The sequence below is a fragment of the Nymphalis io genome, chromosome 10, assembly GCF_905147045.1.
Source record: "Nymphalis io chromosome 10, ilAglIoxx1.1, whole genome shotgun sequence".
Lineage (NCBI taxonomy): Eukaryota > Metazoa > Arthropoda > Insecta > Lepidoptera > Nymphalidae > Nymphalis > Nymphalis io.
This window is the reverse complement of record NC_065897.1, coordinates 2251873-2396051: the sequence shown is the minus strand read 5'-3', so window position 1 is coordinate 2396051 and position 144179 is coordinate 2251873. Positions and strand designations below refer to the sequence as shown.

Below are 144179 nucleotides of genomic sequence, written 5' to 3'. Positions count from 1 at the left end.
AAAAAAAAAAAAAAGAATTGTTAATTAACGTTTCTTATTACGAGAGATCAAGATAAGAAATCACGTGTTTTTTATAAGAATAAAATGGAAAATGAAATCACGAGCTTTTGAAATTTTATATATCAGATCTAAAGTTACAGAAACGAAAATAAAAAAACTTTTTCAGGTATATTTTTTAAGATTGTTTTTTTACCGGGATCCGAGGCCAGATGAAGTTTATAGACTTCCATCGATATTCAAAGTTGTAACATAATTTTCTAAAAAACACGACGAAGAAATAAAAACATCAAATTTAATAGCAATCGTTTATAAAACAATTATTTATGATCGGTAAGCGAGATGCTTGCAGTCAGTGCCAATATTTAATTTCCGTAATATTATGAATATGATTAAATATGACGCTGAACGTAATATAATTAATTTAATTTCTGTGAGCCTCACCGTTGCGATAATTGAAATAATACTCCATATTTACCAGTACTTGACATGGAATATGTTATGCAATTTTATATTTAAATAAAATCAACATATTCCAATCTTATATAATATATTATATGAATATACGTTAAAAATGTAGTAGCCTCTCGCTTTCGGTGGAGATGGCTTAGAGCATATCGTAGCCAGAGTACTTCAGTTCGAATCAGAAAATACATATGAGTCTTTTTTTTTAAAGAATTGTGCCATATCTGGTTTTAAAGAAATACCAGTATTCCTATATCCTTTAAAAGATAGGGCGTAACCCTGGGGCCGTGAATGCGTGAGGCGGGGGCCTCACGTGCTTTATTTCAGACTGCCCTGAGGAAGATGGCAGCCGGGATGGCCTTTGAGGAAGATCCAGCCTCTCCGATCCGTGCCGAGGATGGCCATCGCAGTGGTTTTAGTGGATAAGAATCCCTTATAACCCAGTTACCCCCCCACCCACATGGGAGTTAGGTACTTTTCTGAAGGTTTCCACTACGTGAAAAAAAAAAATTCAAAATCTTTTTGCAATTATGTTTTCCTCAAGACGTCACAGAGTGCAGTGTCAAAATAATTCATGAAATGTGCGTGGTACGAAACCAAATAGGTCTGCACACAGTATTTTCGACGGGTAAATATTACCACTTCTAATATTTAGTAAATTTCAATATCGAAATTAGCAAGTAAACGGTAAAGTAACTGACTGGGCTATTAACGTGTTCCGTAATTATTATTATGTGAAAATAAATAAATATTTATGAAAACTATGTGAATTAAATATTTGTTCAAATCTAAAAGTACTAACGTATAAATAAATAAATAATAAATCCCAAATTGAATTATTTGTTCATAATTAAATTTTGCATGTACGTTCAGGGGTACAAAAAAGGACATAAGGTATCTAACACTAAACGCGAGATACACCGCGGGCGAAAACTGTTCAACAATAATATTATAAATCCAAAAGTAGCACCGTATATCTGGTTGTTAAATAAACACAATCGAACCATTTTATCAGATTCAGCTAATAATACGACATGAGCGTATTAATGGTGATTACTTGTTCTTTTAGAAATGAATAACACCAATAGCTGTTTTTAAGGAATTACTAATATCCCTTTCCAATTAAGCGTAAAGCTTGTGTTAGGAGTAGGGTTGACAATAGCCCAAAAGCTCTCAAGATTGGGACTTTTTTACATCGCTATTTGTCCCATAAAACACTGCGCTATTGACGCTTCAATACGTTGCTAGCGAGCTAATATTATCAAATAATTGCTTAAAATATTTCTTTTACTTTTCTTTTATGTGTATGGTATATGGTGTAATCATGTATGTTGTTGGTCCGAGTGCTCTAGAGGTTAGATATAAGGCCGCAGATCATGGGGTCCGGGGTCCAAACCCTAGCTTGGGCCAGTAAAAAATATTGGATTTTTCTGTCGAAGATTCTTAGTAGCAGCCCGGATTCTAGAAATCAGAAGTGTGTAAACTACCGTGCCTCCGACAGCGTTCCTGCGCTTAACTTTCTCTCCGGTCGAATCGTATTGTTATCCCATCGGATAATGAGAGTGAGGAAATAGAGAGTGCATCTGTGTTTGCGCACACACATATGCACTATAATGTCCTGCTCAGTAGGCTAATCTTTCTCGGTCGCGAGGACATCATTATCGTTGGTCTAATTGCAACTTATAAAGTTGCAGATACCACCTATAGGCTGGGAACCGGACTGATTTTATTGTGTATGTTTAATAGGTGGCGCTGTTATCGGGTCCAGGATTGTATTACCTTTAATATTTTGAAAATCCATTACAAGTTATTGCAGCAAAAATTGTAGCTTTACATTAAAAGTATGCATTTTCCTTTCAGCGCTTTACGTATTTTAGCTTTAAATTACTAGAACTCGCAGACAATTCGTATAACTATATATAACATAAACAAATATTTTATTGACCATTATTGCAATTCGTGACGTAAATAATTAATAATTACATCAAGAATTGCATCAAACGGTTTTTCATAAATTGGCTACAATACTAATTCGTTGAATTTTGATTAAAAGTGCGGTAAATTATATAAAATATCTATGCAAAAGAGATATTAACTATCCTTTACATCCAGTGGTAAGAACGCGTGAAACTTAACCGATGATCGTAGGTCAATCCCAGGCAAGCACCACTGAATTTTCATGTGCTTAATTTTTTATTATAATTCATCTCGTGCTTGACGGTGAAGGAAAACACCACGAGGACACCTGCATGTGTCGAATTTCACTGAAATTCTGCCAACCCACATTGGAGGAGCGTGATGGAATATGCTCCAAACCTTCTCCTCAAAAAGGAAGAGGAGGCCTTAGCTAGCAGTGGGACATTCATAGGCTCTCACTGTACTGTAATCTTTTTTGTAGAAAGATTTTACCATTAATATAATCACAACTACCACTGCAAATATCACAAGTCTTATCTGAAAATCAAACTTCGTTTTCAAGTCGAGTTGTCAGAACAAAGAACCAGGATCTGATATAGGTCTCGTCTCTACTGTAATAGCTGCTCTAGCCTAAGAATCTTGCGGCAAATTTGCTACAGCGATCTAGCTTTATAATACGAAAGAATAACACTAAGCGCTTTGTAGCGACTTATTAGATTTGCATAAAAAAGAGACAATGTGAGTGGAATTAAATTTTTTATCAGAAAGCGATTTTATTATATTAAGCCATGAATTTAATTTCTCTTAAATTAAAAATTAATTTTAATGAAATTTCTGATTTCAAAAGATTACATATCGTAAAAATAAACTCCTCGATTCATAAAATACGCTCTAAAATGACAAATTAAGATAAAATATGTCTAAATAAAAAAATATATGTATATATATTTTTAGAACGAAATTCTCTTACGCGGTTTACAGTAGAGTGAAATTGTCGCATACCGAAATAACGTTATGCCTACTCTAACTTTTTATCTTTTTCTCATTATTACTGCATCATTATTATGCAAGTTTCTTCATGATGTTTTCCTTCACCGTCAAGCACAAGATGAATTATAATCATAAATTAAGCACATGAAAATTCAGTGGTGCTTGCCGGTATTTGAACTAAAATGGTGTTTCCGTCACTGACCAGTTCGAGATGGTTTGTAAACTCAAATCATATGTGAAAGAAAAAACTCAGCCATATTATACGGATCAGAATCAGTCACAAGATAAGATAAACGCCGTTCAAACTACCGTTACTGGTGGTAGGGCTTTGTGCAAGCTCGTCTGGGTAGGTACCACCCACTCATCAGATATTCTACCGCAAAACAGCAATACTTGATATTGTTGTGTTCCGGTTTGAAGGGTGAGTGAGCCAGTGTAATTACAGGCACAAGGGACATAAAATCTTAGTTCCCAAGGTTGGTGGCGCATTGGCTATAAGCGATGGTTGACATTTCTTACAATGCCAATGTCTAAGAGCGTTTGGTAACCACTTACCATCAGGTGGTCCATATGCTCGTCCACCTTCCTATTCTATAAAAAAAAAAAAAAAAAACCACTGTGCAATCTCAGCTGCTTGTTTCAATGACAAATCTGAAATTATAATATGTTATGATTTTTATTAAATAAAATCAAACTGACGTAACAATCGTTATTATAAATACTATAACGCTACAATTATTTTGATACTTTTATAAATTAAAAAATATTTATGTTGAGAAATGGCAAACAAATCATATCCGTTATTAAAACTTTTATAAATAGTACCAATTACAGTTACGGTCCCTAAAAAAACAAATAGAGTGTATAAAGTTAACTGCTCAGTTGAATTTGTTTGAAAATTTGCAGTAACAATGTATGTTCAGTCAGGCGAGAAATTTTGATGTGGCTATATAATATTCATTCTCATAAAGTCGTTAATTTTATATAATGCAAGCAATATTGGACTTTTTGTAATAGTTTTTACATATTAAAATGTTGTGCTCATAATCTGAAACATATGATGTTACTCTGCTGCCCGGTAGCGGCGGCCGCTCCTAATTAATTCCGGGAAAAGTTAAAAACATGCACAGAATTGAAACGTGTGACAACTTGGACGCACGCGAAACGATATAAACATCTGCCGAAATATTGAATTCTGCTTTTATATATACGAAAATAATTCTGTTTTCTATCGCTTTTTGTTTCATAAGAAAATATGCATAAAGAAATATGCAAATTTGACACAAGAAAAGTTAATAAAAGAAAAGTCAGTAACGTTATCCTGGGAAACCAAAATGTATTTATTTACGGCAATCAAACAAAACATAAATTTAAAAAAGTAATACTTACAATTTATGAGACTTAAATTAAATGCTTTCTCACTTGGAGGCTATCACAAGATTTACGAAACATAATCAGAAAGAAATATAAATATAGCGCTAATTTCTTAATTAATATAGCAAACTACAAAAATATACATAAAAATAACATATAGAATAAGGTAATAATACAAAGAAAATACACAAAAAATAAGATAATATCCTCCAGACCGATTTCGGCCACGGCGGTCTATCTCAAGAGAGATTAGCCAACTATGCAGGAGATATTATAATTCACAAGTGTGTGCATAAGCACAGGTGCACTCTCTATTCCCTAACTCATAATCCAATGGGATGACAATCCGACACGACCGGAAAGAATTCAGGCGCAGGACCAACGGCCTTACGTGCTTTCCGAGGCACGGGAGTGAAGACAGTTTCAACTTCCAGACTTCGGGCTGCTAGTGAGAATTTTCTGACAGAAAAAATCCAATAACTTTTTATTTCCCAACCTGGGAATTGAACCCACGGTCTCCGAGTCTGCGGCCTTACATCAAGCCACTCGACCAACGAGGCAGTCAATAAGATAATATACTAAGCTAGTATAATGCAATCCGCGTTATGTTTTAACTTAGGCACAAAAATATTTATTCGAAATAGTTGTTGGCCTTTCGAAGCAATATGAATGAGTAATCTGCTTAAAATAGATTTACAGCCTAAATTGCTTTGTGAAGCATTCGTTGAAAAAGAAGCATCTAATAAATTGGAATCTAATAATTTGGTTAAGATTTCTTTATTTTAGCCACAGGCATATAACACTTTTTTGAAAAAAATTTTCATCACATGACCTCTAAGGAACATAGAACTCGCAGATCTTACCGGCTGATTTTAAAGATTTCGATTTCAGGCAATATTTTTTTTAAATCATAATCATCAATATCTCAGCCGAAAGACGTCCATTGTTGTACATTGTTGTCCATTGTTGGACCTCCATGATGGCTAGTTTTCCGCTACCCACATCCAGCGGCTTACGACGACCCTCACAAGATCTTTGGTCTACCTGGTACCACCTGATAAATCTGTCACTTTCAGCTTATGGTCGCATCTTGAGAACTTGTCTGGCCCAGCAGTTCTAAGAGATACGTAAGCGCCCGCAGCCATTTCGGTTCGGCAAACTGGTTCGGATTTCATTAACCGATCTCACAAGGAAACTCCGACCGTAGTCAATTGTACCTATTCATTGCTCTTTGAGTGACCTAGACAACAATACCAAGTACTACTGTTTTGCGATAGAATATGTAATGAGTGGGTGGTACCTACCTAGACGAGTTTGCACAAAGCCCTACTAGTGTATGAGGCGTGTAAGAGGCGCAAAGTAAGCAACGTCTCTGTTCCATAAGTCATTACATTTTTTCCATCCTTGTAATTTGAACTTAAATATTAACATAATTATTAATCTTTTAATACCTTACTGCGTTGGTTTTGTTCCTATTCTAAGTATCCAGGCAATATCATCATCCTACTAAGTTAAAACATTGTACACTTATTTGCATTGGTCTTCATTTTTTTAACACCAGACATTAGTTAGTTAAATATAAAATGTTACTTTATTGAACATTATTTCTTTCCTTATTATTTTGAAGATATTATCCTTATATGATCACTTCAATAAATTTTACCATAATAAACAAAAACCTCGACCCCAACGTCATGGGATAAGCTTTAAGCTAAATGACAGGTGACAAATGAAAAGGATGACAGCGAGTGCTTTATAATTTTTTTTGCTTTTTGTATTTTTTTTTAATCGTGACCCTGATTCCATGAGATACAACAAGAAGATGAGTAACAAAATAAGTCCTGATTGAAGAATGCGGTCTTTGTGTAATGAAGAATAATGTCGTTTGAAGTATATAATCTGCTATGAAATGAATTTTGATTTACTTATTTGCAGATTTGATTGGCTTGTGATTTTTTTTTATTTGATAATATTTTGTGTATTATGTAACTGTTTGTTTTCCAAATAATTAATGAATGTCTCACGTTAATGGAGTTAAAAATAAATTGTCAAAAATTTATTCCTAAATATTGCTCCAAGGCTTAATCTACCAGTTAAAACTGCAAGAAAATTTATATAGTAGTTTCGGAAATATGCATATACATACATTGATACAAACATTACGCGCATTATTGTGTTCTGTTACTACTTTTTTATCTCTTTCAGTCGATCTTTCAGAGAAACTTCGAGTATAGTCCTCTGCACAGCTCGCTGAGCGACCTTAAAATGGTGGACCAAACGCACTGTCAGTGTCCACGTCTCGGCTCTGTAAGTTGTAACCGGTAAGACGCTCTTGTTGAAAACTTAAGTCTTCAAGCATTGCGGTATTTGTCACGAAAAGACTTGACCAAGTTTCCTATACGCTACCCAGCCCAGCTTTATTCTTCTACGTGCTCACTTCTCAAAGTTGTTTCGACCCAACTACAAAGTTTGCCCAAGGTTATATACTCCTCAACAACTACGATGGGAACTCTGTTAAGAGTTATCGGTTCCGGGTTGACGTATTCATTGAACATTATCTTGGTTTTGTCCAAGTTCATCTGGAGACCAATTCGAACAGTAGAATCAGCCATTATGCTCAGTATATACTGCATGTCCTGCACGGTTTCTGCCACTATGACGATATCGTCTGCAAATCTCATGTGTGAACGGTACTCACCGTTTATTTTTAAGCCTCGCCATTCTCAGTGCAGCGTTTTGAACGTATCCTCTAATGCATTAGTGAACAATTTCGGGGAAATGAAATCCCCTTGTCTCACTCCTCGATGCATTAAAATAGGGTCAGACTGCTGATTTTGTACTTTGACGGTCATAACAGTAGCGTCATGCAGCAACGTCAGCACTTGGATGTATCGCTAATCGATTTGGACTCCAGAACTCTACTCCTTTTGTATGGTAATCAAATCTGTTCCGAAACAATGCATTATTTGCAAAGACATTTTTATAAAATATTAATTCCTATGCTTTCATAATAATTATATGATTAATATCGAGACAAGACCATGGACCGTTTTAGCACCATTTATAGCTTTGACAATTCTATTCAATTCAATTCCATTTAATTGCTTTAAACATAATATACATGCTTAGTCACCACACCTATGATATGCAAATATTTTAACTTAAATTATTAATGAAAATTATTTTAACTTAATTACAAGGTATTACATAAAATTATAATTCTTCATTTAAATAATACTTATAAAATTGATAAATAAATGTCAAATATTTATTGCAGGAATATATTATTAAAACGGGTAGTTGAGTAGGTTGTTCGAAAATACTCACACATACATACGTGTTTATTTTCGGTTTGTAAATAACTTTGTAAGTTAAAGTTTATAGGCTAGGTAGGTACCTCATTTCGTTGCCGCATATTTTTATTTAGGTTTTTTTTTCATGTAAATAAAGCCTAAATTAAATACAAATATAAATTGATAATAGTATGATGATAGTGATCTCTTTAAGTTACACGCGGGTAATACCACGGGGACAGCTAGTTAATCGATAAATTTGCTCCGTAACTAAATAAAACTAATCCATTAAGGATCCTACCTTTCTGATTGTTCAGCTGTACCTGACCTCGACTGATAGTGCAACCTAAGAGTTCTATATTGGTTGCTAAAAGGCACTTCTTTAATTTAACTGAGAAACCCGCATTTAGTGAAGTCAGTGGCTAATGAAAATTTTCCAGTAAGAGCGACTTGACTAACCGTCAACGCTACAAACTGACTTGTAAGGCTAGTACAGTCTTTTCCTTATACTCTCAATCGAAGAGCGCAATACACGCTTCGAGACACCACTCTTTGTGCCAGGCACACATATCTGTACATACTCTCACTATTGTTGTCTAACCACGCTTTAAACAAAATGCTATATTGTAATATTAAATGTAAATAAAAAAAACTATATATTTTTTGTAGAACAATTGATGTACAAAAAAGTGATTAGTATTTCTTGTACACGCAATTTTGCTAGACTAAGGCCTGAAACCTATCAGCTTATTCCTTTACTAACATACAATAGTATTACATACTTTATCACTACAATACCAATATCAATCCAATCAACCAAGGTTAATTGCTAGGGTTCTGCATGGGTCGTGTTCAAACAAACAATTACAAATGCGAGGCAAACACTCAATATCACTATTGGCTTTTTGAATTTTAGAGCGATCTTCCTTCTCGCATAAAATTTTTATGCTAGGATCAAAATTGGAATTGAAAAATTGGTTGGATGTCACCGTAGTATTGATAGATCGTATCGCATCAATGATACCGGTCGCACTAGCACCGTGTTTGTTAGCAGCACTCACGGAACGCCCTAGCGAAGACAACGCCGCAGAGTCCCGATGTTCCACCGTAGTCACAATCACTATCCACCTTCACGGCAGCGTCCCTCGTGGAGGTAAACGGTTAATCCCTCCAACGATGTTAAATATGAGTTACGTGAGTATTCATTTCTTTTACCTTTTCTACATTTACGACTGTATTAGGCATGCTTCTCAGCTATTATTGCGCAAGATCAGTTAATTAATAATCAAAAAAGCAGGGTCGCTGAATAAATTATCGCATTGTTACCTACATTGCGATAATTTATTTATAAGCTAACTTGTGAAATTACTAAGAAACTTATAAAGTACGACACATAGTAAGACACAGTGTCTATCGCTTTTAAACAAATTGGAATGTACTCACCAGATCTATTTCATCTTATAATACCATACATTATCTGCATTCGCTAAATTATAATATTTTCGTAGGGTAGTAAAATAAATCGTAACTTCTTTTTCTTCGAGTGCCACTCCTAGCGGAGATTGACAGTCAGCTTTGGATTCTCCTTATTGTTCGTAAACAATCGTAATAAAAAAATCTTAACTGCTTTAATTTAATTTGCATATCCAACGGCTGTAATTCAGGAAGCTAAGCATATCAGAAAACATGAGACTCATATCCCACTTCTGATGTCGCGGATTCAAGTGGATTGCCATTTTAACGGCGGGCATTGTCGTCCAATATGTTGATTTTATTAAAACGATCAGTGCGCACGTCCGGCGCTGGCGCTGTCCTGAGAGCATGAGAACATGAGACAAAGAGGGTCGCTCGACAAAGGATACACGCGCTACTGAGAGATACACCTTTATATTTTATATTTCCATCAGTCGGCTACATAATAAAATAGACAACCGTCTTATATTTTTCATACTTGATGTCTGACAACTGACCAACCTATATGACATACATCACGTTGTGTGGTGTTGCTATTCTAATAAGTGACGTCGTATACCCGCTTTAATATATTATCTCTGACATATATAAATTTGATTTGAGAACTTATTTTATGAGTATACAATTAAATATAAATATATGTATGTATATTTTATTAATCAATTCATAATCTGTGGAATTTAAAAAAAAACTTGGCGTTTTGACCTTCAAACTGAGAGACAAGGTTTAATACAAATTCTATAAAAACGCGTACAAAGCTAATCTTATACTAATTTAGCTATATATATGACGGCGGCAGCGGTGGCTGAGCGATAGAGCTGTCTTCTTCTAAATTCGGTGGTACGGGGTCCATCACGATATTGTATCAATAATAACTTAATGTAGGTATAACAAGGATTTATTGTTACAGACCACAATACACAAGTATAATTAGGTACTAAATAGGTAAACCGACAGTTTCGCCTTGGAGGTGTGGACTGGTCGGTTTCTCAAACGCAACCCTCCATTTCTCGAATGCAAGTGTTTTTATAAACAGTCCCCCACTCCCCAACACGACTCTGTCCACGTGACTTCAACAACGAAAGAAGTCACCGCGTTTACCCGTTACTACTATAGTCAATTCAGCTACTTTTAATTAAAAATATTGTTTTTCCACGACATATATATGTTTAAAAAAAATTTTAAAGCATTTTGTCAGTTTTGTAGTACATATAATTAATATATATAAAACTTATTAATAAAAACTAGTTATTTCTTTACTTTTAAAAATATTTTCTGTTGGTTCAAGTAGATTATAAAAGTAATTAAGAGTTTTAAGATGAACATAGCGCATATCCTTTAATCAATTATTTCATTTTAATACATTTTTGTTGTATTATTTATCTGATGAAACAAAAAATATTTTTTTTAATTAAATTAGGTCTTTGTAATGTTTTAAGCCCATTAAAACAAGTGAGCAATTTATTTACAAGGATCGGTATTGGAGAATCTATTTTCATTCGAAAAATTCAGGAAAATAAAGATTTATCTCGGCTCTCTTTTAAATTTAAAGCTATAGTTCGACGGTGAATTAGTACAGAAGTTTTACTGAAGTCCCGAGGGATATGAAATTACAGAACATTTAAGTCGACGGAGAATAGTAAATTGTAATTCAAATGAGTATCGCGATGTTACATTTTAAAATATTTTATTTCAATAAAATACATTTTTATTAAATAAATATAGTTAGTCAAAAGTCAAAGTCAAAAATCTTTATTCAACATAGAAGCGTTACAACTTCTTATTTATTGTGATAAATCTACCACTGGTTCGGAAATAAACACCTCAGACCTGAGAAGAACCGGCGAAAGAAATTCAGCGGTTTTTTTATCGCATTTTTTTACAAGAAGTGCAATACATATACAACACTAGCCAAATTATATATACCTTTTTTTAAATTTCAGATAACCTGGAGGCGATCGTTTCATTCCCAGGGTGTGCAATCATTTAAAAAGTCATCGGATGTGTAATATCTTTTAGCACACAAGCGTTCCTTAACGATTCTTTTAAATTTCACAATTGAATATTTTTGAACGTTTTTTGGGATCCTGTTGTAAAAGCATTGTTCCATAAAAGACTTACTAACCCTGTGTAATCTGGTAATGGTTGTAAGTTTATACTTGTTCCTGGTGTTAACAGTATGTACGTCACAATTTCTAGGAAAATCTTTTATGTTTTTTCGTACATATATAACATTATCAAATATATATTGAGAAGCGACAATCATTATTTTAATTTCTTTAAATTTATATCTAAGTGAATCTTTAGGGCCCAGGTTATAAATTGCACGAATAGCCCTCTTCTGCAGTACAAAAATTGTATTAATATCGGCTGCATTACCCCAGAGTAGAATGCCATAAGACATTATACTGTGAAAATAACTAAAATAGACTAGGCGAGCCGTATCTGCATCAGTCAACATTCTAATTTTTTTACTGCAAAAACTGCAGAGCTTAGTCTATTTGCTAATTTATTAATCTGAGGGCCCCATTGAAGCTTAGAATCTATGGTGATACAAAGAAATTCTGTTGCTTCTACAGCATCTAAAGCCTCCCCATTTAAAAGTACATTAATTTTTACAAATTTCACGTTGGGAGTAGTGAATTTAATACATTTTGACTTTTTACTGTTTAACAGTAAATTATTAGGACTAAACCAATGTACTATTTCAGAGAGAGCATTGTTTACCTCGTCATATATTAATAAACTTTTTTTTATTTTAAAAATCAAGGAAGTGTCGTCAGCAAACAATACTATCTCATGTTTGTTATTTAGTAAATGTGGCAAGTCATTTATATAAATGAGGAACAGAAATGGGCCAAGGTCCCTCAAGGATCTATTCCTTGAGGAACCCCCACACCAACTGGAGCCCTGGGAGACTTCTTTCCATTTATGTCAACCCTCTGAATCCGATTGCTTAAATACGAAATCAGGAGGCTGAGTGCTGTGTCTTTAATCCCATAGTGACGTAACTTCCTGATCAACGTGTTATGTTGCACACAATCAAATTGAAATCAATTGCCTTAGATAAGCCACAAAATATCCCTATGTTATCCTGTGACTCTTCCCAGGCTCTATAAATATTTTTAACGAGCTAGACACCAGCATCGGTTGTCGAGCGACCCCTTGTTAAGCCAAATTGTTTATTGTGCAGCAACTTGTATGTATCAAAATATACTAACATTTGGTTGAGCATTAATTTTTCAAAAATCTTGCTAAGCGTTGGTGGTACAGAGATGGGTCTATAATTGTTGGGGTCTGAAGTACTACCAGATTTGAAAATTGGAATTACCTTACTATGTTTCATTAGGTCAGGAAACACGCCACTAAGAATACAATTATTAAATATAATAACAAGATAAGGTGCAATTACATCAATAACTGACTTGACTACCTTAACTGACTTGACTGAGATACCCCACAGATCGGCCGTTTTCTTAACATTCAATGAGTTGAAAGTTCTTATTATATCTTTAACACTTACAATATTAAAGTTAAAGCAAATATTACATTTAGTAACATTGTTTTTTAGTAACGATTTAGCGACGGTAGGAGAGGAATTGAGTGATTTAGTAGTCGAAATTGGAATGTCAGTAAAAAATTTTTCAAAAAGAGTAGCAACATCCTGATCAGAATTAATTGGCTTTTTATCAATGGATAGGTTGAAATCAGAGTTCAGTCAGTTAGGAGATTGTTATACTCATACAGCGTTGTTAAAAGAAAAAAAAACAAAAGACGCGCGCTAATTTAAAACCAATAGTGTTATTTGAATTTTTTAAGAGTAATTAAGTGAGTAAACATGTTTTTTTATGATTTGTTAACGTCAATATTACTTATAATTTTATAAAGATCATTTCGAGGTTTTTATAAAATTAGTTTCACTTCTGGATGCTAAGTATGTTTATTTTACTTCATAGACTTAATACAGTTGTTTATTATATTCCAAACTCTGGATTAATTTTATCGTTCTCAATGTACAAAAACAATTGCTACCAATTGTTTTTGTACATTGAGATTAAATTAATTGGATTAAAGTCCACAACAAGAGTTCGAGAATATGTCAACAACATGACTCTCACAGGATTTGTTCATAAATGTATTAAATTCACAAAAAGTTTGTTAATCTAGTTAAGAGTGGAAATCTCTAGTTTATATGCAGCAAATAAATAAAAATACAATATATACCTATGGAATAGATTCTATTTTAATAATTATTATATGAAACGATTTATAAATACACTTTGTAAACTCACTTGATATAGAGCAGGGTGTAGAGTTTTTTCCATCAGGCTGCTCTATTGCGGGTTGACGGATACACACGTATCAAAATTCCTTTCTACATTAATTAACTTGCTCGCGATATCCTTCACCTTTAAGCAAGAATAAAAATAAAAATAAATTGAGTCAAAATTTAAATATCTGGTATTCGATAATAGTCCGGATTCAATCCTGTATTCTTGTGACCCCATTAAATAATAAGTCTCTGCTTTGTATGTATAACGGGAAGATTAAAATTGGAAGCCATCGCGTTGATGTAGTTAATATCTTTATAATAATTATGTATGTACTTATGTACAGACATTTTTATAATATACAAAATAAAAATAAAAAAACAAAATACACATTACAAATTTATAGCAAAACGCCGTCTAAAAGATTGTTCTGTGGCATTGTACCCAAAACGCTGGCGCTATTGCCTCTATTCACCGCTAAACTCAGCTTTTGGGCTAAATAACCACCAGATCTTGGGTTACCAGAAGTGTTAACCAGTTTCTTAGAAAGATTTTTTATATATTTTTTGTATGTACTTAGCTTTACAGATCGATACTGCCTTTGATTACCTACTGACAGTAATTATAAAAATATAAATACGACGAGAAAAAATCGTAAGTCAAAAATTTAATATCGAAATACTAAGACAGTTTTTAACGCGCGATCGATAATATCGTTTAATCAGGTATTCATCCACCGATTTATATCCAGTTTTTTATAATACACAGTACCTTGAAGTGCAAGTTAGCAAAAGCATGAAACAATTGAATTTTGACGTGTCGACGTCACTTGAAATTCAGTGACCTGTTTAATGAACATTCTAATTGTTACTGTGCTCTGAACTATTTTATACGAACATAGCTGTGTCAACTGCAGCCATGCCACGAAACGAAGCCATTGCGAGTTTGATTGTATGAAAAATTTTGTTACAGAATATGTCAGTTACACGTACGTGTAAAGATCAAGTCTTAGGAATACGGGAAATCGGTAAGAAAATCTTGTCAAAAAAATAAAAATTACGGTATGTACGATTTTTGAGAATAACATGCCACGGAGAGCAAGTATTATGGCTTAAGAAAGTATCATGCCATGTGCCGTCACGGCATACGAGCCGATCTTACCTCCAAGGCACGCTGATATCGTTCACCTGATGGTAAGTGGTCACCAACGCCTATAGACATTGGCATTGCAAGAAATGTTAACCATCGCTTACATCACCAATGCGGAACCAATCATGGGAACTAAGATGTTATATCACATCAATAGTAATCCTGTTGGGTTAAATACTTTTTATCAGGAATACACTACGTATTTCACAACGTTCCTCCACTGCGGTTCGTAAAGGACTTAAAATTTCTTACGTCACCTACGTAACGACTAACTAAATAGTTTCTGAACAACTTATGAAAGACAAAGCCAAATGACAAATGAATGATATGATTATATATATGTTAGTATAGTCTTGAAGAAATGAAATTGGCATTTGCCTATTCCTTCACCGTGTATAAACATCGTGAGGAAACGTGCATGTGTCTAATTTCATTGAAATTCTGCCACATGTGTATTCTACCAACCCGCATTGGAGCAGTGTGGTGGAATAAGCTCCAAACCTTCTCCTCAAAAGGAAGAGGAGGCCTTAGCCCAGCAGTGGGACATTAACAGGCTGTTATTGTATTGTTGTTGTTGTATTTGCCTATAGATGGTGTGAATATTTATGATCTGTCTTTTTTATTATTATAATATGTTTTCAGTTTGTGTATTTGATTAAACTTAAGCTGTTTGATTAAATTACACTAATCGGCACAAAGTGACAGTGAGGCCGTGCTGCTTCTACGCCCACAGTATTGCTGCAAGCTAGTGTATAATAGCACGCGACAGACCTGAATAGAGATAGAAGATATTTATATTAAGTTAAGTCGTCGTGGCTTTTCATCGCTGCTAGCTATGTTGGACTGGGTTAATCGGTGCCGTGCAACGCCACGCCTATTATATTATTCTCTGAAAACTCTGCTTGCTGTTTTGTTGCCGCCTCGTACTGCACCGCGACTGTACGTTTTGACTTTAAAGCGTAAGTGAAGTAAGCGTTTGTTAAAAGTCAATGGAAAAATTATAGTATACATACTATGCAATAATAACAATGTTATTATATTTGTGTAAAATGTTTCATGCCTACAGGACACCTACAGGACACTTACAGTCACGTCATAGAAAAAAATGGTGTAAATGCCAAGGTACACATAAGAATTGATGTTTAAATATGTGAGCGCCCAATCTCAGTTAGCTTCTACCGATCTCACGCACATAATAACGCACTTACAATAACAAGATCTGGAATACCTTCCCGACCTCCGTTTTTCCCACCATCTACAATATGGGTACCTTCAAGTCTAGAGTGAATAGGCATATTCTAGGCAAGCGCGCTCCATCTTAGACTGTATCATCACTTTCCATCAGGTGTGATAACAGTCAAGCGCTAGTTTATATATATATATATATATATAAAAAATCTTACGTTGACGTCATGTAACACTCGAAATCTTACGCCCCGTATAAAGAGCGCTAAGCTGTTGACACATAAACAAATTTAATCGTTACTTTACAAACATTATATTATGTAAATGCATGTTAAGAAATCATTAGATTAGGCGTTAAGAGAATTACGTGGTATGCGAAATAATTCCTTCTTCAAAACCCAAGGAAACGTCGATTTCGACATTTATACAGAAATTTTAGAAGCCAATTAACAATATATCAATAACGAATTACCAAAACCAAACCAAAGAATGGACAAAATATTGGATTTCTATTGTAAAGTAATTTTCATAGCTGAGTAGGTTCAATTAAGAGAATGAATTTGTGGATTGGTTTTGAGAAAAAAGTCAATTTATTTGCGGTTTTAATTCCATTAGACGCGTTTTACGCTAGAAGTTTCATTTCTACAAAATACGTAATTTTGCCTTAACTATCGGTTTTCTTTGATTGTAATTTGTTGTTGTAGGCGGACGAGCAAATGGGACACCTGATTGTAAGTGGTCCCCACCGCCCATAGACATTGGCGATGTAAGAAATAATCACCATTCCTTACATTGCCAATGCACCAACAACCTTGGGAACTGAGATGTTATGTCCCTTGTGCCTGTAGTTACATTGGCTCACTCACTCTTCAAACCGGAACACAACAATACTAAGTTTTTTTTTTTTATGTATTAAATAATTTGTACACCCCTACCATCCTATCTCTCTCCTCTACCAAAGGTTGCCTGGAAGAGATCGCTGTTTTAGCGATAAGGCCGCCTATTGTACATTTTTCTTTTCTTTGTTTTTGTTTTACTCCTATTATTTTTGTCTATATTGGTGTGCAATAAAGAGTATATAAATAAATAAATAAATATTGCTTAGCGGCTAAATATCTGTCGAGTGGATGGTACCCACCCAGACGGGTCTAACCTATAAATTTATATATTTCATATCTGCCATATTTCCCATGACATATTTTTGTTATAAGAGTAGGTTTAACACATTACTTACAGAATGATTAGATATTAACACAATAAATTCTTTTTAGACATGATAATAATATTTTATGAAAATCAGTTTGAAATAATCAAAAGCAAAACCTTATTCCTTTTATCAAATATTTTAATGAGTAAAGGAGAATGGCGAGAATCCATGTACTAGACACCAACTGATAGGAGAAGCGTACAACATGGAAACTTGGCAATAGTTTTAGAACTTGAAAAAGCTGAAAGAAGCAAATGGCAAGTAAATCTAAAAAGTGGGAGATAAAGTAAAAGATAAGCTAAAATTATTAATGTACCAAGTACGGGTAGAGGTTATTGTTCAATTGTATTAAAATAATATTCATATTAATAAATATAATATAATATGTATGTACTTTATCTCTCTAGCGAGATACATATTATGTGAGTATAAAATCCTAAGATTTATTTCATAGCCCAACATTGCAGTGGTCGTATTTTGTAAATACGCGTAGATATGCTTTCTATTATATTTTATTGTGTTCGGTTTATTTAAATGAAATTCTATTTATAATGGGTGGCTGGGGGCTGTCATAAAATATCCCTTCTAGAGGTAATATATTCTCATCCCTTAAAAGTCGTAGAAATCCAAAATCACAGAAAATTTAAAACGTCATGTTTGAATTGAATACAAAAAAGTAACATGAAAGCAAAATTAATGACTTTTAATGGCTTTCAATTCAATTTTCATGTAAACAAAACCTCTATGACGCCGTTCTGATGAACGCCGCATAACGAATTTTCTAATAAATTATAATAATTACTTTCTTTTAACTCCCATATTCTAGAGCATCAATATTTTTTATATAAACATCCTATAAACTTATAATTATAATTTATATAAGCTGGTATATAGACGATGCTTCGTTATTTTTTTTTAATTATGTGGATCCATTTTCACAGTTCTCCTTTAATAAATCCCAAAATGTGTAATTAAGCAAATCCAATTCTTTTGATCTCTGAACGCTGTACAAGTTTCAGCAATCCACAGTAAGCGTTGTATTCATTGGCTCATAAAAGATAACGGGCATTGAGTACGTTCAAGTTGAAGGTAAAAAAAATATATTCCAAAAAGGAGATTTTAATTCTATAGTCTGAATGCAGCTTTTTATCATTTCTCACAATTGTCTGTTTTATTTAATATCTCATATTACTTTTATTTTTTATTTTTAATATAATAAACTTACTTAAAAACGCTCCTTAGCGGCTGTACAGTTAAACAGTGACTTGCTCTTTCTATCTTTATTGATTTGACATTTGAAAAAGAAGACAGCATATTGTTTTAACTAATCACTCGCTACACAACGTTTATAAGTAGGCTGTCAGTGTCTAAAATTTGGTCTAGACTAATAAGCTGGCGTATAAAGCCACAGATCCCGAGATTCAGGATTCGAACTCTGGGGTCTCTGGGTCAAGAAGATTATAAATATTAAGATTTTCTGTAACGAAATTTTCTAAAACAATCCAGAGTTTAAAAGTTGACAGTGCTTGTACTCCCGTGCCTCGAACGCATAGAGGTGAAGCTGTACCTGAACTCATTTTGGTCGCATCGGAACTTTATTGGTCAGACATCTATCACCTTATTTGATAGTATCTTGATCAACGACATTGCATTCATGTTATTTTAACATTAAAAATATTATTATGATAAAATAAATTATATCGCGAAACTTTTTATTCATTAAATAGAAAATTCAATATGTTTAATCATTACACTAATAGCGTACGAGTCTTCCGCAGTAATTCGTTAGCATATCTCATTAAGGCGAAACGATGCGGATGGTTCATCGACCTGGGTTTTATCAAAGTTTTACTGAAACATGGAATATGAATAACGTCTGCATGATTTTCCGACTTTTATGCAGAAACGAACCATGATAATATGAGTATGTTATTTATAATATTTCAATTGGCATGATGTATTTTTTTATGTGTTTTGATGAAATAGGGGAGCGAGGCACTATATATAGTAAATACATATCTTTTGACTCTAGTAATGCAACTCTGGAATACAAGAAATACAAATAACTTTTTATTATTATTTTTATTTAAAATAGGTAGGTCGCTGATATGTAGCACTGTAAGCAATATTAACCATTCCTTACATCGTCAATGTGTGCCCTTTCTCCTGTAGTTAAACTTGCATAACTTTTAATCCATTTCAATTTGATTTTAGTTTTAAAAGATTATTTTTTAAATTAATTACAAATAAAAACTAAGACCTTACTAGTAATAAAAGCTTACAACAAAACAAATAGAAAAATGTAAATCTACGTTGAAATCCAAGTTTCCTAGTGCCGACTCTAAGTCCAGTCTAACTTAATTAAGGTGACGCACGAGTGGCACGACGCTAACTTTTTCCTATCCTCGTCGAGAATTTATTTCTTCCTTGAAGGGGATCTAAAACATTATAGAACTAGTGCACCCATTAATTGAATACAAAAGCTGACAAATAAAATAAAATAAACGTTTACTCGTGGAAGAGCAATGCGCAAGCTCAGGTAGGTACCACCCATTTATCAGATATTTTACCGCAAAACAACACTACTTACTACTTTGTATTTTGGTTTAAAGGGTGAGTGAGCCAGTGTAATAAGAGGTAAGGGACAAATCATCTTAGTTCCCAAGTTTGGTGGCGCAAAGGCGCTGTAAACTATCGCTTACATCGCCTATGCGCCACCATTTACCATCAGGTGGCCCATTTGCTCTTCCGCCTACTTATTCTTTAAAAAAGATCATTGTGTTTTATCTGTTAAATATCACTCAGTGTTGAAAATATAGATAAATTATAATTAATTTAAATAATATGTCAAAGTCAAAATATACGTTAATTATGTTGGCTCTTAATTCGTCATTTTATAATTTTAATATAAAGTTTCCACCGGTTTAAAAACGTGGATTCTACCGAGAAGAATTGAAGAAGAACAAGAAACTCAGTAGTTACTCTTTTTAACGATCAAAATTAAAATTGAATGTGTATATTTTTTTATATATCCTGTATGAACATCAACGAACACTAACTCCAAACTCTTTTATCATGACGTATATAATCGTGTACAGTATAAAAAGCCTTATTTCCTAGCCTTATCCTACTTAATATTATAATTGCTAAAGTGAGTTTGTAACGCTTTTACGTCTTAACCGATCGTCATAAAATGTTACTAAGACCGGCTTCAGCCGAATCTTACGCCTATTTTAACGCAGGGGAAACCCTCAGAAAGGTACCCGGGCCCTTGAGTGAACCGGGTTATGTAAGATTCTTACCTACAAAAACAGCTACGACGGCCGTCTTTGCACGGATCGAAGATGCTACGAGATCGTGTCAATATCGTTTATAATGCCCCTCCCGCGGTGTGCTCCGCTCGTGACTCGACGAATGTCTCCTCGGGGGTCATTGCCCGTCTAGTATTATCTACCAAAATAGTAACAGCTTCGTTACTTTTATATTATTTGGTGTAGCTAAAAAGGAACTACAAATCAAAAAATCAAATCAACAGCCAATCGTTGTCCACTGCTGAACATAGGCCTCTCCCAAGGTGCGCCAAAGCTCCCTGTCCTCCGCCTTCCGCATCCAGTTGGTGCCCGCCACCTTCTTAAGGTCGTCGGTCCACCTGGCTGGAGGGCGCCCTACGCTGCGCTTGCCGATTCGCGGTCTCCACTCTAGGACTCGTCTGCTCCAACGGCCATCGGTCCTACGACATACGTGACCAGCCCACTGCCACTTCAGCCTGCTAATTTTGCAAGCTATGTCGGTGACTCCGGTTCTTTTCCGGATAATCTCATTTCTGATCTTATCCTTCAAAGATACTCCGAGCATAGCTCGCTCCATAGCACGCTGAGCGACTTTGAATTTGTGGACTAGTCCCGCTGTTAGTGTCCACGTTTCGGCACCGTATGTCATGGCAGGTAAGACGCATTGGTTGAAGACTTTCGTCTTCAAACATTGCGGTATAGACGACTTGAGGACTTGACGAAGGTTGCCAAATGCTGCCCATCCCAAGCGAATTCTTCGATCGGCTTCCGTCTCGAAGTTGTTCCTACCGACTTGTATTTTCTGTCCTAGGTAGGTATATTCACTAACAACTTCGAGAGGTTTCCCCTCGACGTATATCGGTCCCGGCACGACATGCCTATTGAACATGACCTTGGTCTTGTCCAAGTTTATACCGAGACCGACACACCGGGAAGACTCGCCTAGGCTACGCAGCATTTCGGTGAGTTGTTCCAGCGACTCTGCTATGATGACGATATCGTCGGCAAATCGAAGGTGTGAGATGTACTCGCCGTTTACATTGACTCCATACCTAGTCCAATCCAGCGTTTTGAAAACGTCTTCCAACGCGTTGGTGAACAGTTTCGGGGATATTACATCCCCCTGTCTCACCCCTCTGCGCAGTTGGATCGCCTTCGTCTTACAGTCCTGGATGTGGACAGTCATTGTAGCGGCGTTGTACAGACATCTCAGTACCTCGATATATCTCCAATCGATATGACATCTCTGCAATGAGTCGAGCACTGCCCAGGTTTCGATGGAGTCGAAGGCTTCCTCGTAGTCCACAAATGCCATACACAGCGGCTGATTGTACTCTTCGGTCTTCTGCACAATCTGCCGAACAGTATGGATGTGGTCCACGGTGCTGTAGCCTGATCGAAAGCCGGCTTGCTCTGGGGGCTGGAACTCGTCAAGTCGTCTGGCGAGACGGTTCGTGACGACTCTTGAGAACAGATTATACACGTGACTCAGGAGGGAGATTGGTCTGTAGTTTTTCAAAAGGGTTTTATCACCTTTCTTGAAAAACAGTACCACCTCACTCCCGCTCCACGTTTGCGGGGTCTTGCCATGTTGGATGACGGAATTAAAGAGGCTTGCTAGCTCTTTCAGGACCGGAGCCCCGCCTGCCTTAAGCAACTCTGTTGTGATTCCGTCATCTCCCGGAGTTTTGTTGTTTTTAAGCTGTTCTAGAGCCGCCCTAATCTCTCCTTGGTCAACGACCGGGAGCTCCTCGGAGTAATGGCGCATAAGAGGGGCGCGCTGGTCATCAATACTGATTCCCACGGGTTTATCCGATCTTGAAGAGAACAACTGCCCATAAAACCTCTCTACTTCTCCGACAATCTCAGGCCTATAGGTAACGACCCCACCATTTTCAGTTTTAAGTTTTGTCAGACGCGGCCTCCCAAACTTGCGAGCGAACACTTTCGATCCCCGATTTTGCTCAATCGCAGCCTTGATGGCACGGGTATTGGAGCGTCGGAGATCGCGTCGCGTCAGCGTTTTTATTGTTCGGTTTAAGGCCTTATCTGACAAAAACGATGGTAGTTCTCGTCGTTTTCTCATGAGCTCGAGTGTCTCAGCAGAGAGTTTTGGTGCGTTGTCTCTTCTCTGTGGCGGAAAACATTTGCGGGATGTGTTTTGCAGTATTTTGACCAGCGTGTCGGTTCTCTCATCAATGCTGCTTATGGTTTCCAACGCGGTGAATTGATTTTGAAGTTCCATTTGGAACTTTTCGGAGCCTTGAGCAGCTTGGAGCATGGTAGGTCGGAGAGTAGACCTCATCATTCTCGATCTTTCGGCTTTTAAGTTGATATTTAGAGTGCCTCGAACCAAGTGGTGATCACTTCCGGTATTAAACCTGTTGATCACTGAAACATCTCTAAATATGTGCCTTTTATTCGAAATGATAAAGTCTATCTCGTTCCTTGTCACGTTATCGGGGCTTCGCCAGGTCCACCTCCTCTGAGGCTTCTTTTGAAAGAAAGAATTCATCAAAAAAAGCCCCTGCGCTTCGAGAAAGTTTACCAGCATTTACCCCCTGTGATTTCTGCAGCCCAAGCCGTAAGGTCCGACTTTCGATTCACCGCTATCTTGTACTCCCACTTTAACATTAAAGTCTCCCATAACAACATTGTAGTGGGCCTTCGAGGTGTCGTTGAGGGCCTTTGCGATGTCCTCGTACATCGCTTCGACCACATCATCAGAGTATGTCGAAGTTGGCGCATATACCTGTACGACCTTCAGGGAGTACCTGTCGGAAAGTTTTAGGACAAGGTACGCTACCCGGTTCGACACACTACTGATTTCCACAATGCTGCTAATGAGATCCTTTTTGACTAGAAAACCGACACCACCCTGGGAGAGGTTATCACCTTCGCGGAAGTAGAGTAAGTTACCGGACTCTAGAGTTATCGTGTCCTCCCCCTGTCTTCGGACTTCAGATAACCCCAGTATATGCTAGTTTATATGACTTAACTCTACTTCTAATTCGGCGAGGTGATGGTCCAGCCTCATCGAGCGTCCATTATACGTTGCCATGTTCAGTCGTTTTATACGGTAGCCTGCCGTGAACCGGTGATTCTTAGCACCCCCTGCCCTGCCGATACCGCGACCGCTACACTTGGTCGGGCCTAGCGGGCTTGCCGGTAATTGGGGGCCTTTTTTTTTTGGGCGCATCTGCCATTAAGGGAGGGGTTTGCCCATACTCGCCGCGCTGGGCAGGCGTGTTGGCGAGCGCAGTAGGGGGGTAAGATGTTTATGGGAGGGGGGACGCTGCTGCCCATCCCCCCTTTTCCCCGTCCCTCAGTCGCCTCTTACGACACCCACGGGATGAGATTGGGGGAGTACTATTCTAAGCCGGTACTCCACGGCACAAAAAAGGAACTTATGATTACTTAATATATTTATATCAGAATTATTTACGTTAAAACCTTAAATAGATACAAATAACATTTACAAATAGCTACAACTGTACAAATCCAATACGTGATTTAAAAAATTATAATTTTTATAAGATTTCAAAAAAGAAGAGGTTAGTGTAGTTATATATTGTTATTTGTATTTATGTTGTGTTGGGTATATAATATAACTTTTTAATTTTGAACAAACTTCGATAATTCGTTTTGCGTTTGGTTCAGTATAGCTATAAATTAATTCTCTTTTTTTTTAATTTTAATTTGCGTTGTCAATCTCATGGATATTAGACACAGTTAAGTTTTTATATACACACAAATTTTAGTCTATTTTATTTTAGTCGGATTTTATCTTTAAAAAAAAAAACTTTTATATTATTATACCTATCACGCGTACTATAACTAAAATTTCATCAATATATTTCACGCGTTACTTACATAGTAAAATCCACAAATCCGACCATTTTTCTAGGGAAACCCTTTAGCTGAAATAGCAGTCTATGTGTTAGACGGACTTCATCCTGAATAAAGCCTAAAATACCTATACCACCACCAACCACCCTGTTGCTTGTCATCTGATAATCGAACGAATATCGACTAAGCCATGAATATGACAAAAGTTTGTCACGTTTATATTTAAAAACATATTTTTGCCATAAATAATCTTCATGGAATTAAACTTTGAATAGTTTATTTTTAAATAGTCTAAGTTTGATCCTCACTCTTTTGTCAAATATTTAAAACGCCATGGCATCTATTACATGCTAAAATAGATCACTCAAACCAATCAATTAAACTTAAAAGTGATTGATGAAATTATATCGGTAAAAGTTTATTCTGATTGACAATGACATGGAATTTGCGTTAAGTGAAAAATCATTAAAGAAGAGTAAGATATTGAGCCAAAATCAGTGGAAAAAAAAAAGTGATTAGTGATGGATTTTGACTGTATCCGTATAATTTTTGCAATAAGTTCCTCTTAGGAAAAATTTAGAACTCGCAAGAGGATTACGACGTTATTATTATTGCTTCAGTAATAAAATTGATTTTAGTAAGATTATACCTACGCAAAATAAACTTGCATGAAAATATGTGTATCTGTGTGTGCTATCGAAAGTTGTGACTGATAGTTGCATAAAAAGTTAAATTATACAGATAATATCAGTAAAATAGCAGAACTGATATCAGAAGAGTATTCTCACACGCATGATACTTAAGTGGCTATTCAAAACATGTTTTAATATATGTTCAAATTTATTATAAATAATATAAAGATAAATGACGTTGACTTTTCGAGTGTAATTTATTTTCTTTGTAATAATTACGAGCTTAAAAGAGCTGTTTCAGTCAAAACTCGTTATTCTTCTTCAAATTTTGCCTCAAAAAAACGCACGAGATAAATTTTTCCCATTTATCAGAATCAACACCGAAGCTAGGTAGTTCCAGTGAGCCATAAAAATACAGTAAAAATAGAACTCAACTAAATATTAAGAGTGAGTCGTAATACGATGAAATTAATTAATACCCTCAGGCCTACCACTATTAATGGAGTAATATGTGTTGGAACCGTACCGTACCGTAACCGTAACAGCCTGTGAATGTCCCACTGCTGGGCTAAAGGCCTCCTCTCCTCTTTTTTGAGGAGAAGGTTTGGAGCTTATTCCACCACGCTGCTCCAATGCGGGTTGGTAGAATTCACATGTGGCAGAATTTCAGTGAAATTAGACACATGCAGGTTTCCTCACGATGTTTCCCTTCACCGTAAAGCACGAGATGAATTATAATCACAAATTAAGCACATGAAAATTCAGTGGTCCACAACCACAGGGCCATCAATTGTTACAAATTACTTATACTATAAATGCATAGTGCTATTATAGATTTTGTAAAATGAATTTGAATCTTTCGTTCAGACCACTAACTTTATTAAGATCAAAATTTGCTGTTTAAATTCATCTTGTACTCGAAGTAAACTTTCTGGTTTATTTAAAAGATTGAATAGTTACAAAGAGAAATAGTGAAGTGAATTAAAAAGCAAATCCATCTTCTTAACAAGAGAGGCCGTTTGTAACAATGGGCCATTTACGTAGTGCTAATTACTTACTGTTTAATTAAATACGATCCCTTATAAATATCAATATTGAAAAAAAAAAATTCTCGCTATTTTTGATTGTATTTTAATGCCCATGAATGAAAGCCTAGTGTGGGTTCAAACCAGGGCAAGCACCACTAAATTTTTATGTGCTTAATTTGTGATTATAATTCATCTCGTGCTTGACAGTGAAGGAAAATATTGTGAGGAAGCCAGCATGTGTCTAATTTCACTGAAAATTTGCCACATTTGTATTCCACCAACCCGCATTGGAGCAGAGTGGTGGAATAAGCTCTAAAACCTTCTGCTCAAAAAAGGGAGAGGAGGCCTTAGCCCAGCAATGGGACATTCATAGGCTGATACTGCTTTTAATGCAAGAATATTTCAAAATCAAAGTACATACATATACTATGAATATTAAACAAATTATATATAAAAGATATCGTCCCGCGTACGAGTATATTCGAGTTAAGACTCCAATTAATTGTGATAAGTTAATAGCGATGCCAGACCGAAAGAAAGTACTCGAATAACTCGGAACTAGGTTTACAAGTTACAGCCATATTTCTTCCGTTATTACTGAAGAGGACTCGATATCGATTCACTTGAAAACTATATCAATATCGGTTATTTATTTTACTAAAGTTTCGTGATAAAATACTATATAGTAAATTGATTGGAGTTCGTGATTGGAATCAGAATATTGTAATATAAGTCTATACTTAGAACAGTTTCTCGACTTTGATCTTTAGACGAATATTAGATGCTGTTATTATATATTTGTATATTTTCGGTACTTCTTACTTTTATATTTCTTAGTAAAATCAATATCCAAATCAGTGGCAATATCAGATGACCTAAAAGTTTATCTGCTCGTATCGAACTCAATTTATATTAGTCTTTAGTTTTCACGATTTGTAGAGTACTGGGTCAATCTTTACTGATACTATTTTCACTAAAAAGGCGAGTGATTTGATTAGTTAAAATAGGCTGAGGCTTTGCAGTGAAATTAATAATTTACAGAAACGTACATTTTATAGCACTATAGAAGTTAGTGTTCGTATTTTCGATTTTAAAATTGACAACAAAACATCCTTAACAACGACCTAATTTTTTATTTAATTACCAGATTATGCTTATTCTAGTTTGATGAACCGTAGAGTCTGTGTGTAAGAGGCTTAAAAGACTAACTATATGAGTTCCCCTTGTTGGTTTCATTCTGACGGCGTATATATATTTCGTACTTTTACCGATGACTTTATTAATAGGCAAAGGTGTCTTTTGTAAAAAGAAAGCTAAGAGAAGCTAATTTGATCACTGTATCGATTGAATAGCCAGCTAAACTAATAGCCGATTACCTCTCCGCTGCAAGAATAAAAATTGCTGCTCTCAATTTAATTTGAAATTGAGTTCCTTTTCTTGCACCACGGTGTATTAGAATAATGATTTTTATTTGACTGACTATTCTTCCTTTTTTAAAATTGTTACAATTTAAATTAATTATATGTCTTTATAAAAATTAGAAAATAGAAAATATCCAAGAGATTTTTTATGTAATAATAATAGCATATTTGTAATAAAAGTATATCATGTCGACCTAATCGTTGTCTGCTACGGCGGCCATTCATTAAGAAAGACTTGATAACTGCGCAGGGCATATTATAATTTAAAGTAAGGTCCTCCAAACCTATTTCAGCCACGGCGGCCAATCTCAAGAGAGATTAGACAAGGGAGATATTACTCTCACTCTCGTAATCTAATAGGATGACAAATCCGGTAAGACCACAATGAAACAACAAAACAGTAAATACAACAAAATTTTATACAGGAATGTAAAAACTGAAAATTATCAGACTGGTCTCCTAATAGAAAGTTTTTACCAAAAACCCCAATTATTTTTTGTTTGCCCGACTCAGAGCTTGAACTCAGGACCTTGGGATCTATGCTCTAGATAAAGTAACTAGAGAGTCAGAAAAAAAAAACACATTACCCATGTGTCCTCGAATATTGAGGAGAATGGTTTCCTTATTTAGCTTGGGAATATATTTAGAAATCTGATCTATAGATAATATGGGTGAGACAAATATTTGATATGACTTGGACCGTAGTCGTGACCGCATTTCATAATAACCTCAAACCAAGAACTACCTAAATATATGCCGTATATAATAAGCTCGAGATAGTTTAAAAAAATACTTCCCTATGCCCAATGTTTATTGTTTTTATCTGAGAAATTATCCAGCACAATTTACTAGGTTATAGTGTGTCAAAATTCTTTATAAAAGTATCATTATGTAAATGCAGAAAGTTTTAACTTATTCGGATGAATGATATAATATCGCATACGAACAAACATTATTATTATACCTAACTTGGCAGACTTTGTCCCGCCTGTATATAAATATGTATACATTTTATATACAGATGATCGTGGCTATTTTTGAACGCCATCGCCAACGCGGCGAGTGGTAATAAAATAGACATCATAAAAATTTTGCCCAAGAAAAAAACATGCAAGTCCAAACTTCCATGATTATCAAACGGTATCATATTTAATAATCACAGATGTATCTCAAACAGCTGACGCATATACAAGACATGAATTTTAATGTTAAATAAATAAAATAAATTTGTTAGGCATATATCTATACATATAAGTAAAATACCATGCATCACGTAATCTGAACTATGCGCTCGATTGACTTGAAATTTGACAGTCATTTCTTCTTTGTCGTAGACGCTCACTAAGAACGAATTTTACGCAAAACCTATCCAAAATACATTTTTCTTCTTATCTACCCGTGCGAAGTCGGGATGATTAGTTATTTATATATATCAACATTATAAAATATGTAGTCTTGATATAATCCACTCGGTGTAACAAGCAAATCGTCGGTTAGAGTAATAGCCGATTACAGCGAAAATAAAATGTATTTTCAAACAGTCAACTTTTAATGTCTAATTAAAGTATATTCTTACCAGAAATTATCCCTTGGTTTCGATTTGTTAATTAAAGTAAAAGGGACGAAGTCGTTTTCACTCTACGACTTTTAATTAATGTTTTGTTTCTTTGAGCTAGACTAATTAAATCGAACAAATTACTGGTAAAGCTTTGAACAAGCTCGTCTGGGTAGGTATCACCCACTCATCAGATATTCTACCGCAAAACATTCTACCAAGCAACACTTGGTATTGTTGTGTTGGGTGAGTGAGCCTGTGCAATTACAGGCACGAGGGACAAAGCAACTTAGTTTCCATGGTGGGGCATTGGCGGTGTAGGCGATGGTTAACATTTCTTACAATGCTATATGTTAAAATATCTTATTAAGTGATTGTATATATAAATAAGTTGTAAGCTACTACAAATGCTTACTTTTATGTTGTATTTTTATAAAATAATTAATATAAAAGTATATGAGAATTATTTTCGAGTGTTCTGATTATAATTAAATGTTTCTATCTGAGTTCCTTGAAAGCTGTTCATCCCATTAGTAAAGCCTGATCGCGAAACTGCTTTTGAAAGTAATTCACCAGTATCTCTTCTATGAGAAATCCAAAATGAGCACAGCTCATCTTTGTACCCAATATTATATAAACTATTTGGACCTTTTAATTCTTCTTTCTCTTGTCGTGTCTTTTTTTGTAATTTCAGTAAAATTAATTATTTTTTTATAATTAATGGTAACGTTTATCTAAATTTAACCTAAATATGTCTTCATATTTAAATATAATATTTAATTCCTTTAATTTTGCATAATGCGTAATAGGTAATGCGTCTAGTTCTTAGTTATAAAAAAATGTGTTAATGTTTGTTTAGTTGGTGTAATTATCACTGGGAATTTAAAAAGTATCAGCTTGTTAATGTCCTCCTCCCCTCTTGAGGAAAAGGCTTAAGGAATAAGCTCCTTATTCCAACGCTGATCCAGTGTGGAATAGACACATGCAGGTATCCTCAAAGGTGTTTTCCATCACCATTGAACACGAGATGAATTATAAACACAAAATAAGCGCATGAAAACAACTGAACCAAAGTCGCGTTTATTAAAACTACTTTATGTGGTTTACTTGTTTTCATTGATTTACATATATTAAATATTTTACTTTAATTTAAGCCGTGACATAATATTTATTTCAAAATAAATAGCTGCTTTGCATTCGCGTTATTCGTAACATATGTTATGTAATATAATAAGTACGATGCATAAATTTTACAGCTTCCTTCGCTAAATTATATATTTTGTAGCGTTACGGCAGATGTCGCATATTAAATTTGTTAGAATATTATCTAGATTTTTTAATAAAATTCAATTGTTTTTTAATAAAAAGTTTTAAATTTTAGTGAATTATTAGTAAATATTTAGTTGATATGTCTCACTAGTTTGCGCACATCGTGTTCTTAAATAGAGATGTGATAACTAATTATGACATGTCTTAAATTAAAAAATCTCGACTGCCCCGTCAAAAAACGAACACGATGTTCAGATATTTAAAAGTTGTGGTGGAAAAGGAAACTCACATACATACATATATACATATACGTAAACAGTGGGGCAGTAGGCTTTTTTAAATAAATGTTGGCAATGAAGGTAAGCCGATTTTTTGTGAAATCACAAAAAGCCTTTATTGACTGCTTCACTGGTCTAGTGGCTGGCATATAAAGCTGCAAATCCTACTTCTGAAAGCTTGGAGCTCAACAAGTCACGTAAAGTAGTTGTTCTGCACGTGAACTTTCTCTAGCTCTCCTCAGGTTTTTTATTACATTAGGTAGGCTGACAAGCGGGCCACCTGATGGTAAATCATCACCACCGCCTATATATACTATCATTGTAAGAAATATTAATCACCCTTTACATCGCTAATGCACTAGATTGCCTATAGTTTCATTGGCTCACTCACCATTCAACACATAATATACTGAGACGATAATAATAATATCCTACACATTATTCACACACGATTATCTGATCCCAAAATAAGCAGAGCTTGTACTATGTAAACCAGACAACTTATATACTACTTTTCTTTTGTAAATACATACTTATATTCGTAATTACATCCAGACTCAGGAAAAACAAACATGTTTATGTACACAAATGTCTGTCCTGGGTGAGAATCGAACTCACAACCTTCGGCGTGAAAGGCAAGTATCTAGCAACCACGACAACCGTCTGGTCAAATACTACGTATATTTGTTAGGCGGTAGAATACACACGAGTACGTAAACTAGTTTGCACAAAGCTTTACCACTGAGAATATAAAAGTGTAGAAAGTATATGGGAAAACACAAGTGCTCTCTCTAGAGTACTTGTACACTATAATATGTTCTGCTTAGTTAGGCTAGTCTCCCTTAAGAATGTTTGCCGTGGCCGAAATGGGGCAGGAATCCAATCAAAGCGGTTATTTAGAAACGTAAAGTAAGATATACAGCTTAATGAAGAGTTAGATATTTTGACTGAACTGAGACTGGACTGGACTGTAAGAAGCATTAATTATTACCTGACACATGTCAGGTCACAACAAAAAGATCTGACTTACAAAAAGGTCACCTATACCTCAAATAATAAAGTTATTGACGTGTAATTATTTTAGCACTCGATACAAGGTAGAGGCTAAGTGAGCGTCAAGCGACGTCAGACGACTTTTTTTTTTTTTTTATATTCGCCGGGAGGGCAAATGACTCTACTCCACCTGATGGTAAGTGGTAGTAGAGTCCAAACGCGACGACGCCTACAGACGGGAAAAACGTTCTGCACTAGCCGCCTTCGCCTTGCCGGCCCGCAAAATGCCTCTTCACGCCTCGTTTGAAGGAACCCGGGTTGTAAGAGGAGGGGAATACGTGAGCTGGTAAGGAATTCCATTTTTTGGAAGTGCGACAAAGAAAGGAGTTGCCAAATTTCTTTGTTCGCGATGGAATTGATGTCACAGTTAGGCGGTGACATCGAGAACCAGCTCGCGTGGACTTAAGAAGGAAGGGGGAAGCAGGAATTAGAGAGAATAATTCCTCAGAGCACTCGCCGTGATACAGTCGATAGAAAGCGCTCAGTGCTGCTATCTCACGACGCAATTGTAAAGGTTCAAGGGTGTTTGTGACCTTTACGTCGCCAATAATGCGTACGGCACGTCGCTGCAACCGGTCCAAGGCCTCAAGTAGGTACTTAGCGGAGCCATCCCAAAGGTGCGAGCAATATTCCACGCAAGACCGTACCTGTGTTTTGTACAGCAGGCACAGTTGTTGTGGCGTGAAAAAGCGCCGCACCTTGTTCAGAACTCCGAGTTTCCGTGAAGCTGTTTTTATAACAGCCTCGATGTAATCCCTTGGACTAAGGTCGCAGCGAACGTCAATCCCCAGCATGGCGATTTTGCTTTGCATCACCAGCGGAGTACCACAGAGGGAGGGAAGAGGGGATACCGTGAGAGCGCATACCTGTGTTTTCTTGGCATTAAACTCAACAAGATTATCAGAGCCCCATTTGGCGATGAGCTCGAACGTCCTATCTCTCCTCAATTTCCGCTCGCCCAGCCACTGCGCGTCCGTGGTATCCACCATGCACTGTACTATCGTCTGCATAGCAATGTATGTTCCCAAGAGAGAGCATATCATTGATATGCAAAAGAAAGAGTGTGGGAGATAGCACAGATCCCTGGGGGACCCCAGCATTCACTACATAGAATTGTGAAGCGCAACCATCAACTAAAACACGAAGGCTACGCTTGTGTAGGAAGCTGGCAATCCAGGTGCATAGCTGAGCAGGCAGACCATATGCCGGCAGCTTGGAGAGAAGACTTCTGTGCCAGACCCTGTCGAAAGCCTTGGAGATATCGAGGCTGACAACCAACGATTCTCCATGCTTGTCGATAGCTTCACCCCAGAGGTGCGTTACGTACGCTAGAAGATCACCTGTGGACCGTTTTGGTCGAAACCCGTATTGACGATCATTAATTAAAGAGTGATCTTCTAGGTAATGAATCAGTTGGTTGTTTAAAATCCGTTCCATCACCTTACAAAGTACTGAGGTGATAGCTATTGGCCGATAATTTGCCGGGTCAGACCGATCCCCTTTTTTGGGAACCGCTTGCACATTAGCTCTTCTCCAAGCCTCCGGCACACTTCCCGAAGAGAGAGAAAGTTGGAACAGGCGCGTTAACACAGGAGACAGCTCCGCTGCGCACTTCTTCAGCACTATGGCTGGTATTCCATCGGGACCGCTAGCTTTCCGTACATCAAGTGATTGCAGCTCCGCACGCACATCACGTTGCCTGATTTTAATATCAGGCATCGTATGGCCACATGCAGGTATTGTAGGTGGCAGTGCACTACAATCATCGATAACGGAATTGTCGGCAAAGAGTTTAGCCAGGAGATCAGCTTGCTCTTGCGGACTGTGAGCTAGCGATCCGTCCGGATTTCTGAGCGGTGGCAGCGAAGGTTGGCAGAAATTGTTTTGCACAGACTTGGTCAGACGCCAGAAGCTACGGGAGCCCCTAGGATGCGAAACAAGGTCATGACCAATCTGTACAATGCGCTGTGCATCCTCTCTCGTGTATGCCTTTCTACAGGACTTGGAATTTTTATTATAGTTTGCTTTCAGTGAGTCAATGTTAGATGCCCCGCTAATGCAGCCGTTGATCCACTTGCGATATGCCGCCTGCTTAGATGATACAGCATCAGCACATTCACGAGTGAACCAACGGTTACGCGTACTCCTACTGACGAGATCTGAGCTAGGAACATTCCTAGCATGGAATACTACATGTATTCCATTCCCAGCATGATCTCGCCAGCAACAGCAGCGGCACTAGCTATCGGGTCATTCCCACTGAAGCAACGTTCCTTCCAAGGGACCGACGCATAGTAATCGCGCATACCGTCCCAATCCGCCGACTTATAGTGCCAAACGCGACGTTTGCATACCGCTAGTGGCGGCAGCTTGGCCTGTGGCACTCTGGTAGAAATAAGGCTGTGATCCGAAGAGCCAAGAGGAGCCTGAACCACAACCTGATATTCCACCGGGTGAGAAGTCAGCAGAAGGTCCAGTAGAGAAGGTGCTTGCCCATCAATGTCTGGGATCCTGGTGGGTTGATCAACCAGTTGGGTCAAGTCATGTGTGAGAGCAAAAGCATGAGCAGTCCTTCCAGCATGGTCAGTTTTGAGGGATTTCAACCAGGATTCGTGGTGAGCATTAAAGTCCCCCAAAAACACCAATTCCGCGTTAGGAAATTGCTCTTGCGCAGCATCTGCCACCCGACTAAGATGGTCAAATAGTCGGCTTGTCTCCAAGTCACCATTGTGGGATCTGTAGAGGCACACGTAGACTCGGCTCTGACGAACCAGGTCCACACGTACCACCAACATGGAGAAGGAGGGGTCCTCGAAGCAGCGCAGTCGGTGACAGCAAACATCCGTCCTGACGAACAAGCATACTCCGGCTTTCGCTTTGAAGGATTCTTCAAGCGTGTAGCCGGGATAATTAAGGTAGCTGGTATCGGCAGGACGGAGTATTTGTGTCTCCGTGAGAAACAACATTGCTGGCCGTGCTGTCTCGAGATGGTGGTGGACAGCGTTGAGGTTAGTGTGGAGTCCTCGGATGTTAGAGAACTCGACCTCAAACAGCGAGGATATGGTGGGGGTGAGCACCGCTGTACGACCGTTATTTCTTTTTTGTTGCGCCATTTGGGAGAAATTAAATGGAAAAGAGACGTGAAGCGAGCGATGTATTGCCACGATAGGGATGGGCAAAGTGTGGAGGCGTGTTTCCCCAAGTGGTTGCCAAAAGGAAAAATACACTGATCCGCCGGACGGAAGGGCCCCCGAACCCCCCCGGAAGTGGCCGCCGGGACCCCACCTACCGGTCACCAACCGGCACGACGGTCCACCCCGAGATTATGCGTGGCCTGGTGGGGCAGCCTCACGAGCTGGTTAGGCACGCTCGGGCCCCTGTACTATGCCACGGGCGGCCAGCGGAACAGCCGTTTCTTCGGGTCTCCCTGTCCGGCAAGTCAATACAGTTTCCCCCGGCATTGGTTCAACAGCCGTCTCCAATTGGACCAACACCCATCGCGGCAATACTCGCTCGGGCTCTGGCTGTACGCTGGCTGACCTCGAAACGCGGCTGCAAGCCACTTCACGAGTTTTTCACCATGCGTACGGTGGTAACAAGCCAGGCGGATGTTAGCATCCTACCACCAGATGAGCAGATGGTCGCTCAGATATCCCTTAGTCGCCTCTTACGACACCCATGGGAAAGAGAGGGGCAGTGAAATGTATTCTTTCTCCGTCACTGCACGGATAGAACGTCAGATGACGTCAACGTCAGATATCGAGCGTGAGATGACGTCAGCTTAATATTTAATATTTAAATATCAATTATCATGACAGCCTTGGTAATCGTACCATTTTTTTAAATTAAACTTAGCTTTCAATGAAAACAATATGTTACAATGTAATCGCCCTATAACTTTTCTATTCTAAGCGCAAATTTAGGATTTGAAAGGGTAAAATTTGGTTAGTTATTGTAAAGTTCGACCGACTAACTCCAGACTATTTTAGTAAAACAACATGAAAGTTGGTAGCTGAAGTTGACCGACAGTATGCTTAAATAACCTGAGCTTACGAAAACGTCCTTTATTGATTTCCGACATCGACCTATAGATAGCTATAAATATTTTAAGTACTACTTTTTATTTGTAAATTCAATTTTTTTCATGGATGGATGGCAGTGCATTCCTGGTCAGCGGATACCACCATCAAAAGCAATATTTTATATGGCTGTGTAATGGTCTGTGTAATAACGGGGCATAAGGGACATCTAAGATCCCATAATTGGGCGATGCATTTATGTTAATCGAAAAATAGATAGGCTGTGATTTATTACATTTTTAAATAAAAATACATCATGAGGTAGAAGCCTATTAATTATACACACGCGTAATAACAATAATATATTAAATGCTTATTTTAACGCTAGCAAAGAAATCACTCCAAATCAAACAAACCTACAAGATAACGTCTATGTTACGTCTTTTATATCATCAATTTAGCATTCTAAATCGTCTAAAATATGTATGTATCAAGACGTACGTGCACCCAAATATTTCTCCAATGTTCGAAGCTAAGTTGAAATATCGCATCAATTTGTATAGATTTAGAATTCGTCGCAGACGCGGCACACGCGGGCTCCACTCGAGTTCGAAAGGAATCCAATTCAATTTATTTATTCAGTAAATTGGTCGCTAAAGGCCTTTTATACGTCCATGAGAATTGTGACGGTGCTTTGTAGACGTTTTTGAGTTACGTTTACGAGTGGTCCTGTTTACATACTATATCTTATTCCGCCCAAACGAGGCGTAACATTACAATACATTTTCATCGTAAGATGCGTTCAAGTTAGTTATTTTACTTTTATAAAATAAATTTAATGTAATCTTAAGGACGTACCAAAATGAGACAATAACATTTATAATACGTAGAGATGGTAATAATTCAATTATAAAGAATAATAATCAGTACTACTACTCATAATCAGTTTTATTTCTTGAAGTAGTAGTTGTAGTAGAACTAGTATTTTCAAATCTTGCGTAGAGTATGTTGCGAATGCTCAGAGTAGAAGTTCGTGAAAGCGCGGTAGCACCTCGCGTAAGTGCAATTAAAGAATTTCTGACTAAGAAGATCAGGCATACGCACAAGCCATGTTGATTGGGAACCATTACATTACATTACTCATAAAAATTCAGTGATTGCTTCAGTTTGAACTTTTAATCTCTCTAAGGCTCTAATTAATAATAATTTTCTAATTTCCGTATTTGTGGTTAAATTGTTTTCATAAAAAGTCAATCGTCATCATCATCGGTTTACTAACAGGTAGTTTATTCATTAATGCTAGAACTTATTTAGCATAATTTAAAGTATATCTACAAGCGCATCTCTTATTTATGCATTTAACTCACAACAGGGAGATTTGCTTTATTTCAACGGAGACAAATTGCTACTATTCCACAATGTCATCATTTGTAGAATAATTACTTTTAATTTTGATCTAAATCTGAATATATTTAGACCTTGATATTAATTATTATTTTTAAACTTTGAATTAGGTACCTATAATAAATTATACTATTAATGTCAAATCAGACATACGTTGAAGTATTATAGCCCCTTTGAAGTTGAGTATCAATCACCTTTCATTCTACGACGTATTGTAAAATATTGCAGGAGAGGCCTTGATACATACCCGAACGTGTCTTTGATCTGATGAAGTTAATACTATTTAAATTTGAGTATGAGCATATCTATGCCTTATAATATATAATACAAAAATTTACATTTAATTATTATTATCGTGATGTACATTATTACCACACGTATATTATATGACATGACGATTCAGCGATCTCGTCACCATGGTAATATAACTCAGTAGAACGTCTAACAAAATATAAGAGGTGATAATTTTTTTATGTTTGTCTTGTGTCGAATGTACTATAAATTGTATAAATTTTGAGATATAGCTCAATATTTATATACTCAAAAATGCCATAGTGTATTATATACTCAAAAGTTATATGTGACTGATTTGTAGGCCTTCAAAATATCTACAGAAAAGTTAGCGACACCATACCACATCAAATTCTATTCAATTTTAACATCACAAAGTATTAGTTCGTATCTAAACAAATAATATTTACGTTAGTTATATCTAGATAAACATTGCCTTTTAAATTTTCAATTTGAACCTCGTTTATTCGTTTTAGAAATATTACGAGATATTGAAATATTCACATAAAAATTGATGCATTTGTTGTACTATGTATTAACAAAGTACGGGTTAAATAAATCTGTCTCTTGGCGAAAGCTTATGATATAACTCATTGGTTAAATAAAAATATTCTAATATCATATATTTCTGTATTTCGATTTAATGAACGAATCATCCAGCTTAATTACAAGAACAAAGAATGTAACTCAAGTATAGTTAACAGTTCTTACGTCGGACGTACAAAAAGTTGGAATAAACTATGGAATTGGAATGAACTAACTCGTCTGGATTTGTATTGTATAGCAAAAATAATAAAATATAAATATAAATAACATCCTGGGACATTATTCGCACATGGCCATCTGATCGCAAACTAAGCAGAGCTTTAACTATGGAAACCAGTCAAATGATATACTACATATACTACTTTTCTTTTGTAAATACATACTTATATAGATAATTACACCGAGACTCAGGACAAACAGATATGTTCATGCACACAAATGTCTGTCCTGGGTGGAAATCGAACCCACAACCTTCGTCGTGAAAGGCAAGTATCTATCAACTACGCCAACTGCCCCATCAATAATTTATAGTTTTTTTTTACATTGTGTCCATGCGTTTTGAGTATCTTTTTTTGTTTTGATTGAGTTTGATAGTTTTATGTGCAAGTTTTATGTACAATTTTAATTGCCTTCCGTAATTTCTTTATTACTTTAGCTATCTTCCCTGAAGAGAAGTTATTGATCTTAAGATTTATTTCCAGTGATCGATAATGATAAATAAATTATTACAATACACAATTAGCACCGGCGACTGCACCAACCCGCATTGGAGCAGCGTGGTGGAATAAGCTCCAAACCTTCTCCCCAAAAAAAAAAAGAGGGAGAGGAGGCCTTAGCCCAGCAGTGGGACATTAAAAGGCTGTTACTGGTTACTGGTACTGGACTGCTCTAAAAATGTACTATTAATTGAAATATTTTCCTCTAACGGAACCATTTTCCTCTAGAATTTTAATTAAGAGAATTCTATTTAAGAAAAAGTACGAGGAATTTAACATAGTAACTATATACTATTAGCTGACAGCCTTATTGGTCTAGTGACTAGATATAAGGCCGTAGACGCCGAGGTCCTGGGTTCAAATCCCAGATCGGGCTAGTAAGAAGTTATTAGGTCTTTCTGTAGAAAATTCTCAGTAGCTAGTAGTAGTACTCCGAATAAGAATTTATTCGGAGTCTGGAAAATGGATGTGTGTACACTCTCGTGCCTCAGAAAGCATATAAAGCCATTTGTTCTGTACCTGAAATCTTTCCGATCGTGTCGAATTGCTGTTCTTTCGTGGTCCTTCGGATTGTGAGAGTTAGGTAATAGAGAGTGCAATTGTGTTGGCGCACACACTTACACATACGACTATTCTACTGCCAAACAGGAATACTTAGTACTGTCGTGTTCTGGTTTGAAAGTTAGCATGAGCTAGCGTAAATTCAGACACAACATAACATCTTAGTAGCAAGGTGGTGGTGCGTTGAACATTGAATGGGAGAGTTAATATTTAATACTAACAGAGCCAATATCTATGGTTAATATGATACGTAAATTAAAGACGAAAATTGTTCTTTTTAATTTATTTAAACTATAAAGGTTGAAGTGTTTTAAATTACTGACATTTAAAAAAAAACAATATCTAAATCGGTGTAGTTTAACTGGTATCAATATAACGCATTCCTTTTAGCCTAACGCTCTGCTACTATACAACCTGAATTCCACGCGGGCATAACTATCAACAGCTAGCTTAAAATATATGAAAAATATATTTTAAAGCAGAAGCCTGCATCGCTTAGCTGCAAAATACATTATTATTACACGAATATTTCCTCTCTGGCCCTGTATGGTGTTCAGGCCCGTCTGGCTCATCAACAAAGTCCTTTGTTAGGATGATCCAATTTAAATAGCGAGAGAAGCAATCTTTACAGGGGTGCATGAGTTCTTGCATTGAAGATCTAAGGAGTGGCTTGTACTTCGTACTTTGTAAAATAAATAAATCGATATTATTATATTTACTGGTGGTAGGGCTTTGTGCAAACTCGTCTGGGTGGGTACCACCCACTCATCATATATTCTACCGCAAAATAACAGTACAGTACTTGTTATTGTTGTGTTCCGGTTTCAAGGGTGAGTGAACTAGTGTAGTTTCAGGCACAAGAAACACAACATCTCAGTTCTCAAGGTTGGTGGCGCATTGGCGATGTAAGCAATGGTTAACATTTCTTACAATGCCAATGTCTATGGGCGTTGGTGATCACTTACCATCAGGTGACCCACTTGCTCGTCCGCCTACTTATACTATAAAAAATCTATTAATATTGTATGGACTTTGACTATATGGCCAAGTCTAGACACCGATTAAACAAAACTTTCTTAGTGAACGCGGGAAGCATTGCTCGCCAGGGACCGGCCCCCCTTTAGCTACCCTAATCTGACGGAGCTTCGCTTCGGACGTTTTAATCATGGGTGAGTAGGGATACCATAATTTTTATTTTTTTATACACAAAAATATAATCGAACTATAATATAATCATTTGTAATTAAATTATTGAAAAATCTACCCAGTGTGAGTTATTCTTTCGAAATTAAAATAATAAAATGATTATTAACATGTTATGTTATTCATATGAACACATTAAAGATTAGTTCGTTAAATTTTTAAACTATTAGAGACATATGGGATTATTTATTAACAATATAATTAAGTCTAGATATAAATAAAATAAATTTAACGTGAATAGGAATTGAATATTTTAATGCGGAAATTTAAAATAAGATAGATTGGTATGAAATGATCAATTATAAAGGGATGCGGAGATAAAAAGTAATAAAATAAACAGTAAATGTTTCATTCATTGTGTTAAAGCTTCCTTTTCATTTGCGGAGAAGGTTCGGAGCTTACACCTTTTGCAGGTTGATGGATTCACATGTGGGCAATTTTTTTTAAATTACTTTGTACATGACCAAAAACAAAAATATTTATTTGTTAATCTTGACATTACGAGTGTAATTGTTTCCAAGTAACATTGTTTAATATACAAAATAATATTTGCTTATACCGAAGAAAGAATAAAACCAACGAAAAAAGTTAAAAAAAATTGATGTAACAACGTCAACAGTGTAAAAAGTAAATTCTATGAAAAATTGATGGAAATTAACGTTACTGTCACAAAAAATGAAGAACCTTTTTTCTTGTAACCTAATTAAAAAAATGACCTAAAACAACGCAATTAAGCTCCGTTTACTTACTTCAAAGTTTTCAACACCTGGTATTTTCTATTATCTAATAAAATGAACAAATTATGGTCGCCCAACGTCCCACCGTTCTAAATATAATGACCTCCACAACGCTAGTGGTTACTGCGAATGTGTGTGTGAATGTGTCAATAAAAATTGCATTTTGTAGGTCTCGAGCTCCCTATGAGGGGACTTTAGACGTCGTTGGTATAATTAATGTTTCTATATCATTACGTTCATTCATTTTCTTTTGTATTACACATTTACAATTTGACATGTAGGTGATATTAAAAGAATTGTCTCATTTATACACGTAGAATTACGAGTAAACATTGTTTTGTACTATATAAAGTAAGACCTGTGACTTGTAAAAAAACAATTTATGTCTAAAACTCAAAATAAAAGGTTAATTTAAATAAAATTGTTTAATTGTTAAACTAGTTGATAAAATAGTGAGTAATTTTTAAAGATATTTTAATAATGTTATAGTGAAGACGAAATGTCTCCACTGAGACATGAGAGATGGTTTATTTTTCATTAAAATTTTTGGTTCAATGGGGAGACGCTGGTTATATTCTTGATATCATTCAGAGCGATCATAATGTGTAATGTTCTTATTAATTTTGATCTGTATATATGTATATAGTAAGTGCTTCGTATGGTTTCAATAATGTACAACGTTTCTGCTCGTCTCCGTGGGTCGTAGCATTATGCTTTATTGCATTTATAACTTTTCTTAATGGCATATGTAATGGCATAAATATATTTTTTTTATAAAATAGAGGTAGAGAACGGGCAAATGGACCAACTGATGCTGAGTGTTCATGCCACACTGATGCTATAAGAAATATTAACCATTCTTTACATCGCTAATGCGCCACCAACCTTGGGAACTAAGATATTATGTCCCTTGTGTAGATACACTGGCTCACTCACTCTTCATACCGGGACGCAACAATACTTATTATTGCTGTTTGTTGGTAGAATGTCTGATGAGTCGGTGGTACTTACCCAGGTGATCTTGCACACCAGAGTCCTACCACCAAGTATATATATTCATACTTAATACGCATTTTATCCATAAATAATGAATATAAACTAAATTCGAATCAAACTATAATTAAAAAGTAACCTTGAAAATATTTTATTGTAATAATTTTATTAACACTTACAAATTCAATCAACAGCCAATCGTTGTCCACTGCTGAACATAGGCCTTTCCCAAGGTGCGCCAAAGCTCCCTGTCCTCCGCCTTCCGCATCCAGTTGGTGCCCGCCACCTTCTTAAGGTCGTCGGTCCACCTGGCTGGAGGGCGCCCTACGCTGCACTTGCCGATTCGCGGTCTCCACTATAGGACTCGTCTGCTCCAACGGCCATCGGTCCTACGACGTACGTGACCAGCCCACTGCCACTTCAGCCTGCTAATTTTGCAAGCTATGTCGGTAACTCCGGTTCTTTTCCGGATAATCTCATTTCTGATCTTATCCTTCAAAGATACTCCGAGCATAGCTCACTCCATAGCACGCTGAGCGACTTTGAATTTGTGGACTAGTCCCGCAGTTAGTGTCCACGTTTCGGCACCGTATGTCATGGCAGGTAAGACGCATTGGTTGAAGACTTTCGTCTTCAAACATTGCGGTATAGACGACTTGAGGACTTGACGAAGGTTGCCAAATGCTGCCCATCCCAAGCGAATTCTTCGATCGGCTTCCGTCTCGAAGTTGTTCCTACCGACTTGTATTTTCTGTCCTAGGTAGGTATATTCACTAACAACTTCGAGAGGTTTCCCCTCGATGTATATCGGTCCCGGCACGACATGCCTATTGAACATGACCTTGGTCTTGTCCAAGTTTATACCGAGACCGACACACCGGGAAGACTCGCCTAGGCTACGCAGCATTTCGGTGAGTTGTTCCAGCGACTCTGCTATGATGACGATATCGTCGGCAAATCGAAGGTGTGAGATGTACTCGCCGTTTACATTGACTCCATACCTAGTCCAATCCAGCGTCTTGAAAACGTCTTCCAACGCGTTAGTGAACAGTTTCGGGGATATTACATCCCCCTGTCTCACCCCTCTGCGCAGTTGGATCGCCTTCGTCTTACAGTCCTGGATGTGGACAGTCATTGTAGCGACGTTGTACAGACATCTCAGTACCTCGATATATCTCCAATCGATATGACATCTCTGCAATGAGTCGAGCACTGCCCAGGTTTCGATGGAGTCGAAGGCTTTCTCGTAGTCCACAAATGCCATACACAGCGGCTGATTGTACTCTTCGGTCTTCTGCACAATCTGCCGAACAGTATGGATGTGGTCCACGGTGCTGTAGCCTGATCGAAAGCCGGCTTGCTCTGGGGGCTGGAACTCGTCAAGTCGTCTGGCGAGACGGTTCGTGACGACTCTTGAGAACAGCTTATACACGTGACTCAGGAGGGAGATTGGTCTCCCTAATCTCTCCTTGGTCAATGACCGGGAGCTCCTCGGAGTAATGGCGCATAAGAGAGGCGCGCTGGTCATCAATACTGATTCCCACGGGTTTATCCGATCTTAAAGAGAACAACTGCCCATAAAACCTCTCTACTTCTCCGATAATCTCAGGCCTAGAGGTAACGACCCCACCATTTTCAGTTTTAAGTTTTGTCAGACGCGGCCTCCCAAACTTGCGAGCGAACACTTTCGATCCCCGATTTTGCTCAATCGCAGCCTTGATGGCACGGGTATTGGAGCGTTGGAGATCGCGTCGCGTCAGCGTTTTTATTATTCGATTTAAGGCCTTATCTGACAAAAACGATGGTAGTTCTCGTCGTTTTCTCATGAGCTCGAGTGTCTCAGCAGAGAGTTTTGGTGCGTTGTCACTTCTCTGTGGCGGAAAACACTTGCGGGATGTGTTTTGCAGTATTTTGACCAGCGTGTCGGTTCTCTCATCAATGCTGCTTATGGTTTCCAACGCGGTGAATTGATTTTGAAGTTCCATTTGGAACTTTTCGGAGCCTTGAGCAGCTTGGAGCATGGTAGGTCGGAGAGTAGACCTCATCATTCTCGATCTTTCGGCTTTTAAGTTGATATTTAGAGTGCTTCGAACCAAGCGGTGATCACTTCCGGTATTAAACCTGTTGATCACTGAAACATCTCTAAATATGTGCCTTTTATTCGAAATGATAGTCTATCTCGGTCTGGCTTCGCCAGGTCCACCTCCTCTGAGGCTTCCTTTGAAAGAAAGAATTCATCAAAAAAAGCCCCTGCGCTTCGAGAAAGTTTACCAGCATTTGCCCCCTGTGATTTCTGCAGCCCAAACTGTAAGGTCCGACTTTTGATTCACCGCTATCTTGTACTCCCACTTTAGCATTGAAGTCTCCCATAACAACATTGTAGTGGGCCTTCGAGGTGTCGTTGAGGGCCTTTGCGATGTCCTCGTACATCGCTTCCACCACATCATCAGAGTATGTCGAAGTTGGCGCATATACCTGTACGACCTTCAGGGAGTACCTGTCGGAAAGTTTTAGGACAAGGTACGCTACCCGGTTCGACACACTACTGATTTCCACAATGCTGCTAATGAGATCCTTTTTGACTAGAAAACCGACACCACCCTGGGAGAGGTTATCACCTTCGCGGAAGTAGAGTAAGTTACCGGACTCTAGAGTTATCGTGTCCTCCCCCTGTCTTCGGATTTCAGATAACCCCAGTATATGCCAGTTTATATGACTTAACTCTACTTCTAATTCGGCGAGGTGATGGTCCAGCCTCATCGAGCGTCCATTATACGTTGCCATGTGCAGTCGTTTTATACGTAGCCTGCAGGGAACCGGTGATTCTTAGCACCCTCTGCCCTGCCGATACCGCGACCGCTACCTTGGTCGGGCCTAGCGGGCTTGCCGGTAACTGGGGGCCTTTTTTTGGGCGCATCTGCCATTAAGGAAGGGGTTTGCCCATACTCGCCGCGCTGGGCAGGCGTGTTGGCGAGCGCAGTAGGGGGGTAAGATGTTTATGGGGGGGGACGCTGCTGCCCATCCCCCCTTTTCCCCGTCCCTCAGTCGCCTCTTACGACACCCACGGGATGAGATTGGGGGAGTACTATTCTACGCCGGTACTCCACGGCATACGGCTTGATAACGGCACGGCTTACAAATTGATGTATTTTATTTTAAAACCACTTGAAACTGCGACTACAAGTTTAATCGGATTTTCCGTTTGTAACTATTTAGTACGGCATAGCGAAAAGTACGATACCGTATTCGAAAGTTTCTAGTTTCAATAGCAGAAGCTATTTATAAGAAAAAAAAAACATTAATAGTTTTAGCGATTGAATTTAGACAGTAAAAGCTAGTCGATATTATAAATTTTTTTATCCAGTTTCCCGAACAAACCCACTATCTAAGCAGATTACAGGAAACTTTTAAAAGGCTTTCTTAGCGCCTTTACTTTGATCGGTACGTACAAGTCCCGGTGATAGGAATTACGAAGTTTCGCAATTAGATTCCTCGGGATTGGTTCTTGAGAAACAATACCCAACTAGACCCGCCCTAGATCTCACATAAGTATTAAGTGTAACTTACTTGCAACAAGAGCTAATGTTAATTAATTATTTTGTTATATATCGGGATATTGTTATCAGAATGTTTTTACCTGCAATCGGCACCATTAACTCAGAGTGAGATAATGGTGCCCACAATTAATACGCTCTCTAATTCACTTTTTGGTTAATTAAAGGCGCGAGTGGTTTAAGAGATCGCGTATGGTTCTCACGTTAAGGTTTTTTTATTAAATAATAATATTGTCATCTGGGTCGATTTCGGCCTCGGCGGCCAATCTCGAGAGACATTAGCCAACTGCGCAGGACATAATATAGTGCACAAGGGTGTGCACAAACACAGGTGCACTATCCATTCCCATAATCCGTTGGAACGCCAATCCAACACCACCGGAAAGTGTTCAGGCGCAGGACCAACGGCTTTACATTTTTTCTAAGGTACAGGAGTGTACACCCATCCAACTTCCGGGCTGCTACTGAGAATTTTCTGACGGAAAAACCCAATAAGTTTTACTGGCCCGAACTGGGAATTGAACCCAGGACCTCCGAGTCTGCGGCCTTTCATCTAGCCACTTTTTTTTTCTCGCAGTGGAAACCTTCAGAAAGGTACCCGGGTCCTATGGGGGTGGAACCGGGTTATGTGGGGATTCTTACCCACTAAAATCACTGCGATGGCCCATCCTCAGCACGGATCGGAGAGGCTGCGGGATCGTGTTGATATAACGCATCCGCGGCGTCTCTCGTGCTTTGCTCCGCTCGTGGCTCAGGTGCAAAGGCAATTCCGGCCCCCTGCACTCCTCACTAGTGCGTACGGCAGCACGAGGCCATCTCGGCTGCCGTCCTCCTCAGGCCCGTCTGAAATAAGACACGCGAGGCCCCCACCTCACGTATCCACGGCCCCAGGGTTACGCCCTAACTTTTAAGCCCCTGACGTAGGGTCTGTGGGAGAGCCGAGACGACGCCGACGTCGTCTCCGCCGAGCAGAATCGGCTCTTTCCCGTTCCCGCTCCACGATCTCCTTCTGGACCTGGATCATGACGGTCTCACAGAAGGAGGCTACGTTTATTCCCTGCGGAGCATCGCCGCCACGATTGCTCGCAGGGGCAGGTCTTGTCTGACTTCGCGGACCAGGATCTCCCTCTCCACATTCCACGCGGGGCTCCAGCGTATGCTGAGCGCTGTCCCGGTCCACACATAGGTAGGAGAACTTGCAAATGAGCTACCTGAAGTGGTGCTAAGTTGGATTTGCGTGCGTGTTTGTTGTATTATTTTTTTTATTCCTTTTGTATTTACACCGTAAATTATATATTCGACTTAAACTTAAAGAGAATGTTTATATTATGTGAATTTTTGCATAGTTCGTTTATACAGAAAAATAATTAGTGTATTCAGTAAATATAGTATTGGTAGAGAAAAAAAACTTTAAGAGGAAAATATGAAGCTGTATCCGTAATGTTATAAAATTAGTCAAAATAATATGCGTACATAATACATACACTTCAAAAAGTTTTTCAGTAATTTTCCATAGACACATTTAATCACAAATTCTTGGTATGAATAATCCTGAATTTAAAGATGTTTTTAAAGTGCACGAGATGAATAATAAGTATAAGTTGTTAATAAGTCAGAAGCACTCAAGTAAATAGAATTCTCGTGATCTTCAAATGTTATCCAAGTATGTTTCAATTAAATATAAATATAAAAAGTGACTTTCATATGTCACCGGTGGTTGTAAGATATTAAAATTGATGATTTAAATAAAATAAAACATAATTTAGTTAGTAAATTACTTACGAAGGTCAAGTAAAGAGGAAGCAGACAGGGGGTGTGATGGCATTTCCATGTGAGTGTCATGCCGTTTTTCGTCACGGCATACGCATCGCTCGTACCTTTGGCGCGTCAATACATGTATCACATCAAAGAGACTAAAAAATAGTAATATTGTTGTTTTCGGCCTCAAAAGTTTCAGTTCCAGTTCAAAAAAAATTAATAGCCGAGAAGGGATAGTATACGTCAATATTAACCGGCAATCGTGGGTTCGAATCCAGGTAAACAAAGGTTAATATTTCTTACGGCGCCAATATTTATGGGCGGTGGTTACCACTTACCACCAGTTGGTCCATTTGACCATCCACGTATCTATAGTATAATGAAATTCTACTTTAAGTACTTTTTTTTTAAACATCATGGCGAATAATCCTATATTCAGTTTGTTGAAAAGCAAGCGGTTATATATTATTTTTAGTTAACATAGTAGGTCCTTACATATGAAATTAGCGTTTTGTCGTACTGACCATTTTGATCTGAAATACCTCCTCTTTGGTTAAGAATTCCAAATTCAAATTTATAAATTCATTTAGCTGGTACATTTGAGTATTGAAAACAGTCATTCATTTGTTTTTTCCTCATTATTTTTTTCTTTGGCGTCGCTTATTACCGCACAATGGAAAACATGACATATCGGTATATTTATGAGTACGAGTTCTACCGTGGCAACAGTGCTGCAAAAACAGCTAGAAGGATTAATGATGTGTACGGCGCTGGTGTCGCAAAAGAAAGCACGGTACATTTTTGGTTTCAACATTTTCGACCTTCAGAACCAACCCCGTGGACGGCGGAAGACCAAAGTGGAAAATGAAGAATTAAAGGCTTTTGTGGAAGCGGATCCATCACAAAGCACTTTAGAGATAGCTGCAGGCTTCTGGGTAAGTGATAAAACTGTATTAATCCACTTGAAGCAAATCGGGAAAGTAAAAAAACTTGAACGATGGGTACCTCATGAATTGAGAGAATCGAACTAGCAAACACGCGTCGACTGCTGTGTTACTTTGCTCAACTGACATAATAATGAAGGTTTTTTTTAAATCGAATCATTACTTGTGATGAAAATTGGATACTAAACGATAATCGGAAGGGCTCGTCGCAATGGCTGAACCCTGGAGACCCAGCCAAATCCTGTCCTAAACGAAAATTGACTCAGAAAAAGTTACTTGTGAGTGTTTGGTGAACTAGCGCCGGTGTCGTTCACTACAGCTTTCTAAAATCTGGCCAAACGATTACGGCAGATATCTATAGTCATCAACTGCAAACCATGAAGGAAGAACTAGCTGCTAAACAACTGAGATTGATCAACGACAACGCAAGACCACACACTGCACAACAAACAACCACTAAGTTATATGAGCTACAATTGGAATGTCTGCGACATTAACCGTACTCCCCGGACCTTGCTCCAACAGATTACCATTTTTTTCCGGAATTTGGCCAACTTCTTACAAGTAAAAAAATTCAACTCCGATGCGGCGGTCCAAACCGCCTTTAAAGAGTTTATTGACTCTCGCCCCCATGGTTTTTTATGTAAAGGGATCAATGAACTACCTATGAGATGGCAAAAGTGTATAGAATAACGGTGCATACTTTGATTAATTAAATATATTTTACAAAAATAAATTAACTTTATATTCACCCATATGAAACGCCAATTTCAAATGTAATTCCTTATATATATAAATGTTTATTTATTTGAAATCTTTTACCACTGTACATCATACATCCAATGTATTGGTTCAACCACGATCAATACCGCATCGAAACGTTTCATCGAGAGTAACATAATTCGAATCAAACTCCCGCTCAGGCGACGTTCTAATTGCGCTTTTGCTTTGCAGTCTGCATCAGCAAAGATAAGTGGGCAATCCGGGAGAAAAATAAAGTTCCGTGCCGCTACCCGCCTGCGCGGCGCCTCTCCCCTGCCCCGCCGCACCCCCGCGCTCAGTCCGACGCCACCCTCGCCACGGTGACCACGCTGACACGCTGAGACTCGACTCGTGCAAATGATTGCGAAAGTATGTTCTATAAATGATCAGTGTTTGTGAATCTATAGAGTGATTGTGTGTGTGTGTGTTGATGTTTACGCACGTGAACTGGTGGAATTTCGACTATGAATTGCACGTAAGTTTATAAAATATAAATGTTATTAAATTATTAAATTCGCGTCATTATAATTGTTGTCATTCAATAACAGGTTTGTAACAACTAATAAATAATTACAGGCATAAATATAGCTATAAATCTATATAGCGTATAAATTCTATTACGCTAATAAAATTACGGTATAATAAAAAAAATGATAAATGTGTAAACTTTAACACAGATAATAAATGAAGATTACGATTTGTTTTATCGGATGATGCGACAGACGTTATTATCTGCTGTAGTCCCACATCCTGTGTAACGATTACGGTCATTTATCAAAACAAGTCTTGACAAGCAGACTTGTAATAAATATTATAATATTATTACATCGTTATTATTATTATTTTCTTTTATCATGTATGGTTTCAGCGCAGATTTCCGGGAGAATTTTCAATAAAGACTTTTAAACCCTTTCATGTTCACAGATCACACACATTAGTATATAAGTTAATAAATTTGAGTTAGAATATCAAACGTTTAATGAAAAAAAAAACGATTAATCTTGTATATTCATATATTCATTAAATGCTCTCATTTATTAAACACTTTATTTTACTTCCCATTAATTAATGAAATATAAATACAATTATCTCAAAAGGGAAATAAGTAAAAGTTACTGTTTTTTCAAAACTATTATTAAATGCTTTATACATATTAGCATATAATTGTTGTGTGTAATATTAGCGTTCGGAATTTCATAGGGGAAATGTTAATTTCATTATAATTATTACAATTATTTCGATTGATGAATATGAGTAATTACTGAATTTCTTACCGTAGTAAATTTGAATATAATTTATTTTGTAAAATAACGTTTATTTTATTTATTATTTATGATTGTTTGCCTCAAAAGTTATTCGTTAGCTATGACAGAGACGGTATAGATAAAAAAAAGAAATGATACAACCGAATCGGAGGCAATCAATTCTTGTTCAGTTTGATAAATACTTCTATATAGTAAGAAATACATATTTTCAGCTATGTTAGTTTTCGTTACAAATTTAACATATAACATATATAAATAAACAAGTATGGGTTAATATCAATTGTAATACTTCTATCTTTTATTCTTTGAATGCATTCATTTCATTCATTCAATCATTAATTATCTGTACTATAATATAATAAAATTCATAGTAATAAATTCGTTTGAATTTTTCTCAAACGATCATGTCTGAACATTTGCACGCATTTATTTTTGAAATACACAAAAGCCGATTAAATTGTCAAATATAAGGGTATAAGGTACATTTTTTAATTATTTATTAAAGCCTCCTATAAATGTTGTTGAACGCGTAAGTTAAAAAATGCTGTGTCTTCTTTCGAATGTTAAATCAATAATGACAAAACTCTTTCTGTCATTATTGATATATATATATATATCAGTCTAATATAGATATAAATCAGTGTTTTACTAACAAAACAGCAGTGCTTATAATTAAGGCCGTAAGCATTTCTAACTAAACGTAATATATAACAACTATTATTAATAAAATTTTCACTTTATACTTATATAAATATATATTTTGAGATACATATGACGAAGATACTTTTAATCGTGTCGAATTGAAAGGTACTCGTAACACAAAATAATTACGCTACGCGTACTTCCTTTGTATCCGAATAAGAAGTTTATGAGAGTGGATTGAGCATACTGAGGTCGTGCTTGCTTTTGTAACCTTTATATAAAAACTTAAATGTTTGCCCTAAATCAAATAATCGTAAAATTCTGTGATTGAATTTTTTATTTAATTTGAAATTGTACAGTAACTTATTGACATTTTAAAAACTATATATTAACAATTTAATGTTAATATTACAATTAAATACCTACTAAAGTTAATCCTTATCATAAAAATTTTACAAGATGTTTATACTAATAAAATCGATGATTTTGCAAATAAATAATTAAACATTTTATTGCTTTTAATTAGTACAGGTAAATAGTAAAAATGAAAAAAAAAACTTTTATAGAATAAAAATATTATTCCACAAATTCAATAAAGTATTTCCGATAATATTTAAAATACTCAAGTTAAAATGTTGTAGAACTTAGCACTACAAAGTACTACACACATCTCGTAGGCGCGTAGATCAGAAATTGGACACAATTGACAGCGCTGATATAATTTTTAGAAAGGCGGATACAATCATTAATTATAATTACGTAAGTATTATTATGGCAGAATCTATTATATTAACCTTATGGCATAATATTTGATTGACATAAATGAGTTTCTTGCTGGTTTTCCATCAGTGTTGCTTTACATTGAATAAAAATTTACTTGGTTAAAGTATATTTTGATTTTGTTTTTCTATTAAATCGATTATTTTCTGTCTCGTGGAGCATAATTTTAGGCCTGAAAATTTAAAATGTGATATATATAATATATATACAATAGCCAAGTAGTAATTAATAAATATCATTAGGAGCTTGTGTTAAGCCAAAATTACTAATCACAAAAATAAACAGATTCGAAAGACCGTGTCTTCACTTTGATGGCTATATACTAAAAATTAAAAAAAAAAACATTACGTCCGTTCTTACATATTTGGTAGGTATATTCTAAAGTATTTTTTAGAAAATTTACTGTACGCAGATATTTTCACTGCGCGTACTACTGTACAGTTTTCCATACTGTGATGTTTTTGCTTATTGCTATACTCCTTAGGGGTGTAGCGTTTTATAGCGTAAAAGTTTACTTAATATAAGTTTACTTAATTGACGAGCCGGTTGGCGTGGTTGGTAGAACACTTGCCTTTCACGCCGAAGGTTGTGGGTTCGATTCCCACCCAGGACAGACATTTGTGTGCATGAACATGTCTGTTTGTCCTGAGTCTGGGTGTAATTATCTATATAAGTATGTATTTACAAAAGAAAAGTAGTATATGTAGTATATCAGTTGTCTGGTTTCCATAGCACAAGCTTTGTACAAGCTTAATTTGGGATCAGATGGCCGTGTGTGAAAAATGTCCCAGGATATTATTATTATTATATTATTATTATTATAAGAATAGAAGTGTGCTAATAATAGGTATATATTATATATGCTTGTGACTTTTGTACTATCCTGCGATTAGTGCATTCAAGTATTTAAACTCTTCAGGTTTGTGATGTGATACAATTTTACATACTGATTAGTTCAGTAAGACAATGGTAAAATAAATTTTCATTCCCTGCCAGCACAAGACGAATTATTAACACAAATTAAGCACATGAAAATTGAGTAGTGCTTAACTGAGGTGGAACCCGCAACTATCGTTCGAGATTAACTTGCTTTAATTACTGGACTATTAAGGCTTTGATACTGACTAGATACATACTAGTTTGAAATTGGTGATACAATTGAAAAAGGTGGATCTACTTCCCTAAGAAAAATGGCGCTTTACAGACAAGATTGGTGAAAGATAAATATCAACGTATATCTTAATTTGTGGTAGGGCTTTGTGCATACCCGTCTGCGTAGATGCAACCCATTTATTTAATATTCCACCGCCATAGCAACACATAGTATTTTCGTGTTTCGGTTTGAAGTATGGGCCAATGAAATTTCTGAGACAAGAGACATATCATATTAGTTACCAAGGTTGGTCGCATATTGGCGATGTAAAGATTAGTTATTTTATTAATATTTCTTACAGTTCCAATGCTTATAGACGATGGTGACCACTTTCCACAAGGTGACCCTTGGAAGTCCATGTAGCTATTTCATTAAAAAAAAAAACTAGTCTATAGTTGGATCTAAATCCAATGGAAATTATATAATATTTATATATAAAAATGATATGGTAGAGATTATATTATATTTAGTGTAACAATATTTCCTTAGCAAATTTGTACTCGCCAAACTAAGCTGAGCGGTGTCTGGCACAGTTAATAGAGCTTTTGTTTGACGTTACAATATTGAAGGACATTTATTTTGTAAACAAATTGAAGTACAATTTTTGAATATCCCTTGGCGTTTATTTAATATCAACGAAAATGTACAATGAAGATCTATTCATACTTTAATTTACAACATCTTTTTACATAAGTCTTGATAAATAATTAATTTTTTATTTAATCTTAGGAAGACAAACAGTTATAACATGTACAAAAATATTTATCACATTAAGAAAACATCATATACCGACTTATTTTATTGCTATTCTAATGCGTGTATTTTTGAAATATTTTAATTATTATGGTCAATATCACTTATCACTTTCTAATAATTCACGATTGTTTTCAAGTTCTACAGATAATGTCAATGTAAAAGAACATATCGACAGGTATCGAAAGTATATTAGTAATTTTTAATATGAAAACTGCTTATACGTTATATTATGTTGACCGGTTTATCAATGCCAAGCCGAAATTAATTAATCCAGCAGTATGTAATTAAGAGAGTAGGTTCATTTTATGACGTAAGCGTCCGCTAAGAAAAGATTTTAGGAAATTCTGTCCCCCGAACGGTGAAACTAAGGAATGAAATTTGTGTGGATTTTATGTAACATCAATGTCTCGTATAGTATATTTGTAGTAAATATACATCTATTACTATTTTTTATAGAATAGAAAAGAGAACGAGCGACGAGCGAACGACATTGTCATTGTAAGAAATGTTAACCATCGCTTACATCACCAATGCGCCACCAACCTTGGGAACTAAGATGTTATGTCCTTTGTGCATGTAATTACACTGGCGCACCCAAAATGAATTTTGTTATCACGCATCGCACGCATCTATAATTAAACGTATTGCAAGCAAATAACGTTCTTGTTTATTTCAAACCATCATGTTTGTCTGAAAATCTAGCGTCATCAGTACAAGACAAATATTAAATTACCATATATTATATATACAAGACATACATAAAATAATTTAAAAAATGCAATCCACAAATTTTGATTTTGTCTGTTAATGAAAGCCTGCAGGCACATAAAACTACCAAACTATATACATATAGAAATATATAACAAAGGATAATCCGTCTATGGTCTACAAGACAACAGTAATAATAATATAAATATTAAATTATATATTATTATATTATGTATTATATTATGTATATAGTATGTATTTACATTTGTTTATTTGTTTTGTTTTAATTATATATTAATATTATTTTATTCATACCACCACCTACCTCATATCCTATCTGAAATTACTTACACCGTCGGTTGCCTGGAAGAGATCGCTATGTAACGATAAGGTCGCCATAATTGTACATTTATTTAGGCAGTAAACATGTTTTGTATTTTTCTCTTTGTGGTGTGGTATACAATGAAGTATAAAGTAAAGTAAATTATCTTATGAAAATCACTGTTTGGTCTTAATGTCGTATTCTGGCTTTAGAATAAGGGCTCTGTCATGGTAACATAAATAATAATATAGAAAATTAAAAAATAAAATAATGAGTGATTCCATGCTACGCATAACACGCTTGTCTAAATATAAAACATTACGTTTAATATAAGTGAACCCAAAAAATAATTTAATTAAAGCAATATTTGAACTTTAAATATTATTTCCTTAACATTGGATTAAGCTGAAAATGAATTATATAAGAATATGAAAATGAAAACGTTTTTTCCTTTGTGGTTTATTTAAGGATTAATACCGTGTTGCAAATGATTTATGTAATAATGAGTAATGTAATAAACAATAAATTAAGTTAGGTTGAACTGTAATATTTTTTAATTATTTTTTTTTTATAAATGTAAACATATTTCAATCTATTCCTTTTTATCGTATAATCTACTTCTCATTATTCTTTGTTTGTTTGTATTCTATGATTTATCTAACGCTTTTGATTCTGTATAGCATGAAACACTTTAGTATCATGTATAATATTACTATTAAAATTAAAACTTTAGATCTGATTGGTGGTTCAAACGTAAAAAGAATGGGAGTTCCACAAGGGTACATTTTATAAAAAATAGCGTTATCAAAATTTCAGTAGAATCCTCATTTATCGCCCTAAAAAAGAATCAGTTCCGCAGCATATGTAGTTAGATAAATTGGCTATTTTTGTTCCTTAATTAAATAAATAAGTATATATTAAATAAGTATATATATATATATATATTATATATATATATATATATATTAAGACAAGATTTTTTTCTATGTGGATTAGGTAACATGACAACGAAATGATTTTTATAAGCACTTGCTTATAAAAACCATCAGGTCGAAGTAAGCATGGGTCTTATATGTATATAAATATATAAGACCCATGCATGCAGTGTTCAAAAAGTAACACTAATTCTCACAATCTCAGTATGATAATTAGAAAAAATACAAAGTATAGGGTTGTCATATAAAAAAAAATATTAAAAAAAAAATCATTTATCTGACGAAATTCTGCCAAACCGACAACCCTAAGATTTTTACCTCGTGGTAGGGCTTTAACAAGCCAATAACAGAAAATGAAGCCTTTGCCCAGCATTAGAAAATTTACGACTGATTTCGTGAAGTGAAGTATACTAAAATTTACCACAAGACTAATACTGTAGGCTTATTACCCTCTTGGTCGATAAAAATGTAGGCTGAGTGGAATGTACTTTGATGTACATAGGTATATATATCGTTTGTCAAGAGGTACGCCCGAGCGTTCGCACGAGTATATAAGTAAGTTCCACAAAGACCCTTTGAAGGAATCTCGTGCTGATCTCGAGTTCAAATTGCGTTTGTGATTAGTTGTAAGTTGTGAAATACAATTCAATATAATCATATTATATTGAATTGTAAGCCGAGATGGCCCAGTGGTAAGAACGCGTGAATCTTAACCGATGATCGTGGGTTCGAACCCGGACAAGCACCACTGAATTTTCATGTGCTTAATTTGTATACAGTGAAGAAAAAACATCTTAAGGAAACCTGCTTATATCTAATTTATTTCCAAATTAATAATACTGCTAATATATAATTCCACATGTGTATTCCACCAACCCGCATTGGAGCAGCGTGCTTACCTTCTCCTCAAAAAGGGAGAAGAGGTCTTATCCCAGCAGTGGGACATTAGCAGGCTATTACTTCTACTGTAACTGACCCGAAATCGATACCACTCGTGCCTTACGGTGAAGGATAACATCGTATGAAAACCTGCATGTGTCTAATTTCACTAATATTCTGCCACATGTGTATTCCACCAACCCGCACTGGAGCAGCGTGATCGAATAAAGCTCCAAACCTTCTCCTCAAAAAAGGGAGAGGAGGCCTTTAGCCCAGCAGTGGGACATTCACAGACTGTTTACGGTATATTATATATTGACGAATGTAAATTATAACGATAGCTATTTAGTCTTGCTTTAGTGAATTTGATTAAAGATTTCTTGATTCGATATATATCCATAGTTTACAAAAATAAAAAAATATAATCTATTATATTTTATACTTAATTAAATAAAGTTTTATCTAATATTACTTACGTCGTTCAATAATATCCTTATAAGAGTAACTATATTATAGATATATTTATTTTTAATTTAAATATAATTTTAAACATACACTCTTTATCCTGTTATTATTTATTTACGTTTATGGGTATTAAAGGATGTACAACTGTACGTACAGCTCTATTATAGATTTGTACAAGTTTTGGTTTTAATTTGCAATTCAAAATCAGAGTCATACAACGAACATTCTCATATCTCGCAACTACTATTCGGTCTAGTACTTGGCGGCGTCCCAATTTCGATTCAGTATAATGATCCTTTTAATAATAACGCCGACAGCTTCGTCTACAGATTAAAAATGAAAATAAGATTTTTAGCTTAGAATAGTTTTAAATACATCTACATAAATGTTTATATAGCATTTTTAATGTTTTGTAAAAAAATTACCTACTTTGAGGCTACGGGTATAACCAGACTGACAAACAGAAAGTTAAAGTTTTAAAATCATTGTAACAAATACAATTTTCACAATATACGATTTTCACATTATTTTTTTAAAATATAATAATAATATCCTGGGTCATTTTTCACTCATGGCAATCTGATCCCAAATTAAGCTTAAAACCAGACAACTGATATACTACATATACTATTTTTCTTTTGTAAATACATACTTTCATAGATAATTACACTCAGACTCGGAACAAACAGACATATTCATGCACATAAATATCTGTCCTGGGTGGGAATCGAACCTACAATATTCGGCTTGAAAGGCAAGCATCAACCAACTACGCCAACCGGCTCGTCCATAGTTCATAAAATATTTTAAAAAAGTTTTTTAAATAACTTACCAGGAACTTTTTTAAACAAAATATCTATTTTATAATATAAATCTCTATTTCTAGGTTTACGTCTAGCAAAATTACTTTAAAATATAATTAATTTGTCAATAGATCTCGTTCTGAAACGTCGATTCAATAACTAATTATATTGTTTCTAAATACAGAGTGACAGGTGCCAAGTCTTTGTAATAACAGAAAAATTTGGACACTTACTGTGAAATGCTTAATATTATTATTGAAAATAGAATTCATTCGAAAAATTGTTTTTTAAATACATTTGAGTATTAAAGGAAGGATTTTTTATTTTTATTTTAAACAGCCAACCTAGTTTGGCTTATTTTAGAAGTATTTAAAATTCATTTGATAAAGGTAATAAACATTAGTTGAATTTCAAATCACATGAAAATTACAAAACGCTCTCATAATATTGACATTTCTACGTATTTAACGGCTATGTGAACAAAATGCACCTACATCATTAAATTTACGCATCACGGTTGAATGCAACGCGATCTAGTTATGATGGCATAATTAAAAAAAGAGAGATTTTTAATCTGTGGAGCAGAACGTGTACTGAAGAGACACAATATGGTTGAGATGAAAATGAAATTAATTACGTAGCAATCGTAACAATGGCTTTTAAATAATGACGATTTATATTCGAGTGACTATTTCTTTATTAAATTATTTTTCGTCGTTGTATTTTTTTCTTTATCGTTGATAAATTTTAATTAATAACGAAGGATGAATTTCACTTATAAGCTTTATGAAGGACATCAAAAGTTATTATATTTTTGTATCTAATAATAAAATTATGTATGTATATTCTATTTAATTTGTAATACTGAGATAAATAAATGCGTTGCAAGGGATAACTTTTATGATGTACTTTGGAAAATCTTCAATTATTTATTGATGATATTAGAACTTATTTATTTACATAAATTATTCCGAGTTTCATTTATATATTCTTTATGAAAATATTTTGGTTTTTTACGTATGTGGAATGAGCTTACATTTTTATATAATTTTTGGTGAATTTTTATTTACCCAGCAGTGATACCTTATTTATGTATTTTAAAAATATATTAATGATTATAAAAAAAATTAAGTTATGGTAAAATTACAGCAAAAGCTACGTACAATTTAAAGAACTATCACCAAAACTGTACAATGTCATGAAATTAAAAAAAAATTAAACACTATCTAATCAAAACTAAATATCACTTAATTTGTATCTCATCTCGTCAATCTCATCTTCATAATGTTAAGATTAATTTTTATTAATATTACGGTAAAGATTGGTCGACACTGTTCATTATGATAAGTATAGCGAGAGGTACTGGCAACTCACTAACTAAATGCTATAAATATTGTTATTGTGTTTTTAACTACTAAACTAAGAAACAACAATTGAAAGCATTTTAATACTACTGGTGAGTATGTTGGTAGTACGTACTCTCACAAAAAAGCTTTATTTTTGACGAGAAGTGTCGGAGTCGCCCGCACACATGCAGGTTTGCCTACAGCACCGAGCACGAGATGAATTATTATATACACAAATGCTTCTCCCTGGGGAAGAAACTCTTGAACTCGCATTCTCTAGTTAGCTCCGCTAGCCACTGGACCGTCTAATTTGAAAATATTATAATTTATTAAATCTCAATCTTGAGCTCTTTAAAGATGATGTTGAACCCACTCAAAGTTAACTCTGAACGCCTTGAGATTCATCCATTTGCTATAATCCACTCAACGGTTCTTGGGAATCCTTTACCTGATTTCAAGGCGATTTAATTTCTATCAAAGTAGTCTTTGAGTGATTTATGGTCTATTAAACATTGATAATTCAATTGAAAATCTGTATAAATCGTTTAGAAGTTTAAGTTAAATTAATAAGTTAGCGGCTACCTATTGTTTAAAGTTATACTTTAAAGTAATTATACCACCTTACTTTAATTGTGATAATTGTTTATTGTTTGGGGGTATTTTTTTATTTCCGATATTCTTTATTTCCAAAAACGTGCCGCCAAGGTTTTGTTGTATATTCTCTATCATTTGAATTTATTTATTTAAATTTACCTGTATATTTTCATTACCAGGCAGCTTCATAATCTAAATTTTAAGGTGACTCCTTCATTGCCTTGGAATGTTGTGTGCCACTTGTCTACCTTAAAGGGGTGTTATTCGTTTTCGTGGAATTTTCGATTGCTTGGCTTGATGATATTCGGCCGATCTTTTAATGATCGTTTGAAATTCCAAATTGGTTTTGGGATAATCGTACGGTTTTAATTCGACGTATTACAAAAGTATTTATTACAAATTAACATTGAAATCTACTTATGAAAATTGCTATATTGCCTAGTATAAGAATTTCAATTGTAAATCTAAGGATTATCAGTAACAGTACAGTAACAGCCTGTTAATGTCCCACTGCTGGGCTAAGGCCTCCTCTCCCTTTTGAGGAGAAGGTTTGGAGCTTATTCCACCACGCTGCTCCAATGCGGGTTGGTAGAATACACATGTGACAGAATTTCAATGAAATTAGACACATGCAGGTTTCCTCACGATGTTTTCCTTCACCGTTAAGCACGAGATGAATTATAAACACAAATTAAGCACATGAAAATTCAGTGGTGCTTGCCCGGGTTTGAACCCACGATCATCGGTTAAGATTCACGCGTTCTTACCACTAGGCCATCTCGGCTTCTCAATCAATCAAGGATTATCAATTCAATGCTATGATTTTTTTTCACGCGGTGTCAACCTTCACAAAGATCCGTTGAGTGGTAAAAACTGGGTTATTTGTAGGATTCTTATGTACTAAAACCACTTAGAAAGACACTACTTGAGACAATAATTGAGTATTTTCGATCTGTATAGAAGATGGCCGTCTTCTATAAAATAAATTTCTTTATCTAAAATACTCAATTATTCCATTGCATTAAGGAAACAATTGTATCAATATGTTTGACACTATTTTTAAAAAAATATAAATGATAGACATGTACAGAATATAAAGATTACTCATGAATATTGTATTTCTGTATTTTTATTTTATTTTGGGAATACAATATAATTTTTTTTATTTAGATTTATGATATTAATTTTCGAATTGTATCCAATTATAATAAATCACGCTGTCTATACCTTTTTGCATGTAAAAAAATTGCATACGTGATGAATTGTTATAAAATTATCTGAAAAGACAAAAAAGGAAAGTCGACGAAACGAAATTTTGTCACAACTAAATAAGATTCAGGCCAGAAAGATTAGCAAGTGAAATCGGAGTAACGACGCTCGTAAAACAGGGATGTGTTGGAAATGGAGGGGGGATTTAGCGACGAAAAAATTCTCACATAACCACCCTTTCGTACTTAGGGTAAGCCTTATGATATCGCTAGCCTTCGAAACGAAGGTCGGAATTTATGTAGACAATCCCCAACTAATATGTTTAAACATTTCCTTTCGTCTGCTTTGGCCTGATCTTATTTTTGTTAAAGCGCTGTTTTCACAGCACTGTTTTAACAATTATTATATTTTGTAAATCCTTAATAAACTATATATAAATATATATTTTTCTTTATACGAAATCTAAGCATGTCGCTAAAAATATATATATTGCTTTATTACAAACTAAATATAGCATTTGATTTGTGATAAAAAAATTGAAGTGCAGTTAAAATTTGAAGAGACGTATGTGTTAAATCCTATTTATTAAAATAAAACAAGATAAATATTCTTTCATATTACTTTTATTAGATTACCGATCGTCAATATAAACTCATGTCTATCATTAAATCACAAAAAAAAATCATCACTAAGAAAGATAAAGCAAAAATGAAATATATTATTTTATTTTGCGTTCAGTAGACTTCTTACCAGCAGTATCAAAAGTAGGCGTAAGCAAACCATATTATCAATATCCTATAATTATATCATATATATATCTATTATTTTATACATATACATATATATATATATATATATATATATATATATATATATATATATATATATATATATATATATATATCCTATAATTATATCCTACCAAACCCCTTTCTTGTTAGTTAATTTTGAAATAATTATCGTCATTTATAACGTCCGCTATACGAGAAAATCATATAGTTTGTCCGAAAGGTCCATAAAAGTATTACCAAATGTCTTGCAAAGTAATCTTTTGTGAGTTATAGGAAATGTAAATAGCTATTTGTAAGACATTGTTGTTTGTGCGATAATTTTGTCGAATTGATATAATAATGACAGAATTAAAAAATCTTATTATTTCACTTATTACATATTCTACCACCAAATAGCAATCATTGTTATCTACTGGTTTGAAGAGAAGGTGATTGTTAATACATAAGGATATAAGGGACCTAAAATCTTTTTTTCCAAACGTTGAGAGGCACATTGACTATTAAGGTATTATTTGCTACAGCCAATGTCTATGGGCAGTGGACTACTTATTAAAAAGTGGTCGATTTGCCATGAAACCCGATTTAAATTTAAAAAAAAAGAATGTTGGAATAAATTTACGACTTTCACAATGGCATAGGTGATGATCACAAGAAGGATTTCTGCTTCTGCACAGATGTTTTGTTTCAAATATCATATTGTTGTTTATTAACAAAGACAAGACTTTTAATGCATATATGCTTATTTTAACGTTTGATCTAAAATACAGTAAGTAGGTTCTTCAGACATGTGTTTTTGAAGACATTGTAATAGTCGACAAATGTCCTTTCTATTCGAGCCCATACTATAGATTACCGTATTAGATTGTAACGATAAAATAGACGGGTGTATAACAATAACAACAATCATGTTAGACACGTCCATAAACTTTGTCAAAGAAAATTAATCAACTGAAAAGGTTTTACACAAAGCAACAATGTATTATCTTTTATATATACTTCAAACTTTTGTTACTTATGTATATAAAGACAACCTCCTAACTGACTATAAACACAAAGCTTAAACTGTAAGATATAAAATGTAAAAGTTGAAAGACATCTAAGCTTACAATATAATTTGTCTTGTTGTTTTAAGTTTTTTTTTATATTTGATTATATGTATGTTTCTCTCTTGAAATCGTAATCTTTAATATTATTTACCAATCTTTCAACCCGTGAATTCAAAATGCCACTTTAGTATAATAAAATAGCCGGAAATGACCCGGTGGTAAGAACGCGTGAATCTTAACCGATGATCGTGGGTTCAAACCCGGGCAAGCACCAGTTTTCATGCGCTTAATTTATGTGAAGGAAAATATCGTGAGAAAACCTGCATGTGTCTAATTTTACTAAAATTCTGTCACATGTGTATTCCACCAACCCGCATTAGAGCAGCGTGGTGGTATAAGCTCCATACCTTCTCCTCAAAAGAGAGAGGAGGCCTTAGCCCAGCAGTGGGACATTCACAGGCTGTTACTACTAACTAAGATAAATGAATATGATATTGATTTTTGGCGAGTGTGTCGCACTTAAACGCAATCATATTATTTTCACAGACTCGCTAGACAACTTTATATATGAATGACAATGAAATTATTTAACTCAATGGCTTCAATTTAATTATTAAAAGGATGAACAGTCATTCATTCGAAACAATTATATCAATCTGTTCGTTGATTTTACGTTTGTTTCACTTTGATATGAATCTAAATATATCTTCTTTGAATGTAATGAGAATAATCAAAATGGACGCGGCTAATCAAATCTCTCTTTCGACGAAGTCCCTGAGCGAGGACAATTGTATTTCAAATATTCTAATGAAAAAAACGTCTATACTTCATATTAAGACCTTAAATATATAAAAAAAAACAACATCGCTACTGTACAAATCATGACTATGTAATTTAATTGTTGTTGTTTGTTGTTGTTAGCAGTATTTTCCCTTTGAATCGCAATTCCGATTATCTAGACAAAAAAATAACCGATACTTCTGTCACCTCTAAATGCAATATTTATAATAAATTTAATTAATTTATCTTTGACTAAAATAATAAAAATTAATAATGTAATTTTATGTTATATCTTTATAATTAGATTCCTTGACAATTTAATTGGATATTTTTGTATGTAGGAAAAAAATGGATTGTTATATAAATATATAATTTTTGTTTTGTTAAAATCCAACAACAGAATTTTATTGAGTTTTCCCGTCACGAAATTCATAGAAGCAGCAAGAATTTTGGTATTTGACGGTCACGCAACACAACAATAGCGGATTATAAATGAAAACTTTATAGCAAAATCGACTCAAATTAACAAAAAAAAAATTAGGCGACTTCGTCACAGTTTTACGCAAGAAAAAAAACCATACCAATACAATAATAAATTTATCTAATACTTGTACAATGGAATAATGATAACTAGTTAAAGAGACTACTTTTTTCTTTACTCACTATGGAATTACTGTTGGCACAACTATTACTAAAGGTTGAGTTGCCCAAGTACTCTCTACTGGTGGTAGGGCTTTGTGCAAGCTCGTCTGGGTAGGTACCACCCACTCATCAGATATTCTACCGCAAAACAGCAATACTTGGTATTGTTGTGTTCCGGTTTGAAGGGTGAGTGAGCCAGTGTAATTACAGGCACAAGGGACATAAAATCTTAGTTCCCAAGGTTGGTGGCGCATTTGATATGTAAGCGATGGTTGACATTTCTTACAATGCTAATGTCTAAGAGCGTTGGTGACCACTTACCATCAGGTGGCCCATATGCTCGTCCGCCTTCCTATTCTATAAAAAAAAAAAAAAAGTAAATATCTGAGCAGTGCCATTGGCTAAGAGAAAAGTACTAGATTTCGTTTTAAACGTTGTGCTATCTCCAAATTACTCCTACGAGATCGCACTTCGGCTAGACGTGATCGTTACTTTGTATAGTGTTTCTGTTCGTAGCACTTGGTTTGGTAGCTCGTTTGATTGGGGGATTTCACTTGCCACGGTCGACGTATTCACCAGCAGAAACTATGACGTTAAGTGTGTTTTCCCTACGAAAGCGTCAAGAATTTTATTGATTTATGATGTTTGATTATACAGGTGTCACCTTCCCTATTTTGTATCAAGAGAAAGTGTGGTTAACACCTTTATTTAAAATTATAATATAAACACAAAATTTTAGTAATTACGGCTCTACGGTATGAGCTCACAAACAGATTATTATATTATGTGTTGATTTACAATTTAGTATTCCCAAAGAAATAAATAATTACGTCAATTGAAATGATTGTGATTACAAGACACAAAGAATATATTATAAGGAAGGTGCATTAAATTTCACTGGTGGGGCTTTGGCAAGCTCGTCTGGCTAGGTACACACATCAGATATTTTACCGCAAAACAGCAGTACTTAGTATAATGGTTGTGTTCTAATTTGAAGGGTGAACCAGTATAATTACAGGCACAAGGGACATAACATCTTAATTCTTAACATTTCTTACAATGCCGATGTCTATGGGCGTTGGTAAACACTTACCATCAGGTATATAGCCCATATGCCTGTCCACCTACCTATTCTATATAAAAAAAAATTAACGGTATAAGAAACTGTTCATATCTCTAACAACGGATTTCAGGTAGTAATTATAACATAAACACCTAGTATCTTTGATAGCGCTTTGGTTTTTTGTTTTATATAAATGTTAAAATTTGTCATCTCTTCTCTCCATCATCTCCATATTATAAGTACCCTTCGGATAAGTAAGTAGCAAGCCAATAGTAGCTTCACTTACGAAACATTTTTGATAAGGACACATCTGTTAGCAAAACAAATTGTTTCTTGTATATGGTGGTGATGACCAATCACTATCGAATTACTTATTCAGGAAACATTATTTTGTCGAATTCAATGTAATCGAAGTATACAATAACAATAACTCTACGAAACCTGTACAAAATCGAAGTTAATTAGAGAACGACCTGGCACATTGCAAATTAAATCAATCGCTTCATAAAATAATAATGAAGAGATAATTAGTATTTCACATCGTACTCTGATTGAGAATGTAAATCAAACGTTTGTCCGTATACAAACGTGTTGTTTTTACAAAGGCAAATTGATTATCTAACTGGGGCGAAATGGATCTGCGAAGGCAATTTACGTATAATTTATTTGAATTATTATTAGAATTTAGCATTTGTAATAGATTTTCTTTACTCTAAATTAAACTGTGTCAGAGTTTTACTACTATCAATTATCATTTAAGTTTCGGCGCTTTTATTTATATGTACAATCAGTACTTTGTGTGTTATATTCAAACGAATTTAAAAACTAAAGTCGAGGTTTATAGTAAGAAAAAGATTTTGGGTAAATCGTTATTTATATAATAATAGGTTGAAATCTTATTATAAGTTTAAATAAAATTAATAATTAACGCATATTATGTACTCGATATAAACAATTATAAATGATAAAAAGGTGGAGTTGGTGATCGTTTATTTTCATATATGATGTATAAATTTCATTTTAAACTCAACAACACTTCTAATTACCATACAATGTAATTGTAATTGGCGGTAAGAATACTCAATAACATTGAATTCTTGTAATCATGCATTGACATTCCGAAAATTTTGTTTTTTTTTAGTTATGTAGATATATGAGCCTGAATTTTGATAGCTAATATGAGAACCACATTGGTACCAGCCAACCAACCGATGATAACCAAATAATTACCTTATCGCTAATGCAGGCTACCGCTCCAATAGATGAAATACTTTTTTTACGTTATAAAAAATATCCATTAAGCGATCAAACTGTTAGTTTTAAAAAGAAAATAATTTCCAATCGAGAATGGTACAGAAATACTAGCGTTGTTTTGCGTATCACTGAATTACGTTTCTTGAACAAATACACTGGCTGACTAGTCCTATAAACTAGTTAACTTAATTACTTGTGCATGTTGATTGTGGATCCGGGTCTATATTGAGCGCTATCACCAGTTAATCGTACTAATTAATTAATGAAATCGAATATTTATTCAGATTTATATCTCCAAATTCAAACACAATAACATAGTTGGTAAAATTTGAACTAGTATCCACGTACGGCTTTACCTACGTGTAAAGGGAGGGGGTATATTTAAGAGACCCTTTGTTCTTTTCTGTTCAGTTTACAATGTTTATGATTAATTTAATAATGATCGATTGAGTAGTTCAGATGTAACAGCGTAACAAACAAACTCACTTTCGCATGAATTCGCAAAAATCTCATATAATAATCAACGTAATGAATTGTTGTCGAAAAATGAATTAAAAAACCAAGAGTTTTATGGCAAATGTATGCAATGTATTATCTAGTATATAATAGGTATACAACGATGCTGTTATACTTTACAAAGCCATACGTAAGGACATGCTTTGGTGTTGGCGAATTTCCAATAACCAACGCATACCGCAAAATCAGATCTTCTTAGCCGTGCATTAACCTCTTTACTGACAAAATGGAAACGAGGTTATGTCTGTAAAACGTAGTCCCACCGCGTGATTCTTACGGAAATTAATTAGTTTCGATGAAATTCCTAAAAACAACGTTAATATTTCAACGACTAACCAATGATCACAAAAAAATTATGACGTATTTGTCCTCTTTAATTCGAATATACAAATCAATTTAATAATATTTCAAATTCAAACTAAGGTTAAAGATTGTTTTAATTAAATATTAAAAGTATGATTTTTTCATAATAATTTCATTAGCAGAGAAAAATTAAATTGTGGTTTTCTTAATTTTGAATTATATTATATTTAGTAATTACTTTTGAAATATATTATCAGCCTTTAATTATTACACAATTATAATAATTATTACAAAATATAACTATTAATAAATTCAAACTAGTACATACGAAATACAATTCTAAAATGAATTTTCAGCTTTTAATGGACTATAATAAAAGCTTATAGAAATGTCAAACGGTAATGGAAAAAAAGCGGGTTTTTGCTAACTTTGTTCTTCTATTGAGACCCTTTAACCTTTAACCTTTATTATGTTTGAAACCCATATTCAGACTTTATTTAAATCATGAATTTCAATTTCAGAAAACTTATGGAAATCAGATAGTACAGTAAAAATGTTTTTAAACCCGGTTTTATTGTTTTTATATATCGCTTTAGTTAAAAGTGTTATTTTTTTTTTAATTTAGGTAAACTCACGTTAGCATGCGTAAGCGATCCCGTAGTGCCTCCCAGAGTGGGTACGGCTGGCTTTGTAGCCCCACGACTATCCCCTAACTTCATGTGGGGGAAACGCGTAAATGCGTTTCTCCAGCGAAAAAAAGGTTGACAGGTAAATAAATGGGTAAACCCACCACCTGAGTGTAAGTGGCACCCATGGCCTACAAACATAGACATATTGAGAAATATTAACTATTGCTTACCTACATCGCCGTTGCGCCATTAATCTTGGAATCTAAGATGTTAAGTTTCTTGTGTCTGTAGAAGCAATGGCTCACTCATCCTTCCCATCGGAACACAACAAAACTAGTATGGTTGTTTGGCGATAAAAACTATAATGTACTCAAATATTTTTACTAAATGTAAAAATTTCTTACCCTTCTTTCTTAAACATCAAATTTGAAGATAAATTATTTTTAACACGTCGATTGTCTCACATAATAGGTATATTATATTTTAACAATAATATCATACGTGATTTTATAAAATAAAAAAAAAAAACCTCAAATATTCGCGCCAAAGTTTTATATAAATAAAAAACATTTAAAAACGATCCAGTTTTGCATTCGTGACTCGTAGTATCGACAGAAAAAATTTTAAGCGACTTCCGACATTCCAACAGCATAATTATACTTAACAATTTTTTTCTAATACCGAGATAACCTTGTGGTTAGAACGCATGAATCTTAATCAATGATCGTGGGTTCAAATCCGGGCTAGCACCACTGAATTTTTATTTGCTTAATTTATGTTTATAACTCATTTCGTGTTTGACGGCGAAGGAAAACATCGTGAGGAAACCTGCATATGTCTTATTTCACTAAAATTCTGCCACAAGTGTACTCCATCAACTCAACTGTATTGGTGCAGCGTGGTGGAATAAGGTCCAATCCTCAAAAAAGGAGAGCAGGCCTTAGCCCAGCAGTGGGACATTTACAGGCTTTTACTTTTCTTTTAATTTTATTTTCATTTAAATGTTAGGCCTATCAAGATACTGACTATTTGACTTATCTGTCGAAGTCATTATAGTTAAAAAAATTAAATCTCTTAAAAGCTATCTAATATACATCTTTGAATGATTTTGACGAATGCCTGATTCATTTATCTTTTATAACAAAAAAATTATTTTGTTAATTCAAAAGTACCATTGAAAATTTATATATTTGTAGTTATCGACGAACAAAAACACTGAAACATCCTAAACACATCCAATATAGAACTTTATTTCATTATATATATTATATATACATACATATCATCGTCACGGCGTGGTTGATATGAAGAAATATGTATTTTGTTTGGTTTGCGTATATATATGCGTATGTATGTATATAATTCCTTCCTAATGAGCGTCTACGTCGGGGACTTACTCCAACTGTGACAAGTTTAAAGTCAATCGGGCGGATAGTTTAGGATATCTCGTGATTAGTGGTATTTTGTTTATATATAGATATTTGCCAACTCTATGTCAATAACATCTGAATGTCTCGTTAAGACGCTAGATCATAGCAAGTCACTGACCTGCAGTGGGTTATTTAATTCAGCTGTATTTTTTAATCGTGTAGTAAATAAATTAAATTCCATTTTCTTTAGTGTCTTTAGTTCTAAGTGTTTGTTACTTAGAAAATAAAAATGTCTCATTTTATTTGAAGAGTAAATTCGCTCGATTACAAAATTTATTTTACTTACTTTATTTATATTTAGGATTTTTTTCTCATGCGAAATACGTGTACACAGGTGTAAAACTTTTGTAAATAATCATAAATAAAAGAAAAAAGATTATTTTATACTAAGCTTATACAATAATAGCAATATTATTTAATCGAATCAAAATCAGGTATATTATTTTGGAATTAAATTCATACACGGAGAACACGCTGCCTGATAATAATATAATAATAGACTCGCTGGTTTATACGTATAATATATGTACCTCAGCCTCTGCGTATTTTATTTCAATATGTTAGAAGCCCTATGATCTAAAAGTTTTTTAATGTTGAACGAAGTCAAGTGATGATATATTTTTTTGTAAATATTTGTTTTCAATTATATCGATCCTTCATTGTTGATTTTATTTTTAAAGAATAGGAAGGCGGACGAGCATATGGGCCACCTGATGGTAAATGGTCACCAAACGCCCTTAGACATTGGCATTGTAAGAAATGTCAACCATCGCTTACATAGCCATTGCGCCACCAACCTTGGGAACTAAGATTTTATGTCCCTTATGCCTGTCTGGCTCACTCACCCTTCAAACCGGAACACAACAATAACAAGTACTGCTGGTTTCCGTATCAAATCTGATAAGTGGGTGGTACCTACCCAGACGAGCATGCACAAAGCTCTACCACCAGTAAAGTAAATTATTTATCTATGTAGTATGTACCTTTCAAATTGTTTGTGATACGGAATACACTGTATTGCAAGGAAACGCAATATCTTTGTTTTATATATTGACAGGCTGGTTGGCGGGTTTGGTAGATACTTGCCTTTCACGCCGAAGGTTGTGGGTTCGATTTCCACCCAGAACAGACATTTGTGTGCATGAACATATTTGTTTGTCCTGAGTCTGGGTATAATTATCTATATAAGTATGTATTTACAAAAGATAAATAGTATATGTAATATATCAGTTGTCTGGTTTCCACAGTACAAGCTGCTTAGTTTGGGATCAGATGGCCGTGTGTAATAATGTCCTCGTAACAGTGGGATCAGATGGCCGTGTGTAATAATGTCCTCGTAACAGCCTGTGAATGCTGGACTAAGTCCTCCTCTACCTTTTTTGAGGAGAAGGTTTTGGAGCTTATTCCATCACGCTGCTTCAATGCGGGTTGGTGGAATACACATGTGGTAGAATTTCAGTGTGTTTCAGTAGTGTTTCAAATTAGACACATGCAGGTTTCCTCACGATATTTTCCTTCACCGTAAAGCATGAGATGAATTATAATTACAAATTAAGCACATTAAAATTCAGTGGTGCTTGCCCGGGCTTGAACCCACGATCATCGGTTACGATTCATGCGTTCTTACCACTGGTCCATCGCGGCTGATAATGTCCTAGGATATTATTATTATTATATTGAAATCGTAAAATCAGTGACCGATTTCTTTTCACAAAAAAATTAAGAACTAGATAGAACATATTTATCGTTATAAACCTTCTTGTTCTATAAATAATTCACTTGACATAATAATTACAAGACCAATTATCATTTTATAAAATATAGTTTAAATAACAATTGTTTTATTTGTCGTTTAATTAGTAGAACAAAGTATAGCATTTTTTTATAAAATGTAATGTTGCCAAGTATTTAACAAACGGGTTAACACATTTTTTTCGTATAATCGTGGGTTGGTGAACTTTCGTGGTAGACTTTTTTCCCACATAGGCAGGTTTCGACTGCCAAGCACGAGTTGATTATAAACACATCTTAAGCACTTGACTAGGTTTGAACCCGCAATCTTCGGTTAATATTCACGTTTTCCTACCACTGGGTCATCGGCTTTATATATCACAAAACAATTGAAATTATGCAATTTGTACGTAGTACAGGCAAAAAGCAATTAGCCCCATAGTGTATGGACTAAATGTTACCGATAAATAATTACTTATTTATGTATAATTACAAATAATATGTCAAGTCAACAGTAGAATAAATAATAGTGCTACTTCGTGGTATTTTATCTTACGATAAGGAATATGAAATCGTTACTGCCAATATAAGCCACATATAATAAATAATGACGTCACAGAAACCCACTTTCGCTTCCCGATTAAATTACTAGAATGACTTTCAGGAATAAGATCCCTGTCCCTCGTAACGAGCCTACAGCTGTAATATTATTTTCAAATTTTCAAAAATGTCTAAATAATCGCTAAATTGGTTCAGCAAATATTCTTATATTATTTTATTCACTGAATATATTTTTAATTAACACAAATTTTGTCTTAGTATATATTTTGATTAATATCCATATGGTTACTACTAACGATCATCTCGCCTAATATTCAAAAACTCAGATAAACTCTCTAAATTTTATTTGCCCTATATCTGATCCGCTGATCGAAGAATTCGTTTGGGATGGGCAGCATTTGGCAACCATCGTCAAGTCCTCAAGTCGTCTATACCGCAATGTTTGAAGACGAAAGTCTTCAACCAATGCGTTTTACCTGCCATGACATACGGTGCCGAAACGTGGACACTAACTGCGGGACTAGTCCACAAATTCAAAGTCGCTCAGCGTGCTATGGAGCGAGCTATGCTCGGAGTATCTTTGTAGGATAAGATCAGAAATGAGACTATCCGGAAAAGAACCGGAGTCACCGACATAGCTTGCAAAATTAGCAGGCTGAAGTGGCAGTGGGCTGGTCATGTATTTCGTAGGACCGATGGCCGTTGGAGTAGACGAGTCCTAGAGTGGAGACCGCGAATCGGCAAGCGCAGCGTAGGGCGCCCTCCAGCCAGGTGGACCGATGACCTTAAAAAGGTGGCGGGCACCAACTGGATGCGGAAGGCGGAGGACGGCGGAGGAGGCGGAGGAGCTTTGGCGCACCTTGGGAAAGGCCTATGTTCAACAGTGGACAATGATTGGTTGTTGATTGATTGATTGATTAATATATCTGATCTACGGGATACGAGATCTCAAGCCTCACAAACTATCTATTGCATGCATTTTCATATGCATCGACTTAAACTTTGTTCGTCACATTATACAAACGTATACAATAATTGTTACAAAAATATAAATATAAGGTACTATTTAATAGGAATATTGAATAAAGTTAAGTCAAAATATTTAAGCCCTCAGCTTTGCCTGTATGGAAAACTAGGACAACTTCGATCAGACATAGCTAGCTCACACAAATATTACAACTCATCCAAAACCCATACCTCTGTACTCGTGTGCTTTGCTAAGCACCTCCCCAATAAATCTACAAATAGGTATTTACTTTACATCGCTGGAATATTACAAGTTCATAATCGATTTAAAAAAATATCAATTTAATTAAAATACATGAAAATATACGTAGAAGCTTTTGATTGGTCTCTAGACGACGTTAATAAAAATAAACTTGTATGAATCGCAATTGTTACTAACTATGATAGCACTCTATCACGACATTTCGCCATCCAAGTGTGACAAGAAAATACTGTAATATTTCACAGTACATGTGTTGTTGACTATTTATTAGTTTTTATTACTATCACAATAGTAATTTCGTGAAAAATAATCCAGTGCTTTGATTATAATTCAATGAAAGTGGTCTTGACGTTTGGATAAAAAAATATCACCATTATCAAATATCATCACTATCTTACGTTAAATCTATTTAATTAATTTATTTATGTATTGTGGATGTTTATTTTACTTGATATATAAACACTTCAATTCTCATACAATAAACGACTAATTTTATACAAAAAAAAAATATAGATAGAAATAACGATTTAATGTACAAGGGCAGTATAATCGCTAAGATAACCATCTATTCCAGACAACCTTTGGATAGAGCACATGTAATTGAATAACGCAGCGAGGTGAACAAACGAATTGAAATAAATATATAATACACAATACACGAATAAAATAAAAGTATTGATCTCAATAACTGGAATTGTTTTTAAATAATTTATATCACTATATATCTCTCGTAAGAGATTTCGGTCCTTAACAAATTAAAAAAAGTCTTTATTAAAAAATCTAAATTTCAAGCATAAATTAACGGCCATGCTTATAAACGTTGTTTATTTAAACAATGCTTCTTCTCTCAAATCAATAATGACAGAAGGAGATAAATAAGTGTCTAACGAAACACCCGCAAAGCCACGTTTATAAATAAGGCCGTAAGAATTTAAATACATTATGTATATGTAATTAAAATAAAATAAATCGTATACAATAAAGTAAACGTATGTATTTTATTTGAATTGAAATTAAAAATTTGTGCTGCTTTTAACATTCGGGTTTTAAAGAGTAATAAAATGGTCATCAATATGTAACCAATACACGAACGACTTAACACGCGCAACCTTGATAAAAAATATTCAATATTGAACTCCATGAACTCTATTGATATCATACTCGAATAATATAAGCTTAAGCTTTAAAGCACATTGCATTTAACAGAAAGACATTTTACAGAAAGCCGATATGGCCTAGTGGTCAGAACGCATAAATCTTAACGGATGATCGTGGGTTCAAACCCGGGCAAGCACCACTGAATTTTCATGTGCTTAATTTGTGTTTATAATTCATATCGTAATTGACAGTGAAGGAAAACATCGTGAAGAAAACTGCAATTGACTAATTTCATTGAAATTCTGCCACATGTGTATTCTACCGACCCGCATTGGAGCAGCGTGGTGGAATAAGCTCTAAACCTTCTCCTCGTAAGGGATAGGAGGCCTTAACCCTTAGTGGAACATTAACAGGCTGTAACTGTACTGTACTGATTTAACACAAAGAAGTTCATCTACACTTACAATTAGATATATCTTAAAAAAACATCTGCAAAACCTCAACAATATTTTTTAAATAAAACTAGCAATTATAATAATATCCTTGGATTATGTTATTTTTTTTATAGAATAAAAAGGTGGACGAGCATATCCATACCTGACTGTAAGTAGTCACCAACGCCCATAGACATTGTCATTGTATAAATTGTTAACCATTCCTTACATCACCAATGCGCCACCAACCTTTGGAACTAAGATGTTATGTCCCTTGTGCCTGTAATTACACACGCCCATCTGATTCCTTACTAAGCAGAGCTTGTACAATGGAATCCAGACAACTTATATACTACATATACTACTTGTATTGAATGGTATTATAATCTATGAATCTATACAATCGGGCTTACATATAAACGTTGGTAAGCGGGTGATTAATTAAACAATGCTGTATCTTCTTCTTTCGAATGCCAAATCAATAATGACTGAAAGGGAGAGATTCCGGCCTGTGACTTACCAACAATTATAAGTTAACGTTGCTAAGTCACTGTTTAGTTAAACACTGATTTCTATCTTTTTGTTTCTAACTTATCAGTAACTAAGCAACAATAAATGGGGCTAATAGTATTTAACGAAGTGATAATAATACAATAAAGATGTAGTCAAATCATTTTCTCTATACGAAGATTAGTTATAATTTCAACTTAATGGCTTAGTACATACCTATAAGTTTAAAATATGTATAAACATTGGTAGGCATAGATGAAAATGTCTCAAATACCAGTATTCACTTTTTGTCGTATATCCGAAGATTTTATATGGTCCAATTCGGGTTAGTAAAACATTTTTTTTTATTTGGTACTTACATTTTTAATTATTTTATTCATCATAGGGTAACAATGTGAATGTGTGTTAAAAAAGAGGTATTATGAGAGATCACGTGCATCGATCACGCTACTGAGCACATCATAGAATTTCTCCTATGTAACGTTCTGTAAGGAGTATAAAAGATCTTCGGTGGCGCCGGTCAGACGGTCTTGATTCTGGCCTGGCACGGAACATTAGTTGAACTACATTACTAGCATAAACTCAACACTTTGGATAATTAAAAAAGGTCGGATATATTATTATTATTCTATATTAAAAAAAAAAAAGTTGTAAAATTTATAATTTATTAACTAAGTTTGAAGATATTTGTGTAAAAGCTATTCTAATAATATAATTGATTGATTATCTAAATTGATTCAATTTAAATAATGACAAAAAATTGTGTTTGATTGACGGGCCGGTTGGCGTGGTTGGTAGATACTTGCCTTTTCACGCCGAAGGTTGTGGGTTTGATTCCCACCCAGGACAGACATTTGTGTGCATGAACATGTCTGTTTGTCCTGAGTCTGGGTGTAATTTTCTATATAATTATGTATTTATAAAAGAAAAGTAGTATATGTAGTATATCAGTTGTCTGGTTCCCATAGCACAAGCTTTGTACAAGCTTAATTTGGGATTAGATGGCCGTGTGTGAAAAATGTCCCAGGATATTATTATTACCCTAGGATTTTATTAAAATCAAAAACATATTTCACGTAATAAATTGTTTGTTTGTTCTGAGCTTAATACGCTTTTCGTATGACAGATCACTGTATTAAATTGAATTGCATTTAATATAATAAAGTTAAGAGAAACGCTAGCGTACTTTACCTCTAAATATAAAATTCATGATAATTTAGGCGCGAGTACTGCTTGTTACATATATAACTAACAACCCGTCCAAACTTCGGATAAATATAAAATCTGTTTTATTTACACGTAAACTAGCATGTCTGTATGATGTTACAAATTTCATAAGGCTTGCATAAACGCATTTAAAGTTTTTTTTAATACTGTTTATGTTATAGTTTGTGTATTAAATTTGGGTAGTAACTCGAGTGATTTTTAAGGCCGTAACTGCTGATGTCCTGGTTTCAAAACACAAATTTTAAATAAACGATCAAAACCATGACATCAAAATAAAATAAATATTATCTTGAAATTAGTTTTCTTCGCTTAATATATAAATATCGACGAGCCGGTTGACGTTATTGGTGGATTCGGCCTTTCACGCCGAAGGTTGGGGATTCGAATCCCACCCAGGACCGATATTTGTGTGCATGAACATGTCTGTTTGTCCTGAATCTGGGTGTAATAATCTATATAAGTATGTATTTACAAAATAAAAATAGTATATGTAGTATATCAATAAACTGGTTTCTATAGTACAAGCTCTGTACAAGCTTAATTTGGATTCAGATGGCCGTGTGTGAAAAATTTCCTAGGATATTATTATTATTATTATTAAATAAACATTCTGTTTTACAAAAATAAAGAGCGTCATTGTCCGCTCGAAAATAATTATAATATTACACACGTCCAGCCACCTTTCACACGAGTTGATTTACAATGTTACATAATTAATAAAAATATGCGGTTGATATGCATATGTAAATAAAATATTTCGAACACTGATTAAACATAAATAAGTACGTTGACTGTAATTTATATTCATAATACGTAAACGTATTTCACGAGGGTAATTCAAATATTTCAATATAACTTCGACTAGTTTCAACAAGTCTATACTACAAAGATATTCAGTAAGAAATTTGAAATTCGATGCTCAACACGATGGTAAAATATTGAAAACTAACTTACAGTGTACGCTATTTTAATGTTGTTTATCACTTACTGACATTTAACGATCGTGTTCTATGATCAATTCGATGTCTACGATTCGTTTTGGTTAGTTATCTATTTTGAACACAGATATATCTTTTGATTTGTTGTGTCTGGCAGTGAAATTTATTAAGAGTGGGTGGTACCTACCCAGACAGGCTTGTACAGCATTACTTATCACTAGAAAGATCGGAGAAAATCTGCTCTAGGATTCATCGGTAGACTTGAATACAATGTCATGTCAACCACCACAACAACACCACAACTATGTCCCATATGTCACGTGATATATGGGACATGGTTGTGTACTCGTAGCACCTCCTATTTCCTAACTCCACGCTACATTTTTAAATTTCTTAGCTTAACCAAACAACTTTTACTATAAAGTGAATTTTATATAATGGTGTACGAGTATTTTAATGAAAAAAAAAACAAATGATTATACATTTCAAGTCCAATTATTCTAAAAGCTTTAACTTTGTTCTTTCAGACGTTAAAAGTGACTTAAACCGTAATACACCTTCTTTTATAAAGATTGTTAACTGCTTTACTTGTTTCATGATTAATTGGATGAAGTATTCTAGATTAGAACAACTAGATTGAACCCAAGGGGCTTGAACCCTCCTTTAATTATAAATTCATGTCATAACGTGAGGACAAACACTTCGTAGAAGCGATAATATGCCTAACCTACATGTGTATATAATTGCTTCCTTGGAAGATGTAACTGAAAAAGTTAAATGGACTTTATCATATTATTCATTACTTTATCATATAATTACATTCACTTTATCATAGGCACAACGAGGATATTACTATTAAATAATAGTAACTTCTCCTTATATTATTATTAATAGTTAAAGTGCTATTCCTTAAGCTTCGTGGCTAACTCGTGGAACGTTCAAAATCTATGTACGCTATTCTATTTTGTTACGAATATCTTTTAAATATTGTAATAATTGAACTCTGTGTCGAATATCATTTTTGACATTTCACGGTCGCGTTCTGTGGTTTTTGAGTATGTTCTTACAGAATGGCACTACTGTTATGTTAGGTTTCACTATCGTTATTCAGCGAGAAATACTTGACACGCTTAGGGTACACGGTTCATTTATTTATTATACATATATATTGTAATGTATGTATATATATATATATATATATTGTAATGTTTTCATATATAATTCTTATGTACGCGTGTATGTCACTCAACGCCTCCTGAACGGTTATACCTCCAATGTGCCGACATATAAACTAGAATATTTGTAGGTTATATGTACTTTGAACGTGTTAATACTGACTCACTCACCATTCAAACTAGAATAACTGAGGAGTGGGTGGTCCTTTATCGGACAAGCTTAGCCAAAACCCTCCCACCTGTATAATACTAGTTTCCTAATCTAATTAAGCAGGTGAACAATAATTATATACTTTAAAACAAGACACTTTGATTATCTATTGGAGAGTTAATACAACTCACGGCCTTTTCACCTTCTCTTAGAACATATTTTAACTATAACTATACCTAAACTCAGTAGTATAAAATGTATCGTATGTTAAAACCTATACGTCAATTATAAGACATTCTTAACCAAAGATCGCTGCTATAACTGCTATTTGACGTGCTTAAGTTGTGTTTATTAGAAAAAATTTTGACGTATTAGAAATCTTTAGAAAGGTACCCGAGTGGGGAGCACCGGATTATGTGGGATTCTTACCCACTAAAACCACTGCGATGACCTTCTTCGGTACGGGTTGGAGCGGCTGCGGGATCTTGTTGTGTGGGCGGAACTCGTGGAACGAAAGTGATCTCGCTCTCCCCGCAATCTTCGCTAGTGCGTTCGGCAGTTGGTGCCCATCCCGAGTGCCGTTATCCTCAGGGCCATCTGAATTATAATTCATCCCTTGTTCAAGGCGGTAAGGAATCGTTAGTAGAATTCGCTTCAATTATCTCTTTAAATTGAGAGATCTTTATCCAGCTTTGTAAATTTCGCGTTAATATTTCACAAACAGCCTTTAAATGTACAGGCTATTATGTATTTATTATTTTTGGACATGACGATACAATCAAAATATATTGCTTAATTATAATTGACTAGCTGCTCCGTGCGTTTTTATTTGTTAAACTATTGTTACCTTGGGTCCTAATGGAAAAAAATAAGGGTCCTGATGTTACATTGTCTGTAATCTTCTTAAAAAATGGGCTATTTAACGCAAAATCTTAGATTTTTACAAATCGGACTCATAGATCATGTATTTAAAGTGTTTTACCAAACAATATATTGTGTTATATCAACACAAATGTATTAAAGTACCTCATGCTGAAAACTATCTTTTATTTGATACATACGACGACCTAGCTTTTTTTATAAAACGAGCAACTGCTTACGAATGGAAATAGATGTGATCCTAAGCTAACATTAGGTCAAAGGACTTCCCAATAGATTAGGAGCGATGGGAAATTCGTTTACCTGAATATCTATAGATATAGAGCTCGAAATAGACTATTCACGGACCACTGTACTCATGAAAGTTTCTGAATATACAAGTAGAAATATAAAAAGGACGTAATAATTTTGATTCTACGTGGATTTAGAGTTCGGTTTTGGGGTGTTGCGACCTCAATCTAAAACTAGTGTCTTTTCAAACAAATATATGTATTATTAACATTAACATATAAATTAATTGCAAGATGTTGACATTATATAATTGCTCGAAGACGGGTTCAATTATATTTGTGATATATTTGTTGTGAAACTATGATATTTGTTTGTTGTTAAATTTCATTTACATATCAAATTATTGACGTTTTGAAAGACTATTTATTTTCCTTTAGTATATTTTTAGATATCTGATGGTAAAGTCACAAAACAACAAACATAGTCATTGGTGCTATAAATTCGCAACCTTGGGATCTATAATGAATTAATCTTCTTTTTTTAACGTTAATTTCATAATTTATGTTCAAAATATGCAAATGTGAAAAAAAGTCTTTAAACATAAATCGAACACAAAAGTCCTTTTAAAAAAATATAATGGAGCTTGGCGAATAATTTTGGCACGATTGGATATAGTGCACGGCTCTGCATGATTTAATTACCCTACCCGTGCAAAGCCCGAACGAGTAGCTAGTGTATGCATAATATATTGAATACACGAGCAAACTCACATACTACGCTTGTTAATAAATCAATCACAATAAAGCTTCTCAAGTAGAACAGTCAATGTTGACAAAGCAAATACAACCATCTGGTCATGAATTCGATTTCCGACTGTTCGCAGTGGGCACAGATATATTGGCCACATCTCATAGTTGATGGAGATTAGTCACTTAGTCTATAATCCATTTCAGACGCTGGTTAACTGCATTAACTATCATATACGTCCATACATTGAAACATGCGAGTAAGATTAGATTAATTTGCTACAGTATCGATCCTAATTTAGCATCGAATTAAAATATTAAGAGCGCGATTGTTCCAGCATTGATCAATTATTTATTTTATTGGATTAGGTAGGAAGTATGTAAAGAACACGTTTTACTCTTCAATTAAATGATGACTAATCTTAAGAAAAATGATGACTGCGAATCCATAGATGACATTAGGCCTACCTTGTGTATGATGCAATTAATATTTGTGGTCTATAGTGTTTGAATAAACAAATAAAATAAATATGTTTTGTAAATTTCATATACATAAAACAATACGGATAGTTTTTTATATAATTTGCCTGTCGTGGCTCTCCCGTTTTCTCCTGGAACAAATTCTAAATAATCCCTTGTAAACATCCAGTACATAGGATGTTACATTTAGCAAAGCTTTGTGTAAGTCTATGTAGGTCCCAAAATAAATGAATATTTTAATAAAAACCCATACCGTTTGTAATGTTCGTTGTTCTGGTATAATCTTCTAATACACTTACCAAGTTCAGTTTCTCTACACACGAATAATTTATCAAATTGTGGAAGTTAGGCAAGAATGTCGTTATCTAGTTCCTCTGGGAATTCATACTAACGTCGAACTCTTCGAGTGTTTGGAGGTAAAATTAACTCGTAGGACAATTTTGTCTACGTACATAAGTAACGATTTTTATTCGTTCTTCGTTTCATGTGATTCTTGGAGTCTAGATGGCCTAGTGGTTAAATCTTAACCACTTTAACTTGATTGCGGATTCAAACAAGCAGTACAATATAATTTGAATGTGCTTAAAATGGGCTAACACAAGTGCGTCCACCAACCCGCATTGGAGAGCGTGGTGGGAAAAGCTCCAAGCTTTGTCCACAAAAGAACCGGTGGCCTTACCCTCGCAGTACGATATTTACAAGCTGTTACTACTAATTCTTTAACTAATTAAGAAACTTTAATAGACAAAAAACATTTTATTTATTTATCAAGATATTAAAAACATTTTATATTATTTATAAAAAATGGAATTCCTTACCAGCTCACGTGTTCCCCTCCTCTTACAACCCGGGTTCCTTCAAACGAGGCGTGAAGAGGCATCTTGCGGGCCGGCAAGGCGAAGGCGGCTAGTGCAGAACGTTTTTCCTGTCTGTACTGGCCGTCGTCGCGTTTGGACTCTACTACCACTTACCATCAGGTGGAGTAGAGTCATTTGCCCTCCCGGCGAATATAAAAAAAAAAAGTTGGTAATCATCATATGGTGATCAGCTATAATTGAAATAAAAATAATGAGAAAAAACATTGTTTTATATAAAAGCTAATTTTCAATAGATGAAGGAAGAAACAATTAAAAAGTACTCGGTCTTGTGCAAACAAAAATAAAGAATGGCGGTGCTTAGCGCTTACTTTCGAAATTAGTAATCGATCAAGTTTAATATTTACTCTTTGATTCGTTTGAGATTTCATGATTATGTTATTAAAATAAACATAGGAATCACAGTCGCTGGTAACTTATTTAGCTTTTGAGCCTTAGTTTTAGTGAATTGTTGTGTATGATTACAAGTTTGAAGCCATATCAAACGCTTTGACAGTTGTAAACTAATTATGGTTCGGTATTCGAAAATCGAAACTAAGCTTCTGATATCGGATTTTAGTATTCGCAATGGACACGAACCTAGAGTATTGCTTTAGTTTCTTCTGAAGTTGAGATCAATTATCAGTTGAGGGAAAGCAATCATCAATCCTTCACAGTTTTGCGTGTAAACATTTATATACAATATATCTGTTTAGACTGTGAGAGCCGAGATGGCCTAGTGGCTAGAACGCGTGAATCCTAAGTGATGACCGTGGGTCCAAGCCCGGGCAAGCACCACTGAATTTTCATGTGCTTAATTTGTGTTTAAAGTTCATCTCGTGCTTAACGGTGAAGAAAAACATCGTGAGGAAACCAGCATGTATCTCATTTCATTGAAATTCTGCCACATGTGTATTCGCAAGAAGAGTGAACATCGATGGCAGCCAAAGATATTTGCTGTCGATTGTTGATGAGACCTGAAGAGAGCGCTCGAGCATTGACACAGTTAAGGTTTGTGCCATACCAGGTGAGCAAACAGTAAAATTTAACTTCCTTTTATCTCGAAAAAAGGAAACAGATTTAAAGATAATAAAATCATTTTCAGGGAAAGTAACGCCAAGACTAGTTCATATTGCTTGCAATGTAAAAAAGTTGTCAGATTTTATAGAGAGCCAAGCCCCTATACACGCACTAATCTAACTCTCTAAGTCTCATCATAGCCTCATCATACCAATATGCATTGGAGCAGCGTGGTAAAATAATCTCCAAACCTTCTCCTCAAAAGGGAGAGGAGGCGTTAGCCCAGCAGTGGGATATTAACAGGCTGTTACTACTACTGTGTTCAGACTTGCTTATTATTGTCATTTTAAATTTTTTGTATATCCGAAAAGAAACTAGGCGGCTACGTACGGCTTCGTCAGCGTCAGTCAGTTTGTGACATGAAAACTTTTACGTACATAACGCCTTAAAACTTAAAAAGAGGCAGTTTTATTTTCAATCACAGACACACTTTTGTTTTATTTATATAGATATACATATATTTATCTCATTATTTCTTGTTTTAAATCAGCATCAGTTACTCAAACACTAAAAAATGTTTTCTTAAGCAGAACAACTAAATAACTTAAAATAAAGTCGTTCCCACTTCTAACAAAAGCTTTACGCTTAGCTGGGAGGATACATAGGAATGTTAATGATGAACTTTTAACGGAAATAGACTTCAAACTGATCTTGATGAAAAGTGAGTATATTATGAAACCACAATTCCATTCCGAATATAAATAAATACAAGAAATAATTATAATACAAAATTAAAAACCAAAATCATTTAATTTAACGTGATATAACTGAACTGAATATGTATGGAATTCCACGACTCAGTTTAAATTATGCAAGTAATCAACAAACGCACCGCAAAAGTTGCGGTTTCCATTTAAAAACTTTACATTAATTTAAATTATTTTGTATTTTTTATTGTTAATTATAAAAACTGAATTCAATATTTGTTCACTATTTCGCGGACTATCTACGCGTAGTAAAGGTACTTGATATCTTCTACTTGACACTCGTGTTACGGCCATTTGTAAGGGAAATTCATACAAATTTCCCAACAATAACATACCTAGAGCAACGTAAATACATAATAAATGTCGTGAGAATGATTGATTGTCCCAGAGTGCCGAGATGAAAAAAAGATTCGGAGACAGAGAGCATTTTTGCTATTTCCTTTTATGACGGTCACCTGATACGGGTGGATTTTATACGTTTTACGACTTTCTCGTGTAACAAACCTCTGCAGACTGCTGATAAAGTAGACGGGTCTTGGAAGATAGTTCCAAGCTAGGGTATGTTTTATTGACAATTGCTCGGGTCACCATCGAAGACAGGTAGTGCTTAATATTAGATATTTCATCGGTACGAGAGACCTAGTTATAGAATTAACTATGGTGATGAAAATATTTATTCATATTTTTCTAGATATAGATGTATTTATAGAGTAATTCCTACAGAGCGAGAGGTAATCCAATGGTTAGAATGCTTGAACTTTAATTTAACTACGAATGTTTATTAACATTATTTTACTAGATTTTTCACCTATATTATAAATTAATGACTTTACCTTTTTTCCTTCTATAATAATTTTATTCAGTAAAATATTACGATGATGCAGCTTGGCTGACGTCACTTTTAGTTGGGAATGTTTTCAAAATGAATATTAGTTCACACTAAAGGTAGATGAGTTGCTTACGCACTATAAGTCGAGATGGCCCAGTGGTAAGAACGCGGGAATCTTAACCGATGAACGTGGATTCAAACTCGGGCAAGTACCTCTGAATTTTCATGTGCTTAATGTATGTTTACAATTCATCTCGTACTTTTCGGTGAAGGAAAACATCGTGAGGAAACCTGCTTGCGTCTAATTTCATCGAAATTCTGCCACATATGTATTCCACCAACCCGCACTGGAGCAGCGTTGTGGAATAAGCTCCAAACCTTCTCCTCTAAAAGGGAGAGGGGGCCTTAGGCCAGCAGTGAAAAATTTAAAGGCTGTTACTTACGCACTCGATGATGGATTCATCAATAAAAATATATTAGTACTTGCGAAAAAAATATTTTTCACAAGAATAATACACAGAATTAATCTTGTGAAAAAATAAAAAAAATATTTAGGTACATATCTATAGACAACATATCTTATATATATACAATTTATCGGTCATTATACAAACTGTAAGATATTTTCCTGAGTAATGTCTTTATCTCTTATAAAGATATACATGGTTTGTGAAAAAAATACAAATCTTTCAATGTCATTGCCTGGAAGTGTAAATACGTAATAAAAGCTTCTCGAATGATTGATTGTCCTCGCGCTTAGGAGAATTTACTAAGAATATTTCATTTTCCATCTCCACAGGATTTGTAATGCGAATGGAATTTTACGGTCTTTGTGAAAATCATTATTATTAATACACCGAAAATCCGATGAATGACCACCTAAATTTTAAATCATCGGTAAATTAAATTTAAGTTAAAGCAATAATATTTGAGGATTCATATTAAGGTTAGTTTGGTCCAGTAATCCATAATGGTGCTGAATATGGTGTAGGCAACCTCTAGTAAGCAATTCAGTCCGTAAATTTTCCACTTTCAAACTCCTTAATCTTTAAGGGGATGATTTGGAGCTTGTTCCACTATGGTGCTCGAGAATAAGTGAGTTTGGTAGTTTAAAACGTTACACGACGTAAATTATTTCAAACCAAATTAGGTGCATGAAAACTTCGTGCCCAGATTGGAAGCCGTAATTTTCGTTTATGAGTCACATATTCTATCCACTGGGCTATCTTTATTTTGCTTGATAGGCAAACATTGCTAACCCCATAAATAATAAAGAGATAAACACAGCAGGCTTAACTCATTTTCACATTATTGTTTCATTAGAATCGGTAGAAATATATGCCATAATTGCTGCCGCTGCATACGAAGAATATAATACATTAAAAGGATAATAGAATTATTATAATTGAAAAAATTGTTTCATAATGTATACTTGTCGGGTTGTAAACTCATGAATAAACACAATAGATCATCATCGCCATTCAGCTCGAAATCGAATATCCCCATCGATGCAGACATGCAGTGGAATATGTGGATCCAAGCAAGTCGGTCGGATTGTGAAATAAATTAATTATTTGTTTTAAATTTTATTTCTTCAATTCTTTGAATAAATTGTGACATCAAACACAATAAAGACAAAACAGTATTATTAGTAGAAGTATTAATGTGTGCATATAATCAAAGTTCCTCTCATTAAACAGAACATCACCGAAATATTTTAATTTATTTTTGTGTAACAGTTATTTTTTTCAATCAACAATATTATATGACTCTTCTGTAATTCGAATCAATAAATCTTTTTTTTTTATAAATAAGTAGTCGGGCAGTCAAATGGGCCACTTGATGGTAAGTCACCGCTGTCCATAGACATTGGCAATCACCAAAGTGCCACCAACCTTAGGAACTGAAATTTTACGCTTGATCGTTCACCCTTGAAACCTGAACACAAGAATACTAAGTATGGCTTATTGACAATAGAATATCTGACAATTGGGTGGCACCTTCCCAGGCAAGCTTACACCAAGCCCTACCAACAAGTAAACGCAGTTGTCAACGAAGTTTTATAGTGGTCCTTCCTGTATAGCAGTTTTCAAAACAATTATATGTTAGTTTTCAATAATGCATTGTATTAATGTAAAAAAGCATCTCTTTTTATTTTAAGTTTTTATCATCATTTTAATACTAAGGTCGTTAAGTTATAAACATCTATGGGCGTTAGTATTTCTTTGCCAGTAAAAAAAATACTAAAATTTACATGAAAATTATAGACTTAAATGAAATATTATACTGTTGTACTTTTTCTGTGTACGCCAATTATGTTTGTGTTATCTTACTAAATAAAAAATAAATTTTGTCTATAAAATAATTCATCTCTTAAACAAAAGGCAACAAAATGAGTCCCCCGGGCGAAGTAAAGCAAATAACAATTTTTTTTTTGCGCCGTCTCTAAGTTTCAAGATTCCGAATTGCCGCTTTTTATTATTGCGTTCTAAATACACAGGGCATTCGACCCTTGGATTTAAGTTTTCACTGAACCATTTTTTTAATTAAAACTTTTAAAAATTTTTTTATGAGAAATCAGGTGCATATAATTCTTGTCATTCTTTTTTAAATTCGAGCGCGTTGAATCAATGATGACTTCAGAAATCCCCGTAATAGAAAAACGCTTATTTATGCTAGTTTCTTAGTTTTCTTTCAATCCAACTCGACTGCACTTAACAAACTTTAAGTGGAAGTTTTTATGCACCAATTTATAAACTAATAATTTTTTTTCTATGTAAAACGGCATATTTTATTCAGCGATAAGAATTTTAATAACAGTAACTCTGTTTGTGCGCCCATCCTTCTATCTGTTGTTATGCTTTCACGGCTAAGCCATTGCCAAAATCAGTATTTTGATCAAACGCACGTACGCTTCAAGCTTTAACCCCAATGACGGACATAAGCGACTTCTACCCAACACTTAACCCTCCCCCCTCTCACACGCAGGCAGAGCCGCAGGCGGAAACTAGTCTAATTATATCTGTATATTTTATTATAAGAAGAAAAAGTGAATAATATTTTTTTTATTTCACCTTTTTCGAGCTTCTTTATATAAAAGACCGGGTACTCCAAATCAGTCCACCTCTTCCGTCTGAGTAAAAGAGGCGATAGTTTTCTCAGCCGCAAAACTTATTATTCGAAAACATTTACCGTTTAAAGGTCCCTATATTTTATTAATTTTAGAGAATATCGCATACAAGCACCAACTTTTTAGTCGATAAAGATAGAAGGCAGATATTTTTTTCAATTGTAACACGTTCCAAAACTATATTGTTTAACGTGAACCAATTGGATAAACGTATATTATAGTTTTTATAAGCAAGTTGGTCATTTTCTTACGAATATCGTCATACGGAAACGTAGCTTTCCAGATTATATATTTAACAATTTATTTTTATTTACTCTCTAGCTTTAAATAAATTTGATTTCAAATTTTCCTCCTTATAGCAATTTTAAAATACAAAAACGAAAAAGGCGGGAAAATTAACACTTGAAAATTCACACCGATGCCACCATATCGAATGAAACGAGTTTGCATTAAAGAATATTTAAACTTATTTTAATAGAAAACTACTGGTCCAAGAGTAAGTAACAATACCCACTTAGGGGCACGCCTATACCCCCTCTTAATGCCTATGTTAGTAGCAAAACTTCCTGTTATCAGCAAACGAATTCAAATGATTTAGCTTTATTCTATTCAAATGGCACCGCATTGTTCGCAAATATACTGACAAAATACAAATAAATTAACAATCAATATCATACATTATATAACAATTTACAGTCACTACCGATTGCAGCAAATAAATGCCAGAGCTCATTAATAACGGGTACACGTATAAAGATTATATACGAATGCGAATAACGATATTGTTAACAGTTGCGTAGTTGTCATAATTTTGAAATGGAAGAATGATGACACGGTAACGATATTGTACATAGCCTAGGCACATCCCGTGCTTGCTTGTTTTTTATTAATCTTCTATATATACAAAATAATTACTGACTGATTATCATAAGAACATACAGCCCAAGCTAGTAAGGCTAGCTAATTAAAGCAGTACGAAAATTTACATACGGGTTTCTTTTACACGGATGTTGTAGCGCTTTACGCTAGTAAAGTATAAATCTACCGTCCAGCGTCGGAACCGCTGTATAAGCGTGTATACGAAGCTTTAGTTATTCCAATTTAGATAATAAATAATTCAGCATATTATATTATGTTTCATTAAGCATTGATTGCAGTAATTCTGTCCGTACAAATACTTGACTTTATTAAATTATCACAAAACACAAGAACGTCATTAAATACGTGATTGTTAATTAATCAATGTTGTGGTATGATGGCCTAGTGGTTAGAACGCGTGAATCTTAACCAATGATCGTGGGCTCAATCTGGCAGTGTGGCTACAAGCACCACTCAATTTTCATGTACTAAATTTATGTTTAAATTTATTTCGTGCTTGACGGTGAAGAAAAACATCGTGAGGAAACCTGCATGTGTCTAATTTCATTGAAATTCTGTCACGTGTGTATTCTACCAACCCGCATTGGAGCAGCGGAGTGGAATAAGCTCCAAACCTTCTCTTCAAAAGGGACAGGAGGCCTTAGCCCAGCAATGGGACATTAACAGGCTGTTACTGTACTGTTACTGTACTGTGGTATGTTAGGAAGAATAATTTCACACCATTTCGGACATATAAATACGCCATTATTTTTTCGATACAAAGACTTGATTGTTTGTGATAAATTAATCATACAATATTTTTTTTTACAAATCATACATCAGGGCGTATTTGCAAACTATGCTTGAAATTTTCTTAAGGTCTTATAGGTCAGAAAAGATAAAAGAAAAGCGGACATTGGTAGTGAAACGAACTATATATAGAACAATAATAATTAAATAACTTAAATTAACTGTCATGTGTATTTGTGTGTGTGTGTATGTTTATTTTTAATATGTGTGTGTTTGTGTGTTTAATAGGTTAGTTTTGAAGTGTTGTGCTTCCTCAAAGCAGGGTTTATACAGTTTTAGCAGCCTACTGTCTACAGAATTATTGCTATAAATATTGTAACTGCTTGAGACATTAAACAAATTTGTATAACGCGTTCTACTAATATCATACTTACGTTTCCGCATGTATTGTATATCTATTAATTTGTAGAGAAAAAAGAAAACCGGGCTTAATGTCGAAAAAATCTAAGTAGCTGTCCCAAGTTTCGAAGCAATGGTTATACTCCCGAACATCCGAAAGCGCGTTAAGCCTGGACCTGAAAACCGGTCATGTCGGATTCCCGTTGCACAATGAGATTGAGGGGATAAAGACCAAACCTGCGTTTGAGCACATACTTGTAAACTATAATATATACTGTACGGTAAGGTAATAACCGTTAGGAATGGCCGCATTCGATTTGCATGAATCCGTCAGGTATTTATGTCCTTATTTACCAACATGTTTACACACTATCACCGTTTTGATTAATATGATATGAAGGTTATCTAGAAAAGATCTTTTTTTTTTTATAGAATAAGAAGGTGGATGAGCATATGGACCACCTGATGGTAAGTGGTCACCAAACGCCCTTAGACATTGGCATTGTAAGAAATGTCAACTATCGCTTATAGCCAATGCGCCACCAACCTTGGGAACTAAGATTTTATGTCCCTTGTGCCTGTAATTACACTGGCTCACTCCCCCTTCAAACCGGAACACAACAATATCAAGTATTGCTGTTTTGCGGTAGAATATCTGATGAGTGGGTGGTACCTACCCAGATGGGCTTCTACAAAGCCCTACCACCAGTGTTCACCAGTGTTTGATCACTTTCTTTACGATAAAATCGCTTGTTAAATATGATTGCGTCCGGTTTTAAATTATAAGCAAACCAATACAAAAAAAAAAAACATAAAATTGATCATAATATCTACATTATGCATGAACAAAACCATTTAATAAAAGCGATTAAATTTAGAATGACAAAAAAGTAATAATAACCAAGCTAAAGAGACTCCTAGTCAATATATTGAAATACAGTCAGACAACGTTTGATTTCAATAAATAACCGAAGCCAATACAATTTCAAATGAAACGCAAAATACTCCAAGTGTCAAATGTCAAGCGATGTAACTTATGTTTTTCATTTTGCCATTGATTTCGACCTGTCGGACCGATCCTCCAACCGCAATGCATTATCAAAATATATCCTCGAAATGTTCATTCCAAAATAACACATAGTACGTACACCGACGGTTAATTTTCATTTGTAGCTATTATTCCCTGTAAAATTCCGTTGTCAAATGTATCTCCGGATATAGCTTTTAAATTATCCGGCCATTTTTATCACGGTCGAGTAATTTCCTTGACAGCCTTTGGTCGTCGTTATTCTGTTTACATTTTAAAGAGTAAAATATTTAATTAAATTTTTTTTAGCATTAATATATCAAGGGTACGACAATATACTTAATGTCCATTTATTATTAAAACCTCGTATTGAATGTTATTTACTAAAAGAATAATAATTTACTTATTGCAATCCAAGTATTAAATCTCAAACTATTGTAATATTACAGTATTAGATTGTAAAAACCAACAGAGTAAAGAGTCAAGAGTGTTTACTGGTGATAGTGCTTTGTGCAAGCTCGTCTGGATAGGTACCACCCACTCATCAAATATTCTACCGCAAAACAGCAGTACTTGATATTGTTGTGTTTCGGTTTGAAGCGTGAGTGAACCAGTGTAATTACAGGCACAAGGGACATAACATCTTAGTTCCCAAGGTTGGTGGTGCATTGGCGATGTAAGCGAAGGTTAACATTTTTTACAATGCTAATGTCTATGGGCGTTGATGACAACTTACCATCAGGTGGCCCATATGCTCGTCCGCCTACATGTTCTATAAAAAAAGAGAAAATTTGTGATGTCACCAAGGTCAAATTTGTTGCTTCTTAAAATGAATATAATTCGTTTAATAATTAAGGGTGGTTTTAAAATATAATTTGTAAATAGAATACGCTCTGACCGTCCTAAGCCATATGAGCTTTATACGTAGAGCCTTTGAAGAAATTTTTTATGAGTATGAAAAAAATAATCATATGTGTTGTAAATTCAAAACTGCTTGCAATTTCAAGCTAAATTAGCAAGAATTAGTTAACGAGATGGCCCAGTGGTAAGAACGCGTGAATCTTAACCGATGATCGTGGGTTCAAACCCGGGCAAGCACCACTGAATTTTCATGTGCTTAATTTGTGATTATAATTCATCTCGTGCTTTACGGTGAAGGAAAACATCGTGAGGAAATCTGCATGTGTCTAATTTCACTGAAATTCTGCCACATGTGAATTCTACCAACCCGCATTGGAGCAGCGTGGTGGAATAAGCTCCAAACCTTCTCCTCAAAAAGAGGAGAGGAGGCCTTTAGCCCAGCAGTGTGACATTCACAGGCTGTTACGGTAGCAAGAATTATTTAATAAGCAAATGATTTTTTTATTTTCCATTTTACATTAAGTACGTATTATTCTAACTTCAAATTAAAAACTTATGATAATTTAGGTATTTAAAAAAAACAAAAGCAGCAACAATGTCAATCCTCAATATAGACAACTATGCAAATGTATAGAGTGTTACATTATAGTAAGTTTATATAAAACGCAAACAAAGTTGCTCTCTATTTACATTTATAGTCCTATGGGATGACAATGAAACATTACAGAAAAGAGATCAAGCATAGATTTACGTGCTCATTCAAGCACGGAAGTTACTCTGTTAAGTTTTTAATCTTCTGACAATATTGAGATAGTTGGACAGAAAAATCTGGTAACTTTTATTGATTGAAATTTAAGCCCCACAGCCAATTTAAAGTTAAAAAATTAATTTTTGATCAGCTAAGTGGCGTGCCATTGGAGAGGTCTATGTCCAACAGTGGATGACGAAGGGTTGATGATGATGATGATGAATTAATTTTTAATGCCAATTTTAAGCAAATGCTAAATTTATTGATTGTCAATTTTTTTACTTTATTGCTATGTAAGAACATGTCAATATAATCAAAAAACAATTTAACATCATTATTTCGTTTCCGATTAATGTTATAAATACATATATTATATCAATACAAGAATATATTTTTATTAATAATTTCATTTTCTTAAAAATTAATTGATCTAAATAACATATATAAATTAATGTTTATTTTTACAAATAATTATATTAGACGAATATAATTTCATTGGACTGGTAATTAATAATTAATTATTAATTGGTCTCAGATTGTTTCTTAATTCGATACGTCACTATGCTCGAATGCGAAAAATTTAACGCAGTCGTACTATTCACTTAAAAAAATCTTACATACCCTGAATTTGAAATTTATTTTCAATTATAGAATTTTAATTCTATTCGTAACACTACATTTAAAGTACACAATATCAAATTATTAATAAACATGTGATAATTTTCCTTAATTATTATTATAATATAATTATCTCGTAATATCATAATATGAAATGATTTTGATATTGTTCTAAATTACTGTTATTTAGAATCCCATGTACAATTTCCGTATTGTGTTCAACAATACAAACGTTATTCGACAAATACCACTATCCATCACAACATTTGGACAAATCATGTAACGATACATTATCTACTCGTACGATCAAATACCATGTGGTCTATTCTTTGTACTCTACTACACACTCTTATGGTTTGCAAATGATATTTGATTCTCATATCAATAACAAAATAATTATGTGTACAGACATTTTTGTAATATAAAAAAAAAAAAATAAAAAAAAAAAATCTCAGCTTAAATTTATTTTCTTATTTTCACTATCATCTGATTTCAAAGAAACAAAGGCTCAATGTTGCTAGCTAAGCTTAAAATGTCCTCCAGACCGATTTCGGTTACGGCGGCCAATCTCAAGAGAGATTAGCCAACTGCGTAGGAGATATTTTAGTGCATAAGAGTGTGTGCTAGCACAAGTGCACTCCCTATTTCCTACCTCTCATAATCCGATGGGATGGCAATCCGACACGACCAGAAAGAGTTTAGGCGCATGATCAACGGCTTTGCGTGCTTTCCGAGGCACGGAAGTGTAAACACTTCCAATTTACAGTCTCCGGGCTGCACCTGAGATTTTTTGATTTTGGCAGAAAAACATAATTTTTTGGCCCGACCCGGGAATTAAGCCTCCGACCTCCGGCTCTGCGGTAGGGCCGCAGATCTAGCCACTAGACCAACGAGGCAATCTACCTGTGATAAGCGCAAGAAAACCCGTATTGTATTTTTAAAAATTAGCGCCTTTTATTATATGATGTATATTAAATATCACATAGAAAGACAAATTTAAATAAGTTAATTAATACTACGCTCAATTAAGCATAATTATTTGTCTCACTAACGTTCTCTTTAAGACTAATTTTACAGTCATTTTGTTATCTGTATTCTGTCATATTTGTTATTTTTACTATAGAGTACAATAGAGTTTTTATTTATATCTATCTAAATTTATCACAAATTATCGATACATATATAAATAATAAAACATCCCTTGTTCCGGGCCAGTAAAAATAGTGCATCAGAGCGTACGATCCTTTATCGATTGAAGCGAATCGAAAGCCTGAAAATGACATTGTTTGATCAGCGTACATTACCGCAGTGAATGCTTATATTGCATTCTGTGATGAATGGATTTACGAATGTTACACTTCATTGTTTCTTTTTCAATTATTGGAAAACTGTTTTCATTTGTATCTGTCCCTGTAAAGTGAATTTTTAATTCGTTTTTATTAAACTTTTTTTGGGTTCCGTAACTCAAAAGGATAAATCGGAACCCCTATAGGATCATTTCGTCGTCTGTCTGTCAAGTCATCAAGTTGAAATGAATATCAAACACTCAGGGTCTGCAATCCCTTAGAGCAGTAAAAAAAAAACAAACTTCTAAATCAAAGCAATCAAAAGATACGTCCTGTTTATGCCGAATATTTTGAAACTCGGGAGGGAATAAAAATCTATAGGGTACAATAGCAATGTCATGTCATGTAAAACAAGTTAATAGAAAAATTTAAAAATAAAACCGAAAACCGTAATATTATTTTGTATGTATGTCGCCTGGGACATCAGTTTTCCAAAGGCAAAGTTACATTTCTCCATCAATTTCGGCTCGATTCCCGTGATGAACAACTTATAACTTACCTACAAATTTGTACCCCTTTTTGGTTATACCATTTGAAACCCTTAGTGCGCTAGACCGACTCGTACTTAACTGGTTTTTTTTATGTAAATTTTTGTTTAGCGATTTGTGTTTTTAAATCAAATTTACGTGTAACAATTTCTCGTAAATATGACATTTTGCTTATATTTTATTGCCCGTTTTTTATTATCACGTCCTTTGTCTTTAATATTATATGCTATTCAATGCTATATCTTCTTCTTTCGAATGTCAAGTCAATGATGGCAGAAAGAGACAAATTCAACATCTAGACGCTAAACAACGTTTATAAGAAAGATCGTTAGTTTTTATTCAGTGTAGGACAAAGTAATCCATAATCTAAAGAGAATAAAGTCTAAACCATATTGGTCAATAATAACATTATAAGCTTTTATTTTACTATAAGAAAATACGCATCATTAAACATCCAATCCAGTTTACCTAATTTCAACAACAATATTCCTTAATGTACTATTAAGTATAATTACAGTACAATTACGACTTGAGATTAAGTAAAGCCTATAATTCAATGGAACAAAAACTAATTGTTAGCTCTGGCACAAATACATAAGCACATTACGGTATTTGGAGCACTAGCGCAGATAAGTTTCTATATAAGAAAGATATGTCATTATAGTAATCGATTTAATGTAAATATATTTATATACTTTAATAATTTAATATAATTAAAAAGTACATAATACGCATTTTGTTCCATATGTCAAACAAAATCTAATAAATACTTAGACAAAAAGTGCAATGATTCGAGATATATAGCTAATTGATTGCCGGTATCCAACCTACCGGAGGTTGGATGTAATCTTAAATAAAAGTACATCCTGTAATTAAGTATCATTTTGGTAACATGACAAGTGTCATTGTTTAAAGTTAACGTTTTACAAACAACCAACTGATACATTTTACATATTTCCGTGATGGAGAACGGACGTTTGCTTTAATTAAGTTTGGTAAAATATCAAGTATAAATTTTATTTAATAAAAAGTGTTTTAAGTGACAGTGGTAGGATGATTTTACTTTGAAGATTATATACATATATCGTTCAATAAATAGCTTTACACTCACAACGATGCCTTATTTCTGACCAGTTTAAATAATATTAAATCATTTATTGATAATATACATAAAGGCTAAATAGTATAATATGATATTCATTATACCGAATACATTAGTGTCATGATTTTCACATTTGGAAATCACTCCGGAATATAGGAAAAATAATTCGAAAGGCGAACGAGTTGATTGGTACATAGCTGATAATATAATTGAAGAGACCAAACAATACTCAACATGCACAAACATAATGCAGAGTAAAAATTATATTATAATTAAGTATATTGATGGACAATATTTGTCATCAGACACCCACACTTAATCAATTACAATATATTTCAGTATGTTCCGTTTAATTACATACGCACGTAGACTAAAGTTTTTAATTTGAACAATTTTTTACCTCGTATAATAATATTATCTAAAGGATAAATATTATCAGAAATATTTCAAATCACCAACCGAAAAAGTGTAATAATTCTATTTAATTGTCCAGTAAATGTCCAGCGGATGGTAAAAGATCTTCGGAGTAAAAATGGCACAAGATAAGTATGCGTCTTGGCTTTCAAGTCAGTCCGCAGACCCGAGCTTAGTACGAGCTTAGACGTAAATTAAGTAGAATGAAACAGATGGCTACAAGATAGTGAGACAGTTCTATCTTGTCCCCTAATAGCAACTCCTTATTTTGATTTAGCTTTAACAGCTTATATATGATCAACTATTTACGTAATATGTTTTTTTTTATTATTTTATTATTTACTTAATATCTAAAGATTTTACCTTGAAATAATGAAGTTGTTTCTTGAAACTTTGCTAAATTGCAAAAGCTGTAAATGTTATATATATAAAAATATGCTAGTTTATCTGTTTGAAATAAGACTTTGACACCGTTTGACTGATTATTAAGAGAGTTGGTACGAATAAATATATATTATTTATACAGAAGATTATCTTATTATTCACTTTTTGTAACTCCTCGCTAGATAGCTGTACAGCTCCATGACTACCAATTTATAAAAACAGGATAAAGTCTACCAGGCTTTACTAGTAGAGTATATAAGAAGAGTAGGTTTATATAAAATCTTCAATTATTTAAATATATTTATATATTCTTTGTCAAAAATGACGTATAACTCAATGCAGGCGACAGAATGAAAACGTCGAAAATATTATATATTGAAAGGTTATATGAACCTCGTATTTCAATATTCAGCTGCACGAATTTGCTACAGTCGCCAAACTAAGAATGTATATGAAATTCTTGTACACTCTTTCCGAAGAGAGCAGCGGTGCTATCTCGTAAGATCTTATTTCGTACCACAAACGTGAATTTTTGAAACGCTGATTATTTAAATGTCATAATTATTACAGTCAATCGCATATCACTCTCTGATATTGCAAAATATAATATCTTCGCCCACTGATGCACACAGCAAGGGATTGTTACACGGTGAATAGAAATATAAATGAAGTTTTACAATAAAAGTAAAAAAAGAAGCGGTAGGCTTACGTATGCCGCATCGGCAACATTTGTTGGCAACATAAAAAAAAAATAAAAAAAAATAAATAAAATTTGTTATGCCTCGATATACGTCAAAAAGCTAGATGGGGCGCAACGCAAGCTACACTTCTTCTATTTTAAAAAGTCGTCGTCTATCGTGAAAGGAAGCTGTGCACAAGCAGATTTCACGACGGTATTCTTTGATGTGCCTATATACGGCAAAGTTGTCATCAGTATGTGCTTCCATGTTATATTTCCATGTCATGTTGATGGCATCAGAGTGGGCGCAGAGTCTTAGATTGTTTTGTTACAGTTCAATTAAAAATGAGTAAATATAAACTAATTTGTTTTTTTAATGAAAAATATAAATGAATAAAGACTAATCTTGTTTTTAATTTAAATAATCTACCAGATTCTATGTCCAATTGTGGTTTGCTACGAATATAATTCTTTTAATTTGGATTTAATACGCTCCTCGACTTTCAATCCAATTGTGCTCATATTTCTGAGGCGATGTTTCTTAATGAGGATTTTCGATTCCCTACGCAATTTATAAGACCGGAAAATTAGCCTTATCCTGTATCTCTTTACCGCTAATAGGTTTTCTTCGACGATAGGATTCTTTTAATGAATTTTAAATCGATTTAAAAATTTATAAATATATTTAACAGCAGACTACCTATCATCTATAACATTTGTCGGTGGTAGAGCTTTGTGCAAGCTCGTCTGGGTAGGTACCACCCACTCATCAGATATTCTACAGCAAAACAGCAGTACTTGGTATTGTTGTGTTTCGGTTTGAAGGGTGATTGAACCAGTGTAATTACAGGCACAAGGGATATAACATCCTAGTTCCCAAGGTTGGTGGCACATTAGTTATGTAAGCGATGGTGAACATTTCATACAATGCCAATGTCTATGGGCGTTTGGTGACCACTTACCATCAGGTGGCCCATATGCTCGTCCGCCTTCCTATTAATATAGGAAGACGGACGAGCCTTAAATATAAACAAGATATATAAAAAAAGAATGAACATTTTATATAATAATTGTACCCTTTATTGTATTTCTATTGCTTAAAGCTGCTGTCAACCTTACTTTACTGTCTGTTTGACAGTAATCTTATTGAAAATAAAGCTATTATTTTTCAGTGCTATTTTAGGATGACTGAAGTAATACACTATCCTTCTTTCTCACATTGCCGCGGCAAAGCGCCAAGTTTTCCTCGTTAATATAGGTCTGCTAAGTTCGTATTTTCAACACAAAATGATCGCCATATTCACTTTTTACCAATATTTTCGTATATAAAATTAATAGTTTGTCGAAGCTATTTCTTCGATATTTTCCATTATTTAAGAAACAGCAGCCATAGGAAGATAATGTTGAGAAACTTTTCAACAACAAAAAATAGTAGCTAGCTCCTGACCTGTTTCTCTTGCACGTGAGCGTAGCCACGGGCGGAAGCTAGTTGAATAATAAGGAGTTAATACCTTGCGAGTGGCGGAATGAATTGTTATATGTAAATTAACAGAAACGCTTAAAATTTATAATTGGAATGTACACTTTAAAAAGTATACACATCGATTTTTTTAAGTCATTTAAAAATTGAATTTATTTATGTTTAGCCGCGGTGGCCTAATGTTTAGTATCTTAACTGATGATTTCAAGCCCAGAAATGACTCTTAGCCCAGCAATATGACATTTATGGGCTGTTGTTTTAAGTTATCATAAAACAAATTATATAACCATTGCAATTGAAAGATAAAAATTGAATAATGAATACTCTAGATTAATATTTATATACATATAATTAGCCCAAAGGTTGAGTCTAGCGGTGCAGAGAGGCAATAGTGTCAGCGTCGTGGGTACAATGCCACAGGACAATCTTTTAGACGGCGTATTTTTTTTATAAATTTGTAATGCATTTAATATATTATATTTATCTATATCTAGTTGATAAAATATCTTGAATCTAGAGTAAAGTCGTGACGTCAAGCTTGTATTATATACAATGGGATCCTTATTCGAAATTCGAGGATATTTTAATAATAAAACTGGCTACAGTTCAAACAACGACGCTTGGCACCAAGAACTCGGTCGAACTATAGTTTCACGTTTCCGAATTCAAATTAGACGCATTGCTGAGAATAAGTATGAGTTACTTAAAAGTTTTACAAATATTTAAAACAACTTCATTATTTTATTATAGTAACATTAAAAAAAGAATTTTAATGTACGATTAACGCAAATAATTTAACGAGGTTGATAAACTTTTTAACCAACGAAATCGCAGTTTGTAAAATACACTAAGAGGCCAGCTGACCCAGTGTTTGAACACGTGAATCTTAAACGAAGATTGCGGATTCGATCACCAGGTACCAGCAACAGTAAATTTTCATGTCCTTAATTTATATTTATAACTCATCTCATCCTCGGCGTTGAAGGAAAACATCGTGAGGAAATCATCATATATCGGATGAAAATATGTCACATGTATATCCACCACATACTAATATTTATTCAACAAATAACAATATATAAATATATATACATATCAAAAATATCATTTTTGTACGCATTCTATGCTGAACGCATAGAATGCGTTCACGTCGTTAATCTGATTGAGATAATACTTTGTATAGTAAGTTACGATTGCCCCTTATTTTTCGTCCGCGTCAGTGATGGCACGTTTTCATCGCTTCAAGGTCTAATCTTACACAAGTATTCACCATAGCAACCGGGATCGGTCATTACCTGCGTACATCCGACGGATATGTACACGCTTCAAAGGCCAGCAGGATGGGTATGCCATCTGCGTGCGTAAGATGTCCTCGCTGCTTCGACGCCTCGAGGATTACAAAATATGTCATATTATCAGAATTTAGAATTGTTGTATGTTGTTCTTACATATATTAAAAATGCGACACTTTGGGTATTTGTGAGATTATAACTCATCACTGTATTATATTGCAATAATATTTGAAATAAAATCATCAATTGAATCGTACAAAGGGTTACTAATTATTATTCATATAAATAAATATCTTTATTAGAATTTATTTAACAAAAACATGACTAGTGTGTAATACTTGCTTGTACAAAATAAATGAATTATTATCATTATACTTTCAAGAAATTTTAATTCCCATAAAGAAACAAATACAATTCACTCTCAATGAAAAAAAAACTGATACGATAAAGCAATCAGTCTGTAGTTCGATATTAAAAAAGCAAAAACAAAATATACACACGAAGCGAATAAATAAATCACATTGCCCGTTATTGCTTAGATAGTACTTCAATAAAAATATTAATTAGTCTTAACGTGTCATTATTTTATTACAATAGCACGCACAAAATATTATGCTATCTATAAAAAGTTAAATTACATGAAGCTTAGAAGAACTAAATTTAAGCTTACCTAAAAATGAAAACAAACAAAATTATTATAATCGTTATAATTAATAGTATTTCGATTAAAGGAATGATATTTAATTTCGTTGTTTTGAAAATACTATTAATAGGACGAAAGAATCATTAACCACGCTTAAGTTTATAGTCCGAAAGCAAACTAACACTAAGCGAATATGATAGTGTACACACAAAAACCCTATACATCCCATAATAGTGGCATTCACATCAATCATTCATTTCTTGCTCCGTATGCATTACACCATCCATCATGGGGTGACGTCACACAGCGTCTCTAGCTATGCTGACAGATATCATTGATATAATGCTGTATATATGTAGACCGTAGACGAAATTTTGATAAATTAGCATTTTGCGTTAAATTTAAATTTTGAAAGAGCTAACGACGAAAATTTCTATAGATATTATCAACAATCATTATAATACTGGTAATTTCGGATACGTAAATTATTATATATATATATTAGGAATTTTCTTTATATATATACGCCTAGGTATATATAGGATATAGGTAAATTCTTAGGAATTTAAGAAGGCGTACCCAATATGTTCTTGTTATATCAAATTTAAAAGAGCCCAGTTGACACTAGTTCCCTGGGAAAGCTGGGTAAGGAGGCTTCCCAAAGCTGGAAGTCTCATGCGTTGACACATAAACCTTTCAAATGTTAGAGAAACTGCAGCATAGTCGAAAATTACGGCGATAAATGCTGTAGCAAGAAGGAGCGCAAATAGTTATTTCTTATATACCTGTTTCTTTGTTTATTTCATATATATCTATATTTATTTCATATATATATAGATATTCAACAATAATTATATATTTGATATATCATATATTTTATTAAAGAGAGACTGACCATCACGACGCTACTCTGATTGAATACCACCGCCCATTTATATCTGCAATACCAAATGACTTACAAGTGCGTTGTTGGACTGATAGATGCTATGATGGTACATATCTGTAATGTATGTTGATATTGCCGGTACTGGCAGGTAATAATTCGCCATAATCATTTTATTCCCAAACTGACACATTCTAAACTTATGTTTAGAATTACAATTACAATATCCTACTAGTGACAGATCTATTTCATCGACATTTTTATTAAACATGACCACCAAGACACCTGTTTATTAATGTTTCTAAAATTTTAATTCATAAAATAAAATAACTTGCTTTAGCAAAAATACAAATAATTCCCTTGATATCGTTAATATAATTGATATAAGAATCTTTGTAAAAATATTTATTTATTTTAATTAAAGCGATTTATTTTATTTTAAATGAAAGCGATTACACCCAACGGAAATCTTAGGGATGTCGCTTTTGGAACTAAGCCAATACCATGTAAAGTTACACCATTATTGTAATCTGACATTATGCTCATGTGTCATGAAGGCAGTTTGTGCAACCTGTTAGTGAAATAAATTAATATACATATATATCGTTATAGGTATGATATTAAAACGAATCCCAAGTGTGTCTTTGCAGCTGAGTTTTCGACGTTTGCTGAATATATTTTATGATGTTTACTACTAAGCGCTGGTAAAAATTAATATGATATCCAATAAAGGAAATTTACGCAAGTTCTTTTTAAAAGAAAGATGTATTAAGTGATTAAATAATATAATGGTTAACAAAAGAGTCTTGGATCTTAATTGAAGATGACGAGTGCAAATCCAGTTCAGCGCAACTGATTTTTTATGATAACTAGTGCAATTATAAGCACAAGGGTCATTAAAGAGTTTCCAAAGTTAGCGATTTTCAAATTCTAGTTTGAAAGTTTCCCAGCTTAAAAAATTCTATTGAATAATTAACTAACGGCGTTACTTTTAATTAATCCTGTAAAATGATATACTTAAATAAATCTTTTTTTTTACTTTTCTGCTAATATGCCGTGGGACCCCTGAAAATCAAGATATCCACGCACATGGGAAACCTGATATCAGTAATCTGAATGTGTGTCTCAGGGCCTTGAAAATCAGACCCTGCAAATAAGGTCAGGTCATTTAGGCAGATCCCAAAATCCCAGAATTGAATCCTAGTTAAAAAGTTGTCACTTAATCCTCTCTAGTAGTACCTCGATAAACACGTAAAACAGTTTGTCTTGCTGCTGATGTTTCTGGTCGTGAACAATATTATAAATATTATATTAATAATAATGACATATTATATTAATAATAATGTTCTTCAGACCAATTTCGGTCACGGCGGCCAATCTCAAGAGAGATTAACCAACTACGCAGGAGATATTATAGTGCACAAGTGTGTGCACAAACACAGGTCCCTTACTCTCATAATCCGATGGGAAGGCAATCCGACACGACCGGAAAGAGTTCAGGCGCAGGGCCAACGGCATTACGTGCTTTCCGAGGAACGAGAGTGTACACACTTGCAACTTACAGACTCCGAGCTGCTACTGAGTAGCTTCTGACGGAAAAACCCAATGACATTTTACTGGCCCGACCTGCAAAATGAAACCAGGACCTCCGGGTCTGCGGCCTTACATCAAGCTACTAAACCAACGAGGCAGTCATTATATTTAGAGGCACATTATCATATTTATTATTTTACAATTGTCATTTAACACTCAGCATGCCTGTAAAACTTAAGTTTAGTTTCAGTTTTATATTTCTAATTACAATTATTTTCTTATCATATTATATGATGAATAAAATTCATACATTTTAATTTAGTCAATATTAAATAATATAACTGCATCAGCTCCCACTCGTGAGCTGTTTAATCAGTAAAACAATTATACCATTTTCTCACAAAGGAATGTGTACTTTGTAAAACGGTTTTATATTGATTTTTCTTACCTGTAAATTTTTCCTTTGTGTTGAGAAATTAATTTCAATTCAATCATTCATTCTTTCTAAGAGCTTTTGTTCTAACAATACTAGAAAACAAAATATTTTGAGATTCCAAATTTATCAGATATTTTGACTCTTGTAAACATGTCCTGTTTCTTTACTAGAATTCAATTCTGGGATTTTGATATCTGCAACAATATAAACTAGCAATAGACCAAACCCAGTAGTTAAAATCAGTTTCAAATACCTTAAAATTATCTTCAGTTTAATTCGATTAAACCTCACTAACCTTGACACCCTTGACAGAAATTAAATCGAATGGAATACCAACATTTGCATATCATTACCATAAGCGTAAAGACTTTATTATATTCCATAGGATGTGCGAAGGGCTGGAAAAGGGTTAAAGAGATTTTCGATAAAATCAATTTTTATTTTTATCGCCTCGATTGAAACGAATATTATTTTTACACAATGTGTTGAAAAGGTTATAAATATCGATAAAAAGCACCTAATACTAATTTAAATTATGCATTGATTGTCTATGCATATTCCAATAAAGGAATAAAATCTGTGGATTTTTTATCATCAATCGTGTACAAATTAACATTATCTACTAAAATAGTTTGAAGGTTGGAATAAAAAAATATAAAATTGCTATTAAATAATTCAATTCAACAAAAATATCTTACATATAATAACTATTTCAATATAATTAATTTTAAATGTTGATAACTTCCTACTAAAAAGAAATAACAAAATAAGAAAACAAATAGAAAACGACGCTGTGAAAAGGCAAAATATAATTAAATTTATTTTAACAAGAAGCAAATTATGCTGATAAAGAAATAAAATTTCAAAGGCGTTAAGCTCAACAAAGGAGAAGAAAGGCGTTGACAAATCCAATTCATTCATTAGGTCCGCAATTATTGCGTCTGCGAGAATAATTTTTCAGTTGCTTATTTACAGACCGCTAACAATAGCTCGTCGAGTATATCGCGTTCATCAAATGTTTCTTTAAATTTATTTTAGGTAAGCAGATGAGCAAATGAATGACGTAATGATAAGTGTTCGTTTATCCATAGACTGGCACTGTAAGAAGTACCACTTACCTAACTCTCATTGCGTACCAACCATATGGTCTTAGGTATTACGTTTCTTGTGCCATTAATTATACTAACTGACTCACAAATTCATAGAAAATAGGCTCGGGCTACTAGCTTACTTAACTTACACCGTAATTGCGTCGCCTACAATGTAGTCTGAGATAAAAAAAATTGTGTCCATAAATTTAGTGGCTCGTTCACTCACGCGATTATTCTTCCAGTAAAGATCAATACCATGTATTGATCTTTACTGGAAAAATAATTGCTAAATGGATTCTCAACCAGACCAGCCTACACAAAGGGCATCGGTGTATATTATTTAGTTTGTTCAACATCAGGAATCATCATAATCAGCAGAATATTAAAATATATATTAGGTTATTCACTTTCGTGAATCATAATGAACTCGCTAAATTAATACATATTCAAATTAGATCAATCATTTACTATGCAGTAGAATTAAAATTCACCCAATAATATTTGCCTCTTAAGCGAAATTACAAAACCGTTAACAGTTTTAATAGCTACATTGGGGTTATATATAATGATTGTTGCCAAAATTGCAATTTGAAATTGAACTTGAGTATTTTACACGTAAAATTAGTTTCAGCTAACTCAGCCGTAGTTTCGAAATCGTTTTCACTTTATGTAAACGCTATAATAGTAGATAAATTACACAGTACAAGCAAATTGATTGTGAAACGTCAAACATATATAACGAGAATAACGAAATAGTATTCAGCTAACAAAATAAATCTACACTAATAAATAAAATTTAAGTATCTGTTCGCAATTTGAAATAATTACTTGATGATAGAGCTTTTAGAGCTTTGTGCAAACACGTCTGGGTAGGTACCACCCACCTATCATATATTCTGCCACCAAACAGCAATACTTAGTTTTGTTTTGTTCCGTTTTGAAGGGTGAGGAAGCCACTGAAACAATAGGCACACGGGACATCACAACTTAGTTTAAAGTTGGTGGCGCATTGATATATTGTAACTTAACAAAACCAACATAATTTTTTTTTGTCCGTTATTTCTTGTATTTAGAGCGAGTAAATTTTACAAAGGTAAATATGGATTATTATAGGGACTTTTTCAAAATATTTTTTTTTTATTTTAGTGACATAAGTTAAGTCTCTATAAAGTCATAACAACCTTCGATCTTACTTATCAAAGTTACTTAGCAGCTGTTTAGTTAAACACTGATTTCGCTTTTTCTGTCAGTATATGATAAACAAAGCTTTGTTTAACTAATCACTCGCAAAACAAAATTTAAAGTTTACATACACATTCGTTAATCGTTTCTTTGGACACACACTTATAGGTTTAGGTTTTTACATAAACTGACATTAAAGATTTCTTACCACGGTTTGGATAGAACTCTTTAATTTGCTTCCGATAGTAGTTAGGTTTTAGATTTTTATCAGTTTTATCGCGTGACTTTAACTCTGCAGTGGGACATTTACATGCTGTATATTTTTACAGCTACCTCACGAATGAACTCAACACTAAAATACAACTGATTTAAGTTCCTAGTTATTGATAAGAGAATAATTGGTCTTAGTGTCATTTATTAAATTTTCTTGAATAAATATTTTTATAGTAATAGTGAGTGCTTTTTCATTATTATTATTTTATGCGGATGCAATTTAATTTTTCATCTAACCTGTTTTACCTAAACACCATAAATTCAATCATATTCAAAACGAAGGTAGCTACGGCGTTTGAATTTTAGATATTAATTGAATTTCACTTCTCGTTCCGTTTTCTTTACGAGGGTGGGGTGGTTGAGTTATATTCACGTATACAGACTAAGCATTTGGAAATAGTGATGGAGAAATTGAAATTGGAGATGGCTTGAATAAAAATGTAAATATCAAAGAACAAACTTTGTTTCGAAAATGCAAAAAACAACAAACTTTACAATTGGTTTAGTTTTTATTTTAACAATACCAGTGGACTTCACATTAGGTAGCTTGTATGAGACCATTAGAAAGTTAATTGACAAAGTTTTATAAATACTGAGCTTATAAAACATTTTATATTATTAAATAAACTTCATAATATTAAATATGTGTAAATAAAATAAATAAAGAGTTATAATGAAACACGTTTTCTATTAATATGTTATTTAACAGTTTTGTGACATTGTTTTTAGTTTGTCATATTAAATTTTGCTTGTGTTATTGAAAGTTGGTTTAAGTGTTTGGGCTTGGACATTAACCGTAGTTCTAAGCATTTATTCTTTAAATATAGCGTACTTGTCTACAGATTGTAAAATATGTCCGTGTTCCGGTAAAATATCTTTAAGTAAAGATGTATGGGAACATTTTAGTACTCCACTACTTTTATATAGGTTGGAAAGTTGGGTTCAACGTAACCCTTAGAACATGATCGATGTGACACTATGCGCACCTTCTTCTCAAGTAAGCGTTGCTAGAACTAGGAGAGTTCTCTGTACCTCAGGAATCCTTCTAGGAATGGAGACATGTATTGGCGGGTCATCCATCGGGGCGTCAAATTAAAAATGTTGTGTATTATCATCTTCAATCCTAGGATATTTGAATGGACTTTATCAAAATTACAATGTGACTACGTAGAAAATTTTCTATAATAGTCCTGAAACATTTCATATATTTGTTTCATATATATATATATATATATATTTTAAACTAATTTCTGTCATTTTCATCCTTTTTCCTTTTGTTTTTATTCTGGCAAAGCCGCATTGGATTTTTGTAATTTTTGTTTCTTTTATTTATTTTAAGTAATAAGCATGTAGTGAGTATTTTTATAAAAAGTACACCATGTTTTAAAATATCACAATAATTTATAAAAAAAAATTACCTTTTAAGCTTAGTACGGCTTAATAGGGTTTGTTTTACCAAAGTTAGGCGCTAAGCTTTGAACTCGTCTCTTGGGAAAATTCTATAAACTTTTTTCTGGCTCGGTCAATAAACTAAGTACACTTACCATATACGTACTTTAACATAATTAAATTATGCTACAATTTATTTGGTGGCCTGTGAGTAGTGTTGATTTATATTCAGTAACAGTAACAGTAACGGCTAAAGCCTCCTCCTCTACCTTAGGAAGGAAGGAAGGAGGAAAAGATAGCTTATCCCGCTACGCTACTTGGCGGAATACACATGTGGCAGACTTTCAGTGAAATTAGACACATGCAGGTGTCCTCACGATGTTTTCCTTCACCGTATAGCACGCGATGAATTATACAATCACAAATTATATAATCACAAATTAAGCACATGAAAATTCAGTGGTGCTTACCCGGGTTTGAACTCACGATCATCGGTCAAAATTCACGCGTTCTTACCACTGGTCTCTCTGAGCTTTTTTTCTGGTCATTAGCAACTAAATATATACGACGAATTTGACTGAAATTACTTAAATAACTTAAATTTTTATTTAAATAATTTATTTATGTTATTTTATTACAAAAAATATTCGTTAAATTTTATATAAATTTAAGAGATGTTTGTAAGCTTTTATATAAATAATTTCCCTAATACGTCTCACGTCTCTTTGTATTATGCTCCGCTTTTTGTCACTTTGCCTCGTGTCTACATGTGAGTTTAATAAAATATCGCATTCCATTTAAATCTTTGTTTTGTTTCATTTTAATCCAGTGCTTATATCAAGTGATAAATCAATTTGAATATAAACAGTTTCTAAAGTTGCTCTTTGCATAAGAATAAAATCGATTGAAGCAATCCTTGAATGAAAAGAGAGGATTACACGAACGCTGAGAGACGATCCACAATTAGTCACAATAAGATGAATGAAATCTAACCAAACAATGCTAAGAATTCAAATAAGCTTTTGCTTTAAAAGAAAATTCAACCTGCAATTTAAGCAATGAAACTAGGTAGCAATTTAAACCAATCCTGATTAAGTTTGCTTTGGGAAAATTTACTTTAGCGTATGAATATACGGTGAAAAAGTAACAGTAAATTCAAACAAATTCACAATTGAATTATAATAAACTGTAGCTTACTAAATCACGTGAAAATACAATTATTAATGCATTATATGATTCAGAATTATGACATCACATTAAAGAGTAAGTTAATGTTGAAATGGAAAATGAAACGATGACTACAGATGAGGACAAACTTGTCTGCAGGCTCGTAACTGCGGAGACTTTTAAATTAAGCGTTTAAAATGTAAGTGGGAACATGATATGGGAGAAATAAAGTTCCAACTGGAACGGATTAAGCCAAGAACGGAATTTCATTAAAGTGCATATTACGCCCGTTTGTATAATGCATGGAAAATTGCTTGAATCTGGTAACCGACGACCAAATTGACGATGCTCTATGAGAGTTTTATAATGACGCTATTAATCTTTGTCAGCTGCTTTCAAACCTAGTAATTGAACATGGCTTAGCTTTATGGAATGCGTTCATAAGTTTTATTAGCTCAGTGAAGCTACTATATCTGAAGTGTATTAATTATCAGAAAAATAGATTTGGATCAAATCTATTATTCTCAATATAGATATTATAACTGTGATACGCTTTGATTCTATTATCAATATTTATTTAGTATAAATAAATAATGCTTAAAGATTCATTTAAAAAAATATATGTATTTAATTTTTTTAAAGCTTTTCCAGTTCAATTATTGTTTTGCAGATTTTAAATTAATTAAACATTCAATCATCCTGCAAATAACAAGAGAAAATAACCCCATTGATTCAATTTGTCACCGCCGCTTTCCACCACGATTTTCATATATTATCAATGGATAATTAAAAATGTTAGTATTTTGATTAACGATTTTATTGTTAATAAAAAATGAAAAGATATCATAAAATATAAGATGTCAATACTGAGTTTTTAATTATCACAATAAGTTATTTTCAATTTATGCATGCAATATGAAATCTACGTTATGACATTAAAATGAAATTCCATATATTATTTGAATAAAATTGTGAAATTATAAATAATTAATGTCATACTGATACTGTATTATTAATTTGCAATTCCATAAGGGAAGGAAATATAATATATTTGTAATAAGTCTATATGAGGCAAATTGATTTTGAATAGTATGTAAACGGTATGTTCTTTGAAATTATTAACAACGGCCACCAGCTAATACGCAAAAAAAATAGGTTTTCCTTTTTGCAAAACACATATTTAAAATATAGTTAGATCTCAATCACGTCTAAAAAACGATAAAATATGTTATAAAAACCAAATTATGTTTTCTCTCCCAAATTTATTGTCATCGAACAGATCCGAATCTTTGAAACACTTCCAAACCATTCCAGTTATTTCATTTCCAATCACCAGCAATCTTCAACCTTTCCCAACGCAAATGGAATCGATAAAATCCGCTCCAAATATCAGAAGCGACGATAAATTGTATGCAGCGTTTTTTTGAGGAAATTTCTTGCATAGAATTGCATATCTTTAGCACTATTGAACTTACAAATCGCATTTTATTCAAGTCATATAATAATATATTTATTTTTTTAAAAATTTTGAAACATTTGAAACATTGTTCGGGTCATACAAATGTTTGTTATTTCTAAAAGACCCGGTTCGGTCTTTATTTTTATTGTTCAAGATAATATATATAAAACAAATAATATTGATAATAGCTTCAAAATCAATTATCGTTTTCTCTTCGCCACGTGGGATTTATAAAGAAAAAAATAAATTGAAGCAAAAAGTTTTACTGATAAATTTTTTGGCACAAAATACCCAATGCGATGTCAGTTCCACCCTCAGTAACTTAAGCTGGCCCGACGGCGGCGCCTTGCGTGATCAGAAATCTGAGAGGGAGAAACGTGTTTTAATCTTCCAACTTTCCTTTTACCTATTTACCCCAAGTTGTTGAAGAAACGATTAACCCTTAGGTGATGTTTAATGAAAACTTAAAAAAAATGTTTTTGCATTAAACGTCTCGTAAAGGTAATGCTTTTTTTTAGAATAATTGAAACAGTAGCGTTTTATATCTAAATAATGAAAATAATAATTAAACTAAAAATAAATCATAAAATGAAAACATGCAAGCAAACTAATGAAGAAGATAACGTTTATGCTATTGTGATAAATATTCCTTTAGATGAGAATGGGTTAGAGTACTATTCCGGAATACATTTGCCGCTTACAGTCGTACGTGAACTCTTCGTACGTGTGAAACCACGCCAAACATATTTCCTCGTGGCATTGCCACAATATCTTGTTTATTTTCATCTGTATATTTATGAGCCAACATCTAAAGCCCTGGCGTAGAATTTCAAGTTTTCTCTTTGACTTTTCTGAGTAACTGTGATGACACAACTTCTCGATGAGCATTAATGTCTATTATACTTTTAAAAATTTCTGTATAAGATAAAATATCTTCAGCAACTTTAAGAAAAAGTAAATTTAGATATCGATATCTTAAAAAGGCATGAAAAATCCATTAAAGAACACCACAGTTGAGTCGTCCGAATTGCGAAGGTATAATTTTTTTTCGCTTAAAATGGTTCCTTTTGTTCGCAATTCAACGGTTAGTACGAAAAAATATCAAGTATTCGTCGCACGGAGACGTCGGGAAACGGGTAATGGAGCGTAGTCCCGCCTATTAAGAATTTAAAAAACCTTGCAGCGATTGTTTTGCACCCGCCTCGCCACATGTTTGAATTTTATTCTATGGCTCCTGAGGTTCACTCGTTTCAGTTGAACTTTTTTAGCTACTAGAATACTTTTTGTTTTTTAAATCACTATGTTCTCGCTTAGTTTCGTACTCGGTTCGAAAATTGTTTTTGTTGTTAATATTAGTACAAAAACGCCTTAATATTTTATTATTTTCTTATATATTTTACTATATGATTATATCTACAAATAAGTGTATAGTTTATTAAAGTACATATTGTTTATTATTAATCTGTAATATAATTCTAAAGTTTACCAGATTAATTTGGGGTCTAGAACTCTACATAATTTATCAATGACGTTAATCTTTACAGCGTATCAGATTAGAACACGACCATTCCATTACAGAGGCTTATCGCTTCTCTGGTGCCATTAATAATAAGCAATTAGTTAATTGATTTAAGCACATACTCCATTTTGTCATCAATAATTGACATTGATGCAATAATACGTTACTAGTTATATATATGTGGACCTTTATATGATTAACTAACGCGGTCCGTTCGCGGAAATAATGTAATATATTTCATGCATTTTAAGCGTGATACGTTTGTATAATCCCTAAAAAGTATATTAGCTATAATTTACTGTAGATCTACAATAGGATGACCTTAAGGATTCAAGAATTAGAAATGTTCACATTAAATTCAAATTTTCGCACAACTATTTTTAATGCGTAGTCTTAATTACGAAATTAAGGTATTCTTCACATTTTGTGTCCCTATATTATTTATAATTTACGCTGTATGTTGATAGTTAGACAGTCATTCTATTGCCTCTTACATACTATTACGAACGACTAAATAATTAGGTAATATTTTGTATTTCATAATAAAACATTTAATTTCTTAAAAGTTGCATTCCTTATTTTCATTTATATTTAATGATTATTTTTCATTGATATAATTTGTTTTACAAGATATATTCTATTTACAATAATATCTACGTCTTTATGGATTTTCTTCAGTTGGCCAAACTGTAACTAACAAACTATTCAAGACTACAGTTTATGTTAAAGTCTATACGTGTATATTCAATAAACGTTAAGACTTAAATTGATTTTGATTGAATAGAATAAAACAGAGTATTATTATTCTAAAACCTTTGTCATAAACAGTAACAGCCTGTAAATGTCCCACAGCTGGGCTAAAACCTCCTCTCTTTTTTTGCGGAGAAGGCAATGCAACCCGCATTGCACAAAATGCTAGCCTTTAAAACAATATATGTGAAATTTTAAAATAAATTATATAATCTGTAATATTTTTGAAGTAAGACTTCTTTAGGTGAGATGAGGGTATAAATGATGAGAAATTTGAATTTAATATTCTATAAGTAACGATTCAGTGAAACTTTTCTGATTCATAAACGTTTCAGCGTGTAATTATTTAACATTGAAAAGAGAAAGTAACGAACAAACATTATTCGTAACAGCCTGTGAATGTCCCACTGCTGGGCTGAAGTCCTCTGCTCCCTTTTTGAGGAGAAGGTATGGAGCTTATTCCACCACGCTGCTCCAGTGCGGGTTGTTGGAATACACATATGGCAGAATTTCAGTAAAATTAGAAACATGCAGGTTTCCTCGCGATGTTTTTTTTCACCGTCAAGCACGAGATAAATATAAATACAAATTAAGCACATAAAAATACAGAGGTGCATGTCCAGGTTTGAACTCACGATCATCGGTTAAGATTCTCTCGTGCTAACCACTAGACCAATTAATACTTTGTCATATTAATATTATAAAGATAACAGCTTTGTTTGCTTGTTTTATTTTTGTTCAGATAAAAGCAGCGATGCAACCGCACATTCCAAACTTCTTATATCGCGTCATCAATTTCACCAATATAAGTTGTTTTTAGAAATAATTAATTCAAATTTTGGTTTTTGACAGTTCATTCGTGTCTGAGTAATAAAACATTGAGCTCTTTATTTTATTCCTTAATACTAGTTAATAACAAGTTTTTTATTATTATTTATTTGCAACAGTGTTATAATATCAATTATCTTTCAATGTCTAACAATTCTATGTCACGTGTACCTGTATAAAAACACATAATTAATTACTAAAGCTTCTGATAAGAAACTTTGAAATTTTGTTTATACTTTAAGATCTTAAGTATACATGAAATATAAATTATTATGTCAACGTAGTCGTAGAGAAAACATTCAGTTCGGGTACTTTTCAAGCAAACGCTGCCAAAACTGTTAGAGATATATGTAAAGTTCGCATGAATATTTGTAGAACTTCAAAACTTATACAGAGAAGTCAGCGAATGCATATATCGCTTATTGATATAAATAAACAGACAACTTTATTCATGATGAAAAAATAGGAAAAATAATAAATATAGAACACGTTTAATATATTTGTTACATGATATTTATCCTTATCAACATAAGTAATTATGACCTGCCCTGTTTATAGCCAGTGTCACTTGGGACAATGTAAATTCTAACGATAACCCATACATACAAAATCTGTTAAGGCATATAAAAGTTATGGTGGAATAAAGGAACTGACATACGTATATAATATACTAATCCTGAAAACATATAAAACTTTATTGGTCAGTTGTACAACAAATTATTATTTTTTTTTCAATTCATCATTGTCATTTAAAGTTATTTAAATAAATGCGTGGGACGAACTCTAAAATATAATAGCCCAGCACGTCGAAATATTGCTTGAATCGATACCTATTTTAATTACTTTAATAAAATATTTATTTAATATATTATTAATTTTCAATATATCCTGGAGTAAATCCTTAAACTAGTAGTATAGCTATTATATAAAACAACTGTTGTTGCTACAGGCATACTTAGACGTCCGATGACATATGACATGACCGGCTTAGTCCCGACGATTTTTTCATTGCATTTAATAGATGGTGCTGTAGTCAAGTTCATAAAGATGGAATTATCATATTTATGAACGTAGTACTGAAAAAACCTCAAAATTGAGATCCGATTGACGACGTAGCCATCGATGTATTAATAAATATATTTTATTATTCTAATATTTCCGTCCAATTGTTATGTTTTCGTGGTTTGCTAGTTTTCTTACGACATGTAAATATTTCCTCAATAAAAACATGATGGTTGTAGCTTACATCGTACATTCAAACGTCGGACGCCCCGGGGGATGTCTCAGTTTCCATTGTGGTATTCAAGTGCAAACATCTGAATTAAGAATGGTACCTCGTCGAGGATGGTTTGTTTACTTTTTACTTAAGGGAATAGAACGTCGTTTTTTATATAACATTTTTATTTCAACTTCCTCGGTGAAACAATAGATACAACCCTATACAATGTATATTCTTCTACAATGAAATTCTAGAAAATGATGATCAAATAAAGTGATAAGGAATTTTAGTTTACTAAACGAAAGCTAAAGCTTTCTGTTTATAATTCATCTCGTGCTTTTCGGTGAAAGAAAACATCGTGAGGAAACCTGCATGTGTCTAATTTCATCGAAATTCTGCCACATGTGTATTCCACCAACTCGCATTGGAGCAGCGTGGTGGAATAAGCTCCAAACCTTCTACTCAAGAAGGGAGAGGAGGCCTTAGCCCAGCAGGGGGACATTTACAAGCTGTTACTGTACTGTACTACTAGTGGAAAGGTTTTTTAAAGCCAGTTTGAGCACCTTATAATTATGAGTTATTCGAAAGGATGTGACTATTTCCTATATATGCCTTTTTAGTCAGCCTTTCTGAATTAAAAAAAAACAACTGTACATAATTTTAATCTCAGTTTCTCGTTATGCAGATTATTTTAGAAGTTCGTTTTTAAAAAAATTTACTCAGGTATGTTTAGTTTCATGTTCGTTAGTTATTGCGGTCTATAAAATGGATTTGAAGTTACAATTTTCTGTTATATCTTTCAAAACAAAAACTAAAATACATACATACATAAATACCGTAACCGTAACCGTAACAGCCTGTGAATGTCCCACTGCTGGGCTAAAGGCCTCCTCTCCTCTTTTTGAGGAGAAAGTTTGGAGCTTATTCCACCACGCTGCTCCAATGCGTGTTGGTAGAATTCTAATAACAATAATAATACATAAATACAATTACATAAATTAAAATATTCTTTACTAAAGTACATTCATCTTCTCAACGGTTCATCTGGTTATGTACATAGATTCAATTGAGAAGAACACTCAAAGCACTCAGAAGTTACAGATAGTTATATAATTAAATATCAAAATATCCTCAAATCATCAAAAAAACGAAGTCTATGCTTTTTTAACAATTAAGTTTGAAAATGTTAAAAATATCTGCGTACTCTATAATATAGAGGAAGATAAATTATAAACGAGTTACATGATCCAGCTTAATGTGTACATTATTACTGTCTTTATGCTAATATTAATAAAACACAAATTTGTTTGTTGTTGTAAATTAAGCGAAATCATATCTTTAGTATTTTATATAATTAGCATTATGTTATTAATTATATTATCCCTTTATAAATTATCTCTCTCACCAAAGCCAGCAAACACCCAACGATGAGAGATAATTAATTAAAAAATATTGTCAAGTAAAACGATTGCGTAAAATTTTCACTTTCTTATAAAATAAATTATGAGCAATTGCGCTTAAGAACTAATTTACTTCAACACGTTTCGTATCTTATTTTTTGTAAAATACTATTCAATATTTAAACGTTTCTATATTATGATAATAAATATTTACACTAAGTATGTTTGAAATTATTAAGGTATTATATACGTAAAGTCAGGGTCTAAGCTATATCTTATCTATCTATCTATATTTTATCTCTATTTCAATTATTTCATCCATTTTTGCGTGATTAAGTTAGACATGTAAAACATAGTAACTTTTACTTTTATAATATTAGCAGTATTATTCCGCATTGAATCCTGTAAAATATCATTAAGATATTGCGTCCGAGATTTTTATATAAAAAAAAACATAACACAAGCAGTTTTTGCTTACTTAACATTATCGTGACACTATGTTATTAAATCTTTTATATTTTATTATCGAATAAAACAAGATACAAAGCGAGATTGTCGTTTTATTATTTGTCAGAACGAGCATCGTCAGAGTTTATCCGTATCCTTTGCCAAATAGTATAACCATAAATAACATGAGTTCGGTTGAAAAAAAGAACTGTCTATACATTTAGGCAGACATGTATTAAATCGAGACAAATATTGTCTAAAGATCATTCGAATCAGACGTTATCTTGGGGACGTATTGAGTTCGTAATGGCTTTAAAATTAATGATGATTTATATTCCATTCTTATTAAATGTGAAAATATATATGGGAAAGCATTACGTAATAACATTAGTCGATTTATAAGATAACTGTGAAACCTTTAGCCTGCTAAGACATGAAAAAGAGAGGTAAATTGATATATCTATTAAAATATGTCTATCTGAATATTTTTTTTATAAAATAAGTGTGTAATTTAAGTAATATTAACCAATCCATCATACCATACCATAACCAGTACATCGCCAATGAGCCAACCTTGAAAACTAAGATGTTATATCCCTTGTGCCTACCGTTACACTGGCCTACCTTTCAATCCAGAAAACAATACTACACTACTAAATATTACTGCTTGGCGGTGGAATATCTGATGAATGGTACATACCGAAACGGGCTTGCACAAAGCTCTATCGCCAAGAATATTATTTATATTAATATATCTATTAAAACACATCATACATTATGATAAATTTATAAATATATTATTTACTTTACTCAGTACGATTATAAATAGCAGCAGTATTTTCGTAGTAATTTAATAATAGCAAGTTTATACAACCAACGAAATCAACTGAAAGGTACCCTTTGTGGCGTAGACTTTTTGTGATACAGCAGTTTTCGAAGTAAACAATAGCTCAGAAAACGAGAAATAAGAAACAACTGAACGTAGATAGAATGAAAAGGGGCGACCGACAGAAATAAATAATGCATTGCATACATAATGTATGCGGCTTTTGGTAAGATATGGGTTAACAAACTTGGTCAAGTGCGAGTTACTTGGCTAATGAAAAAAATTGTAATTTATATTTTATAATGTGTAAGTAGATGATTAAACCTGATGATGATTAGGCTTTAGTCCAGCTGTGGGACATTTAAAGTTTACCTTTCACTTTTAGACGATCAAGATTCTGTTCCAAACATCCAACGTATACCGTGACGGCCAACGGCATGACGTTCTCTTATTAAGTCATGTATTCTCTGCGCCGCCCTTACTACTCCTTTGTGTGTGCGCGTATTTCTTTTTTTTTTTGTAGTATAGGTAGGCGGACGAGCATATGGGCCACCTGATGGTATGTGGTCACCAATGCCCATACACATTGCCATTGTAAGAAATGTTAACAATCGCTTACATCACCAATATGCCACCAACCTTGGGAACTAAGATGTTGTCCCTTATGCCTGTAATTACACTGACTCACCCTTCAAACCGGAACACAACAACACTAAGCCCTACTGTTTTGCGGTAGAATATCTGATGAGTGGGTGGTACCTATCCAGACGAGCTTGCACAAAGCCATTCTACCAGTAAAATTTCGTTGCTGTTTATCATTATTATTATAATAAGAAAATTATATTTATTTTACTAACGTAACTTTTTTTTTTATTTTAGTCTATATTTATTTATTGGTTTACTTTAATTTTAAATTCTTTCAATAACTATAAATTTCGTTGTTGAACATATTTTGGTCATAACAAAGGTCACATTTTTATTTAACAATTTATTAATTATTAATAATTATAAAAATGTATCTTTTAAAGAATATTTATAAAGGCGACTTAGGTGGTATGTGTATATGTAACACGATATATCGCAAGATAAAATCTTAATTACCCTTTTAAAGTCTTGCGGCTCCGTAGTTTAATCATTACACCGGAGACTTTAAGGACTTAGACCTTAACCCTAGACTAAGTATATTATGGCTGAGCTATCTAGCAATTTTAAACTAATATCAAAGTAAAACTATGATGTACTTTATACGATAGAAAAAAAGTTCCAATATTACTTTTATATAATATATTAAATACATTTACCAGGATTGTCAATCATCATTTACCCAATTTTTTTTAAAAAGCATTTTGTTTTTATTTTTATAACGCGCAAACTTACAAATTCAAATATATTTAAATATAATCCTCCGTGTTCTGCTGTCCCTTATACTATTTACTTAGTATTACACACTATTTATCCTATACCGATCTTTTTTTTTCACAATTCTTGGCTCTATTTCTTTCAAATTCTAAATTACCATCGCAATAGTCAATCGACATATTTCATTACTTAAAATAAATATTTTCTTTATATTTAGATATTTGTGTTAGAATAGAATCGACGAATTAGAACCACAATCACAAGGCGTTAAGAGGTATCTTACAGGCTGGTAAGGCGGATACTTTAAAAATGATCATATATCTGATATGTAGGCAATATGAGGGTTAACGTATATAAGGGTCCCCAAAATAAAAAAAACTACGAGAAAAAAGATATATCTTCAACGTCCAAGCTAACGAATACACGAACACTGCGGCTTTTCTATGAAACCCAAAACTCTCAGTAAAAGAATTTAAAATTCTATACAAAAGCTTTAAAATATTTATAAAAGCGAGCACTAAGTAAGGGTATCTTAAAAGAGGCTAAACCTAAGAAGGTAAAATAGACCTTTAAAGTTTGTAAAGAATAAAAACATCGCTATATAAAATAAATTTATCGTTAAAAAAAATATTTTATAAAAAATAAAATCTATAATATATACTAAATTCTGCTATATTATGTAACCGATATCGTAAAATTAATGTACACGTCGGCTTTTCAAACAACGAAATACCAACACATCACCAACAGATGCTAAACATGGAGCCAAATTAAAATAAACACCATCCTTCGCTGATGTCGAGTTTTAATTTCAAATTCCGTTTAAATTTCTAACGGAATCTTTAACTTTTGTGAGAGTGTGTTTACTTATGTTTAATTATACCGAGTTCGAAGTTAATTTGAATACAACATTTACATTTCGCAAATGTCTTAACAACATTAACAAATATTAATAGTTATTTATATAGCGCTTTTTTATTCATATTATCAATATAGTTTCTTCTTAAACAAAATCTTATTTAACAGCAGCTGTATTAGTTTAATAATATGTGTACAACAACAAATGTATCAGTTTCCAGGAATAGTTAATACGAATATTATACTTACTTCTATATATACTGGTATTCAAATAATATATATATTCTATAAAAAATATTCACAACGCAAACTCTAATAAATTACGATACAATTCGATAAATTTATTGATTTTAGGAAACAAAGAGACGGCTCGAACTGAATAATATTACAGCGAAAGAACGAATAATAAAAGAATAGTAATAATTCAACGTCGATTTTCTTTTGTTCCAGATAATGCTCGCCACCTTTGCTGATACTCGGATGCCTTAAGGCAATATGAAAGTCAAACGAAGTCTAGACGTAAGGCTCATAGCCTTGTGTACTACCTGCCTGATCCTACCAGCTATCGCTTGCCCGACCCAATGCATATGCAAGTGGAAAAATGGAAAACGATACGTCGAGTGTACGGACAAGGACTTAAAAGCGATTCCAAACTTGCTTGATTCCGAAACCCAAGTATTAGATTTCACTGGAAATGATTTACAAGTGTTACAAAAAGAGACATTTCACAAATTAGGCTTGTTAGACTTACAGAAAATTTATCTGCAGAGATGTCGACTGCAGAAAATCGATAACCACGCCTTCAGGGGCCTTGCAAATCTAGTTGAGTTGGATCTATCTAATAATTACATTACCGTCATTCCATCGAGCAATTTCGTTTTCTTCCCATCACTAATGAGACTTTCGTTAAACAATAATCCTATAACCGGTATAAAGACGCACTGCTTCCAGCATCTCTCCTATTTGAATACATTAGAATTGAGCAACTGTAAAATTGAGAATATCGAACCGGAGGCTTTCTCTGGACTGAAACATTTAGAATGGTTGAGGTTGAATGGTAACCGATTATCAAATATTCAAGGAGATAATTTATTTCCCGATACGCTTCGGGGTATCGATCTTCAAAACAATAATTGGAATTGCGATTGTAATTTGAGAGATTTACATAACTGGCTATCGAATTTCAATATGCCACATGCCGTTGAACCCATCTGTTCATTACCTGAACGTTTGAAAAAACGCACTATTACAAACGTAAATGAATTCGATTTATCTTGTTTACCAAAACTGACTCCTACAACAGTATATCTAGAGACGAATATCGGAAACAATGTATCTCTCGAGTGTATCGTCAAGGCCGTTCCTGAGGCCAAGATACAGTGGTTTTATCAAGGCCAACTTATTCGAAATTATTCAACGTCCGCTATTGAACCCCATCACGTATTTTATGTGGAAAACGGTGTTATAGATAAAAAAAGTGAGCTGTACATATTCAATATTGGGAACGATGACAACGGTACGTATGCGTGTATCGCGGAAAATTCGGCTGGAAAAGTCCGTGCAAATTATACTATAAAAATTCTTGTGAAAGAGGAACCCGTCGTTATTGTCGTTACGTTCCCGCACCGACATTTAGTTGTCATAATAACTGTTATTTTTCTAATAATCGTTTTATTGATAGCAATAATAGCGGTTGTATTATTGAAGTTTAAAACGGATACTAGGAGTCGTAAAAAGAAAGAGAGTGGAAAAGATGTGGCTTTATGTAACCAAATATTGCCTTCTAGTAGAAGTAACGGGTCCTTGCCAAAAAATAACGGAAGCGTTATAGTGAATGCTCATTCGCATCACGCTTTGCATTACACAGTACAGACCAACCGAGATTATGAGTCGAGCGATGCATACCAAAGCAATAACATGAAAGGCTTTGTCGACAGGAATCCTGACCTAATTAGCGACGCGGAAACCGTCGCTAACAACGCACAAAACGAGAACACAGCGCTTTCAGTATACAAAGCACAAACAACTAACGACACTTTCGAAGAGGAGACCGCATTCACTGCTCCGACAGTACCGCGACAAGTCACGTGGCAAGATCAACAAAATTTAACCAGCATGCCACCAATGAGCATGCCACCTAACGCTATGTATCAACATTCGGCGGACGTTCACCTCAATCCTGGGTGCTTCTTAGATAGCGAAGGCTACCCTTACGATTATGGCCTTCCAAAACACCCATGTCGACCAACAATGATGTCAAACTATTCTGTCGTTGGACCCTTTTATCAAACATTGCCACATAATAGGCCCAAAGGACAGAAGCTTGTCTGTAAATTCGCGAAAGATAACGAATTTAACGCGACGCCACCGACTTGTCCAAATTTCAGCGAAGGATTTAGCGCGACAAATGTAAGACGCACGTTAGAAGGCTACCCAGTGCCCAGAAATCGTCAGATTGCTTTCGTCGGTAATGGAACTGTTTATTATAATGAAGAGTTCGTACCATCGCCACCTGAGGGGTACAAAACTGAGTCAGTTCAGTGCTGTGTACCCACGGAGACATGTTCCAGTTGGAACCCAAAAGGTACCTGTGCGGTGATGGTCCCTATGGGTATGCCAGAAGGTCCAGGAAGGTGTTATCAGGTGGAGACGAGGTGTGTCGATACGCAGACAACGGACGCTCGGATTCCGGGCGAAGGAACGGAGAATGTTTTGAAACCGCTGCCACAAGTATCGAACGCGAAATGTGTATCTGATATGTGTTCCGAGAGCCCCGATGAGGGTTATGTAGGCGACGCGAATGACATCTGACGACGTCGCCGGAACGATAACGCGTAAACAGGGCTAATTTAGACGCTAATAAAGTGATAAAGCGACTGAATATGGGAATAGTATTGTATATAAGCTTATTAAAAGTACGCGGACAGAACTTCTGTGTATCGTGCACAATCATTCGAATTTAGAATTAAATTATGTAAATCATAATGTTTTATACGTACTCGTTTCTATTATATTTTTATAGGCGATTAAATATTAAGCTGTAGACAGTTCCGACCCAATTAGTCCCCGATGGAGTGAAGATGTTTCCATTACATTAACAAACTTTTAAAGAAATCCATCTTAATCTAGGTCTTCTGTTATATCAAATTAAGCTATTGAAAAGGAAATAAACTTCGTAATTATTTATTATTTAACGCAATGTTAATAATTCATTCTAGTCACAATGATTCCAGTGTATAATATTATAATAAAGTGATTATAATTTTGTTACCATATCATACCAAAGATTAAATACGATATTGTGTTTTTTTTATTTAAATGTTTAAGTAATCTAACATAATTAATGTTTAATTTATTGCTACTAAAATGTATCAATATTATATTTGAAAAGAATTTCGATGTGCTAATAAAAATTACATCAGCGCCATTTTTTATGTTATATTGTTTTCAATTGTTTTCATTTATTTAACGACTTATGTTATTTATAATGACAATTAAACTCTTTAACGACACTTGACAACTTAGAAAATCATTAATACACTTCTAGTCGTTTCTAGAAAAGTCTGAATGTTAAACTTAATCTGATAATGTGTAATTATTTAATCGTACCATCGTAAGGAAACAAATTTCGATTTATAAATATTTTGTGTTAGTATTAATATAATATTGTATGTATTAAAATTAATATTACTACAAACTGTATATCTTTTCATGATGTCATAAATATGTTTTAAATGAATGCAGCATACATCAACAGCCTAAGCTAAATTATTCAATTTTTTACATAATAATTATATAAGACACAAAAATTTCATAATGTAAGTAATATTAAAACTTGTATATAGTATTGTATATATTAGATTTTACGAATAATATGATATTTCCATGTGGAAAGACATAGTTTGTAATGCGTTCAGACATTTTGCAACAAATATATAACGAAGAATATAAAATATATAACATCCATCTTACATGAAATAGCCGCCAAATTGCTTTTATTTTCTTGTAACCTTTAACGAATGGGTAGTATTACTTTGTAACTTATTGAATTGGAGGACATTATTCCTACTCTTGCTTCCACATTATCGTAAAATACACTACACTCAAGCTACATATTACAATTATTTTTACCAAGTTACGACTCAGCCAAGAATTATAAACCAATTATGCTATTACCAGCTTTTACCAATTGCAGCTTCGCCCAAGTAAAATTTACCAATAAACATACAAATTGTGCTTGAAGATTTTTATTAGTCTCAATATAAAATACAATTTTACTCAATAATGTTAATGACTTATTTCTATTTTATGTTAGGTTGGTATGCAGTATGAAACTAGAAGCTTAAAAAAGGGTACATTATCACAGTCGATTCCGAGTAATATAGGCCTGACTTATAAACGTTGTTCAGCGGGTGATTAGGTAAACATAGCCTTGTATCCTTCTTTCGAAACCAAACCAATAATTACAGAAAACAGGAAATCAGAGTTTAACTAAACAGGCGCAAAGCAATGCTTATAAGTAAGGCCTCCAGTATTTACCTAAACAGCAACTTGGCAATGTTTATATATAAGACTCTAAAGGTTTAATTTACAAACGTCTTAACATTTTTTCGAAGACTCTTAATTTGTGAAAAATCAAGATATAAAATTATAATATTTTAATTTTAAAAATGTGTATAAAAAAATTGTTTTATTAGAGTATTTAAAATAGTAATTTGTCGATCAAGATAATTGAATACAGTCAAAGATGTTAAAAATAAAAGATAACAGGCACCTCATCCCCACTCGAAACAAATTGCAAAATCCCTTTGTAAGTACAGTGTTTTAAGTTTTAAGTCCTTTATAGTATGCGTTGTATTATGAAAATGAGCTAATCAGGTCATTGACTTTTTTTTTAATTAATGAAAACATTTACCTATATTAGCATTATTTAGTTGGGTGGTAATCATTTTATATTAAATTAACAATGATTCGCTTTCGTATATCTTTATAGCTGTTAAAGTTTAATTTGAAATGAAAATTATAACTTTATAAGAAAATGGTCAAACATTCCCGTATAAAATATAATAATCGTGGAAATCTCGAGTAAAAAGCAATTTGAAGAAAGCTTTTAATTTCGTCTTTTATACTTTAAAGTTATGCAAAAAAGTTGACAATGGAAAGATAAAAAATATCGGCCTTTTTGATAAAAATATATATTTGTTCAACACAATAATTTCGTTTCTGTTCACGCTATGAAGAACGAAAAATAGTAAATATTTTATTATTATATAAATTGTAAAACTCATATAAATAAAAGGTTAGATATGTATGATTTTCAGACATTTATAATGATGACATTAAGTGGCATCCCAAGATATTAATCTTTGTATTCACTGAAACTAGTAAATTATAAATTCAACAGACAATTTTCCATCTTTGATGAATCTTTTTAAAATTTTGATTGAGTTTCCGCTTCGATGCGCCTACATTTTTTTATTTCCAAACAGCAAATCTAAATGCACAATTTTAATTGTCTTTTTTATAATTGCTATACAATTATTATTAGGTCTTTACAAGATATTGTTGGATACATTTAACTCAAGCATCGTAATAAAACGTGTTCGGAAAATAAAAATGATCTGGATATATTCCAGTAAAAATAAAATGCTAGACATTTTCTGTTGCAAAATGTTTGAACGAGATATAAAATCTTTATCAGGGTATCCCCCTTTAAATAGACGCGGTTGTATTGACATTTGCTTCGTTCCAACAAAAATAATTCGTGAGATTCCATTCTCATTTTGTAATGGAAGCCTAGATTCATTCTATTTTTAAATAAAATGTTTTTTTTATGTTACACGTATGTCAATAAATCGTTTTCATATTGACTTTAGATATTAGTTACGTAAAATCTTTTTAGAGAAGGTTTTAATTTAATTAAATTAAAATTTCGTTTCGTCTGACTAACATTAATATACATTTTATAATTAAGTTGTGTTTTACTTTTAATTATTTTTTTAATGTAAAAATATTATAATTGGAATTTCTTTTGTTCATTAAGATACAATTAATTATAGAATTCTTATGTAAACACACTTAAAATAAAACATTATTATATTTACCTTACTTCGAAATCAATATTAAGATAAATGTATCATTTTCTCCAGTGTAAGAAAAGATTGCCTATGAACAAAGCAACACGTTATTTAACTTTCTAATTGTTTCTTTTAATGAGTTTTCTACAGCTGTGGTGTATCAAGATATTATACAATGGAGTTGTCATACACGAATCGATGTAAAATGGGTCAGAAAGCTTCTTAGCAAATACTTAAGTAATCACATTTTCTTTGAAAAACTATATGGGTCTAATTTTGTCTGTATTGATATTTATTATTGCTATGTAGTAACATACAACATTGACATAAAATGGACTTTATGTTTAATAAAATTGAAAAGTATATAACGAAATACTATTTCAAATTACGTTAAAAGCTGCTTTTCGCCTTGATTTTTCCAAGCAGTTGCTGCTCTAATAGTTTTGGACTCAATATTAAGTATAAGTATTTGTATACGTACGTACTTTGATACGTAGTTTGATTCATTAATATGTAATTTTATTTGTGTATATACATATGTATCTGGACCTCTGACAGGGTATTCTAATGGAGGGAGTAAGGAGTTTATTTATTTACATAAATAAAATATTTCTTAAGTATTTCTATGAAGAATTCTCATAGATTAAAAATAGTAAAAATTAAAAATTAATTTGCATAGAAATTGTTTTTGATATTCGTGTATATGAGTGTAAGAAAATATACTAAAATAAATAATACTTCGTAAGGTTCAACTGGTAATAGAAGAATACTTACTCCTTAATTTCGTAGCCTAATCCGTTTTATAAATTCTGAATTTGAAAAGATTTTTTTTCTTGTATGCACAAAATGCTAGCCTTTAAAACAATTTATGTGAAATCTTAAAATAAATTATAAAATCTGTAATATTTTTGAAGTTAAACTTCTTTAGGTGAGATGAGGGTATAAATTATGAGAAATTTGAATTTAATATTCAATATGTAACGATTGAGTGCAACGTTTCTGATGCATAAACGTTTCAGCGTGTACTTATTTAATGTTGAAAAGAGGAAGTAACGAACAAGCAATATATAAATTAAATATCTATATTTTGTATTATAATGCAGTGTATGAAATAAAGAAACGGGATGTTGTAGCGGTTAGAATGAGTGAATTTGAGCCGCTGAAATTTCACCTGTTTAAACACCAACCCGTATTGGAAAAGCATGGCAGAATAAGCACCAGACCTTCTGAAAAGAAAGGTTCACGCAGCAAGGTTCATATTTACAGGCCGTTACTAATATGATAATTTAAACAACATAAAAAATTTCCGTATATTATATAGCTACTAAACATCAGATTCATTCACTGGTGGTTGTTCTTTATGCAAGCTCATCTGGGTAGCTACCACTCTCTCATCAGATATTCTACCGCAAAACAGCAGTACTTAGTATTGTTGTGTTTTGGTTTGAAGGGTGAGTGAACCAGTGTAATAACAGACACGAGGGACATAACATCTTAGTTCCCAAGGTTGGTAACGCATTGTAAGCGATGGTTAACATTTCTTACAATGCCAATGTCTATGGGCGTTGGTGGCCATCCACTACCATTTACCATCAGGTGGCCCATATGCTCGTCCACCTACGCATATTATAAAAATAATATAAAAAACTGTGTTTTTATATTTTATTGAATAATACCGTACAGTACAGTTAGCAAAAAAATATACATAGCATCAACTGTACTGCTTGGTTACTAAGGAAATATAATTATAATGGGCTTTTTTTCTCATTGTCTGATTAAAAAAGACGCTTATATTATTTACGTATTAAACATAATATGTTCAGTGCTGTATGAAATATTTATTAATATTAAACATATTATCTTACATATAAGTGCGTTAACAGAATAAGTTAACAGTTTATAAATAAAAACAAACTTTCATGTTACATGGAAATTTACTTTACGAAGCAAGTGTTGGTACGATCTATAGGGAATTATTATAATAACGTGTCTATCTTTTGTAAGAAATTATGTTTTCTTTCGTGTTTATTTTATGTAATGCATAGAAATAAATTACAGTTGTACAATCTCTATCACGTTCAGTCAGCCGAGTTGTATGTTAATTGTAACATTGTTTTAAATGTCTCATGCATACAAGAAATTAATTTAAACATATTTCCACCAACCCGCATTGGAGCAGAGTGGTGGAATAAGCTCCAAACCTACTCCTCAAAAAGAGGAAATGAAGCCTTTAGGCCAGCAGTGGGACATTCACAGGCTGTTACGGTAAACATATTTCATTCGTTTGTGTTTGTCTATGATTAATGAAATATTATTTCGATGGTCACTGCCTGCTGCACAATAATAATCAGAAACGGCCAATTGATCTCAAACTAAGCACAGCTTGTGCTATGGAAACCAGACAACTAATATACTATTTAGTACTTTTCTTTTGTAATAGGTACCAGAATCGATTCTCACTTATGACAAATATTTTTATAAGCCATGTCTATGTGATACTTGTTTCATGGTAATAAATATTTCTATTACTGTTTCTATACTGTGTATTTGTCCAAACAAATTATTGTAACAAAAAGTAATAATGGTAAATATTTATATAGTAATTTCTATTGTTTTAAAGTACTCTCAACAATTATTATTTATATACTATATTGTATATCACAAACTAGTCATGTACAACGAGCGGAACTGTCTAATTAGCCATTTCTTCCTGATAACCCAATCTGAGTGAGATCAATTTAAAAACATTATCTGGGTAGGCAGAGGAACAAATATTTGTACAAAATTACTTATCAAATTTATTATTTATGTAATACGTGGCTTCTATCACAATGAGAATGTACTAATATCGATCATAATTCAGAGTAATGATAATATATTGTTATGTAACTATTATTTTATTGAGAGATAAACAGTATTGTATCTGTAATAATTACCATCGATCACAAGCATAAATAATATGAATTAAAACTTATTCCTGTTAACTATATCGTTTATTCGTTTGTAAAATTGACTGTTTTAAATACAATGAAATTTTAAATTATATGATATTTTGTTTGTCAACTGATATTTAAAGGATTTTAATTTCCATTTCAAATTCATTACCAAATAGCGACGATGTTTCTTATTACACCGTTTATAATCTATGTATGTTAGTTGTATATTATTTATTTTGGTAAATGGGCATCTATTACGTAATATCAATACGTAATATATTCGTTCAGTAGTGCTATCTTGTAAGAGCAAATTCGAAACTCACCGCAAAAATCGGTTGCAGAAAAGTTCTATGCGATATTGACCATCACAATTATTAACATTATAAGAATACACGCATTAAAATAGTATATCACCATAAGTCGGTTGTCACATTTCACTGGTGAGTAATATACTGAGATCTTACAGAAAAGCACTACAGTATTTTGTTATTTAAAGAAATGATTGTAACAGAAAAGTAACAAATATTTTGTGTAATGATAGTAAATAACAATATTCTCAAAACGAATGGTTCATTTTAAAACATAAATAATATTATTGAACATGAATAAAAAGCAATTGAATGGAAATAAAAATATCACCACTGCAAATCTTCGTAAAATTATGCCGCGTACGCGATTCCAATTTATTGTTTTGATTTATTTTTATATACGAATCGATGTTTTTTTCATCATATAAAAATCAAACTTCACTTATTAAGATGCAAGAACACATTTCAAGAAAATATGCTTTTGTATTAAAATATATATCTTTATATTAATAGCGCAGCACTTTTGTGTTTTTTTTGGCAATATAAATTATAAACAAAAACAATATTAAGGCAAACGTGGATACATTTAAAGCATAGCATACTCCACACGCATTATATTATATGCACAATGAGCAATGGCTATAACTATGAACTGTTAATGCAGTGCTGTTTATACTGTAATGTATTACTTAACAAATAATCAATTATTTTGCTATGAAGTAAATCATATAAAATCCATAGCATATTAAATTCAGATTGGCTGATATTCACAACGAAACAAATGGACTTATGCCATACCAATTTCATTTCAAATTTTGATTAAAATATTTAACTTGAAACTTTTATAATTTTAATATTGTTTGAATTATTGTACTGTAATTTGTTATAAATTATTACAAATTACAGTAATAATTAATTTATTTTTTACAACTAGTATTGGTATTGTAATATTATTTTAATTTGTAAAAATAGTTTCATAGAAGACTTTCTTGTCAAAAACCGTTTAACGAAATTGACGTATTACAATTTTTGTGAATTTAAAATTATTTTATGTAACAAACAAAATATTTTTTAATAATATTATTCTGTTTATTACATGATAAATGATTGCTTACATGACAGTGTAGTACGATTAAAAAAACCGATTTCCCTGATTCAAAAACATCGAGTGTCTCTTTTTGTTTACGGTTATTTTTAAATTTAATTATATTTGTTGTGTCAACGTACACAAATACGCTCACTGTGTGCAAAAGGTATGTGTAATGGGTACGTATATGTGTATATGTTACTAAATAACAAGTTTTCTTACAACAAATCTAGTCAGATAAGCTGTCGAAAGATTACGAAAGGCACATACTTTTTTTAATCCGGTACAATTTCATTTGTATTCTTCACGCAGTTCAAGTTATACTTTTTGCGCAATGAAACCCTTTACCGGGTTATGTGGGATTGTTTGCCACTAAAACCACTGTGAGAGCCGTCTTCAGCACGGATCGGAGAGGCTGCGGTATCGTGTCGATATAACGCCACATTCATCGCTAGATATTATAAGCACACTATCGATGGCTTACAATCTTTCTAGATTTATTGAAAGCTAACGGTCCTAAAAAAATGGTGATACATATATACTATACATATTTAAACCAAGAAAATAATATATCCACAATGTCGTACCAGAATTTTCAGGCAAAACATCGGATGTTGTATTAAAAGTTAATACAGATAAATATTTCGATATATTGTTTAAATGCGTACAATGTGTACAAGGTTTTGTTCCCGTGAATTCATACAGTATTATAAAACAATGGCAGTCAAATTTACAATGAATGTTTATTTTTGCAAACATATTTTTGAGGCTGACTTTACATCATACAACCCTGCTAACTGAACTTGTTTTATTTTATAAACGGCAGACTGGATAGTTTTTTCGATATAAATAGCACAATATCACAATGTTACTCTTAGAAAACAAATTGTAGGTGTGCATGACTTTGGAATAAAAGTGTATTTTTAGAATTGCCTTTCATTTCTTTGGTCAAGTTACGCCACTAGACCCGTGGCGCTCCTCGTTAAGACGAAAAGGGTACCGCTGGTTTTAGTGGGTATTCCGATGTTCGGGGCGCACACGGCGCCTTGGACACCGACGAGCTCCTCACACCCCTCCACTGTTCCTGTGGGGGAAGGGCGTAATGCATTTTACCAGCGTTAAAAAAAGGTACTTCACTGGAGGAGAAATTAAATCCGTACAAAATCATACGTGTTTGATAATGATATGTTAAATATATATTTCAATTTCTCTTTTTACATACACTTTATATAGCTTCAAATTAAAGTAACTACAATTTTCAATATGTAAAGTATATTTAGTGTATGTATTTCTAATATTATATGTAATTCCAATGAAAATAAATAAATTTGAAACCTTCAAGCTAATCTAAGGTCAGGAGGTGAAAAGCGAATCTTTTCAATGGTGCTAGTAAGGCCCTTGAGTTTGTGCTTATATAATGAATGTAAAGACTAAAATATATAAAGACTAATATATATTTCAAAATATGTTTTTTATAAGAACTTTCTGTTTTATGTCAGTGCACTAACGACAGGAAGTCCAAAAGATAAATGATCACTACATTATGTCAGCTTAATTCAATAAAAAATATACTATTATTTGAAATGTCAATTAATCATCACCAGTAGTGGTAGAACTCACTTCTTATTAAAATATTGAAAATCAACTTATATAAGGAGATTCGCTATATTATTTATAACATAGGTAGGTAGAAGGTCAAAGGGGCCACCTGATATTAAGCGGTCACTAGTGCCAATAACCAAAAAAAAGTTTTGAGTTTGTTCTTAGATAATAAATCTAATCGTAATGCTTATTCCACCTTAAGGGAGCAATATTTTAACTTAAAGACAATACAATATATAAATAATATGTACTCGATTCCATTTCATTAAAGAGCTAAGTTCCAACCAAGACGTCGCAATTTATTGTATGAAATTTTGTCTCGGAAACTATTACTTGATACAAATCTGCAAAGTAATAAAAGTGGTAAGTCGATGTACTTGAAAGTGAAGAAAGATATGAGACTTACCATTTGAGAACTGAGCTGGCTTTATAATCTATACTAATATTATTAAGAGAAAAGATTTGTATGTTTGTTTGTAATGGATAAACCAAAATCTACTTAACTGATTTTAAAATTTCTATCATCTCTAGAAAGCTGCACTATCAGCGTTTGACATATATATTTTATTTTTAAAATACTGGTGGTGGAGCTTTGTGCAAGCTGGTCTGGGTAGGTACCACCCATTCATCAGATATTCTACCGCAAAACAGTATTCATCATCATATTCAACCTACATTAATCCACTGCTGGACATAGGCCTCCTCACAGGCACGCCAGGTATCCCGGTCCTGTGCTAGTCGCATCCATTGAGCACCCGCCATCTTCCTAAAATCGTCTGACCATCGGGCGGGTGGTCTGCCCACTGGCCTTTTTGCTTCTCTAGGCCACCACCCCGTGACGAAACAAACACTCCGTGACGAAAACAGTAGTGCTTGGTAAAAAAAGAAAAAATATGTAAAATTCAAAAACAATTAGAGATCCTTAAAAATAATGCGATAAAGTAACCAAAGGCATCAATTTTCTTACTACGAGTATATAAGTCATTATTAGCGTAAATATAATAATTGTTCAAACTGGACGAGGTCGAGCGGGCCGCTAGTAAACAATAAATGATTACGACGCAAGACATCCTAGATTTAGTAACTGAAGAACTGACCTCAGTCTGGAGGAAGTCTTGGAATAAAGGCAATAACAAGATATTATTATATAACATTGTGTCAGACCAATAAATGAACTTGTTCATTTCAATATAATGTATGCAAAATTTTATTCCTTTATCATAATTGAAATCAACAATTGTGTATTGTTTCATGCCCGGTACTTATGTTTAAGAAATTAACATTTCGTTTTGTGTGTTATGTAGACTACGAGTAATTGAATGTAATTCAATAAATACTATTAAATTTCTACACGAATTTGCTTAAAAACACAATTTTCTCATTATTGCTTGCACAATTTTTTGTTTAATTTTTATACATAAAAATTACAATAAATGATGACATGATGAGAAGTCCAAGTGGTTAGGTTAGTGGGGAAATTGAGAACCGTCAATACATAAAATACATAAGGGTTATCTTTGATCGTGATACATGCGTTCAAGTATATAAATGAGTTACACTTTTACACTTTTATACAACTATACACTATTGTTGGCATTATTCGAATCGATGTGCATTATTCGAAGCTATGTGCGATCTGGTAGCACTTGAGTTGTATCGAATGGTTTTTTTTTTCAAAAACATATAGAGGCCGAGATACATGCGAGGCATGCCAAACAATAGATAGTATCGATTGTAACTGTAATAAAAGAATCAAAGTTGATAACCTCTTTCAAGTCGGAATACAATAACACTAAATATTGCTATTTGGCAGTAGAGTATATAAATATAAAAATAATATATAAGTTGGTGATACCCAGATAGGCTTACACAAAGCCCTGCATCTAAGCACTAAATACCATGACTTAAAACTTCTAACCATTTGCTAAGTGACAGAAATACGGGCTTTTATATTTAATATAGCAATCATAAACGTAGCTGTTTTATTACGGACTTCTGATGTCATAAAGTATGATAAAGAGGTAGTAACGTTACGAAATGTCTTTTTACTACTCATACGTTATATAATGAACTTATACAGTTTTATATAAAATCACATGATAAAGAACCTCAGTGACGTCATTATTTAATATATTAAAATTACATGTTAGTGTATCTGTTTGAGATTAATACATACCAACACTGATTGACCGATAACATTTTACTTATGTTTTTTTCTTTTTTTTATGAAGATTGCTTTTATCATATCCATTTTTTTATGACTGCAGCATATAGTGTAAAACAGGTAATGTTTAATACCAACAAGTAATAAATGTTATTTGCTACAAGAGATACGTTACATTTTCGGAAATTTATTTTCAAGTTTTTCAATGTTGTACACAATGTTTTTGAAGCATTCGCATTATTTTCTTTTTATCTCGTTACTGGAAAATAGCCGCGAGTAATGAAAATATCGCGTGCAGAACACTTAACGACAAAACTTTTATCTCAAAAAGAAAGTTCTTGACAAATTAAGAAAGAAGTATCAAGCAAACGTAGTGCACGAAGTTAATGGAAATTTAAGATAAAAAAGGTCCAAATGTAAACACACGACACTATTTTCTTCTAATAAATGCTTTCACTTTATATTGTATGCATATATATACATTAACTATTGTATTTTAAATGTATAATAATAATCTTCGAATTAAACTCTTATATTATGCAACCTCAATTTACAAACGATTAATATCTTTTGATCAAATATTTGGGTGTAATTTTACTTAATTAAATAATTGTCTTAAAAAATGTGGCTGTCTTTGAATTGCAGATATGAAACATTGAAATTGATGGTTATTGAAAGGATTTATAATTAAATAACATTCAATAAGATATACGAATCAATATAGCAAATCAATATAAGACGGCTTTTAACATTTCATGAGTGAAATACGAAGAGATTTTTTATGATGATTTCTCTTGACCGGTTTCGGCATAACCAGTTAATATTAAGTAAAATAAATATAGTCCTTAGTAAATAAAACAGATATAACTTCTTATTTTTATAAATTACTAATTCAATTAATTATTACTTCTAATATTTACATCATTAACGAATCTATACTTGAAAAAAATAAATGAAGTAACTACCAAATATAAGTCAACCAATATAACCAATAGTAGCAATAAATATTCGACTTAAATTTCTAGGCAAGTCTAAACGTAGCGTTTTCTTTCCAATTTGAATTTAGAATTTTTCATTTTAATCGGTGACTGAAGTTAACGTCGTTCAAACTTTAGCATGCTCGGAGAGGAAAAGAAAGGCACGTGTATAACAGTCCATGTGCCTGAGACCAACGGCCTCTTTACGAAGAATGAAATTTAAAAACTGTAAGTGGTCCCAGCGGAACTTAAGTCGTTTAAGTAATATGTGACTTATACAGCGCGCCTCTACTTTGGTTTTGATTGAATTTTATGTTGTCATACTATTTGGGTTTTATTTTTTATTTTGAGACAAACATATAAATATTCTTCGATAAAAACCTGTTGGGTGACACAGAATTTTTTTTTAAGTATTACAGGTAACAATTAATACGAACACCGTTACAGCTTACATGATCGCTTAATAAATGATTTAGTGGGACATTTTCAGGTTACTTAACAATTTTATAGGATATCTCTATCCAATGAAAGCGAAATACATAAAGCGACGAAACATTATTTGGTCATAGTTTTAAAACTTATTCTATAATATGATATTGATTTCAACTTAAAGGAACGTAAAGGTACTATTGTATGAAAGTTTTGAAATTCAATGAATAAGTCGTTGCATCTCATGTGTAGTTAATACTGTACATGTACACTTTCAGACTTTATTAGATCTAGACATCTTAGAACGATCCCGAAAACGAATTCCATTTTCAAAATTGTCTTGACGTTGTATTTTATTTTTATATATTTATAATAATAAAGATAAGAATGTCAGTGATGGTACATATATATTTTTTATAGAAAAGGAAGACGGGCGAAGGTGGACATATGGGCCACCTGGTGGTAAGTGGTCACCAACGCCCATAGATATTGGCATTGTGAGAAATGTTAACCATCGTTTAACTAGCCAATGCACCACCAACCTTGGGAACTAAGATGTTGTCCCTTGTGCTGGTAATTACACTGTCTTACTGACCCTTCAACCGAAACACAACAATACCAAATACTGGTTTTGCGGTAGAATATCTGATGAGTGGGTGGTACCTACCCAGATGAGCTTGCACCGGTCAAATTAATTTTAATACATTATTATAATAGTTTTAATACTTCAGACTTGTCTGCAAATATTCTAAAAACTAGTTTGTACTAAGCTGATCTCAAAAAGAGTTTATATACAATCAGATAGCATTAGTATCGCGCGGCTACTTAGAATAAATTGTTATTTCCATTCAAATAGAATTGTTAATATATGTTAAATATTTATACAGATATATATAATATTTTAAAAGTTGTGGCATTGAATTCTAATAAAATTTCGCGTATTTGAATCATATCAATATTAGTATATAAGTAAGAAAAAAATATATACGAAATTTTTAAATCCTATACAAAATAACTTATATATATATATATACATATATATAAGTTAAAATTATTATAAATGTATATGTATATATATAGCCAGGTGGACCGACGACCTTAAGAAGGTGGCGGGCACCAACTGGATGCGGAAGGCGGAGGACAGGGAGCTTTGGCGCACCTTGGGAGAGGCCTATGTTCAGCAGTGGACAACGATTGGCTGTTGATTGATTGATTGATTGTATATATATATAAGCCTGTAAATAGTCCACTGCTGGAAAGTAGTAGTCTTCCTCCTCACAAGAAGACTTATTTAACCACATTGATCAACAACGGGTTGGTGGATGTGCATGTAGAATATATTAAGATATATGCAGGTTTCCTTACGATGGTCATCTTAAATGTACAATCATATCTTTCTTTGTTTTATTATAAGGAAAAAGATGGGTCATAAACGTCAACTTGAAACTATGTTTGGGAAATAATACACAACTTGACCCTCGGACTTCCGCGTTATATTATACAATTTATATCTCTCTAAGGATCTGCCTTCGGGGAGCTTTTATTTGATCCTTGTATCCGAGCGTCTGTCTTATTTATCTCAAGAATAATTTACAGAATACGAAACACAAGTAATTGTAATAGTTTGTCCCTCTAATAGGGGTGGGTTTCTTTTTCCATTATGTTATTTGGATATTTCGTGCCTTTAGGTATAGATATAACACTAGCTACTCATAACCTTGAACTCATGTTACTTTTTATTTACACAGGTTATTCATTATTTTGTATTTCTTTAAGTTTCAATTATACATGTTTTGTTTTTTAAATATTTTTTTTTAATATTTCTTTGATAAACTATATATATAATACCTTGAATCTCACAATTATTAGTGTTAATTTCGCATATGACCATAATTTCATGACCATGTCCTGTGGCGAAATCCAAGATTATTCTTACAGAATAGCTCAGCTGTTTGCAGAGTCGTGTCGGCGCTCTTAATTGCAATAGCAAGCCTGGATGCATCCGTCATTTCCACTCCGCAGCAGATGCTTCTAATTCTAGTTCACACAATTAATGTGATCATTAAATAAGATTGGAAATTTTAAAATTTAACAATATCTACCTTATTGATGTAGTATTAAACTCTCTTTTTCTATTTAAAATTATATATATTTATAGTGTGATCTTTTTTTTTATGTAATTTGTTATACAGCATTTTCTTCATAACTACGTTGCAACATACTACATGAAAATGATATATTTCAATACATTTTCAGAAAATTTTAAAAGGCACGAAATGTTTCTATATTTTCATGAATATCGAACGCGTCACAGAATTCAATTAATCGACCTTGAGAGCTTTTTCTGTCAACACACTCGGATATATTTTTTTCTGTTGTTTTCACTGTTGCAATTTCTAGAACTCCATGTAAAGAATATAATTGTGAGAACCCAATTTTAAGAAATTCTGAGTTATAACTAAGTTGACAAGTAGATAATATTATAGTTGTTATTTCTTACTAAGTGTTAAAAGAATCACAATCATAACATTTTTATTTATCCTTTAATAAGAAAAATTCATTATTTCATTATATATCGATACAGTAACAGCCTGCTAATGTCCCACTGCTGGGCTAAGGCCTCTCCCTTTTGAGGAGATGGTTTGGAGCTTATTCTAACACGCTGCTCCAATGCGGATGGGTAGAATATACATTTGGCATAATTTCAATGAAATTAAACACATGCAGGTTTCCTCACGATGTTTCCCTTCACCGTCAAGCACGAGATGAATTATAAGCACAATCATCGGTTAAGATTCACGCGTTCTAACCACTAGGTCATCTCGGCTTATATTGATATTAGAACGTAAATGTAATTTTTTAACCTGCAAATATTCAAATCTAATTTTATAACCATTTCTAGTATAACATTTTGAGGTTGTGCGACTGCGTCAATTGATTTTATTTAGGAATTATTTTATAATTTTTACTTTTAATATTTGTTCTGCTCATAAACATAATTGGTATATGAGCGAATTTTCATAATCATAGTTATAAGGATAAACGTACAGCTTAATGCCCGAATAAAATAAAATTAAAAAAAAATTATCAGTGCGACCAGTGCTTGATTAGATAAAGCTTCTTTTATGAGAGCTCACTAATCCACTGCTATTTCTGCTTCTATAAATCTCCAATATAAGATGGCGCATCAAAAATAAATAGGTTATTTAATTTGAAACATATCTTGGCTTCGGGGTAAAACCGACTAGTATGCCGTGACGGCAAATGGTATGATGATCTCGTATGATGTCATGCCACTCCGCTGCCACTCTCATCACATCTGGCGTGAGTATCGCGTGTATACTGTATATCGTTGCTGTTTATAATTATAATATTAAGAAAAAATAAAAATCTATTATTTATTTTACTCCATATTCACTTATTTTTAAAGTTCAAATCAGACGGGTGTTCCGTAACTCTAACGTTTTTTTATTTTTATTTCTGCAATAAGGTTAAGAAAAATATATTTGAAAAAATAATTTCGTAAAGTCTAGCTGAATGAATTCGCCAAGTCTTTATGACTGTCAGATTTAAATTTGTAGAGTGCGTAAGCAAAAATTTTATTCTCAACCGATCAACGGCATTCAGATATAGTTCGAATTTATATTATGTCAAATCCAAATACATACTTACATACATACGATATATCTTTATCGACCCTAGTGTAGAAGTTGTTTGTCAATACGCCCCTTAATTTTAATTTCACAGGCGACGGCGCGGCTTCCGCTTCAAAACAAATACTTTGAGTTTCTGAGCGTAGACGTCGAAATTATTATAGACGAAATATTAATATCGTTATGATATACAGCTGTATATTGGAATTTCTCTTAGATCATGAAGATCAAAGCTTTCAAATCAAATCAAATCAACAGCCAATCGTTGTCCACTGCTGAACATAGGCCTCTCCCAAGGTGCGCCAAAGCTCCCTGTCCTCCGCCTTCCGCATCCAGTTGGTGCCCGCCACCTTCTTAAGGTCGTCGGTCCACCTGGCTGGAGGGCGCCCTACGCTGCGCTTGCCGATTCGCGGTCTCCACTCTAGGACTCGTCTGCTCCAACGGCCATCGGTCGGACTTGAGGACTTGACGAAGGTTGCCAAATGCTGCCCATCCCAAGCGAATTCTTCGATCGGCTTCCTTCTCGAAATTGTTCCTACCGACTTGTATTATCTGTCCTAGGTAGGTATATTCACTAACAACTTCGAGAGGTTTCCCCTCGACGTATATCGGTCCCGGCACGACATGCCTATTGAACATGACCTTGGTCTTGTCCAAGTTCATACCGAGACCGACACACCGGGAAGACTCGCCTAGGCTACGCAGCATTTCGGTGAGTTGTTCCAGCGACTCTGCTATGATGACGATATCGTCGGCAAATCGAAGGTGTGAGATGTACTCGCCGTTTACATTGACTCCATACCTAGTCCAATCCAGCGTTTTGAAAACGTCTTCCAACGCGTTGGTGAACAGTTTCGGGGATATTACATCCCCCTGTCTCACCCCTCTGCGCAGTTGGATCGCCTTCGTCTTACAGTCCTGGATGTGGACAGTCATTGTAGCGGCGTTGTACAGACATCTCAGTACCTCGATATATCTCCAATCGATATGACATCTCTGCAATGAGTCGAGCACTGCCCAGGTTTCGATGGAGTCGAAGGCTTTCTCGTAGTCCACAAATGCCATACACAGCGGCTGATTGTACTCTTCGGTCTTCTGCACAATCTGCCGAACAGTATGGATGTGGTCCACGGTGCTATAGCCTGATCGATAGCTGGCTTGCTCTGGGGGCTGGAACTCGTCAAGTCGTCTGGCGAGACGGTTCGTGACGACTCTTGAGAACAGCTTATACACGTGACTCAGGAGGGAGATTGGTCTGTAGTTTTTCAAGAGGGTTTTATCACCTTTCTTGAAAAACAGTACCACCTCACTCCCGCTCCACGTTTCCGGGGTCTTGCCATGTTGGATGACGGAATTAAAGAGGCTTGCTAGCTCTTTCAGGACCGGAGTCCCGCCTACCTTAAGCAACTCTGTTGTGATTCCGTCATCACCCGGAGCTTTGTTGTTTTTAAGCTGTTCTAGAGCCGCCCTAATCTCTCCTTGGTCAACGACCGGGAGCTCCTCGGAGTAATGGCGCATAAGAGGAGCGCGCTGGTCATCAATACTGATTCCCACGGGTTTATCCGATCTTGAAGATAACAACTGCCCATAAAACCTCTCTACTTCTCCGACAATCTCATGCCTAGAGGTAACGACCCCACCATTTTCAGTTTTAAGTTTTGTCAGACGCGGCCTCCCAAACTTGCGAGCGAACACTTTCGATCCCCGATTTTGCTCAATCGCAGCCTTGATGGCACGGGTATTGGAGCGTCGGAGATCGCGTCACGTCAGCGTTTTTATTGTTCGGTTTAAGGCCTTATCTGACAAAAACGATGGTAGTTCTCGTCGTTTTCTCATGAGCTCGAGTATCTCAGCAGAGAGTTTTGGTGCGTTGTCTCTTCTCTGTGGCGGAAAACACGTGCGGGATGTGTTTTGCAGTATTTTGACCAGCGTGTCGGTTCTCTCATCAATGCTGCTTATGGTTTCCAACGCGGTGAATTGATTTTGAAGTTCCATTTGGAACTTTTCGGAGCCTTGAGCAGCTTGGAGCATGGTAGGTCGGAGAGTAGACCTCATCATTCTCGATCTTTCGGCTTTTAAGTTGATATTTAGAGTGCCTCGAACCAAGCGGTGATCACTTCCGGTATTAAACTTGTTGATCACTGAAACATCTCTAAATATGTGCCTTTTATTCGAAATGATAAAGTCTATCTCGTTCCTTGTCACGTTATCGGGGCTTCGCCAGGTCCACCTCCTCTGAGGCTTTTTTTGAAAGAAAGAATTCATCAAAAAAAGCCCCTGCGCTTCGAGAAAGTTTACCAGCATTTGCCCCCTGTGATTTCTGCAGCCCAAGCCGTAAGGTCCGACTTTCGATTCACCGCTATCTTGTACTCCCACTTTAGCATTAAAGTCTCCCATAACAACATTGTAGTGGGCCGTCGAGGTGTCGTTGAGGGCCTTTGCGATGTCCTCGTACATCGCTTCGACCACATCATCAGAGTATGTCGAAGTTGGCGCATATACCTGTACGACCTTCAGGGAGTACCTGTCGGAAAGTTTTAGGACAAGGTACGCTACCCGGTTCGACACACTACTGATTTCCACAATGCTGCTAATGAGATCCTTTTTGACTAGAAAACCGACACCACCCTGGGAGAGGTTATCTATACTTTCGCGGAAGTAGAGTAAGTTACCGGACTCTAGAGTTATCGTGTCCTCCCCCTGTCTTCGGACTTCAGATAACCCCATTATATGCCAGTTTATATGACTTAACTCTACTTCTAATTCGGCGAGGTGATGGTCCAGCCTCATCGAGCGTCCATTATACGTTGCCATGTGCAGTCGTTTTATACGGTAGCCTGCCGTGAACCGGTGATTCTTAGCACCCCCTGCCCTGCCGATACCGCGACCGCTACCTTGGTCGGGCCTGGCGGGCTTGCCGGTAACTGGGGGCCTTTTTTTTGGGCACCTCTGCCATTAAGGGAGGGGTTTGCCCATACTCGCCGCGCTGGGCAGGCGTGTTGGCGAGCGCAGTAGGGGGGTAAGATGTTTATGGGAGGGGGGACGCTGCTGCCCATCCCCCCTTTTCCCCGTCCCTCAGTCGCCTCTTACGACACCCACGGGATGAGATTGGGGGAGTACTATTCTAAGCCGGTACTCCACGGCATAAAAGCTTTAACTTCATAAAATTATTATATTATTTTACCATACTTTAGATGAATTAACATTATAATATACCATCTCTAGGATGGCATTTCTTCCTCTCGAGTAGAATATTAAGAGCTGCGTCATTATACATTGGTGGATTCACATGTGACAGAATTTCATCCAATATTCGTAGATTTAATCACTGAACACGAGATGAATTAAACACAAACAAAACTGAACTGCTTCTGTAATGTGCTGCTGGTTGCTTTGGTTAGGAATTAAGTGTCCTATTTACTTGGCCATCTGAGCTCAATAGTTGTGTACGGATAAATGGCCCACCTGTTGGGAAGTGGTCACCATCACCCATAGACATTGGCGATGTACGGATTGTTTAATACGTCGACGAGCCACCAACCTCCAGAACTCAGATGTTATATCCCTTTTACCTGCAATTACACTGGCTCACTCACCCTTCAAACCGTAAAAAAACAATACTAAATATTGCTATGTGACGGTAAAAAATAAATTAAATTGCAATTAACACTTTCGATGTTTTCCTTCATCGTAAAGCACGAGATAAATTATAATCACAAATTAAGCACATAAAAATTCAGTGGTACTTGCCCGAGTTGCCTTGTCCTCAAAAGGGGAGAGGAGGCCTTTAGACCAGCAGTGGGACATTCACAGGCTGTTACGGTTACGGTTAACACTTTCGGGAACACTAGACACAATTATTATGCTGTGCTGGGCTAAGTGATTTGACGTCTATATACGTCTAATGTCCTAGAATGTGTCAATTTAAGATCGATAACTGACTGGCGATGTAAACAAGCCTGTATGCCACTATCAATAAAGGTAAATCAAAGCCATTAATGACACACTGATCTAATAATTCTGCAGCGATATCTCAACTGAAATTAATATTACACACAGTAATTTATTGTCAATTATCGATCTTGCTATTGACATTTATTTGATATTGATTAAAAATATTATATAATAATACATATATAATTATTATACGGTAATTTCATTGTTGTTAATTCTTAATATAAGCCTTTAAATGCTTTATAAATTTCGAAAACGTGTTATGGAAAGGGGTTCATGTAAAAAAGTAGGTTATGGATATGTATTCCTTGTGGTTCATTTCAAATTTCATCAAAATCAATTCATTGGTATAGTCGTGAACGCATAACACACAGACAGAGTTACTCTCGCTAATATTAAAACAGATATAAATTACAAGATATTTGGGACAATTATATACAGACATCATTTACAGCCGAAGCCCAGGGTACCTCCTCCCGTAATCAAACGGCGATGTCAGATAATCTGCAAAACTTACTAATATGCGAGGGCTTGTCCCGAAGTAATTAATAGTCTCATATTTGCGTTATAATGTAACCATTATGAATATTTATTACGTAACAACGCTCAAATCGAATACCATTATAATAATAATGTTACCTAATTTATTATATACTTTATGATTATATTTATTATATAATAGCGGCGCATTTCAATTGATATTAGTTACCATAAGTTATTCTTTTTTCATTTAATCTTTTTACCGGATTGAGTAACAAAGGAACTATTTTTTTTTTTCGTTTTCTGTTTGACTGATAATCCGATTGTCGTGGATATTTCATATTTTTTTAGTTCATATTCTATATTTGAGACAAAAGGCTTACCAAATTTTCCAAAATAGTCTTTTTTACGAACTGTAGAGGTATAATTATGAAAGCTATGCATAAAATATATATTCTTATCTAACTAAAATACTCAATCTAAATCTTTATTCTAAATTGTCTAAAATCCGCCATTAATTCGGAAAGAAACACATCTGAGAAGAATCAACCCGTCGTGGATTATTGTGGGAACTGACAATAGAAAGAGACTTTTTTGGACAATTATTATATAGAATATCTAATTATTATCTTTCTAAAATCTGCAAACAAATTCATGTCGGTGTGTATAAATCTTCCATAGAAAAATATATTAAAAAATTAATATAATAAATATTTAAATAAGCATTACATTAATTTTATTTTTTTCTGTTAACGAAACGCTTTATTTTTATTTTACTATTTTATGAACCAAGACAACTTTCTTAGTAGAACACAAAAAAGCACTGAATTTTGATATTCTTAATCTGTGTTTACAATTCTCGTGTTCTGCGGTGAAGGAAAACGTCGCGAGGAAATGTGCAGGATCAAATACCGCCACATATTTTCACTATCCCACATTGGAGCAATTTGACAGAATAAACTCCTTCCCAGCAGTAGAACATTTGAAGGCTGTCATATTTTTACTTCATACACACGAACTATTAAAATAGTTTAGGCATAGGATAAAAATAAAATTATTTTAAAAATCTCGTCTTAAACTTTAATTTTACTCGTTTGAAGTCGGAGCAAATAGCCAGTAAATTAATATCAAGTAATACAAGATACAATGAAATAATATGAATACTTATAAGATACAATGAAATTCTGGTTTATTGCGGACATAACTTACAAGTTTCCTTATGATATTGTTTTTCTTCTTAAAACATAAAACTTAGCTTGAAGATTTAAGTCCGTTAAGATAATTACAAATATCAGCTATCGTATAAATTATATTATATTT

The 144179-nt window shown here is 33.8% G+C and overlaps 1 protein-coding gene across 1 annotated transcript; it reads left to right on the top strand.

Moving 5' to 3' along the window:
• Positions 1 to 49517: 49517 nt before the first annotated feature.
• On the top strand, positions 49518 to 122397 carry LOC126771243 (uncharacterized). The gene is made up of 2 exons (XM_050491022.1): positions 49518 to 49659; positions 119643 to 122397. Exon 2 carries the CDS (start codon positions 119688 to 119690, stop codon positions 122001 to 122003), a length of 2316 nt encoding a protein of 771 aa, XP_050346979.1. The 5' UTR covers positions 49518 to 49659; positions 119643 to 119687; the 3' UTR covers positions 122004 to 122397.
• Positions 122398 to 144179: the final 21782 nt, after the last annotated feature.

Bases quoted from the DNA above. Each gene is read 5' to 3' on its own strand.
- LOC126771243 (XM_050491022.1), top strand. From the start codon at position 119,688: ATGAAAGTCAAACGAAGTCTAGACGTAAGGCTCATAGCCTTGTGTACT.